This window comes from Hyperoodon ampullatus (genome assembly GCF_949752795.1).
Source record: "Hyperoodon ampullatus genome assembly, chromosome: 2".
Taxonomy (NCBI): domain Eukaryota; kingdom Metazoa; phylum Chordata; class Mammalia; order Artiodactyla; family Ziphiidae; genus Hyperoodon; species Hyperoodon ampullatus.
The window spans coordinates 45,649,602-45,791,540 of NC_136915.1; the positions used below are offsets into that span (position 1 = coordinate 45,649,602).

At 50.0% G+C, this 141,939-nt stretch overlaps 4 protein-coding genes across 13 annotated transcripts in view; 1 reads left to right on the top strand and 3 right to left on the bottom strand.

Moving 5' to 3' along the window:
• Positions 1–7,152, top strand: part of CPT2 (carnitine palmitoyltransferase 2) — a gene marked incomplete at its 5' end in the record, with an annotated part of 24,418 nt that extends 17,266 nt beyond the window's left edge. The window contains 2 exons of one of the 2 annotated variants that reach the window (XM_079698366.1): positions 3,655–4,959; positions 6,227–7,152. In XM_079698366.1, coding sequence (XP_079554492.1) covers positions 3,655–4,959; positions 6,227–6,558 — 1,637 coding nt within the window. In that variant the 3' untranslated portion in view covers positions 6,559–7,152. The remainder of the gene's footprint in view (positions 1–3,654; positions 4,960–6,226) is intronic. The other variant, XM_079698365.1, reaches the window with a different exon arrangement.
• An 8,321-nt stretch (positions 7,153–15,473) lies between these two features.
• Positions 15,474–21,224, bottom strand: CZIB (CXXC motif containing zinc binding protein). The gene is made up of 8 exons (XM_079697865.1): positions 21,193–21,224; positions 20,868–20,951; positions 19,502–19,558; positions 19,034–19,115; positions 18,800–18,831; positions 17,443–17,520; positions 16,649–16,714; positions 15,474–15,730 (listed from the first exon to the last, which is right to left on the bottom strand). The coding sequence occupies exons 1-8, from the start codon at positions 21,196–21,198 to the stop codon at positions 15,653–15,655; spliced, it is 483 nt and encodes a 160-aa protein (XP_079553991.1). The 5' UTR covers positions 21,199–21,224; the 3' UTR covers positions 15,474–15,652.
• Positions 21,225–23,025: 1,801 nt separating this feature from the next.
• On the bottom strand, positions 23,026–38,171 carry MAGOH (mago homolog, exon junction complex subunit). Of its 2 annotated transcripts, none has more exons than XM_079728590.1 (5): positions 38,112–38,171; positions 30,127–30,185; positions 28,851–28,961; positions 24,390–24,472; positions 23,026–23,246 (listed from the first exon to the last, which is right to left on the bottom strand). In XM_079728590.1, exons 2-5 carry the CDS (start codon positions 30,139–30,141, stop codon positions 23,147–23,149), a joined length of 309 nt encoding a protein of 102 aa, XP_079584716.1. In that variant the 5' UTR covers positions 30,142–30,185; positions 38,112–38,171; the 3' UTR covers positions 23,026–23,146. The 2 variants fall into 2 exon arrangements, with proteins under 2 accessions (XP_079584716.1, XP_079584715.1); XM_079728589.1 differs by lacking the exon at positions 38,112–38,171 and adding an exon at positions 32,968–33,071.
• Positions 38,172–39,190: 1,019 nt separating this feature from the next.
• Positions 39,191–117,887, bottom strand: LRP8 (LDL receptor related protein 8). Of its 8 annotated transcripts, none has more exons than XM_079697210.1 (21): positions 117,675–117,887; positions 116,777–116,896; positions 80,497–80,619; positions 72,439–72,567; positions 68,883–69,266; positions 67,821–67,943; positions 66,874–66,996; positions 64,870–64,908; positions 63,586–63,705; positions 63,389–63,514; positions 60,158–60,332; positions 57,885–58,112; positions 54,802–54,920; positions 54,409–54,548; positions 52,849–52,990; positions 51,389–51,541; positions 50,288–50,512; positions 47,892–47,960; positions 44,115–44,287; positions 42,988–43,164; positions 39,191–40,698 (listed from the first exon to the last, which is right to left on the bottom strand). In XM_079697210.1, the coding sequence occupies exons 1-21, from the start codon at positions 117,784–117,786 to the stop codon at positions 40,660–40,662; spliced, it is 3,039 nt and encodes a 1,012-aa protein (XP_079553336.1). In that variant the 5' UTR covers positions 117,787–117,887; the 3' UTR covers positions 39,191–40,659. The 8 variants fall into 8 exon arrangements, with proteins under 8 accessions (XP_079553336.1, XP_079553335.1, XP_079553337.1 ...); XM_079697209.1 differs by having other exon boundaries at positions 64,828–64,908; XM_079697211.1 differs by lacking the exon at positions 64,870–64,908.
• Positions 117,888–141,939: the final 24,052 nt, after the last annotated feature.

Below are 141,939 nucleotides of genomic sequence, written 5' to 3' on the forward strand. Positions count from 1 at the left end.
GGAATGAGGAGGAAAAAGCAATTAATAAACATTAGGGAAATGTAAATCAAAACCACAATGATGGTTACCCACCAGAATGGCTCCAACAAAATATGAGCAAACCAAAGCCAACAACGCATAAAGAAGATCATACACCATCATCAAGTTGGATGCATCCCAGGGTCACAAGGGTGGTTCAGATATGCAAGTCAATCATGTGATACACCACATCAACAAAAGAAAAGACAAAGACCATATGATCATCTCAGTAGATGCAGAAAAAAACATTTGATAAGATGCAACATTCATTCATGATAAAAACTCTTACCAAAGTGGGTATAGAGGGAACATATCGCAATATAATAAAAGCTATTTATGGCAAACCCACAGCCAATTTAATACTCAACAGTGAAACGCTAAAAGCCTTCCCACTAAATTCTGGAACAAGACAAGGGTGCCCACTCTCACCACTTCTATTCAACATAGTATTGGAAGTCCTAGCCACAGCAATCAGACAAGAAAAAGAAATAAAAGGTATCTAAATTGGAAGGGAAGAGGTAAAATTGTCATTATATGTAGATCATATGATACCCTATATAGAAAACCCTAAAGACTCCCGAACACAGAAACTATTAGAACTGATAAACGAATTCAGTAAGGTAGAAGGATACAAGATTAACATAGAGAAATCAGTTGCATTTCTTTACACTAACAATGAAGTATCAGGAAGACAAAGTAAAAAAACAATCCCTTTTAAAATTGTGTCCAAAAAAAGTGAAATACCTAGGAATAAACCTGACCGAAGAGATGAAAGACTTATATGCTGAGAACTATAAAAACATTGATAAAGGAAATTGAAGGTGATTCAAAGAAATGAAAAGAAATACCATGCTCTTGGATTAGAAGAATTAATATAGTTAAAATGGCCATACTACCCAAAGCAATCTACAGATTTAACATGATCTGTATCAGATTACCCATGACATAATTTCACAGAACTAGAACAAATAATCCTAAAATTTACATGAAACCACAAAAGACCCAGAATTGCCAAAGTAATCCTGAGGAAAAAGAACACTGCTAGAGGCATAACCTTCCCAGACTTCAGGCAATACTACAAAGGTACAGTAATGTAAACAGCATGGTATTGGCACAAAAACAGACATATGGATCAGTGGAACAGATTAGAGAGCCCAGAAATAAATCCACACACCTACGGTCAATTAATCTACAACAGAGTAGGCAAGAATATACAATGGAGAAAAGACAGTCTCTTTAATAACTGGTGCTGGGAAAACTGGACAGCTACATGTAAAAGAATGAAATTAGAACATTCTAACACCTTATACAAAAATAAGCTCAAAATGGATTAAAGACCTAAATGTAAGACCAGATACTATAAAATTCCTAGAGGAAAACATAGGAAGAACATTCTTTGACATAAACCACAGCAATATTTTTTTAGATCTGTCTCCTAGAGTAATGGAAATAAAAGCAAAAATAAATGATTGGGACCTAATTAAACTTAAAAGCTTTTGCACAGCAAAGGAAACCATAAAAATGAGAAGATAACCTGCGGAATGGGAGAAAATTTTTGCAAATGATGTGACCAACAAGGGATTAGTCTCCAAAATTTACAAAGAGCTCATACAGTTCAATATCAAAAACAACCCAATCGAAAAATGGTCAGAATGGGACTTCCCTGGTGGCACAGTGGTTAAGAATCTGCCTGCCAATGCAGGGGACACGGGTTCGATCCCTGGTCTGGGAAGATCCTACATGCCGTGGAACAGCTGGGCCCGTGTGCCACAACTACTGAAGCCCACGTGCCTAGAGCCCGTGCTCTGCAACAAGAGGAGCCACCGCAATGAGAAGCCCGCACACCGCAATGAAGAGTAGCCCTGCTCGACGCAACTAGAGAAAGCCCGCACGCAGCAGCGAAGGCCCAACGCAGCCAAAAATAAATTTATAAATAAATAAATAAATTGTATATCTTAAAAAAAAATGGGCAGAAGACCTAAATAGACATTTCTCCAAAGAAGATATACAGATGGCCAACAGACACATGAAAAGATGCTCAACATTGCTAATTATTAGAAAAATACAAATCAAAACTACAATGAGGTATTACCTCACACCAGTCAAAATGGTCATCATCAAAAATTCGACAAATAGGGGGCCTCCCTGGTGGCGCAGTGGTTGAGAGTCCGCCTGCCGATGCAGGGGATACGGGTTCGTGCCCCGGTCTGGGAGGATCCCATATACCGCGGAGCGGCTGGGCCCGTGAGCCATGGCTGCTGAGCCTGTGCATCCGGAGCCTGTGCTCCGCAACGGGAGAGGCCACAACAGTGAGAGGCCCGCGTACCACAAAAAAAAAAAAAAAAAAAAAAAAAATTCGACAAATAATAAATGCTGGAGATAGTGTGGAGAATAGGGACTGTTGGTGGGAATGTAAACAGGTGCAATATGGAGAACAGTATGGAGGTTCCTTAAAAAACTAAAAATAGAGTTAGCAAATGATCCAGCAATCCCACTCCTGGGCATGTATCCGGAGAAAACTCTAATTCGAAAAGATACATGCTCCCCAATGTTCATAGCCGCACTATTTACAGTAGCCAAGATATGGAAGCAACCTAAATGTCCATAGACAGATGAATGGATAAAGAAGATGTGGTATATATATACAATGGAATATTACTCAGCCATTAAAGAATGAAATAATGCCATTTGCAGCAACATGGATGGACCTAGAGGTTATCATATAAACTGAAGTAAGTGAGACAAAGACAACCATCATATATTACTTACGTGTGGAATCTAAAATATGATACAGATGAACTTATTTCCAAAACATGTTTGAAACAGACTCACAGACATAGAAAACAAACTTAAGGTTGCCAAAGGGGGAAAGGTTGGTGTGGGGGAGGGATAAATTAGGAGTTTGGAATTAACAGAGACACACTAATATATCTAAAATAGATAAACAAGGACCTACTGTATAGCACAGGGAACTATATTCAGTATCTTGTAATAATCTATAATAGAAAAGAATCTGAAAAAGGCTAGGTATATGTATATGTATAACTGAATCACTTTGCTGTACACCTGAAACTAACACAACATTGTAAATCAACTGTACTTCAATAAAAAAAGAAAAAATTAATAAAAAAATCAAACAATTTCAGTCAAAAAAAAAGGGGGGTTAAACATAGACTTACCATATGACCTAGCAATTCCACTCCTAGCTATATCCCCCAAGAGAACTGAGAACATATGTCCACATGAAAATTTGTACATACCAGCATTATTCAAAATAACCAGTAAGTGGAAACAACCCAAATGTCCATCTACAAATGAATGGATAAACAAAATGTGGTACATTATTGGAACATTATTTAGCAATAAAAAGAAATGAAGACTGATAATGCTATAGCATGGATGAACCTCCAAAACATTATTGTAAGTGATAGAAGTCAGATGCAAAAGACCACATATTATATGATCCCATTTACCATTTATGAATTATTGCAGAGCAAAAAAATACTCAGAAAATTCCATCCTCTGGAGGTTAATGTCACTTCTGAATATGCTTGATTTTCCTTTTTTCTTTCTCAAATTTTATCTTTAGGAACTGCATTAACTCTTTATTGTTCTTTCTAAATTTTTATTTTTTAGGTCCCTGGTTTGATATGTACTTAACTGCTCGAGACCCCATTGTCCTGAACTTTAATCCATTTGTGTCATTCAACCCTGACCCAAAGTCCGAGTACAACGACCAGCTCACCCGAGCAACCAACATGACTGTCTCTGCCGTCCGGTTTCTGAAGACACTTCGGGCTGACCTTTTGGAACCAGAAGTGTTCCACTTGAACCCTGCCAAAAGTGACACTGATACCTTCAAGAGACTCATACGCTTTGTGCCTTCCTCTCTGTCCTGGTATGGCGCCTACTTGGTCAATGCATATCCCCTGGATATGTCCCAGTATTTTCGGCTTTTCAATTCCACTCGTTTACCCAAACCCAGTCGAGATGAACTCTTCACTGATGACAAGGCCAGACACCTCCTGGTCCTAAGAAAAGGACATTTCTATGTCTTTGATGTCCTGGATCAAGATGGGAACATTGTGAGTGCCTCAGAAATCCAGGCTCATCTGAAGTACATTCTCTCAGACAATAGCCTGGCCCCCGAGTTTCCGCTGTCATATCTGACCAGTGAGAACCGGGACATCTGGGCAGAGCTCAGACAGAAGCTGGTGAGTGGTGGCAACGAGGAGACCCTGAGGAAAGTGGACTCTGCTGTATTCTGTCTCTGCCTAGATGACTTCCCCATTAAGGACCTTGTCCACTTGTCGCACAACATGCTGCATGGTGACGGCACAAACCGCTGGTTTGATAAATCCTTTAACCTCATTATAGCCAAGGATGGCACTGCTGCTGTCCACTTTGAGCATGCTTGGGGCGATGGTGTTGCAGTGCTCAGGTTTTTTAATGAAGTGTTTAAAGACAGCACTCAGGCCCCTGCTATCACTCCACGGAGCCAGCCAGCTAACACTGACTCCTCTGTCGCCGTACAAAAACTCAACTTCAAGCTGAACGATGCTTTAAAGACTGGCATTAGCGCTGCTAAGGAAAAATTTGATGCCACCATGAAAACCCTCACCATTGACTACATCCATTTTCAGAGAGGAGGCAAAGAATTCCTGAAGAAGCAGAAGCTGAGCCCTGACTCGGTGGCTCAGCTGGCCTTCCAGATGGCCCTCCTGCAACAGTACGGGCAGACAGTGGCCACCTATGAGTCCTGTAGCACTGCAGCATTCAAGCACGGCCGCACCGAGACCATCCGCCCGGCCTCCATCTTCACAAAGAGGTGCTCTGAGGCCTTTGTCAGGGAGCCCTCCAAGCACAGCGCTGGAGAGCTTCAGCAGATGATGGCCAAGTGCTCCACGTACCACAACCAGCTGACCAAAGAAGCAGCAATGGGTGAGACAGGATTTGGGGAGCATGCCCTTAGGTCTTGTTGCCTTCAGCACTGGGGTAAGCCTCAGCACTATTCTACCCCACATCTGATTTCCACCTCTTCACTAGGTTTAATCCACCTGCCAACTGATTATTATTTTTTTCTACCTTAGCAGTCCAAACAGCCAGACTAGCCATTAGGGTTCAGAATATTCTCTCCTCCTAAGCAAGGATGGGGAAATGCATCTAACTTCGTCCTCATTTAAGGTCACTTTCAGCTGTGTTACATACTCTCTTCCTGTTATTTATTGGTCATCAGACTCACTTTTGACAACGAAGGATTTCTAAGCCCACGGCCCCTCTTACTTCACTTCAGTTGAGTTGAAGTGTATTGGCTGCCTGTAAATAGGCCATCTCAGAAGCTCTTCCCAACCTAAGTGTCATTGTTCTTTGCCTCTTCATAGTAAAATTCGAGACCTAGAAAGGACCTGGAGGATCACACAGTCCAGTCCTTTCATGTAGCCAAAGTCCTGGAACTGAAAGGGACCTCCAAGACGTTCTAGTCTCATCCTTCTCTATTTTATAAGTATGAAACTGAGACCACTGGCTCAGGGTCACGCAGCAAATTATCAGGAAAGCGGAGATTAGAACCCTGGTCAAATACCCCTTCCATTTTGTTCCACTGACTCAATCTTGTCTTTTACACTTGATTTGGACTTTGGCTTTTACCTTAGTTTTTGAGTCCATAGTGTGCTCTCCACGTACTTTTCTTGACTGTTTGACTAAACTGATTCAATTTCAAAATTTTAAAAATCATGTGCATTTTAGGCTGATTTTTAGCTCAGCTGTTCACGGCTTTTTTTTTTTTTTTTTTTTTTTTTTTTTTGTTGCTGTACGTGGGCCTCTCACTGTTGTGGCGTCTCCCGTTGCGGAGCACAGGCTCCGGACGCGCAGGCTCAGCGGCCATGGCTCACGGGCCCAGCCGCTCCGCGGCATGTGGGATCCTCCCAGACCGGGGCACGAACGCACGTCCCCTGCATCGGCAGGCGGACTCTCAACCACTGCGCCACCAGGGAAGCCCTGTTCACGGCTTTTTAAAAAGGAATATTTTAGAATGAACTGAGCCAGAGGTTAGCAAGCCGGAGGTGTGCATGCAGAGATAAACAAACCCTTCTTCCACTCTCAAGGATGCTGTGAAGGTGCTCCTACCATGGGTCAGAGGTTTTACCAAGTGAGGTCCCTTTCAGTTCTGAGATTCTTAGACTCTGGTTTTCCATTTTGTCTCTGACAGGCCAGGGCTTTGATCGACACTTGTTTGCTCTGCGGTACCTGGGAGCAGCCAAAGGGATTGACCTGCCTGAGCTATACCTGGACCCTGCGTATAGGCAGATAAACCACAACATCCTGTCCACGAGCACATTGAGCAGCCCAGCAGTGAACATCGGCGGCTTTGCCCCCGTGGTCCCTGATGGTTTTGGCATTGCATATGCTGTTCATGACAACTGGATAGGCTGCAACGTCTCTGCCTACCAAGGCCGCAATGCCCACGAGTTTCTCCAGTGTGTGGAGAAGGCCTTAGAAGGCATGTTTGATGCCTTAGAAGGCAAAGCCATCAAATCTTAACTTCTGGGTGGATGAAAAGCCTCTCTTGCTTCATCAACATGAAAATTGGGGCCTCTGTAGCCAGTAGCCACTGTTCTGTGACTAATGAAACTAATTGTGAGGTGCCTGAGCACCAGTGCTATAAGGTTTGAGCTTTAAAACCGTGGTTTTAAAGCTAAACATGTAATTTCCAAGTGGAACTAGATCACAACTAAAGATAATATGAGATTTCGATTTTAAGGACATTTGATCAGGAGGTAAGACTTAGAAAATAACTCAGGTGTATTTATTGTTGAAGCAGAAATAAAATGCAATTCATGCTTAGAGGTGGTTCCTCTTAGGTTTTGGGTTTTTTTGTTTTGTTTTTTTGTTTTTGATTGTTTAACCTCATTGCCTAATCCCCACAAAAAACTTTCCAGTAGTAAGTTCAGGTGATAGTAAGTTCATATTGGCTCCTGGCTCTTTGGGTGATGGTAGGAAATGCTCTTTTATCTTTCCTGTAAACTTGCTTCTCTCTCCTGGGAAATCCTTTGTTTAAAAACCCTCTTCATTTTTCTAAGGAGTAAACCACTACTGCTCGATTCTGATAGTCCTGCTGCAATAAAGGGTTATACCCATGGATTTAGGGAGTTCTATATGACTGTTCTTCCAGCCAAATGAAGATTAATAACTGGTGTGTATTTATTTTTACCAGTTGAATCTTGTGTGCTAATTATGGAATAAGGTAGAATTATTGCTCTGTACATTTTGCACTTGAAACCTCTCCATTGAGTGAGCACAGAATTTATTGTTAGAACATTACTGCTCTAACAATTTATTGTTAGAATACTGCTGTAACGTGAAAAGGAAGCGTGTTCTCTTTTGGTTTTGAAAAGGAAGGGTTTTTGTTTGTGTTTAATTTTACCTGCATTTCTAGTGGCTTGCCCAGCAAGTTACTGGACAGCTGGGTTGAATTCTGGTATGAACCAGTCACAAAGCTCTTCCAATGTATTATCTCATTTAATCCTCCTTACAGTTCATGTAAACACTCCTGCACGTTTTCTTAGCTGACCCTGTCCATCCTTTGCTCATTAACCATTTAGTGAATACCCAACAGGTCCCAGGTCCTCCATACTCCATGGTTTGATAAGAGAGAGGCATTTGTGGCTGCCAATGTACATAAACATATGCTGCTCTCATTCAGGACCCATGATCAGGAATACCTGAACTCTGGTATCTTGGTTCCACCATGTCCTCACTTTATGACTATAGGCAAGTTCTTTTGCCTTTCTGGTCTGTGAGTTCCTTTGTAAAATGGGGATAATTCCTATAGCATGGGGATGTCATGAGAATTAGCTGTAACGATATAGGTAAAGCACCTGGCATACAGCTGAGGCTGAGCCTGTGCCCTCTTGTTCTGTGATGTCTTGCTGCCACTGTTCCATTCCTTATTGAAGTGCTGACCCCTCTTGGATAGCAAGTTCCCCATAGCAGGAGCTCTTAAGACCGAATCATCAATTGAAGCTTGGTGGAAAAGTATATTTCATGCTTATGTTCAGGTGGATGTACCCTTGGACAGTACATCTTGGGTGCGAGCAGTCCCTTAAGGGGAACTGCCGGCCTGTCCCAGTGTTCGGCATTCCTATTTACAACTTCCTCCACCCCTCCTTCTGATCTTGGATTCATGCTATGAAGGGTTCTACGAGGTAGCTAGGATGGCAAAAACAGTTATTAAGTCTCAATCCAGTTAGAGCTCACACACAGGTCTTGCACATTTGTACAGAACTCAACTATTTGTAAAGCATCAGCCGATTTGATCCCCTCAGCTCTGAAATGGACAGAAGTTATCCCCATTTTCCATACAAAAGATGGACAGGTTGGGGGAGCTTGATAACATGTAGGATTAGGACCAGCTCTCTTGATTCCTTGTCCAGTGCTTTTTTTCCTATATTTGTTTGTCTAGGCTTCCGGTAATTAGATCTTAAATCAGCTGGCCTCCCAACTCAGGAGGATGAGTTTTGTTAAATTAATACCTGTTGCTCCTGACCCTAAAGCAGCTCCCATGTGGAGTTTCCCACGGTGCTTTGGGAAGCCAGCAAGCTCTGTCCTGGTGGCTCTTTTCCATGACTCCTGAACAAGTATGGCACATCTCCAGATCCACAGTCACACCAGCCTCTCTGGAAGTTATCTGCTACTCTTTGAGGTGCCTCCAGGATCCCCAGAGTGAGTTTTGTGGATACTATGTACATTACATTTTTTAAAAGACAGCTTTATTAGGAACTATACTTTCCATACCATGCATTTCACTTATTTAAAGTATATCATTCTGTCATTTTTAGCATATTCACAGAGTTGTACAACCATCACTACAATCAATTTTAGAACATTTTCATCTCCAGTAGAAAGGCTGTACCGATTAACAGTCACTCCCCTTTTCCCTCAACCCCTTAACTTCCCCCAAATCCTAGACAAAACCATAATCTACTTTCTGTCTCTGTAGATTTTTCTGTTCTGGACATTTCATATAAATGGAATCATATAACATGTGGCCTTTTGCTTAGCATAATGTTTTCAAGATTTATCCATGTTCCAGAACCTGTCAGTACTTCTTTTTATTGCTGAATACTATTCCAGTATATAGATGGATCACATTTTATTTATTCATCGATCAGTTGATAGTCAATTGGGTTTTTTCCACTTTTTAGCTATTATGAATAATGCTGCTATGAACATTTGTGTATAAGTCTTCGTGTTGACATATGTTTTCATTTCTCTGGGGTATTTACCTAGGAGTGGAATTGCTGGGTCATGTAGTAACTCTGTGTTTAATCATTTAAGAAACTGACAGGATATTCTCCAAAGCGGTTGCACCATTTTACATTCCCACCAGCAGAATGTGAATGTTCCAGCTTCTCCACATCCTCACCAGCACTTGTTTTCTTCTATTTGGATTATAGCCATTCTGGTGAGTGTGAAGTGGTATCTCATTGTGGGTTTTATTAGCTTATGTTTTAAATTAGACCACCTCGAACATATTTTCCAAATCTAGTGACACCTATCCAATTATCTTCATGTGACAGAATAACTGACAAAAAAGGAATGGGAGCTAGGATTGGAGGAGGTGGACATGAGACAGTGGGGTAGGTGCTGAAAGGGAGAGAGTTTAGGGTGTTTCAGGAGACACAACTGGGGCTTGATAAACAAAGAGATGAAGGGAGCCTCCAGCAGAGAATAGAGCTCGGGGGACTGCTTGAGCGGAATTGGTTACAAGTATATCTTCTTTCTGAGAGCCTTCCATTGCAAAGAAGACAGGGCCACTGAATACGCAGAATCACATTTGGTATTTATGATATTAAGTGGAAAACAGTTAAATATAATCTTAATGCTGCTAGGATTATAGCCATATAAAAACATGTCTGTGTGTAGATAGGCCCTGAAAGAGAACAGGAGAAAATAAACACACTTCTGTTAGGGAGCTAGGATGGTGGGGTTTAAGAAAATGTTTATTTCTTTTTCTTTTTTCCTTTATTGATATCATACTGTTTGTGCAATACCAAGTTGTTGGGCAGGAACCAAAAAAAATTCACGTTAGCAGCCCCTCACTTCTTACCAGCCCTCCTCATGCCTCATGCTTCAGCCACACTAAGCCTCCCATTGGTCTCAGACATGTCTGAGCTTTACTGTGACTCTGTACCTTGCAAATGCCATCCTCCATCCTCAGAATGCCCTTGGCTCCAGCACATCCTCTGCCAAATTGGTCCTTGTTCTTTTTAGCCCAGCTCAAATGTCCCCTCCCGTGAAGCCACGCTCATGGGGTCTCCCCGGAAGAATGCGTCATCCCTTCCTCCATATTCCGCTACTCCCAGCTTTGGCTTCTGTTTTGGCCAGCGAGGGGCCTGACACATAATGTGTTATTTCTGGAGACTGCATTGTTCCCTCCCGGCACCTTTGCAAGGTGACTTTGTAGCGCCTCCTGTCAAGAGGCGGAGCCTATTTCTCCCCTCCTAACTGGCCCTCCTCCTGCCTCTAGACTCCACTCATTCCCTCCAGTCCATTCTCCTCACTGTAGCCAGTGATTTTTTTCATGTCCAAGTCTGATCATATCCCTGCTTAAAATTCCTCAGTGGTTTTCCATTAACTTGGAAAACAGTCCATACTCCTCAGTGTGACAGTTGTGGCCTTGATGGAGCTGGCCCTGCTCATCTTTTCAGCCCCACCTCTCTTAACAGCTTACCCTGAGGAAGTTGCCTCTGCTTGGAGCATAAGCCCCTCTCCACCCTTTCAGCTATCTTCTGCTCAACCTTCAGGTTTCAGATAGACTGCACCTCCTCTCACCCCACCCCTCTGAGGCTGAGTTAGTTGGTGCCCCTCCTGTGTATGCCCAGAGCATCCTGACAATCTAACCTTTATCGCAGTGCTTTTCAGTTTCTGCAACTGTCTCCATTACTAGATTGTGGCTACATTCCCTGTGCTGTATGATACGTCATTGTAGCTTATTTTATACATACTAGTTTGTACATCTTAATCCCCTACCCCTATCTTGTCCCTCCCTCTTTCCCTCTCCCCGCTGGTAACCAATTAGTTTGTTTTCTGTATCTGTGAATCTGTTTCTTTTTTATTACATTCACTAGTTTGTTTTATTTTTAAAATTCCTCGTATAAGTGATATCATACAGTACTTGTCTTTCTCTCTTTGACTTACTTCACTAAGCACAATACCCAAGTCCATCCATGTTGTTGCAAATGGCAAAATTTCATTTTTTTCCTTGTTCTTTTTTGTGTGTGTATCTGTTATAGATTTTTGGTTTGTGGTTACCATGAGGTTTATACATAGCAATCTTTATGTATACGTGATCGTTGTTAGTTGCTGATCTCTTAATTTCAAATGAATTTTAACACCCCTGCATTTGTACTCTCCTCCTGTCACGATGACTGTCTTTGACATCATATTTTACATCTAATTGTTTTGTGTATCCCTTAACTACTTATTGTGGATATAGATGATTTTACCACTTTTTTCTTTTAACCTGCCTACTGGCTTTGTGTGTGGATGATTTCCTACCTTTATAGTATATTTGCCTTTACTGGTGAGCTTTTTCCTTTCATAATTTTCATGTTTCTATTTGTGGCCTTCTCTTTTTCACTTAGAGTTCCTATAACATTTCTTGTAAAGCTGGTTTGGTGGTTCTGAACTTTTGCTTTTGATCTCTCCATAAAATCTGAATGAGAGCCTTGCTGGGTACAGTATTCTTGGTTGCAGGATTTTTCCCTTTCATCACTTTAAATGTATCATGTTGCTCCCTTCTGGCTTGCAGAGTTTCTGCTGAAAAATCAGCTGATAGACTTATGGGAATTCCCATGTATTCCTCTTTTTGCTTTCCCCTTTCTGCTTTTAATAGTCTCTCTTTATCTTTAATTTTTGCCATTTTAATTACAGTGTGTCTTGGTTGTTCCTCTTTGGGTTAATCCTGTATGGGACTCTCTGTGCTTCCTGGACTTGGATGACTGTTTCCTTTCCCAGATTAGGGAAGTTTTCAGCTATTATCTCTTCAAATGTGTTCTCTGCCCCCTTTCTCTCTGTCTTCTCCTTCTGGGACTCCTATAATGTGAATGTTAGTATGCTTGATGTTGTCCCAGAGGTCTCTTAAACCTGTCCTCATTTCTTTTCATTCTGTTTTCTTTTTCCTTTTAGCATCAGTGATTTCCACTACCCAGTCTTCCAGCTCACTGATCTGTTCCTCTGCATCATTTGGTCTACCTTTGATTCCCCCTGGTGTATGTTTCATTTCAGTTATTGTATTTTTCATCTCTGTTTGGTTCTTTATATTTTCTAACTCTTTGTTAAAAACTTCTAACTTTTGCTCTGTGCATCCATTCTTCTCCCGAGTTCTTTGATCATATTTATGATGACTATCCTGAACTCTTTCTTGGGTAGATTGGTGCTCTCCACTTCACTTAGTTCTTCTTAGCTTTTACCTTGGTCCTTCATCTGGAACATGTTCTTCTGTTGCCTTACTTTGCTTAAATTGCTGTTTGTATTTTTATGTATCGGGTAGGTTAGTTGTTTCCTGACCTTGGAGAAGTGGCCTTCTATAGACGTCCTTTGTGTCCCAGCACCCCACTCCCCTCTTGTCCCCAAGCTATATGCTCTAGGGTTTCCCCCTATGAGGGCTGCATGGGTCTTTCTGTTTGGCAGGCTATGTGGGCAGTCTGGTAGGCTTGGGTAGCCCCCAGTCCAGTTGGTTGCCAGGCAGAGGCTGCTGGCTGTTGGTTGGCAGGGCTGTCACGAGGCAGCTGATTTCTTCCCTCTGGTGTCTGTCGCCTTGTGGGTGAGGCTGGTCCAAAGGTTAGAGCAGACTTCATGGAGGGCAGGGTTGGGGCCCAGGGGGTTCTGGGACTGGTGCCTACCCACTGGTGGGTGGAGCTGGGCCCTGGGCCCTCTGGTGGGCAGGGCAATGTCCAGAGGTGGCTCTGGGCTCATGAGGTCTTTAGCTTGTGTGCTGACAGGAGGGACTGTGTCCCCACCCAGTTAGTTGCTTGGCCTGAGGCGTCCCAGCCCCAGTGCCTAGAGGCTGTTGTATGGGGCCAGGTCTTGGTGCTAATGAGCCAGAGGACAGGACCCACAGTGGTGCCCACCAGCGCCAGGGGCCATGCGGTAGAAGCAGCTCCCAAGAGTGGCTACCACCAGTGCCTATGTCCCCAGCGGAGCCACAGTCGCCGCCCCCCCCCCCAACCAGGAGACTCTCCCAAGACCAGCAGGTAGGTCTGGCCCAGGCTTCTATCAAATTAGTGCTTTTGCCCTGGGTCCCAGAGCATGTGAGGTTTTGTGTGCCCTTTAAGTTTCTTCTTTCCCCAGTTTTGTGGGACTCCTGAAACCAAGCCCCTCTGGCGTTCAAGGCCAATTGCTCTCTGGGCTCTTCTTCCCAGTACAGGGACTCCTGTGGGAAGATCCTCTGCAATATAATTACCCTCATTTGTGGGTCATCCAGCTGGGGGTACAGGACTTGACTGTATCATAAGCCTGCCTCTCCTACCCATCTCGTGTGGTTCCTTCTTTATATCTTTAGTTGTAGATCTTTTCCAGGAGGTTCCCATATTTTTCATTGACGGTTGTTCTACAAACAGTTGTGATCTTTGTGTGCTCGTGAGGGGAGGTGAGCTAAGGGTCTTTCTACTCTGCCATTTTGACCAATTTATCAGTCATGAAACATCTTTGATAGATTTAATTCCCAGTTACCTTTGGGGGTATTTTTTTGGTTGCTGTTCCTATTGTAAATGGTATTTTCTCTTGAATTGTTTTATACAAGTTGCCAGTGTACTGAAATGCATTTGATTTCTGTATATTGATCTTAAATCCAGCACCTGATAATGCTTTTGGATTCGCTAAGTGGAAAATCAAAATCTGTGAAACGTGAGTTATTTCTTCCTTTTTAGTCTTGTACCTTACTTTCTTTTCAGTCTAAGTGCTGCGGCAGGGGCGGTGTAGGGACAGTGAGTGATCCAGGATATCCTCATCTCACCCCAGTCGTGAATGGAATACTTCAAACATTTCATTTGCTCCGGGTTTCCTGTAGCTATCCTTTGTGAGGTAAGGGTAGTTCCTTTCTGCTCCTAGTTTGACAAGCGTGTCTATGGTTTGTTGCTGAATTTTACCGAATACTTCTTCTGCGTCTATTGACATCATCTATTTTCCATCTGTTACTGATTATTTGGGTTCCTCTACTCCCTACAAGATGAGAAAATAATTTACAATATAAGGAAAACCTTGAGATCCTTTTAGTGCTTGCCTTTATAACACATACTGGCTAGTACGGAGACTAAAACCCAGAAAGCCTGTTTACCCAGCCCAACGCTCCCTTGTTTGCTTTCAGGCCAGGCAATGGACCGTTCTACTCAGTGGGGGCTGGTGGAGCTGCTGGCCAAGGGAGGCCAAAGAAGCCCTGCTGTGTCAGGTGCAGAAGGCACAGGCCCAGGGGCCGGGAACACGGGGGACCTAGAAGACACGTGACAGCTGCCAGACTGGAGAGGGGACAAGGCAGGCATCTCTTCCCCACCCTTGGCCATGGCCAGCTTTACCTGCCTCTGAGGATCCCCTTCCTAGAGCTCCACAACCAGCCTTGGAGTGGGCAGACTCTTTCCCAGAGGACCACTCAGAAAATGAAGGTAGTAATTCTTGCAAAGAATTCCAGGCTCCAGCAGAACACTGGAGAGGAGTAAGGTCTCTCGTGACAGGTTTTCCGAATGGTGGAGTCACCGGCATGAAGACGTGAGCTTCCCCTCATGACTGAACTGTGCACTGAACAACTCTATCCACTGTAAGAGGATCTTTAGACCCAGGGAACCAGGCCCACGAGACACAGAGGCCGGGACTGTTGTCTTCACACCTCCACAGGGCTGTCCAGGGGCAGAAGAACACAGAAGTGTGACCACAAAGGGGACAAACCAGGACCATCAGGAGGAGCTAAAGGAAGCATAGAGGCTGACTCAGCATAAGGAAGAACTTTCATAGGGTTTCCCTTGGTGGGAGGGATTGCCCCATCACAGGAAGTGAGCAAAGACCTGAGGACCATCTGGCAGGGATTGTAGAGAGATGATTCGTGCCAGGATGGAACTGCTGACCTCCAAAGTCCCTTCTGGGCCTGGAATATGCAGTGACACTAGTGAACAGAGTTGCCTGGGTTTACCCAAGAGCCAAGGTGGTCAATGTGACGTTTTGGCTCATGACATCATTCCGCAGGCTCCGCTGCCCTCTGTACCAACGCGTTTTGACACTTCTGGTCCCCTGGGGTGGCCTGTGCTCTCCCCAAGAGCTTGAGAGCCCTTAAGAGCTCTGTGTTCCTGTTTTGCAAATTGGATCAGGCTAAGATTCTGTACTGTGGGAAGGTGCCAAGAAGCCATCAAAGCCCTCCAACATGAAGGGGAGTGGAGGGAGCAGAGCGGTGGTTCACCCACCAGGTGTAGCACAAACGGGGGCTTTATTGGTGGGGCCTGGGAAGCTGTGGCAGCCCAGCACGCAGGCTGTGAGGGCCTGGACAGCTGCCAGGAGACGAGGCACGAGGGGACCAGCCCCTGCGCTGTGCTGCCTGGGGCACGTTGTCCCTTCTCAGTTCTTAGAGGCAGGTGTGCAGGAAGAGGGTTCAGGACTTCACAAACTGGTGGGTGACCTCGTAGATTCCCACAGACGCCCGAGCCTTTTCGTCATAGTCAGTCCAGTCCTGTGGGAAAAAATGGCAGTGTTGGCCTCACGAGGCAGCCTGGACAGCATGGGGAGTGGAGGACTAGGACTTAAAAGGCCCAGCTGAGGCTCCGGCTCAGATCTTCAGGAACATGTCAGCCCCAGGACAGAGCCAGACTGCTCAGGCCTGAATTCCTGCTCTTCTAGCTTTGTGATTTGGGGCAAGTCACTAACTTCTCTGAGCCTTGGTTCTGTCCTCTATTTAAAAAAAAGAGGACAGCAGTAGATTTTACACTGAATGTTGAAAGACTCAAGAGTTAACACATGTAAAAGTATTTAGCCTAGGGCCAGGCACATATGAGAGCTCAGTAAGTCCAGTTACTGTTACTAGGTGCTATGCAAACTATTCCTCTGAGGCCTGACCACAAGCCTTCCTTATCTGCAAGGCAGTAACATGTCCAGTTGATTCTTGGTATTCACAGTAGTTACGTTCTACAAAGTCCCCACAAACAAACACTGTGTTAGTGAGTACGGAATCACTGCTCCCAGGGGAAATACAGGGTTAGGTTCCTGGGAGCATCTGATTCTGTTTAAAAACACCTTATTTAACATATATATATATATATATATATATATATATATATATATATATATATATATATATATATATATATATGGCTGATTCACTAATACTGAACTCACAGCCAACTGTGCTGTATCTCACACCTGAACAAGCTTGTCTAACACGTATTTTCTCTGTAAGGCACACCCAGCTTTCCTGCGTGTGAACACTAGGCAGCGCTTCAGCACTACACTTGGGGCTATCGTAAACACCAAAATCACCAACAAAAAGCACGAAAAGTGTGGAGTCGGCTTCCCACAGAAGAGCCTTGTTCACCAAAAGGGTTATTCCCGCCAGGTGCCCTAGAGCTCCCCGCAAGGCCCCCAAGTCCCGTACCTTTTCCTGCAGATTAATGTCACTGAAGACTGTCCCGGATTCCAGACCCTCAGCAGCAAACCCGGCCTGCAGGTGACAGGAAGGCAGCAGTTTACCTGGGGGAAAGGAGGCACTGGTCTGGCCTATGGGGCCTGGTCAGGGAACTGGCCTTTCTCACAACACCTCTGGCATGGGAAGACCAGAAATACAGTGTGGGCTACTGTTCTGGAATAACTACTGAGCTTCCATGCCCTGGCAGCTGCCCTGGGACTAGAGTGGTTTCTCCAAATTAGAGCCCTGTCCCCAGAAGGCAGGAGGTGTGGGGTAAACCCTTCCATTACCCTTGATTTTCTGAAACACGCTGGGTGTGTCATGTCCCTCTCTGGACCTCAGTTTTCTTACTTACGAAACGGGGATGACAATACTCTCTCTTCTGCCTACCTCACAGGGTTGTGAGGTGAAAATGCTACACAAATAAAGTGGCCTGAGCACTGGCTCTGGAGTCGGATAGATGTGGGTTCAAATTACAGCTCCATTGCTTACTAACTGCATCACCCTGGGCCAAGTGGCAAAATCTCTGAAGTTCTTTTCTCATCTGAAAAATAGGATGTATAACTTCACAGGGTTACTGTGAAGTGAGGTAACATTAAAAGTGACAAGCCTGATGCCCAACATACATTAGATGCTTAATAAATAATAACTGTTATTCTTAGAAATGAGAATTCCTAGTCCACAGTCTCTGTAGGAAGCACAGTTCTACTGTCATTTCCTATATGCCCTCCCCAAAGATACAGGTTCCCCAGGAAGACATGCACCTGGGGCTGGAAATCGACTGGTTCAAGTCCTCGGCACTCAAACTCCACTATCGTCTTGAACTTCTCGTTGTCTTCGGCCTAGAAAGGAAGTGTGTTGAGGAGGTAGGTCCAACTGTGCCTTCAGGATGACTCCACAGCCCCTGAGAGCCCAGAATGGGACTCAGGGGCAACTCATCCCGTTCTGGAAGAAGACTGCCTTGACACCTGCTTGCCACGAGATCTTCTTGGATGTGGACTCTGGGGTCAGGGTGCCTGGATGTGAGCTCAGACACAGTTCTGCCTCTCTTCTCCTCTGGGCCTAAGATTGTCAGCTGGAGCTGAGGAAACCACTACAGGTTTATTGTGAGAACCTGAACTAGGTATAAATTGCCCAGTATAGGACCCGACACTATGCTCAATGAATGGTAGATAAAATTATCAAAATAAAAACTATGAAGAAGAATGTTAAGCTATAAGGTTTCCAGGTCATCCAAAAGGCCCCAGTATACTTTGCTGTGGCCTTTTGCTAACCATCTGCCATGCTGTCAAGGCAGGGGCTAACTTAACGCCTTTGAAGTGGGATATGCATGTGGAGGAGGCACACTGAGGGGGTGGTACAGCCAGGAAATTCATGCCTCCCTGACCCCTGGGCCCACAGACCCCAAGGACACACCCACACATTCATTCTTATTCTGTCATTTACTGTAGAAATGCTTCCTGCACACCAACCATGTGCCTGGCCCTGGATTGGTTTTTGTTTGCTGGTCTGTCTCTTCCACTAGATTATGATTTACTTGAGTGCAAGTCCTTATGTGATTTTTCCCTTTAACTTCAGGACAAAGCTGAGATTTTAGCATAAATCAGACATTTTTCAAAAATACCAAATAAGGAATGGATGAAGACACAGACCCAAAGCATACACTCCTTCCCTCACCTTTGGACTAATCTGTTAATGCAGTAACGTATAAATACCTAATAAAATCAAATATCAAGGATGGATGCACTGTCTCATCCATGGATTCAGAGAAGGCTCACTAGCCCTCCAAGATGTAGACAAGGCAAGTGTTCCCAGTGATGGAAACTGAGTGGCCAGGTTGGGTCAGAGGTCCCCTAAGCTCCCACAGCCCAACACTTATAAGAAGGCAGTACAATAGCCTAGTCATGAGTCTTTTTCCTACCGAGCACTCGGTCAGGGTAAGGTGAATAGATGACTGACAGTGAATGAATGACTGAGTGAATGAACGAACAAATAAGCACATGAAGTCACTCAGTTCCATGGTGGGTCACTCTGGTGCAGATATAACTCGAGAACCCAGGCCTCCTAGTTCCTGGCTTGGATCTAATCCCACCATGCCTGCTACTGCAGCAGGAAACTTACATTGTAAGGTTTGATGGTGCTGCTCAAAATCTCTGAAATGTAAAAGAGAAGACAAAGTCGACTTAAGTCCATATCCCGGCCCCACCCAGGTACCCAGATGTGGCTCTGGGCAAGAGTCTACGGCAGAAGCTTGGATACCTCAGGCCTGGGTCCACCCACATGAGCGTGCTTTCGGTCTCGTACCACAAAGCCGTGGGCCAGCCTGGCAGAGGTCAATATCCATGGCCTACCTACCAATGGAGTTTTCCCTTGAACACAGCTTGCACTTCTGGACCATGGAGGCACTGCCACGGCCTCCCTTCAGTGCCACGTTGTCCTGGCAAGCAGTAAACAGAACCTCTAGTCACAGATCAGTCAGATGTAAGGGTCCCCAGGAGACCCAGTCCTATCACTTATTATCAATTAATATTATAACAATATTTAAATACACACCATCTATATCTACCAAGACCCAGACAGGGTGAGCAACTTGCTAGGACAAGAATCCTGGGAAGGCTTCTGGAGAGTGAGGAAAGGACTTCCCCTTGATTCTGAACTCTGCCTCACATCCCAAAGCCCATTGTTCCCAGTTGATCACACACTGCCTGCCCTCCCAAACCACAAAAAGTGGGGTCCAAAGACCGGGGAGGTGAGGGCCACATATCCCTGCCCAGAGGCCTGTGTGTGTCTGTATATGGGTATAGTGGTGGGGGGAGCAGTTACCATCAGCCGAATGTACTGCCACTTCTCTGAAATCTCACCACAGTTGCCACATTTCATCTTGGGGAGGGGGAAAAAGAGTATTAGTAAAGAAGTTGGCTCAGTTGGGCAGATGCTGAGGGAAGGGTAAGAACAGTGTGAGGTGGGCAGGCTCATCATCTTGTCAGCAATTCAGCAATCTTACTTCATCCTTATGACCAGCCCCACTAAGGACATAACCAGACTTCTCTCTGGGCAAAGTGTTTCTCGTGCTGGCTTGCTCATCCTCCTCTAAGGAGTCCCCAGTCTGGCTAGGGATTCAAGGCTCAAGTAGTACAGAAATGGCTTCAAAGTCCCCCCCTCCCCGTTGAGTTAGGAGCTCCCTGTGTGTCCTTACAGGCCCTGTAGGTTCCTGGTAAAGTATTTATCACTCTTGCTACTCCTTCTTTGTCTCCTTCTCTAGACTCTGCTTTTTGAAGCCAGGAAACATCAACTCCTCAAATAAGCCCTGGCACTCGGGCTTCAAAGTATTTGGAAATAAAGGTGGGCAGAACGCTTCCTGAAAGATGGGGCTTTTGCCAGGTACTGAAGGATTCTGGGATTTAGACTAAAAGGAAAACAGATCAGAAGCTCCGGTATCTGGCAGAGTAAAGGGCCTCAAACTGCTCAGTTAAGAAGAGGACCTCTGTATACCATCCCACTAGAGTAACAGATTTACCAATACAGGATGGGGAATTAAGAATGGAGCCATGCACAAAATTAAACGATTTCACAGTAAATAAAACCTAATCAACAAAAGAGAAGGTGAAATTATTCTTACTAAATAATCACAAGATCCCTTCAAGTAGCCTTTCGTTTAGTGTTTGTTTACATACCATGAAATATGTTACGGAGGAAAAATTACAAAAGATATTTCAAGATACTGCTGCCAATTAAAAATTAGCCAGTAGGGCTTCCCTGGTGGCGCAGTGGTTAAGAATCCTCCTGCCAATGCAGGGAACACGGGTTCGAGCCCTGGTCCGGGAAGATCCCACACGCCACGGAGCAACTAAGCCCGTACGCCACAACTACTGAGCATGCGCTCTAGAGCCCGCGAGCCACAGCTACTGAGCCCACACGCCTAGAGCCTGTGCTCTGCAACAAGAGAAGCCACCGCAATGAGAAGCCTGAGCACCGCAACGAAGACCCAACGCAGCCAATAAATAAATAAATTTTAAAAAGAATTGACCAATAAACTTAAAAAAGAAAACATAAAATTCTACCCAGAAGAAAAGAGAACATTTAATAAGCATTTCTCATCTAGCCGGAGAGAAAGCTCCCGTTCACCACTGAGATCAGGGTGGGAAACCTTTACGCGGCCCCGGCCGTGGCACCCCCACCAGAGCCTTACCTTCAGGTACCACCGGAAGTCCTCGCCCACTGGCCGGAGGTTGGTGACATTCTCCAGCGTGGCTTTGAGCTGCAGCGCAATTTTCTGAGAGAAGGAGCACAAGGAGGAGGAGCGCCAGGGCAACGGCGTCAACAGCGCCCCGGCAGCCCTGCGCCTAGCCCCTGCCCGACCCCGCCCCTCTCCTCCACTCCCGGCACGAGCTGTGCCTCCCGCCTCCTTCTCAGCGTGAGCCCACTCCCCTCCTTCCCTCCTGGCGTGAGCTCCTGCCTCCCAGGTTCTCGCCACCTCCCGGCCTCTGCCCCGGCGGCGGCTCGCCTCCGCTTACCCCCATAGCGACCCGGCTCAGCTGGCGCTGGCTGCGACCACTGCTTTCCGGCCCGTCGTAAACGGCGGGCGCCGCTTGCGCACCCTCGCTGCGGCTCTGGGCGGGGCGGGGCGCGGAGGCGCGGGGCGGGTCTCAGCGCGCCGGGGCTACACCCGCACACCTGGCTTTTCCTCCTAGGCAAAGTGGTCCTGTGGAGGTAGGCTGAGTCCGCAACTAGCCGGTGCTCAGACCCGCGGAAGGCTGCCTCCAGCAATCGGTAATTCCAGATATTTACTGAACGCCATGCTAGTCTGAGGGATACCGCAGCAAACAAGACAGTCCTGCCCGAAACCTCTGCGGGGTCCGCTTCCTGCCCTTCAGACTCTGCCTTCCCTCACCCAACCTCGCGCTTGGTCCCTGCCTGCCCTTGGAGGCTTCTTAGATCACGTCCGTTCACCCAGCCCAGGGCCGGCTTCGTAGGTTTGAGAGATGGGACCTTTTTCATCTTTAAACTGCTCCTTCCTCCTTCCCCCAGGGGACCTTTCAGAGGGTTGGCTCGTGTACATGTCCTTCTCATTGTGGTCGCCAAGACTGGACACATCCTTTCAGCTGGCTCTTCTCTGAGTTCCTGGTTTATTTTCTATCACACATTTACTGGACCTGTGCTCTTGTGCAGGGCACAGCTGAGACCATACAGAAGCTGTGAGCATTATAAGCAACAGCCTGTTTGAGGTTTTTACAGCTTCCTGAGGTCTAGTTTCTTTAAAATTTAGAGTGACTCTTTCGGATGTCTACTTTGCCACGAATTTACCTGATTGCCAGGTACCCTTCTGTAGCAGAGGGTGCACTATAGCCAGGAAGCCTGACATCTCAGGTCCCAGATCTGCACCTAACTTGCTGCCCTGTAATCTTTGAAGGAGGCAAAGTAGAGTGTGTGTGTGTTGTGGAGGAACACTTGCCTAGGAGTCACCAGACTTGGGACCTGTCCCAAGTTGGCCTGTCTTGAGGGATGTTGAGCTCAGCCGAATCACCTCCCCTCAGTCAAATGAGATTTATCAAGACCTAGTTCCTTTCAGCGCCCACTGTCTGTTCAGTCAGCAATTTGCCTCATTAAGGAAGCCATGCAATTTAGCAGCAAGAAAAAGTTCCTACGGATTTACCTGCTGAACAAATCCCCACACTATCTACAACTAGGTTGCTTCTTAATGGCCGCTGGTATTCTGATTTTAAAATGAATTATTGGAAAAATTTTCTGAGACCAGGCACTTTACCCCTTATAATGTATTAAACCAAATATTTCCCCCCATACTGAAGTAGCTTCAGATATATCTATAAAGGTGATTTAAAAAACCCCAACCTCAGTTATTAAGCTGGATGAAAAAAACAAAACCCAAAATACCAACCACAATACTACTTCACATCTAAAAAATTAACAATACTTCATTAATACCAAATATCGTGTTCAAATTTCCTTAATGATGTCAATTTTACATTTCCTGAATCATGATCCAAATAGGGTTCAAATGTTGTATTGATTGTGTCTCTCAAATCTCCTTTAATATATAGGTTCTCACTCCATCTCCATTTATTTTATGTTTGCAGCTTATTTTTTGAAGAAATCAGATCTCTTGTCCTGGAGTTTCCCAGGACAAGGATATTGACTGGATTTCCACTGTATTTTTTTAGCATGTTTCTCTATTCTTTTACTTCCTGTAAACTGGTAGGTATATGTATAGAGTTGATTAGATTTTTGGCAATACTTCACATAGGATGTTAGTGTTAAAAAGTAATTGAGAAGAGTGCACATGTTCGGGTCTTTATAAAATAATAAAAATTGCATTTTGTTACGTATTTATTAAAGACAATCATTTATAGTTTATAAAAAAAATACTGCCCTGATATACACAAAAATGTTTTGATAATGGTAATTAAAAGCGGCACTCCCACCCCCCTTGTGTCCACACCAATATTCAATCTAGATTGGCTTAATCTTGAAGTGTAATCCAATAAGACTGAAGACCAAACACTTCAGGTCCTGGACAAGATAATAAAATACTCGTAAGCCTTCTGGATCCCTAAAATGCAAGAAGAAAAAAATGTTTAAAAAGCTGAGAAAACTCAGCAAAAAAATACCATTTACTAACCCAGATTATTTATGTACCAGGATATTCCTCATAGAGGTATTTACAGAATTAAAACTTTAAAAACAACCCAGTGTCCAAAAAGAAGAAAAAGCCTGTATGCTATATATTAAAATGTAATATTATGAAGTAATTTAAAATGTTAAGGTTTCTTCTTAATGAGGAAATGCTTATATTAAGTGGGAAAAAATCATGATTAAAGTAACAGACTGTTGATCTCAATTACATTTTTTGTGCTTTAAAAGACTATATATATTTTTTAAAGCACAGGAAAAAGACAAGAGATACTTTAAGATTAATGGTTATCTAATTGATAAGTTTACAGGCTATTTTCACCTTTCTACTTTTCTGTATTTCCTATATTTTCAACAATGAGCATGTATTACTTTCAGAATTAGGAAAACTTATTTTTTAAGAAGTAGTACTAAGCAGGACCAAGAGGCTGAAGATTACTACAGCATAACTGGGTAAGAACAAGACTGTTCACAGGAAGACAGTTATGCCTAACATGTACTAAAAGTGAGCCATATCTAACCCCAAATCCTCAAAGCACAAGAACCAAAGAGGTTGCCAAATTCTAAGGATTCTTTGTGGCATGTAGATTCATGTCTCGACTTTATAATTTACCCTACGGACAAAATGAATTTTTAAATTTATATTCTGAATAATTTCAAGTTTCACTAAAGTCAGGCTTTAAGATGTGCTATCGGAGTAGCCAACACTGAGGAAGGTGTTCAGACTCATTGATTCTACAGTTTATTTCCAGCACTTGTTTTTTCGTGTTTCATTTCTGTTCTGGCCAGATTCCTACCCACTTTGGCTGCTCTTATGGCATTACTCTGTGTGTGTGTCACTGAGAAGCTCTTATAGCAATGACTGACTAAAACACCAAAAGCAAAAGGAGCAAGCCCTTGAAAATATATAATTTGGAGTCTCTCTATTGAGGGGGACAAAGCTGACCAATTCTGTCTTACATTTGTACCAGATCTTACCATAATGGTCCCAATTTGGTTAAGGGTTTCATATCAGCCTGCTCTAAAACAGACACATCTTGATATAAGGATCATGGATACTTACTTGGATTGATTGACATCAATAAGGGAACCAATTTTTGATGTTGTGAAAGAAATATGTTCATCTCCAATGACAATTTCAAGCTCCTAGAAACATGAAATGTCAAGCTGAATTGGATTTTTCATCAGTCACACAGGAGAAGGGTTCATCATCTGCCAAATCACACAAACTATAATACAGTTGGCCACATTACCAAGACCAGTTCAATCTGAGCCCTAAACTGTACTGGGCACTGGAAACAAAGAGATAAATAATTGGTATGAGATAAATACTGGTTTAGCCCTTGAGTAGCTTATACTCTAAGAGGAAGTTGTGTGTGTGAGGCTCCACCATTTAGAAGAATTTACATCATGCTTTGTATAGGAGTTTTCATTGTTAACAATGTGGAGTAACATGTATAAATCTGTTTTACGAATACCAAGAATCTAACTTTTCTGGGCAACATGGGACAAGTAAAAGAATTCCAGACCCTGAGCAGATCCCAGCTTTGTCACTTACTAGCTGTATGCCCTTGGGTCTGAATTTCTAAAGAGTGAAACAAGTACTATAATCTTAAAAAAAAAAAAAAAAAAAAATCTATTGGGTGGGGAACTGGAGGGGGGTGCCTATGGGACAGATCAGCAAAACCAAAGAAACATCTCTGCCCTTGTGGAACTTACAATCTATTTTTTAAATATTTATTTATTTATTTATTTATTTTGGCTGAATTGGGTCTTAGTTGCAGCATGTAGGATCTTCATTGAGGCATGCAGGATCTGTTGCTGCAGCGCTCAAGCTCTTCCTTCGTTGAGGCACGCGGGCTTCTCTCTAATAGTGGCGTTAGCTGCCCCACGGCATGTGGGATCTTAGTTCCCCCGACCGGGGATCGAACCCGCATTCCCTGCACTGGAAGGAGGATTCTTTACCACTGGACCACCAGGGAAGTCCCAAACTTATAATCTATTGAGCTCTACTTCTTAACACTCAGATTTGAAAATGTTAATATTTTATCATATCTGTGTCAGATTTCTTTTTTAAGAAATATTAGAGTTTAGACCCACCTCCCACTCTGTTCTCCTTCCTGTCTCCCCAGAAGTTGGGGTGTATTCTTTCCAATCATGGTTTTATATTAGGTAGTATATTTTTAAAATTTTACATAAATGATCATACTATATCTTTTTGCTTTTTTCATTCAACAAGGGTTTTTTTTTTTTAATTTGTTTTTTATGGAGTTAACATTGTTTTTTTGTTGCTGTTGTTGTTTTTGGCCACACCATGCAGCTTGTGGGATCTTAGTTCTCTGACCAGGGATTGAACCTGGGCCCACGGCAGTGAAAGCAACGAGTCCTAACCACTGGACCACCAGGGAATTCCCATATTGGGTTAAAATTGGTTTAAGAGTTTCATGTGTACAATATTATATTTCTATTTCTGTAAATACTACAGTGTGCCCACTACCCAAAATTTAGTTTCCATCTGTCACCACACAGTTGATCCCCTTTACCCATTTTGCAACACCCCCTCCCCACCTCCCCCAGCTCCTTCCCTCTGGTAACCACTACTCTGATTTCTCTATGTGGTTTTGTTTGGCTTGTTCATTTATTTTGTTTTTTGTTTCCAACAAAGTTTTTGTAGGTAGATCAAATCCATTAGTTTTAAATGCTTTAGAATATTCATCTCCCTATTGAAGCAGACTTAAGTTCCCAGTTTTTGTTTCTATAAACAATGTGGCAAAGATACCCTTCTATGCATCTTGTGTATATATGTGAAAATCTTTCTAGGAAATTCCTAGAAAGTAAACATATTTTCAGCTCTGCTAGACACTAACAAGTCGTTCCCTAAATGGTTGTACCAATGTTGTTTCCACCAGTATATATGAATCCCCCTTTTCTTTCTCATATCCTTTTTAAAACTTGGTGCTTTTTTTTTTTTGACCATTCTAATGGGTCTGACATGGTATTTCACTGTTGTCCTCATTTTCACTTTTCAAATAAAACTGTAAATGTTTTCATAAATTTATTGCCCACTTGTTTTTCCAGTTCTGTAATTGTCTATTCATAACCTTTACAGATTCTGCCACTAGTTTACCTTTTTATTATTATTATTATTATTATTTTTTTGCGGTACGCGGGCCTCTCACTGTTGTGGCCTCTCCCGTTGCGGAGCACAGGCTCTGGACGCGCAGGCTCAGCAGCCATGGTGCACGGGCCCAGCCGCTCCACGGCATGTGGGATCTTCCCGGACCGGGGCACGAACCCGTGTCCCCTGCATCGGCAGGCGGACTCTCAACCACTGCGCCACTAGGGAAGCCCACCTTTTTATTATTAATTTGTAGTTCTTTGTATATTCTGGATTGAAATGCTTTGCCAGTTATGTTTTGCAAATACCTTCCTCTAACCTGTGGCTTATCTTTCTATTTTATCTTGATATCTTTAGATAAAAAGAAGTTCTAAATTTAAAGAAGTCAAATTTACTAACCTTTATCCTTGAGGAGTTTAAAAAACTTCTCTACCCGGAAATAATAAGATAGTCTATATTTTCTTTTATGTTTTAAAATTTTGCTTTATTTCTATAAATCGTCTAATTAAAAAATACTCTGTAAATATATTGCCAATCAACTTGGTATACTTTGTTAAACAGTCCATCCTTTTTCTACTAATTTGAAAGCCCACCTCTGTCATATACTGTTCCAAGTTCCCGTATACTCATGGGTTAATGTTTCTGGGTTCTCTATTCTGTCCCATTGGTTTAGTGGTCAATTCCTGAGGCAATGTCACCATACAAATGACTATAGTTTTATAAGAAGTCTTCAAAATTATCTTGGCTACTCTTGCCCCTTTGATCTTCCATGAATTTGAGGCTCCATCAGGTTTTAGGAAAAATCCTGTTGTGATTTTGATCTGAATTGGAATGAATTTATAAATTTTGGTGAAAATCGATATAATATTGAGTCTTCCCATCCATAAAAATGATACATATTTTTATGTCCTTCTATAAAGCCCTTTCCTGTAAGTTTTATATATCTTGTTAAATTCACTCCAAGTTCTGCATAGCTTTTGTTGCTGTTATGAATGGGATTTTGTTTTTAATTACACTATCCAGTAGGTTGTTGCTGGTATATAGGAGTATGCCTTGTCCACTTCACAGGACTATTGTGAATGCTGAATGAGCTAATGGAGCTGAAAATTTTATCAATCCTAAAGCAAAATACATATATATAGTATTACTAAGATCTCATGAATGTTAATTAAAAAGTTAACTTGAGTAAGTACTGAGGATGAGATTTTTTTCACTCTTCCTCAAGAGCTGGCCCATCATTCTGAGGTTAATTAGAATAAGCTTATACGAGTTTTCATATTAATTTAATAAATATAATTATTATTGAGCTTTTACTATACACTGGCACTATTTCAGTCACTAGAGATATAGCAGTGGAAAAAAATAGGTAAAGTCCTTGTACTGAAGGAGTATGCATGTGTATGTGTACATCTGTTGCAGTGGAGGAGGAAGAGGGATGCATAAGGAAAATCAAACAAGGCAATTTCAGACAAAGATAAATGCTACAAAGACAAAAACCAGATTTTTTTTTTTAAGTGGTGGGGAAAGGCATTTTAGATTGGATGGACAGGCAAGACATCACTGAGGAAGTGACATGTGAAGACCTCAATAATAAAGCCAGTCTTGGATAGAATGTTCCGGGCAGCATGTAGGAAATGCAAAGTGTCCTAAACTAAGAACCACCTAGGTGTATCTGAGTAACAGAAATAAGACCGGTGAGGTCTGAACACAGTGAGAGATGGTGAGAATAGTAGAAGGTAAGGTGGGAGTTTGGACTTTATTTTAAATGCAGTGGGAAGCCACTGGAGAGTTTAAAATTAGTGGAATAAACAAATTTACATTTTAAAAGATTACTCTGGCTTCAGGAAGGAAAAAATGGGCTATACAGGACAAAAGAAGAAACAATGAAATCAATTAGAAGTCTGGATTAGGAAAGCAGCATTAAAGTGGAAAGAAGAACCTTTCCTATTAATTCAGTCAAATATGACAGTGGCTTTTATTTTTTAATTGCTACAATGTTTTCAGAATATCTAAGCCACGAATTTAAACAGATATACTTAGTTGCTTGCATGATTTTCCATTAGATTGTTGAAATAACTATGTTTTATTTATCTTTGTATCCTCACAACGTTTTGTCCATAGTCGTCACTCAGTAAATAATATGGGCAGCAAATGCTCTGAGAAGCAAGGGAGGGATCACAAGAGGAAATTCAGGGCTGGGCTCTGGGTGGTGAGCAGCACCACTTGCTCTCCCCAATCCTCTGTGTGGGATTAGTGCTTCCTTAGACCAACGTGCTGGTAACCTGCTCCGTGTAGGGCTCCATATCGCACATACATACATGAGTATATTCAGTGTCATATGCAGAGCAGTAAACCTCATCTTCTTTGTAAGATTTTTGCACTGTGGATAGTTGCTGAAACACCTACCTGCCGGCCCACTCGGTCAGGAGGAGGCCACAGAGCATCATCCTCTTTGGTAATTTCACTGTCATCAATTATTCTCTTCAGTTCCTCCATCACACTTCTATGTACATAAGCCTGAAAGCAAGTTAAAAAACAGAATTTAAATTGTATTGCTAAGCAGCATTCTGACTCAGATAGTGATGAAAAATAAAAGACTACTCATGAAAACTTATTTCTGGCACCTCTGTAAGTGGGAAGACATTCCGGGAGGGTCAGAAGTGCCCAATGACTACACCTCAGTCCCCCAACTAGTTGTTTCTATTTCTTGGTACATCCTGTTCATATGGACCTACTCCTTGCCTACCTACGAAACTCACACTTGAGCCCCAATCAAAAGATCTGTGAGTAACTCTGGTTAATTTTAACTAAATGACATGCTTCTGAAGAGCAGAGATATGTCTTTTACATTTTACATATTAGTCCACATTAAAAAAAATTGTGAGGATGCTGACATGTGTGGGTAAGCATAATACTGATTGCTAATTAAATACAATAGCATGAGAATATACTGACTGTTAAGACATTTTCAAATGTGACAAAGTGGTTAAAAGGAAAGAATAACTTTGATGAAACCTTAATGGTGTGGTAGAAATCATGCCAAAATGGAGCACACGGACTTGACAAAGGCAGGCATAGGTCTGAATTCCTGCTCAATCTCTTACTAGGAGGGCTAACTTTGTACAAGCCCCAAAATTAATATCTGGGCCTTCACTGTCTTATCTGTAAAGGGTATATAATACCACCCATCACAGAGGCTGACAATAAGGGTTAAAATAAGATCACAGATGTAATACCTAGTGTCATGCCTGGCATCTAACATGCATTCAGTGATGTTAACTGCTTTCCCATGCTCCCTTTCCCCCATTCAAATGCAAATTAAAAGAGCTCTATTGAGTGCTAGGTACCAGGGAATATATCAAACACTAAGTTAGTGGGGGGGTAGGCTTTCTGTTTTTGCAGATGAAGCAACTGAAACTTACCAAGTTCAACCAGGAGTGTGCCCAAGGTCACAAGGTTAGTAAGTAGCAGATTCAGGGTTCAAACCAAGATTTGCAAGACTTCAAATGATTTCCCGTTACCGATTCAGCATTGTTAAAGAAAATATAAACTAAAAGATTTGAGAAAAACTTTAGAAGCTATCTACAGACGTGTCTATACTTTCCTATTCTTTATCTTTCAATACTACTCACAGAAAGAACAAAAACAGGACAAAAGGCTAGGCTCTCAGAGGATTCATTACCTCTTTTCTGATCATGACGTCATTTTTGTAATTGCTGTTGTTGGCGTATCTCAATTTCCCTGTGAGGGGCAAAAAACAAATTCAATATATAATAAAAACATATAAATAAAGCCTGCCTTATCAGTAAACAAAGGATGTTGCCGCCATCAAGCCACCAGCCACACCACTCCCAGCTCCCTGCCCACAGGTGCACCCTGAGGGGATTCAGGGTGGGGGAAATAGGATACTGGCCCTAGATAGTTAAGGTGCATATCAAAGGAATGATCTCAAGGAGCCAAGCATCTTCCTCTACATAGGAAAGTGCTAACTTCTTTAACTTGAGCTATCTGGTATTTCTTTAATTAATAGTTAATAGTAATATTTTGATGTTCTGACTACCTGTTATTTTTTGTCTTTGGGTTTTTTTTTTTTTTTTTTTTGCACAAACTCCTATATATCCTGGCTCATCCCTAACCTCTTTGGAACAGTCCCTCAAAGCTATCTGAGAGCCTGTCTCCCAGGCTTAAGTCCTCAGTATTTCTGCCGAATAAAACACAATTCTCAATCTTTAGGTTGTGGGGTGTTTTTTTTTTTTCAGTCGACACTATTAAATAGCCTCCTAGCCAAAAATACAGCTGACAATGAATTACAATTCTTGCAAAAGCCAGCTCAGGTGTGATAAAAGAACAGGCTCTTTTGTGACTGGCAAATCAGGTCTCTGCAGGTTAATGTCCTCAGCTGAAAATAGGAGTAATTGATAACTCACCTGCACCCAGGGCCTTCTAAGGCTCAAAAGAGTGGTGAAAACTTCTGAAAACTGTAAAATACTTTTTACATATATTAACATGTGACTGTGAAAAACTCTCATCTATCCTTATGATGGAAAAGCTGTGGATTTATTATTGAGCATATTTGGTATACAAGGCCCTTTGTGCATATGTGCATCTAACAGGCTAATTTGGGTATATATGGCAGATATGAAGGAGAAAATAAAGGAAATAGAGGAGATAATTATTTCCCTATAGGAGGCACACTAAAATGAGCCAAATTAATTGATGCCTCACTGCACTGTCTCTCTGCCTCAAGTCTCTCTCCTTTCAGGTCATTCTCCATACAGTGGATAAAGTGATATAGTAACAGATGGCTCTGATTAGGTTACTCTAACACTCTGATACTGACAATGGCTTCCCACTCCCTTCTTGATAAAATCCAAATTCCTTAACGTGGCTTACTGTTAAGCTGAGCCCCTTTCCAGCCTCACTCCTATAATAGTCCTCTCTCACAGAGCTGGAGTTAATCAAACTACAGCTGACCCTTAAACAACGTGGGGGTTAGGGGCGCCCACCCTCTACACAGTTGAAAATCCGAGTATAACTTAAAAGTCATCCAGCCCTCTGCATCTGCGGTTCCTTGGTATCTAAGGTTCCTTACCCGAGATTCAACCAACTGTGGATCATGTAGTACCATAGTATTTACTATCGAAAAAAATTTGCATATAAGGGGACCCATGCAGTTCAAACCTTTGTTGTTCCAGGGTCAACTGTCTTGGTTTCTGCCTGAAACATCCTATGCACTTTTTGGGTTTTCAGCCTCCTTGCTGTTAATGCTGTCCAAAATGCCTTCTTGACTCATCTGCCTAACCAACTCCTACACATTCCTAAAGACTCACACTCCCCTTCCCCGTGTCATCTTATACAGGAAGGCTTCTTTGACCCTTCAGCATAGGTTAGGTGCCTTCTTTCTGCTCCTAGAATCTTCTGTTTCTTTCTACCACAACACCCAATACACTGTCTTGCTATTGTTAACAAAACTTTCTCTACAATTGGGGCTTGTCAGTTCATCTTTGTGCCCCCATTTAGTGGAAGTTTTCTGTCATCTTTGACTCCTTTTCCTTCACCATACTGGCCACGCCCCAAATCCTATCAATTGGCAAAGTCCTTTTTGGTTCTGCCTCCAACAGTATCCTAAATCCTTCCCTCTACTTTTACTATCACTCTAGTCCCAACCAACATCCTTTTTGTCTTAACAACTGTAACCGTCTCCCATTAAGTAGTTGCCATTCTTGCCCATTCTGCACCTAATAGTTACAATACTTTTTCAAGAACAGATTACATCTCTGCTTGAAACTTTCCAATTGCTTCCTACTGCACTTAGAAAAAAATCTAAACTCTACCATGAACTATAAAGACTACATGGTGTGAACCCTGCATACTTATCCGACATCATCTCCTACTATTCTCCTGAGTTCAGTACTCTTCAGCCACACTGGGCACCTGAAACATGCCTAGCTCATCTCTGCCCCACGGCCTTGACACTTGCTTCTCCCTCTGCCTAGAATGCTCTTCTTCCTGAGCTTCACAAGGCTGGCTCCTTCTTGGCAATTAGATCTCATTTCAAACATCTGCTCTTCAGAGAGTTCTCCAATGGCCACCCTTTCTAAAAGCGGCCAACCAGCAATTATTTCATCATTTTGTTTTATTTTCTGACCACTCATCACTATCTGGAATCTTTTTTTTTTAAACGATCTCCCAGCACGAGGATACAAGTTCCATGAAAGAGGAAGCCTGTCCATCGTTCACTCCTGCACCCCAGAATGTGGAACAGAACCTGGCACAAGATAGGCGCTCAAGTAATGTTTGTTGAATGAAGCATTATGGTCAAAAACGTCACTAAACAGAAGTCCCTGCACACATACAGAAAGAACCAGTGGGGCGGACATAGGATCGTTCCTTCCAAATCAGCGCCTCACAGCCATCTGTCCCTTCCTCCTCCAGTTCCTCGTACATTCCGGACCCCCGGCCTCCCCACTAGCCCGCCCCCAGGTCTAGTCCTCGCTCCCGGGGAGCGGGAGGCTTCTCTCACCGTCCGGCCGGAACTCAAACTCCAGGAATTCGTGGCCGAATTTGCCCTTGTGACCCACATAGTAACGCAGATAGAAATCACTCTCCATAGCTGGCAAAAGGCAACGAAGACCAAACTTTAATAGCGAACCTCACTGCCGCCGTACGCGCCCGACACTGACGTTTACGGCGGCGCGCGGAAGTGACGTCAGGCAACGGCACGGCCTGTACCGGAGAGACCTCCTCCCTACCACGTCCACCTGGAGGTGGGACAAGGCGGCTGCGCCCCTCCCGGCCGAACGAATCTCCATTCGCCGGGAGGCGGGGTCTGTGCAGCCCTGCCGGCTCAGCCCGAGGCGTGAAGGCCCTGAGACTGGTCGACCTGCCTTCTCCTGGGCTTGAGGCCGGAAGCTGTCCGTGGACTTCTGGGCCCCGCGGCGAGGGGCGGGGGTCTGGAGGCCGCGTTGCCTGACCTCGGGCTTAACACCCGGAATCCTGCGTCCCCCCAGGCTCCACCTCCATTTGGGACACCCGACTGTGTGGGTCGGAAAAGGCCCTTCACCGTCTCTGGACCTAGGTCGTCTCATCAGTAAAATAGGGTTAAAGGGAGAACGCAGCGCACCACGGTGAATGCGTCTAACGTAGGCTCCGACTGAACTCTGCCTGTTTAAGGATCACTTCTAGAAATCCTTCTCAGCGACGCTTTCCCTGAATCCGCAGTGGAGCTTTTCATTTCCCTGCAGCTAACTCGGCCACACTTATCCCCCATTTTATCTCTTTCTACCTTTTATTTCTTCCTTTCCCTTTCTACCTCACGGTCTCTAGATGAGGTGTTGTGAATAGGACTTAAGTTGAATATTTGATCTCCCACTCCCCAGCACAGCTTACCCAGCAGTGATTCTCGGCCCGGCCTGCGCAATCGGATCGCCTTGGAGCACCTAAAAAAATACTGGTGCTTGGGCCCTACCCCAAACCAATTCAACCAAAATCTCCTACAGTGGACCTGTGTGTCGGTATCGTTGTTTTGTTTTCTTTTGTTTTGCAGAGCTCCCCAGTTGAGTCAGGATTGAGAATTATTGCCCAAGAGGCTCTTGTCTTTTCAGGCCAAAGTGGTTGACCTCTGTGAAGGCTTTCTTGCTATGGAAAAGTTTTCCTCCTTGCTTACGCCAAGGGCAACAAAACTCCTAATTAGTAGAAGCCTGCTGTAGTTCATCTAACTTCCGGCCAGAGGGGAAAATGGAGTTGGATCTAGAGACAATGCCGAAATGGCATCATTCTTGGCGCCTGTAACTACACTGTTCCGTATTTGGGCTAGTGGTCTCTTCTCATTCCCAGTCTTGCCATTACTACTTTTCTCCGTGAAAAAGAATTGGTAGCAGAGTGTAGAGTGGGTGTGATGGGGGGAAAAAGTCACTGGAGATTTGTATTAAAATAATCCCTTGTGTGACAGTGATTCACTGTGACCAAAGGTGAACTGATTGAATTTTTTGGACCTCAGGTTTCGTATCTTTAAAATGAGCATAATAATGTTATACATCTGGCAGAACTGTTGCAAGGATAAGAAACGTCTTGGAAATTGGAAAATACTTTGTAAACTGTAAATTACTATAAGGCATCTTAAAAAAAACAGTGGATGTGGGTGATAACAAGGGACTTGTATAAAAAAGAGAAGGGATCCACCGTGTATTAGGCACCTAATAAATGTCAACCCCTAGGCTGAGTCTGTTTACAAGTGCTTGTTCTTTGAATCCTCATGACAATCTTGAGGTGGTAGTTGGAGTTCAGTATTTAGAGACATTGGGTAATTACCACAAGGTTATTTTCCAAGAGTGAAATTATAAAAAATTATAACGTAATTGATGAATCTGGGCATCTGCAGATATGGCAAATATCAAAAGTGCTGAGAGAATTTAAAGGACACCCGACTCCAATCAGGCTATATGGTGATTTCAGGTTTTGGGGTATGAGGCCACGTAGTATAGCTGAAAAAGCATGGTCTATGTGTCTGATGTGCCTGAAGTTAGCATAATTTACTGAGCATCTACTATGTGTCATGTGCTGGGAATACAGTGGTGAACAAGACATACCTTTATAGAGCTTACAGAGGAGGCAATCAAGGAACATACAAGCAATGATAATGTAGGGATAAAATTTACATATAGGGGAAGCACAGTATACTACGGAAGCACATGGAGTGGCTCCTAATCCAGTCTAGGGGGTCTAAGGGAAGTCTTCCTGAAGAAAATGTTCCAGACAGAACGCCCAGAACTGTGGTTAGAATACAGAATAAGGTTGTGAATATAATAATGAGGTTGGAGAAGGGGTAGGAGACTAATCATGAAGGGCCTTACAACCCATATTAAGGAGTTTGGGCTAAAACCCAAGGCTACTGGATTTAAATGGAAGGAAAATGGATGAAGGGCTTTAGGCAGGAAAGTGGAAAGAGGTGGTGGTGACATGACCTATTGCATTCTAGAAGGATCACTCTGGCTGGTTGTAGACTGGATTGGAAAATGGAAAGATTAGAAGTATGAAACTCGTAGGCAAGGAGATTAAGATGTAGCCAGAGAGGTAGGGGAAAAACCAGGAGTATGGTGTCAATGTAAGCCAAAATAAGAGTCTTTCAAGACAGGCGTGCCAACAGTGTTACATACTGCTTCCAGGTCAAGGAAGATAAGGACTGAAAATATTTACAAGGTTTATAATCAAGGAAGTCCTGGGTGACCTTGGTAAAAGCAACCTCATTGGCATGGGAGTTAGAGACAGAGCAGAAATATTGGGATACAAATGGAAAACTTTGTTGTGGAAGCACAGAATTACCTAACCCTATGAGTTAGGTCTGAGTCTGAGAGAATAGAGAAGGCTTCCTAAGGAAAGTACTCAAAGACAAATAGGAGTTAGCCAGATGAAGAGGCAGAAAAGGAAAATCGAGGCAGAGAACACCACATGTGCTACACTTACTTTGGGGGCACTAAACATAACTATTGACTCTGGGAAGTTTCTTCACTCATATTTCTCATCTCTAAAATGGGAATGATAATATTGATAGTCTTTATCTCACAATATCATTCACTCCCCCCCTCATAAAAGCATCACAGTACTTTCATATGTTAAAAAAATGAATTTAATCTCTCTCTAGAAACAGTGCACTGATTTTACAAATGTCCACATTTGGTTTTTAGTTCACCAAGATGATGTTGGTACAATTAGTGAGATGCAGCACACCACCCTTTGCCTCTGGAAGAGAAACCAGACTGCAAAGGGGACTGAGTACAGAAGCTAACGGAACTCAGAAGGACAAGACAAAAAAGCATAAATGGTTAGTGTGACCCAACATTCTAACATGCCTGTTACATCAAATATGGTCACTTGGGGGTGTTGAGAGGAAGACAAACAAGGAAAGTTCATTTGTGTACAACGTGATGGAGTTTGCAAACCAGTAGCTCACCCCACATCAACAACAGCTTGTATAGAACAAAATGCTATTTTAAAACACATGGTTTGCACAGATATTTGTTTTCTCTTGTAATCTTTGTAAAAAAGTATCAAAACCTTCACGTCTTTAAATATATATATACATATACAGGTGGCTTTTTAAAATTACTCTTTATAGCACAAAGTGTTTGCAAATGCAGAGGATTTCTGCTGATTCTTGACTATGCACATGGTGCATAGCCTGAATGAACAAAGCTTCCTGATTTCTTATATTAACTGAAAATTTGAAGCTGTAATTCCTCCACCTCTAAGTTCTCCATATCCTGAAAATCCCCAATACCCTAAAAGTAGTGTGAGAAGATTCTGATACTCTATCTTCATGCATTGCCAGGAAAAGAAATTATTTACTCTGAAGCATTTAACTGATAACTCATTTATATTTTGTGAAATGATGAGTGTATAGCAGGAGTGAGGGAGTGGGGTAGAGAGGCTCACATTGCTGTGCTCTCTCCCCATTCCCCCTAGTACCCGACTGGACAGTGCTTGGGGTCCCCTCTGCAGACACCGTTGAGAAAATCCCAGAGGCTCTTGACAACATGGAATCCTTCTGTGAAAATCCCGCTGCCCTTCTATCAGCCTTCATTGACCGTATCAAAAAACTTCAACTCAAATTTATGAAAAGCAGTCACTGTTTCCCTTTGGCCACAGGAAAGCTTGAGAGCGAAGACTGTCATGTCTGCAAATTGCTGGCAACACATTCTGATCAATTTTCCATGATGCACTTGGTGCCTTATACACAGTAAATGACCAAGAAATGTTTCATTAATTGAATCAGAAACTAAATAGAAGTATTCTATAAAGTGCTTACATTGAACCTGTCTTCCCATCCAGCCTCATTTCTTGCTAAGTCTCCCTTGAGCCTTTTGCTCATTACAATGAATTACATGCAGTTCCTTAAGATGCCCATGCTGTTTCATGCTTCTGTGTCTTAGCTCAGTGTGTCCTCTGCCTGAAGCAGCTTGGACACCCCTACTTAAATTCTAAGACTTAGCTTAGAGCCACTATGCCTACAATGCCTTTCTTGACCCCATTCTTACAACTTTGTTAACTAATAGTACCCCCAAAAATATCTATTCCTTTTTTTTTTGTTTCCACATGTCTTCCTCTAATTCCTACTGTGAGTTCTGTCAGGACAGAAAGCGTTTGACTGACCTGTACATCTGCAGTACCTGGCACTTAGTTGGTACGTAGCAAATAGTTTCAGTGGATGAATATACGTATTGCAATCACACAGAATTGAAGGGATAAAAAGTACTTATTGCTATACATTTAAATATGATCTCATTCTGAAGTTACAGTTTACCTCAATCTGTTTTATATGTAATCATGCTATCAACAGTAAATAAATAAAATTTTAGTTTTCCTCATTTCTGGAAGGATATTTCTGCCAGTGCTTTCAAAATTCCACCAGAAAGATAGGCCATAAGATAGGTAGCAGGTTTGATACAATGTTTGGGCAGCCCAAAGTAGTCTCCTGGAAAAGGAAAGTGAGGAAAAGGGCTGGGACTAGTTTCTTTCACACATATAAAAAAATGTCTGATAAATTTTCTGCCCTTCAGGCCTTATCTCTAAGCTTCCTTCCAGCTCTGTAGTCCAATGACTCTGTGATCCATTATTGGCTGTAGGTATATGATGACGCAGGGGCAAAAGGCAACAGAAGTACAACTGTACCTCAAAATGCATCCAAGAATAGAGAAGGATGAACCTGACTCCTCAGATTTCATCTTATTTACTGCCATCCAACACGAGTATTCCACAGTTTTTTGTAGGTTGCTTCCGTAACTGCCTCTTCCAAACTGCAGTTGTAGCATAGTCAGGAAACATGGATGTCTCTCAGAAAGTTGTGTTTCATCATCATTTTGAGATCTCAGGCTGAATCATCCTGACCCTATTCATTATTTTTTTCTGTGAAGGACAGGATCTGCCTAAAAGTTTAGAAACTACGCATTAGTCACTATTATCATTTCCCCAGGAAATTCTATTTCTTTGGAGGCAGGTTACAGAAATAGTTGCTTGTTTTGTGTAAATTTCAGTGTTTTTGACTTTCATGATTTTTCTTCAGTCAAAAATAATTTTACTTTCCGTTCTTGAAAGAATAGTAGTAAGTGATTAAGCTCTATAGGAGTTGGCCACCTGTTCTTGAAACTCTGTTTGGTTTTGGTCATTCTAGGTCAATTGCATATACCCTCTCAATGAATGTTTCAGGACTATCAGCACATGTATATCATGAAGAAACTGCTTGCTTATGCAAAGCTTAGTGGCCAGGCTCCAGAATACAGTTATTTTCTCAGAAGACAGGAGACCATGAGTGATGTAGAGAAAGGTCCTAGGAACAGGGTGACAGAACCCCAGAATGTCTGCCTGGAAATTCAGAGGGTATCAAGCTGGTGAGACATCCAAGCTTCACAGAGTTGGGGGCAGCTGGGGAGTAGAAGGGGAGGAATTCTCTTCAAAGTGTCAAGTTCCAGGTATGTTAAGGTTAGATACATGTCCTCTGCTCCTACTAAACCAAACACTTCCATGTCACACCTTGTCCCTGGTTGTCCAGTGGGAGTGAAGTGGCAGAACAGCAGAGTTAAGACCACACCTTGGATAAGAGCCATCGGGGACTGAATTCCTTCTGGGACTGTAGGATTATCTTTTCAATGGTAGACCCCACAAAAAGAAAAGTGCACTTCTCCCTGCCTCCCCCAAGGCCCAGGAAAAGCAAAGTAAGTGTCTACAATGAAAAAAAAATCTGTACATATACCCAGAGTTTCTCCTTTTATTTACAAAGCAGTAAACCAAATCCCTGTGTGAACATACATATCCAATATACTGTAGTACTGTGTACGCCGTTTCCCCCTCAAACAGGGCTTCAGGTTTGGCCACTTTTTCTGATTTAAGCCAAATATTAGTTTCATCTATGTGAACACATGATGGTAACAAACCTATGTATCACTTTAAATTGTTTTCTCCACCTAAAGGAAATGGTAGAGAGAAAGGGGAAGGGAGAAATAGAGATGTAACATAACCTATTCCTCCATCTTTATCCTCAACCCATAGCATACTCAGAGGTCGGTGCCTGAGCCAGTCCCAACAGTAAACTTGGGCTGTTCAAGAAACATCTCCATTTAACTCTCTATAAGTAAGGATGGCACCCTCCGTGTGCCTCAGAGGAAACAGTGAATTCAACCCAAGTGTCCTAAAGGAAAATGAAGTTACTTGAAATGCTGAACTTTAAAACAAGGAGTAGCCGAGGTTCAGGCATGTTCTCACCTGAGCTCGCGGGAACTTTGGGTACTGTGAGAAGTCTGTACACTGGCTTTAGCAATAGAAGAGAAAGCCCAGGTGAGAACCACAGTAGCCATGGGTGAGCTGAGGGGCTTTTGCTGACTGATTGGAATCCCAAGAACAGCCAGAGGCAGAAAAGATCTACCTCTCCCCACTGCATGTTTGCACAAACCATGGTATCTCTTTTCTGATCCAAATTTCCAAAGGCTTCTCTGAAAACTACAGATAACCCTTCCTGTGGACTGTTTTAAAATATACTTGTCTTTATGTATCTGAACAACAGCCATAGGTGTGCCTCTTCTCTACAGATTTTTCTTTCTCACTCACATACACACATAAACATAAATGCACACAGAGTCCGGGTGGTAGGCCAATCATACCAAAAATAAATACTCTCACCTCTCTAAATTACTTATAGAACTAATCTTATCTTTGAAATATGTTAATAAATAATCTAAATGGGAGAGGGAGTTGAAGTGTTTTCTTTTTTTTTACTTATGTTGATGGATAGCCACAAAGCATAATCATTCTATTTACAAAAACAACAACTCTGAAACCTAAAAAAGCCCCCCAAAACCAAATACCCTCTGTAAATATAATTTTTAAATGATGAGTAAGCTACTGTACCATCGGCCCCATTTGGTTATGTACATCACGTTAGTCACTCAGCAGTAGCTATTCCATGAATTCCTCATGGGTAGTGCAACCAGTTAAAAAGTGTATAAAACATTATACATATAAAAACTCTCACATCCTTTGGATGTTTGCAGTTCATCATAACTTTGTGGTTACCTTTCCGCAATATAAATTAAAAAAAATTACACACGCACACACACACACAGACACACAGACTCATGTACAGAAACCCTTCCATCCAGGCATACACCATCCAGGGTGTAGTGCATGGGACTGAATTCCGTGAGGCACGAAGGGAGTGGTCCCGTCCTCAGGGCAGTCCATCATCTTCAAGGCTTAATGCCACTCGCTGGGGGAGACAGAGCAAATAAATCATCATTAGACCCATTGGAGCTATTTATTGGATCACAAGGTACCAGAAATTCTATTACTTTATAGGCAGTAGCTCACATACTCTTCAAGGTACCTCAGAAGACAGGTTTGTCATATTTATTTTACAGATGAGAAAACTGAGACTCAACGAGCTTAGACAGCATTTGTCCTGGATCATAGAGCAAGTGGGTGAACTCAATTTGAACCCAGATCTGTATGAATCCAGAGCTATAGCTTTTTTCATTATTCTGTTCTGCCTCTGTAAAGAGGAGGGCTGCAGAGATCTAAACTTTCTCCATCCTCCCTTACAGGATTTTAGGTTTGCTCAACTCCAGTGGGTTAGCTTTGGCAAATGTTTAATCCCAGGCCATTAGCTACCTGTCTCTAGCATGCTAATCACAATCAGGAAGGTAACTGGCTGCACCCCTCCCAACTAATTATACAGAATTGGAAGGCAGTGGAGATCAGTGAAGTTTAATCCCTCTTTCCCTCACCCCAACTTTCTAGTCATTAGATACTAGACTTCCCTCTGCCACAAATGGCTGACCACCCACTAACCCTTGAGCCAGTCTATTCCATTGTGGACAGTGGACTTAAATTCTTTCCTGTATTGTCATGAAATCTGCTTCTTTATATCTTCCGATGTTCCCTGATTCTCTCTCTTAGACTCAGAGAGTTCTACACAGACAACCCTTGAAATTTTCAGTGTTGGTGTTCCCTTCCCTTCCTTCTGAGTGTTTTCTTCTCCAGGCTACACATCTAGCTTCCCCCACCTGGTCCTGATATAATGCTGTGTTCCACTCTTCCATTTCCTGGATACCCTCCTTTGGATAGACCCCATTGTTTCAAGATCTTTCTCATAGCTATATGAATTTGAGCTAACCACTTCACCTCTCTGAGCCTTGGTTTCATCATGTTAAGTGGGAGTAATAATAGGACCTACCTCACAGGGTTGCTGGGAAATCAAATGGGATTATGTATGTAGAGTACTTAATGTAGCACCTAACACACATGGGGTCCAGAGTATTCTAAATCAACCTAACCAGCATAAGAGAGAACCAGACTAGCATTTTCCATCTCTGAACATTCTATAAACAATAAAAAGTAACTCCACTGCCTTTCAAATTGTCTTTGGATTATTTGTGGGTTTGCATGAATGTCACGGCCTTGCTCCACTAGACTATCTTTTTCTAGTCTGTGACCCTGCCACTCTCCTCAAGATAGATCTCTAGGCCAAAGTCAGGTCCCAGCAGTGATGGTGGAGCTACCTGAGAAGGGGACAGGGGAGAGAACAGGTTGTTGAGAATACTGATTTCCACAGCTTCAAGGCTATATACCCCGAGAAATAGTGGAAAGAGCATGGGCTTTTGTGTACATACAGACAGGAGTTTGAATCTTGGTTCTACCACTTTCTAGTTGTGATCCTAGGTAAGTTATTCAATTTCTCTGAGTCTCAGTTTCCTCATCTGCAAAATGGGGCTAGTAATATCAAGTATATAGGTTCCTGTAAAGACTAAACAAGAAAATACATGTAAAACCCTGAGTAGTGTCTGATACACAGTAGGTTCTTACTAAATGTCAATTTCCTCACTCTTCTACTCTATTTCTCTGCAGTTGGCAGGAGCTTATTCTTCAGGCCTTAGATTCATCAGGAATAGCTCCTCCTGAGTGGTTGTTTCCTTCTGTGGAAACGATGACACTTTACATGTGCAGAGCGCTTTATAACTCACAAAGCACTCTCACATGTGTTATCTCACTTGAACTTTATAAACTTAGGCAGCAGAGAGAATGGGGGTTATTATTCCCATTTTACAAATAAAAGTAATCAGAAAGAAGAGACTGAGATCACAGAGCTGTGGAATAGTGAAACTGGGAGTCATCTCCACTCCAAGCTCAACATTTCTTCCACTGTGCCCCCTGTGATCTTTAAAAATTGGTTAAGCAACTGTCTGCTTGGATTGGCCAAGGTTAAGGATCCTCAAGGCCATCTGCTAACCCTCCTCACTTGCTCGACCTCATTTCCCACGTCTCCCGTTCACAAACAATTAGCTTCAGCAGCAATTCTGTCTGTCCTGCCCCGTACTCAGTCATTTCTTCCACATGCCATTTCCTTGGTCTGCAACTAACCCATCTTTCCTCTTTGCCCCGACACCCAGCTCACAGTTTGCAGCCTTCTAGAACCAGAAAGCCTTCTAGGATTGACTGCACCTGCCTGGTTCATGCCCTTGCTCATCAGCCCCTCAGACTCAGAGTGGCACGGCCCTACCTTGCACTTGACGACAGGCAGCTCGGAAAGAGGGTTCTTCGGGAGTTGGTGCAGCTGTGACCTTGGTTCCCCCGGCAAGACAAAAAGCTCCTTGAGGGCAGGGGATGGGTCTTCCATTTCTCTGGTCTCCCCAAGACAGGGCTCTGCCCACAGTGGGTGATCAAAGCTGCTGATTGCCTGACAGGGGGATGGACTGGATGACCTATGAGGTCACACTCAGCCCCGACTCTGCTATACAACCATGACATCTGCTCCAGCCACTTTGTGGTCTTTGATCCCCCAACAAGCCACGCCTGTCGTGCCTCTCAGCCTTTGCACGTGCTTCTTTCTGGAATGCCACTTTCCTCCTTCTCTACGTGGAAGACTGCTATGAATCTTCCAAGGACACAGTTCTTCTGTCACCTTTGTTGATGTTTCCCTAGCATTGGTTCAACAAATACTTACTGGGAGCCAAATATGCTGTGCTAGGCACCAGGGAAACATTCATCAGACAATCCTGCCCTCAAGGAGCTCACGGTCTAGCGGGGAGACCAATGAGTAAAAAGACAAGTAGACTATAGTGTGACAGGTGCTGTGATGGAGAGAGGTGGTGAGAGAACAGAGAAACCAGGGAAAGCTTCCTAGAAGAGGGGACCCTTGAGCTTCCACCATGGCACTCAGCACACAGCTGTTCAATAGCCAGTGACTCTCTAACTCCCCCACCAGCTCCCTGGGAGCAAGTACAACACTTGGTATCTTATGTGGTACTTGGCACATAACTGGTATACATTGTTCACTGAAATGAATGCATTTGGACTGAATGGCCACAGTCGCCTTTCTAGGCCAAAGGTTCTGAAAATGTATTCAGCACAAAGACAGGCCTCTTTACTCCAGGAAGAGCCTCTAGGTACAAGGCCGTCCTGATACCCTTCTATCCCAACCACCTATCCCAGCATTCCTGTGTCCCCAGGGCCTAGAACAGTGCCTGGCACATGGTAGGTTCTTGATAAATGTCTGAAGGAGGGAAGGAGGGAGGGAGGGAGGGAAAGAAGGAAGGAAGGGAGGGAAGGAGGGAAAGAAGGGAGGAAGGGAGGGAAGGAAGAAGGGAGGAAAGGAAGGAAGGAATTCTTCCAGCAAGGAACACTTACTGCTGGATAGACATGGCCAATCTGAGCAGCCCTCCCTATGTGGAGCTCATCCTCATCCTCTTCTTCTGTCGTTTTCCTGTATACAGGGTTGTCGAAATTCATGCTTTTGGTGTTCTTCCGCTTCCAGTTTCTCCAGATCAGGTAACCACTCATGCACAGCAGGGCTATAACCACTGGAGGAAGAGACACGTTACAGTGGATCTCCAGCAGGCTCCAGCCCGTTGCCCAGACATCAGTGCATTTCTCGCCACCTCTCCAGCTTGACTGCCCCTTGTTCCCAGGCTCTGTTTCTGCATATTCTTTTTCTGCTGCTGGGAAGCCCTTCTCTTAGCTCTTCATTCATTAACTACTCATCCTTCAAGATCCAGCTCAAATGTGAAGTCCTTCTCAACCTCTCATGGTACAGTCAGTTGTTCCCTCACGTGTGTTCCCAGACCACAGTGTTGTACTTTATATATGTGTACCCCCAAATAGACTGAGCTCTTTGAAGACAGGGACCGTGCCTTCTTTCTCTCACTGTGCCCAGTGCCCAGTAGCGAGTAGGTGCTCAGTAACATGCTGAGTGAGTGAGTGAATTTCTTCACCACACTCTTGCCCTAATACTGCTACTTCCCTGGATTTCTCTAAGAAACCATTCTCTCCCAAAATTGGAGGGTGGAGGGTGGGGTGGGGTGCTTCTTTCCAAAGCTGGGGCTCTGCAAGAAGAGGAGCATCTCTAGAAGGGAACACAGCAGGGAAACACAGACTCTGAGTTAAAATAAATGGATATATTAATGAGTAAAGGAGGAAGTTCTCAGATAGAGCCAGGAGAAAATGGGGCAAGCAGCTTCACAAGATAGTAAGCAGTCACCCTGAGCATTCACGTGGAGGCTGGGTGATAGCTATCTAGGATGCTATAGAGGGGGTTTCTACAATACTTTGGTAAGATTATAGTAATCAATAATAACTGATATACATAAAGATAAGAACAGGGCAAGGATGCCTGTTATCGCTGCTAGTATTTGTTGTCCCAGAGATCTAGCTATGCAGTGAGACCGAATAAAGAATTGAAGGGCACACATGGGAAAGGGAGAAATCAAACTGTCATTAACAGATATTGTATGCCTGGAAAATCTTAGAAAAGCAGATGAAAAACATTAGAAATGATTTTAGTTCATCAAGAATCAACATAAAAAATCAATAGCTTTCTTATTAATCAGCAATAACCAATTAGAAAATGGATAGAATAAGAACACATTCGTAATAGCCCAACAAAAAACTATAAAATACTTGGGATAACCCAATAAGGAATGTGCAAGTCCTATGTGACCTATACAATTCTACTGAAGGCCATAAAAGAAGGCTCAAATAAACAGAGAGATATGTCATGTTCCTCGATGGGAAGGTTCAATGTTGTAAAAATGTAAATTCTCTCCACATCAATTTATATACCCAAGGCATAAGATTCCATCATAAGTTTTATAGAATTAACAAGATGATTCTAAAGTTCACTTAGAAGAGAAATTGAATAAAAACAGCTAAGAAAATGTTCCAAGAACAATAATACCCTATTAGACATTAAAACATATCATAAAGTTGTGTTTCGAGTATATAGGAATAGTATATAGGAATTGGTGGAGAATAAACAGCCTAAAAGCAGATCAAAGTATGTATAGGCACATAGTTTACAATAAAGATGACAATTCAAGTCAGAAGGAAAAGATGGACTATTCAATAATGGTCTTGTGAAAACTAGACAAGCATGTAGAAAAAAGTACTTAAATCTCTACCTCTTGCTGCATTCTAAATTCCAAATGGATTAATAATTGAATACTAAAAAATGCTTAAAATAGTAGAAAAATATATATAGAGATATTTTAATAATTTAGAATGAGGCAGGCCTTCCTAAGCAAGACACAAAGCCCAGAAGTCATAATGTAGGAGATTAACAGATCTGATACTTAAAGATGTTTAATTTATGCACGGCAAAAGAGACCATACACAAATTTTAAAAATCAAGTGGCAGGATGGGAGAAATGATTTGTAACATATATTACAAAGGTTTAACATTAATTATGTATAAATATTTCTACAAATAAGTAAGAATAAGACAAGGAACCAATAAAAAAATAAGAAAAGACTGTGAATAGGCAATTCATAAAGGATGAAATGTAAATGGCCAATACGCTTGTGAAAAGATACTCTGCCTCCCAGGGAAATATCAGGGAAAGAATATTCATCTTTCACCCCTCAGATAAGCAGAAATTTAAAATAATGATTCTATTAGGTCAGGTTACATCAGGGAAACAGCATACACATGCCCTTCTGTGGAGCAGAGTATGGCAGGAGAGGAGTTGATTTCTCTTTCACTAAACAATGCTGAGTATTTTCCACTCTACTCAAAATGAGCCTGGAATAGTCTCACCATCATCTTTACTAATAAAGCCTTTCAAGGCCAATTCAAATGCCACCTTCTTTAGAAGTGCCACTCCCTCTCCTCCACAGAGCATCGGGTCTCTATTATAGCACCTTATAATATGTAGTAACACCTCTCTTGTATCACCTTTTTTATGATTAAGTCTGACTAAAAACTGAAAGCTCTTAAAGTCTTTTCTCTTTTCCTTCCCTGGATCCTTGGCGCCTCGCACAGTCCCTTGGATGGTGTTGAAGTTTTTAAAACATTCACTCGCTAACTCACCACCATATTGGGGATTCTTAGGATAAAAGGGCCAAGTCCTTATCCTTGAGGTACTACACATGGGCAAGTAAGGGAGATAAAACGATGGATGGACAATCGCAATTCAAAGATCCGACCAAGAGAAGAGACTGATATGAGAAATAGGATGTGCAGGATACTAAGTGAATATCAGGGTAAGAGAGACTGAATCAGCCCACATGGCTCTCTGTGAGGTTTAACCAAATGTTATATTCTGGCCATATTCCAAACCCACCCCACTCCCGCCCTCCCATGCCACCTCCCATTCCTGGCTTTGCCCATGCTGTCTTCACTTGCTTGGGTTGCTCTTGATCCTTCTTCACTTGGCTGATTTGGCTCAAATAACTTTTCCACTAGGAACCCTCCCCTGTCCGCTTCCCTCCTCTCCCAATTCCAAGATAAGCGCCTCCTCAGCACTTCTACTGAACTGCATATGGCTTCCTTTTAGGACTTACCATGTCAGAATCAAATTATCTGTGTTATGTGTGTCTCTCCAACAAGTCTATAAACTTTTGGAGGACAAGAACCATGTCTTACTTATTTTTAATCACCTTCCCTCCCCTTATCACAGAATCTGGTACATCATAGCTGCTTGATACATGTTTGTTGAAAACGAAACAGAAAGAAAGCAAGATAGCACGATCTATTAAAGGACTGGCAAGCAGCTCTATGAATTTTTTTTAATGTATGTTTTTTTTCTACTCATTAATTCAACAAATACTTGATTTCCTCCCATGAGCCAGACACTGCTAAGAGCTGGGGAGAGTGGCGAGCAAGAGAGACACCAGACCTGTCCCCGTGGAGCCTACAGTTTGGCTTCACATGGCTGGTGTGTAGAGTATCAGTGAGGGGTAGTGGGGGAAATATGTGGATAGTTGTCTGGGGCCAGGTCCTGCAGAGCCTCGTGTGCCAAGCTAAGAAACCAAACTAAATCAGGACTGGGAGGTGAGCAGGAAGGCGGCCAGGGCAGAAAAAGTCAATGAGAGAGGTTCATGTGCTAAGTGCTCTATTCTTCTAGTGCTTTTACCCAGACCCTGGGCAGGGTCTCTCTTTTCTCACCAGTGACTTGGGGCCACACTCACCCATAGGCACAATGATCCCAATGACAGCAGCAGTGACTGTTGAGCCCATCTTGTCACTTTCATTCCCATCTGCAAAACACAAACATTAGCAGAAGGATGCTCCATCACTGTGAGTCTCAAGTCCTTGCCGGCCTCAAGCAGTAAAAACTACCCAACTGCTTCTTGCCCCCGTTCCAGAATGATGATCCCGGCTACTGCTTAATAATTTAGTCTTTCCAGATCTTATCAGGACAGAGGTCATCTCCAGTCCACAGATGAGGAAATTGAGTCTTCTTGGGGTTTTGGGGACCCACAGAGAAGTGGCAGAGCCGGGATTCAAACCCAGGATTTGTGACCTAAATCCCTTACCCTTTCCACAGTATTTGGATGGTAGGAAGCTCGGGGCTGAGCCCTTAGGTCTTTATGTTGCTGACTACCTGGGGCAATTGCCTTTTTCAGCCAGTATCTGTTGTTTTGTCTCTCTTATTTCTGGTGGTCTGTCTGTCCATCTGCATCATCAGTTTTTTTTTAAAAAATAAATTTATTTATTTATTTATTTTTATTTTTGGCTGTGTTGGGTCTTCGTTTCTGTGTGAGGGCTTTCTCTAGTTGCGGTGAGCAGGGGCCACTCTTCATCGCAGTGCGCGGGCCTCTCACTATCGCGGCCTCTCTTGTTGTGGAGCACAGGCTCCAGACGCGCAGGCCCAGTAGGTGTGGCTCAGTTGCTCGGCGGCATGTGGGATCTTCCCAGACCAGGGCTCGAACCCGTGTCCCCTGCATTGGCAGGCAGATTCTCAACCACTGAGCCACCAGGGAAGCCCCCATCAGTTTATTTTTAATGAGTAATTAAAATGAGACACATTATAGCATAGTGGAATCAAGAGCACAGGCTCCTGGGTCAGACTTCTAGGGTTCAAATCCTGGCTCTACTACTTACTACTTCTGTGACCTTGGGCAAGTTGTTATATATTATAAATATTATATTTCTTTATCTTTAAAATGGGGATAATTATACACCTACTTCCTAGGGATATTGTGAAGATTAAATGAGATAATTCATGTAAAATGCTTACTTAGCACAGTGCCTGGCACAGCCTTGCCTAGTTCAGACAGGCTAGGGAGTGGGGTAGGGGTTGTTGTGAGGCCTGAATAGGGTAGATAAAAGCACTTTCTAAACTGAAAAGTGCCTGGAAATTGTACTATATATTTTTAAAAGTAGGTTGTGCCATCTTTTTCACTCTCTTACACTCATCTTCATTATAACATCTGTACAGAACTTTTTAGTTTAAAAAGCAGTTTTCCCTTGGATCCTCATGACAGCCCTCTGAGGTGTGAAGAGGAGCTATCATTTGCTCCAAGAGAGGAGATGATTGTCTCCTGGCAACGGCCCAGATGTTATCCTCTCAGTGTGTCTGTTTCTCCAAGTTACTCCAAGGGAACCTAATTATTAAGGGGAGAAAAGAGCTGCACTGCTTACAAAGTTTACTGTGGAAATGCCAGTCTCCTCTCCCTCCGGGTCCCAAGCAAACACAAGACAGTGATATTAAAGCCTAGAGCATGATGAAGCCAGTGGGGAGACCCCCTGGCCGGAGGCTCGGCCCAAGTGAAAGGAACTGGACTTCACACGCGACCCACCTGCCTCTCCGAACTTCAGGGTAAGCGCTCAATTCTGAAAATCCAGCTCCTGCTGGCAAGATGGGCCTGATTATTAAGGTGCTACCATGCTGCTTAGTTTCTGGGCCATGCACATATGGGAAAAAATTTAAAAGACAGTTTATCCTCTTAAATGAACTCCCCCTAGCAGGTAACTCAATTTAAAAGGTATTTGCTGGTTAATAAGATAGAACATTTCTAGCAGTGACAATTATTGCTCCCGATGATTTAATAAGCGGTGAACTTAATTATTTTCATCCCAGGGTTTGCAGAGAGGCACTAACAGACCATAGTTATGGATATTACTATATGGGGAACCTACCGAGAGTGCTGAGAACTGAGACCAGGGCATCTGAAGCTTCCAAATCTGAGGGATGCTCCCTCATACACGTCAGTAACATGTGACACAGACACACTATCAGAGTCAGCAGAGGCTGTGTGCGTGAGCACTTCTGTTTACACGGATGCCTCTGTCTCTCATGGCGACCTTGCGAAGCAGGTAGGGGAAGGGTTATTATTATCCTACTTTGTAGGTGAGGAAACTGAGGCTCAGAGGTAGGAAGTAGCTTCCCTCAAGACCCTCTATAAGGTAGGAGCACCTATGACTCCTAAATTGCGTGTTGGCACTCTTCCTCCCGCTGCTTCCTCCTTGAAGACAGTCAATATTTAGCTCTGGTATGACCACTTCTTCCCACAGACCCCCCGATCCTGGCTTCCCTAGGACCCTCCCGTGTCATGAAAGAAGGCAGAACTCATTTCCTTACAGTGCTGGGAGTGGTTGCTGGTTGCAGGGCTTGGGGTAGACGGGCTGATGCTGGGAGCCCTGGGGACACTAACTGAGCTTGGGACCGCTGCTGCCAGGCTCGGTGTCTCTGTGCTGTGGTTCTGGTAGGCGGGGCTGTGGACGGTGGTCCCAGGGGCTCTGGTGGTGTCGGCTACTGTCCTCGTTGTGGTGGAGGCTAATGTCGTAGTTGAGGTAGACTGAGGTGCTGTGGGGGAAATATCATGAAGGTCACTGGACAAAGAATTTTGCTGTTTTAGTGCCTAAATTATTGCCTCAATGAAGTATACTTATGAACTCATCCTCATGGCTCAGCTCAAACTCCTTCCCTAATCCTACTGAATGGGCTATGATTTTTACTTTAGCTGAATGCCAAGCATCTTGTCTGTGTTTATACTGCATTTCAATTTGATAAAGATGAGTCATTAGGACAATGCTGTAGAATTAGGTGTGGGTAAGACCACGATAAAAGACTGGGAGGACTGGAAATTATATAAATCTAGAAGCAGTTTGCATGTATACTGGTACACTATTAGGTTCAAATTCTCACTCCACTTTAAACAATTGAACCTGGAAATCATGAATGCTGCAGCAGACTTATGCTCAAACAAAAGGCCTCGTGCCTTCATCAAGACTGGAGGATGGATATAAATTTATATGGTTGAAGTATTAACTGACTGTTCGTCCCAATCATATCACAAAAGGGCTGCTAGACAGTGTGTTAAGTTCTGGGTGAGAAACAGGCAAGATCATAGTCACCTGCATATACATAGTAATCAAAGCCATGGGGATCAAGGTTTCTTAATTTGAGGTCTTCAGGGGATTCCTGATCCCCCTGAAACTGAATTTAAAATGTTGTATGTGTATGTGCATTTTTCTTGGGAGTGAGAAGAGAAAGCCTTGGAGGGACCCTATGGGACACCAGCATTCAAGGTCGGTACAGAAGAGGAGCCTGAGAAGGCAACAAGTAGCCAGAGAAGATGGAGGAAGACCAGGCGCTCATGGTTTTCCAGAAGTCAAGGAAAATTTCAGCAGATGGGGTCTGGCATTGCCAGGGGCCACCCCTCCCAGTAGCTCTGCTCACCTCGGTAGCACCTCTTCATGTCAGGGCCCAGTCGCATTGTGTCAGGACAGGCACAAGTGTACTTGGGGGAGTGGCTGGACATCTGAGGAGCAGGAAGGCACAGGTACTCACAGCCTCCATTGGGCTGGGCACTCAGCTCGCAGGCATCTGCAGCTAATGGCACAGAGAGAGATGAGGAGAGAGAGTACTGGGGCACAGACGGGATGTGCCAGGCTCTCCCTCCCCCACGTACGAGGCCCTTCCCACTCGGCTAAATCAAAACGCTTTCTCTACTACTTTTACTGGGCACCTTCCGTCACTGTACCTGATGTTTTATCCCCACTCTTTCTTCCTTTTTTTTTTTTTAACATCTTTATTGGAGTATAATTGCTTTACAACGGTGTGTTAGTTTCTGCTTTATAACAAAATGAATCAGTTATACATATACATATGTCCCCATATCTCTTCCCTCTTGCGTCTCCCTCCCTCCCACCCTATCCCATCCCTCTAGGTGGTCACAAAGCACCGAGCTGATCTCCCTGTGCTATGCAGCTGCTTCCCACTAGCTATCTATTTTACATTTGGTAGTGTATATATGTCCATGCCACTCTCTCCCTTCATCCCAGCTTACCCTTCCCCCTCCCCATGTCCTCAAGTCCATTCCCACACTTTCATTTAATGCTGATGACAACTCGGAGGGGAGGGTGTGTGTTATGCCCAGGTTAACAGATAAAAGACTGTGGCTCAAAGAGAACAAACTTGTCAAAGCTATACCTCTAGTAATTTTGGAGACAATTTAAATTGAGGTCTGTTGGACTCCAAAGTCCATGTTTTTTTCTCCCTATGCCACATGCCATATCTCTTTCTTATTTAAATTTCTAATCTAGAATCAGGCACCAACCTTATCTCCTTACCCCTTTTTGCTTTCCCACCTTCACCCTTCCCATTACAGTTAGAATGAGTATATCCTAGTGACAGAGGAAGGGACAACCTAACTGTAGGATTCCTGGCGTCTGTTGCCAACCAGCAAGCTGACTTACTGATGGCCCTAGGATACATTACTTTGCACCACTGCAAAGTACAAACAAATAGCAAATGAGAAGCAATGTGCTCCTTTATGGCAGAAGGAGCTCTGGAATCAGACAGGCCTATGTTTAGGCTTTAGCTCTACCACCCGCTAATGTTATTTTACCTCTACGAGCTACAGTTTCCTCAGCTGTTAAATGAGAACAGTAATATCCATACTTTGTAAGACTGGCAAAAATGGGACATTTGTATATTTATTTATTTCTACCCAGCCTTAGTCCACCAAGAGCTGGAGGCAAAATGAAGTAAAATATGTAACAGCAAGGCAGTCCACCAATGATAGGGACTGCTGCCACTACTTCTGGGGATGCTGAGACATGACATGAATGTGGATACAGCCTGCCTACTAGAGGGAGAGGATGTGGGCAGGGGACCTGGGACTGGGGAAGGCTCACCTCTTGGCTGCTTCAGCTCATGGAAGATGACAATATCATGTGGGTTATTGAGGTTCTCAGCCAGGATGGAGATTTCCAGGCCACTGAGCCGATTTGCACTGAAAATGGCCTCATTCTCCAGGTCTGTCCAGAATACCTTGTCCTGTGGGGTACACATACAGAGGATGGGAAGCCTAGAGCTTAAACCCATGACCTCAGCCTGAGGGCTCAGCCTCAAACCATAGTCACAAGAACTGCTCTGGCCTCTCCCCTGAACTCTCTTGTCCACAGATTCATAGTGGGACTCTCAGCTCTGATCTGTGGCATACACTCTGGTTCCCTTCCGTCTCAGAGGGTTATTCAGTGTTTTGGCCTGAAGGCTGCTCATTAAGGCTGAGCTAGGCCTGCTTCCTGGAGTTCCGCAGAAACCAAGGTTGGGTCTCTGTAGCTGTTACCATTACTAGGGCCTGGGACCAAGATTGGAGAGGATGTATGATCTGGTGAGCACTACCCCTATGGGGCCTCCTACAGCCTCCGGGTATACACGCATACACATCCAATGGTTGGTCCATACAAGCCTAAATGTGTACCTGTAGGCAAATCCACATTTATAGGTACAACCGTGCAGCCTCATGTACAGATCTAGACACATACCCACATGCTCATCTACACACCCAAAGGCACACTTGTACCTAAAATGAACTTGTCTAAGTACTGGTATGCATATTTACACTCACAAGCACTAGCACATACAGGAATGCACATTTTTAAACAGACGCATTTATGTATACACAGGCACATACACATACATGCCACATATACGCATAAGCACAAACACGTGTCTGAACACACCTGTCTTTTGAAGCAGAGGCTGGACTTGGGAGCTGGAGCTTTGCCCACAATTTCAGAGCTGTGCTGGGTGATGTCACTCCAAGCAAATATTGCCAATGCCCACCACAGGCCACTGTACCCTTGCTTTCCCTCCCCTTGGTGGCAGAGTTAGATTTGGGGAAGAGGTATGGGTGTGTGAGAACTTGGTCACTTCTGGCTTCCTCATTCCCCAAGGAGAAAGGTTGTTAGGGTCAGAACACAGGAGGGTCTTGACTCTTCACCCTCCTGTGAGCTTCTTGAGGACTGGGATGATGTCTGATTCACTTCTATGACCCCAGGGTCCAGCAAAGGTCAGTGAGAGTGTGCTGAATTGAATAGCATCTCTCAGGCCATTTCCAGTAGTAAATAATACTAAGGAAATGTGTATTCCTTTTCCCTTTCTTTATTGGGTACCTTCTGTATACGTGGGTACAGTGCTGGGTGCTGAGGGTACCTGGTCTGGCAACTTACCTGTGAGAAGTGCTCTGAGGGAGGGGCCTTGGGGAGGAAGCACAGGAAAGGCTGCCAGGTGGACAAGGGGCTGCATAGCCTCTGTTTTCAGACAGCTCACATATTGTGTACAAACAAGCCAGTCAGCTTCCCTGTCCCTTTGTTTCCACTTGGACGAGTCTCAGGGAGTCATCCTATTTGAACAGCCTTTCCTAGGCTTCAGCTTCCTGATGGGGCCATGCCTCCCCTCACGGAGCTCACCTCAAACACAGCTATCCCGAAAGGGTGGCTCAGGAAGTCAGGGGAGGAAATCAGCATCTTCCTGTTGTCTCCGCTGAAGTCAATGCTGGACAGCTGGTGCAGCTTGGAGTCCACCCAGTACAAGCGCTGGTTCAGCAAATCTTGAGGAGGAAAAAGGAACAAGGGGATCGGGTTGTGAGCCTGGGACCACAGCCTGGATTTCTGCTCCTCTGTGCCCCTTCCCTGCCCACATCTCCAGGCTGGGCCTCAGAAGGAGGCCAGCCCAGGGCAACCATCAGGAAACACAGGCAGTGACACTATAAGGGGACACAGCAACAAGACCCATGGAGCCCCAGGCAGTGGTCAGCACCAGGCGCTAGAACAGGCCCCCCAGCTGGGGAAGGCAGGGCTCACCCAGGGTGATTCCGTTGGGCCACTCAATACCGTCTGACACCAGTGTCTGCCGGTGCATACCGTTGAGCCCAGACTTCTCGATCTTAGCCTCGTACCCCCAGTCAGACCAATACACGAACCTAGAAGAGAGAAGAACTCAATGGGCTTCTTGTCAGGGGACGTGATTGGGGTGGTGTGGGTCACAAGGGCTCAGTGGCCCTCTGAATATTGAAGATTACGCTTAGTGAGGACTGGAAAGACCTCTGAAGTTCGTGGGAGCCATCAAACCTTAGCACTGGCAGGCGTGTTGGTCTTCGCCTTATCTGAGTGCCTGGAGAAGCCTGTATTCCCTGAGTCCACCTGACCTCGGCTGAACAGCCTGTCAGCCCATCTGTCCCACTTCAGCAGATCCAGCCCCAGCCCTAGCGTGCCAGAGCAGGAAGGGAAGGGCCCTGTCAACCCTCTTACTTTCCTGGTTGACAGAGGAGAAAGTCGATGACCTAGCCAGGGTCACACAGCTAGAACTCTGTCTAGGGCTTCTCTCTCTTTTTTCTTGAACATTTATTGAGTATTTACTAGGTGAGTGGCCTCATCTCATGTACTTACAAATGCAGTAATCACTGCCCCTCTAATCCAATCCCTACAGAGCAGGCAAAATGAGCTTCTAAAAATGGAAAATAAGTTGTCATTATCCTGTTTTTTAAAATTGAGATATAATTGACATATAACACTAGTTGCAGGTGTACAACATAATGATTTGATATTGCAAAATGAGCACCACAAGAAGCCAGCACCGCACATAGCTACAATTTGTTTTTCTTGTGATAACTTTTAAGATCTATTACTCTCCAGTTTTTAAACTTTATGATGGTTTCTCCTATTGACCTTAAAATCAGATCCCAAATCCTTACCACATCCGACAGGGTTCTGCATGACTAGGTCCCTGCCTACCTCTCTGGCTGTCTCTCCTGCCACCACTGCCCACTTCCCTTACAAACTCCACCCCCACCCCCAGGGCTTCTCTTAGATCCTTCAGGGCACCAAGGCCTTCACAGAGCCTTTGCCCCCACTTGTTTGCCATTTAGAACGTCTTTTCAGTAGAGAACCTTCCTCCGACCCTCTATGTAAATAGGTTCTCCCTGTTATTGACTCTTAAAACACCCTGTTTTTTCCTTCCAGAGTGCTCACACCATCGGTTACTTATGTATGCATTCAGTATGTGGCGTATTTGTTTACTGTCTGTTTTCCCCACTAGTCTATATGCTCCACTGAGGGCAGGCTCCTCATCTGCCTTACTCCTCATTTTGTACCTGGCAGGTAGCTCGTGTGTGGCATATAGGCCTTATTTACTATTTGTTGAACGAAGTAGCCTCACAATTACCCCAGGAGGGTATAATTATTAGTCCCATTTTACAGATGAGTAAACTGTGGCTCAGAGAGGCTGACTTCCCTAAGATCACGTTGTGAATAAGTAGTAAGGCCAGGCTTCAAATTTAAGTTCAAATTAAGTTGGACTCTAAAGCTCACGTGCTTAATCCCCCCTAAAATGCCTCTGCTGAAACCTGGTGTCAAACCAAGGCTGGCTCCAGGCTAGGGGGCTGCGTGGTTGTTCTGGATCCCTTCCATTTGCCACTTTGAATCCCATCACCATTCTGCTCTGTATACCAAAAGGGAACCACATCAATGGGCTGGGCTCCCTAGCTGTCTGGCTTCCAGTTGTACTCACCAAAATATCAGAGGGGGAAGGGGAGAGACTGAAGTCAGGATGTCTATTCCCCTAACTCCCCCCTACAAAGGTGCCTCCAGCTGGCTAATGCCCTAAAGGTGACCCTCTCTACCCCGCTTTTTCCTTCCCAACTTGGGTAACCCTCCCTTCTCCTGCCCCTCAGGCCTGTTACCTGTTACTAGTCCAGGATAGTGCCTTAGACCTTACCCGTTCCTTTGTAAATAGTCCCTTTATTAATTGGCCTTAAATTATCTTAAAATGAGTGTGCAGTGGGTTTCCTGGCGGGACCCTGACCGAGCAACAATGGACCAGGAATGGGCTGGGGGTAACTATATGGTTTGGGGGACATGGCAGGTGCAGCCCCAGGTCTGTGTGATAGCAGACAGAGAACAGGGTTGAGGTGGGGGTTAAATGAGATGACTCAGTTGTCTGCAGAGTGCCTGGATGCACCTGTGCGTGCCTATTAAGCGGCAGCTGTCGGTCACTTCCCAAGGCCACTGCACACCCTCTCAGGTGGCCAGCCTCACCCCCAGCTGCCCTCACTGGAAGAAGAGGGTTTTCTTATCCCTGCTTAACAATTAAGGAAACAGCAGTAGGAAGAAGCTGGTGATCCTGGTAAACATAATATGATGCAGCTGCTTAAAAACCATGCCATCTCAGGACATCCCCAGGGAGGGAGGGAGTCCTGCTCTGTTCAGAATCCCTACCCCTGATATGGAGGCATGGGCAGAGCAGGGCAGAGCAGGGCAGCCTGGGGGCTGAGGGGCCCAGAGGCTGAGGGCCACAGGGATGGGGATGGAGGTGGGCAGGCTGGAGCAGAGCTGACCCAGTCATCTCAGTCCTCAAATCTTGCTGGCTGTCCTGCAGGGCAGGGAGTAGACATGCTAGAGGTAACTCTGGAGGCCAATGGAGGAAGTTGAAGAGAGGCAGATATGGGAATATGAGAAAGAAACAAACAAAAGAATACTTTCTAATGGGCAGAGCTGCCCCAAAATGAAACAGGCTGTATGACAAGTAACAAGCTCCTGTCTCTGGAAGTGTGAGCAGTTGCCAGATGCCCACCTGCAGCGCGCAGCAGCCTGAGGGAAGACTTCCTGCCCCAGGAGCGTCTACCAGGCAATTTCTAGCACCCTACTCAGCTCTGAGATGCTCTGGTTCTATGATATGGTGAGAGAGTAGCAGAGTCCTGGGAGTGCCCTGGCGACCAATGAGCAAGGGACCCTTGGTCAGGGGTTCACAGACTGAGGGGCCCGCATGGACTTTCTTCCCTGTGGCTTGTGTCTGGGTGGCCCAGGGCCTTCCAAAGCCCTCAAGATAGCTCTTGTGACAGACACATGAAGACTGAGCGCCTAGGGCAATTTGGGGTGGGAACACTCACCCTTGCAGGGGGTCGACGGCAATGGCCCGGGGTTCACTGAGGTCACGGCTGAAGAGAGTGCAGCGGCGTCCGCCATCAACTGTGGCCACTGAGATGGTCTTGTTGCCCGAGTCGGTCCAGTAGATGTGCTTGTGGACCCAGTCCACTGCCAGGCCCTCTGGAGAGTGCAGCTGCTCATCAATGAGGACCTCCTGCTCTGCCGGGTCGCTGGCTTTGTCCATGTAGGCGCTAGGAGCAACCAGGGCTGGCATGGGCAGGTGTGCCACCCCCCCACCCCCGGGCCCATCTGGAGCCGCCCTTCCCCTCTCTCTTCCCTCTGGGCCACAGCAGCGCATTGGAGAGGAACTTGGCTAATTTCCATTCAACACATTCCCTGGGCCACCAGGGTAAGGATACAGGCTCGAGTCAGCCACAGTCTCTGGCCTGGAGGAGCTCAGTTTAGTAGGGACAGAAATTTACAGCGCCAGATAATTACACCCATACACTGTGATTACGGAAAGTATCAGAGGCTATAGCAGCAGAGAAATGGAGACTACATCATCCTGGAGGGCTGGAGAAGGCCTTTTAGCTGAGCCCTGAAGGACCAGTTTCTCAGGAACACAAAGAACAGAAGGCAGAGGGAACAGCATGTGCAGATGCCGAGGCGTGTGTTCTGGAACAGTGAAGGATCCGGTGGGGGTGGAGTGGGGGAGGTGGGGTGTAAGACAGGAAGTAAGTGTAGGCAGGAGCCACATCCTGACGGGCTCTGCATGCCACACTAAAGGCTCAGGATTTCACTGTGGAGGGGTAACTGAACAGGTCGGAGGACATGGCCAGATAGGCATGTTAGATCACTGTGGCACCTGCAGAATATGCGAGGGGTTGGAGGAGGAGGGAATGAAGGCAGGGAGACCAGTTAGGAGGCTGTGACCGCATCCAGGTGAGAGACGAAGAGGGTGTGCAGAAGGGCTGAGGCAGTAAGAATGGACAGAAGGGGCCACAGTACAGCAGACACTCAGGAGGCAAAATTAGCAGGGCTTTCTCTCTCCCAAATGCCTTATTTCCCAAGGTTTTCTTCTCCACATACCCTCTCTTTGGGTGATTAGTTCCACAGTGCCCACGACCATCCACAGCTCTGACCCTCTGATTCTGACAACTGTCTAAGTTCCAGACTATAAAGCCAACTGGCCCCCGTCGGACGTCCCATGGACACCTTGAACTCAACACATCCCAGACTGTTCATCCCCATTCCCCTCCTCTCAGCCACACAGACACACTGCCTACCCCCCGCCCGAAGCTCCTCCCCTGCTCCCATCTCAGAGAACGGTACCACCGTCCACGAAACCTCCCAAGCCGGAAACTGAAACTCCCAAAGTGAACCTGGGAATTCATTTTGACTCCTCCTCCCACAGCTCCATACCCAGAGCATCCTCAAATCCTGCCTCTTTCCGTCACAACCATCGGACAGGCGCTGCTCAAGCTGGTTCTGGGTGTGCGAGCGTGAGTGAGTGTGTCTGTGTGTGCTGGGGTGTGACAGGCATCGAGCTGTCAGTGAGCAGCACTCGCACTGCTTCCATCCATCCATCCACCATTCGTTCAACAGTCCGCCCAGTGCCTGGTCATCGGCAGTCCTGCCAAGTGCATCTCAGGACAAAGAAAGGGGGCCTGGGCATGCAGAGGTTCCCAGGAGAGAACCTCCTTGTGTGTGCGAGGAGCCTTCCCAAGCGCCAGAGTCCACTGACTGTGGTGTGAAGGGCTGGACTGCAGGTAGTGCCACCCAGGAAGACTTCCTTGACCACCAGTTTGGGTCAGAGGCCTCCTCTATACTTTTCCCTCACGATCATCACAATGGATTTCTCTATGCTCTGAGTGGGACCCTCCAGGCAGGACCAGGTCTGAGTCATCTTTGAGTCCCCAGCATCCAACACACACATATGTGAGCTGCTCTGAAAATCCCTACCAAAGCCCAGGCAGAGGCTTCTTCCTTTCCGCCCTGGCTGAACATTTCCTGTGTCTCGCACTGCCCCATCAGGCCGCCAGAGGTCAGTCAAAGCCCCCATGCGTGGGGCTCAAAGCTGCTCGCCCATCTAAGCCCTCAGCCCCGGAAGGTCCAGCAGGTGGAGAAGTCCTGGCAGTTCCACAACCGCTGTGATCCCCCGTGCCTTCCTAAGCCCCATCTCTGTCCTGGGGAAATATAGAGGCAGAAGGGGTGCAGAGGCCACCCTTCCTCTCTTTCTTTGTTGGCCCCAGCCCCGCCCCCCAGGCCTGGTTGCAGGACCCAGGCCTCGACTCACCTGTAGATCTTGCGGTAGGAGAGGTCACACCAGTAGATGCGATTGGTGGCAACTTCGACGTCCAGCGCCACGACGTTCTTGAGCATGGGGATGAGACGCGAGTAGTCCCGCTTCACCAGGTCTATCCTCCGCACTTCGTGCCGGTTGGTGAAGATTAGGGATGGGCTTCTGCCAGCTGCCATGCAGTGGGGATTGAGAGGGAAAGGGTCAGTGCAAGAGGCGGGGGATCTGGAGACCAAGGCTCTGCCACTGGTTTGCTGGGGGACTCCTCATTTCCTGTAAAAAGTGGTGACAACTCCTACCTCACAGGTTAAAGAAGCAGGTGAAATGATGGGTACAAAAAGCATAAGATGCAAAGCACCACGCGTAACAGAGGGGTTTTTATTCTTTTTATCGCACTCAAACTCCCCCCAAATCTTTGATGACTCCCCATTTCCTCTGGCCTGCACGGAAGGCCTTCTGCAGCATGACCCCAGCTCCCTGGCCAGCCTCATCACTCACCCCCCTAACACCTTGACTCCGGCCACCAGACTACCTGTCATCACCTCGCCACAGCAGAGCTTTGCTGCCTTGGGGCCTTTGCTCAAGCTGTCCCTCTACCTAGAATGCATTTCTCCCCAGCAGCTGCCACCTCCTCTGCTTGGGCCCCACTGCAGTGTTCAAGAAGGGGCAACATGAGCGTTAAATGATTTAGAAAGATGACTGAGGCTGCAGAATGGAGCACGGACCTCAGGGCTAGGGGTGAGACTCGAGGGAGGAGATCCAAGGAGGTCGTTGTGAGTCTTTAGTTTATACAGAGTGTATTGGCATGAGATGAATCTGCAGATGCTGGCAGGGACCAGATCACAAAGGATCCTGTGGTCCAGGGGAAGAGTTTCCACTTTATTCTGAGCCAATAGCAGGGGTGGGATGTGTACAATATGACACAGATTATATACGTGCAAAGGGACAACACACAACCTCCCGTGTATACACAAACCCATTTTTAGATTTAGGATTAGATTTTAGGAAGATCTTCAGTGAGCTAGACATTCCTGGCTACTCCATGGGGAGGGTCACTGTCCCCCAGGCCTATGAGGGCCTAGCACTTCACACAGGCCGCCACTCCTCCAGCCTGTTTTCAGGTGGAACGGGCCACTCTCAGGCACCTGCAATACTGAATGGCAACACCTGCCCCTGGAGCTGCCTGTACCTTCTCCCCCTCTTGTTTTCCAGCTGACACTTCTGCAGGCCACCTGGTTCCTGTCACTGTCCATCTGTGCCAGGCTAATGTGCTCTCTGGGGACAGGGTAGGACCAGCATAGAGCCAGGTGGGGCCTGGGGCTGGGTGTGTGACCTGTGTGTAGTGATGGAGATTATTTCAAAGCAGGGTTGGGGTGACAGGGAAGGTGTGGGACAAACAGATACCATGGAAAAATAGAGGTCTAAGCACAAGGAGAAAGGAGGAAAGCTGGATTCAAGGCCCAGCTCTGCCACTGACAAACTGTGATTTTCCTCACCTCAAAATGAGAGCAAAGACACTTCATCTTCCTGAGGGCAGGAGCTGGGTTACAGGGTACCTTGAGGTGATTTTTACTGAGAGCTGTGACTGTGACAGGAACCCTGTGTGTTTATGATTTGAGTTTTTGTGTAACTGCACTTTAGATATTCACACGTAGGGGTTTGTGTATTCATGGGCCATTGTATGTTGTCTCCACTGAACGTATGTAATCCCGGTTCTGTGTCACAGCTGTCCCATGTGGGGGTAAGAACAGGTTCCATGTTACATGTGATGGGCTAATGTATGTGTTGTACATTGTGCAGTTTGGGTGGTATATGTTTTGGGTTTACGGGCTACTTCTCAATTATTGTAGCTGCTGTGTTGTTATAACCTATAGAATGGGTATTCATGCATCTGAATTCCAGGTTCATATATCCAACAGCCTACACAATACTTTGCTTAGATGTCTAAACAGTTTTGTTAAATTTAACATGTCCAAATCAATCTAATATTCTCCCAAACCTGCTTTTCTCACCGTCTTTCCTAACTCCATAAATAGCAATCCTATTTTTCCAGTTAGTTCGTCAAAAACCTTGGGGTCATCTTTGACTCCTTTTTTTTCTTTCACATCCTACATTTAATTCATAAGCAAATCCTGCTGCTTCAAAATAAATCCTGACCTTCAAAATATATTCATACTTTCATACTGTCCACTTCTCATTATTCCCACGCAAGGCCCTGATCCAAGCCACCATCACCTCTCTCCTGGCTGACGGCAAGGACCTCTGCAGCAGTTCCCCCGCTTCCTCCCCTGGCCCCGACAGTCTATTCCCAACAGAGCCGCCAGAGGAAGTCGGTTAAAATGTAAGGCACACCCTGTCCCTCTACTCTGAACCCACAAAGGCTTCCTTCCCCCTGACTGACAGTGAAACCAAGAGTCAGCCCTTAGAATGGTCTCGAAGGCCTTTGTGATCTGCCCCCAAGTCACCTCTTGGACTTCATCTCCTCCTATGCCCCTTGCCCTGGCTGCCCTGGCTTCCTCGTTCTTATCTGAACACAGCAGGCATGCTGCTGCCTTCGGTTCCTGCAGGTAATGCATGGCTCACTCCTTCATCTCCTTCTGGTCTTTATTCAAATGTCACCTTCTCAGTGAGGGCTTTCCTGACCACTCTATCGAAAACTATAACTTCTCTACTTTATATTTCTTCTGAACCCTCATCACCATCTGCCATGCACTGTACTTATTTTTCTGATTTCTTGTCTGTCTCACCAACTGGAGTGTAAGTCCCATGAGGATAGACAGGGATTCATGTCTGTTTTGCTTACTGCCGAATCCCTAGTGCCTACAACGTTAGGTGTTCAGTGTAAAGAACTGAATAAAACAAGTGAATTCCGTTGGCTGACGTGACGATCAACGTTAGGTCTGCACGTGGCCCGCTCTTTGTATGGGCTGCCCGTGCCGTACGTAGCCAGCACGGTCCAGCCTGTGTCTGGCACTGTGTGTCATGCGAGTGCAGACTCTGTGGGCTGTACCGGGTGGCGCTGTGCAGCGTCTGCGTGGGTGTTCATGCACAGTGCATCGTGTGCGTGCTGAATATTTACACTCTGAGCACCGTGTGTGCAACCTGCCATCTGTGTGTGTATACGCAGGCGTGCACACCTGCACCTCACGTATGTGAAGCACACTGCTTCCTGGACTCCCTCAGAGCTGCTCCCCTGCCCGCCCCCCCGCCACCTTGCGGTGTCCATACCGACGGCCTTGCAGTTCTTGGTCAGGGTGTCCATCTCGTAGCCAGGGTGGCACTCGCACTTAAAGTAGCCCTTGTAATTGACACAGATCTGGCTGCAGGCATCTGGGTCCTCACACTCGTCAATGTCTGTGGGGGGGGAGCAAGGTCAGAACTGGCCGGAGGAGCCGCCTCCTGGAGGGGCTCGGGGAGGGGCTCACCACCACAGGTCTTCTGGTCCAGGAGCCGGTAGCCCGATGGGCACGTGCACTCAAAGCCAATCTTGAGGTCAGTGCAGATGTGGGAACAGCCGCCATTGTTGTGCAGACACTCGTTCAGCCCTGGGGAGGGACGTGGGCTCCTGAGGGTCCAGGAGCTCAGATTGGGGTGGGGGCAGGACAGGGATGGGCCTAGAGCTGAAGCAGAGACTCAGGGCAGCGAGCTTCCCTCCAGAGCCTCGCTGAGCCTCAGCCTCATTAGCCAGGCGACTGGGCAAGAGGAGGCTCAGAGAGGGCCAGGTCACATAGACAGGACAGAGTGGAACCAGAACTCGGGTCCTTTGCCTCCCAGGCCAGGGCTCTGCCCACCACCAGGCTGAAGGCAGCTAGGCTGCCTGAGGTCTTTCCTTTCACAAACACGTTTCTTATGGCTCCTCCTTCCTTGTGACCTCAGAGTTGAAGGTGCCTGCAGGTACCACGTCCAACCCTCAGGTACCCCAAGAATCCCTTCCGAAATGCCCTTGCTTAAACACCTCCAGCCTCGGGAAGCCTGCTTCCCTCCTGAGGCAGCTGGCTCTGTGTGGGGTTGGCCAGAGTCCAATGGCTCCCTGAGAATCTCCTTAAAGCGCCGATTCCTGGTCCCCCGCCATTCAAGTGCCTTTCTCTGCATGCACTCCATCTGTTTGTGTCCTTCTCCCGCAGGGCCCAGAGCTAGTCTGCCACCCAGAGGAGTCTGAACAACAAGGGCTGCCCGCTACTGAGCTTCTGGTTATCTAAGACTGCCAGGCCTCTTTCTCCACGGAGCTGTTGCTAAGTCAGTTCTCTCCCACGGTGAACTATGGTGGATTTTTTTCACCTCCTCTCATTTCAGCACCTGCCCCTATTCCTACACTTAGTCACAGGCCTGGTCCCAATATTACCAACTGCAGCAAGGGATGAAGGGATGCCAGGAGGTCATCTGGTTCCCCCGTCCTCCACTCCCTTACCACCTCCTGGCAGGGTCCTAGCGGAGGTCAGGGAGGCCAGGACCAAGGCTCACCAAGTTCTTACAGCATCTTCTGAGCTTTAGAACCACAGAGGGTTAATTCTGCCAGCCAGGGAAGGTGCCGTGCCACCCTCTGCCCATCAGGCCCACATCCCACCACTCCAGCCAAGCCAGGCAGAGCTGTGCCAGGCCAGCCAGGGCCATGCACACAGCTGGTCTGAGCTGCCCACCCCAGGCCATGCGTAGCTGTGGTGCCCCACCTCCAGCCTCCTGAGCCATGCTTAGGGAATGCTCCTCTTTACCCCTGGGCCGCCTCCTGTTTCTCTGGGATGGTGGCAGAACTGAAAGAAGAAGACCATAGCAACCCCATGACTCGGGGGCTGGGGGGTGACTCAGCCAGGCCCAGTCCTGGGAAGCCCCAGCCCCTCGGGGTGGGCTGAGCTGTGGTAGCTTTGCGGTGGTCTCTGTAGGGCACCACCTCCAGGACTCCTTCTGTCACTCCAAGCCCTCCTTGACCTCTCCCACACCACACTATTCCCTCCCGTCCGTTCATTTGTTCACCCGCTCACTCACTCCCTACCCCACCTTCTGCAGGAGCAGCAGCTCAACCATTGTATTTACTGGGTGGAGGGGCATGTGTAGGATGGCTCTGAAAGGGGAAAGGAGAGAGCTCCACGTGACTCAGGCTTCGAGGAAAGACCAAGGAACTGAGTCCTCCAGGACTGAGGTGAGTTGGGGTCAGAGAATGGGGAGCGGGTCCCGAGCTGTCTATCTCCGTCAAACCTTCTCTGGAAGACCAGCGCTGAGGCAGAGGCCGAGGGGAGTCTCCGGGCCTTCCCAATTCTACCTACCCTGGAGGTGATTCTGCTGGGGGGCCTGCAGGGTGGGGAGAGGGGAAGGTGGCCCAGAGAGGCCGGAGGAGCATTTGAGGTCCCCTGTTGAAGGAAGGGGCAGTGTGCCCTTCTCCCAGCACGCACGTCCACCTGCATGCCCACACCTGCATGCACACACATGCATGCACACACACACCGCTTACGTGCACAGGCAGGCACATTCACACAGACGTGGGAGCTGCACAGAGATACGTGATGCAATTCCCTTGCCTTCCTCAGAGAAGGAGCCATGGGTACAGACACTGGCCTCTCACCAGCACAGAGACACAAACACATGCGTACATACGTCTCTTTGGTGTGTCATGCAAAAGACGAGAGAGAAGAGAGTTTAGCAGGTTAGTAGTCTGTCGGTGGGGGGCGGGGGGGCGGTGGCTAGGCTCAGCTGCTCCTGCTTCCTCATCCTCTTGTCCATAACTTCCTTCTTCTGGGACTTTCCATGGCAGGGCCTGGGGGGGAGTCTGTCACCTGCAAGCTCAGGTGGAGGCCGAGAGACCTTCACCCAGCTACTCTTCCTTCCGAAATCAATTTCTTTATCCTCAATAGGGGCAGAAACATGCTATTCCGGGGAGCTCCAGGGGATGAAGCTCCTCTGAGGGCCCAGGAGGGGAGGTACTGGGTGGAAAAGGGTCTGCCAGGAGGGTAGGGGAGGGAAGGTCTGACGTAGGCTCTGTCCCCCAAGAAATTCTCTGTCCCCTGACCTCAGAAATGAACCTTCCTGGAGCCCAAGCTGGGTTTCCTGCGTGCTCTCTAGGATGCCCGCCCACCTACAGTCCAGAGTCTCCTGTTCTTTTTAGCCTGGAACCCACCCCTACAGCTCTGGCCATCAGGACAGCCACCTCTTTCCACTCCTAACTCATGTCCAGCCTGTGAGTCTGGTCTCCCAGAAAGCTTCTCAGGGCTCAGGATGGTGCCACCCTCTGCTGCTGGGTCCGCCCTATGCTCATCCGGGCCTGGCCTGAGCCCAGTGGCCTTCAGATGTGCCTTGTCTGCCCACCCGCCTGCTGTTCCCCACCTCTTCCTCTGCAGGGTCTCCTGCAGGGGGCTGGAAGGCCTCAGAGGCCAGCGTCCTGGCTAGGTCGGCAGGGCAAAAATAATGAGGAAGAGAGAAAGTTCCAGAGTGAGCACACACTCAGAGGTCTGAATCTGGAAGAAGTGAGGAGAGGCTGCATTTGTGAGAGGAAGCATAATTTCTGAGCGTCTGGAAAGGAAAGGCCCTTTGATTTGCAGAGTAGCAGAACAAGAGGCCCCAAAGGCAAAGAGCCCCGTCTGAGACCATGGGACAGCACACGAGTCCAGAGAGAGGGTCAGATCAGAATGTGTGCAGAGGGGCAGGCGAGGGCTGAGGGCCGAGGGCCAGGAGGGGGCGTGGCAGGGAGGGTTAGTCCAGCAGTGGGACGGAGACAGGTACTGTACCACACTCTTTCAGAGGCTCATCTGACCAGTCCCGGCAGTCCCTCTGAGCATCACACACTTTCCCGCCGTCCACGCACTCGCCACTCTTACACTGAAATCTGCGGGGACCCTCACATGCTGACTCTGTCGGGCCGGACAAGAGAGTGGACAGCACCTGTGAGACCTTGGGCAGGGAGGGCTGGGGTGGGCTGGGCCCATGGGAGGTGAGAACAGCTCCAGCCCCAGTCCCTGCTGGTCTCCAGAAAGTGACCCAGGACAAACAGCTGAATACAGGGCCAGTGGGAGCTCTGCTCACAGAAGGACAGGACCCCAGGGATAATCAGGATACCCAAGCATCATCTAGGTGGGCAGGGCACGGGGGTCTGTGTCTGATCTGTCAGTATTAGGGAACTTGGAGGGAAAAGCAGCAGCTCTACAGAGACCCTGGAGGATGCACTGACCATCTCCTGAGGGGGACCTATGCTCCAAGTGCCCTAGACAGAGGAGGCCACGTCACTGCCCAATCACTGATCCATTTCTCCAGATGACCAGTGGGTCAGGGTCCCTGCTGCTGCTGCAGGGTGATGACCACAGAGCCATCTGAGAATTAAGTGGGCTTCCTGGGAAGCAGGACTCAGCCTCTGCTCAGTCTGGGAACCAGTGCGGGAGGCTGCTTGGAGGTGTAGATGTGGACAAATGGTGGGGGCTGGACTTCCTGCAGTGCCTTCATGTCCCCTCCCCCTAGTCCTCTTTCAGCTTTTGCAAAGTCCTTAAAAATCCAGGTCTAGTGCCACTAGGACCCCAGGAAGGGGATCTGGGTGGTTTAGGGGCAAGTAATGCTCTGAGGGAAGATGCATCTTAGGGACCAAGGGGTGATGTCCCCCTCGCTGCTCTCTACGGCGCCAGGAGGGAGGAGCTCAGGCATTCGCCTCAGAGGATGCTACCCCTTTGCTGCTGACCACACGCACCCTGCAGGCAGCCAGCTTCATCACTCCTGTCTGGACAGTCCTGTTCCTGGTTGCAGCGCTTGATGGCAGGGACACAAGTCCCATCCCCACACTGGAACTCGTCTCCACGGCAGGTGCCCAGCGCTGCCAGGAGAGGGGAAGGGGAGAGAGTCAGGGCCATTGTGGTGCTGGGACAGCTCTCCTCCCCCAACCTCCACCCTCACCCCCACTCCATATCCACCCCTGGCAAAAACAGAACCGGTCGCTGAGCTTGGGAGTCTTCGGAGGACACCTGGCCAAGGCACAAAATGGGGAGACTGAAGCTCAGAGAGGGGGAAGGTCTCACCCAGGGTCACACAGCACTCTGGCTGGCAAAGGCAGGACTACAACTCGGGTCTCCTGTTTCCCACTCCACTGTCTCTCGCCAGGGCCACCCCTCCAAACAGACACATGGTCTTCTTTGGAGTCTCCGTGCTCATGACTTAACGACCTCATCCCTTTAGCAAACCCCTCCTGAGCGCCCACTGTGTGTGCAGTGCTGTGCAGGGGTGGGGAACACAGAGCTTACTAAGAGCCTCCCCATCCTCTAGGAGCTCAGGGGTGCACAGTGGGGCTGCGGGGTGAGCAATGAGGGCATCACAGTGTGGATGTGCTGTAAGAGAGGGCGCCAGGGACCTGCCGCAGCTCAGGGGAGAGACGCAGCCCAGCTGGGTCCATCAGAGGAACCTGGGCAAGGCCTTGAAGGATGAGCAAGCCCAGCAGGTAGGCAGGGTGGGGGGGCTTCCTGAGTGTACCAAGGTGTCTGGCATTGGAACTACTGGGTGACTGCTTGGGGCAGGGAAGGGCAGAGATGGGAGGTATGGGGGTTGGGGGGAGCATTACTGAAGGTCACAGGTACCTGTGAAGACCCTGAGCTCCGCAGCTTAGCAGCCACGTGACCTCACACAAGTCACTTCACTTTTCCCAAGTCCTGTTGCCACCGTTAAAACATTACTAGGATCACAGTAGGGCGAGGAGACGCGGCCCCTCGGCGGACAGTCGCGCACCCGCGGCTCTGGGCGATACGGAGGGGAGGTGGCTTACGGCAGTCGGCCTCGTCCGACTTGTCCTTGCAGTCGCGGTCGCCATCGCAGCGCCAGCCCAGGTGCACGCACTCGCCGCTGCGGCAGGCGAACTGGGCGGCAGCGGCGCAGGCGGCGGGTGTGGACGTGGCCCTGGGGCCCGCGCGGCCGCAGAGCTCATCCGCCTCGTCCGAGCGGTCCTCGCAGTCGAACTGGCGGTCACAGACCCAGCGCTCGGGGATGCAGGCGCCGCCGTCACCGCCGCAGCGGAACTCGCGGGGCCCGCAGGCCGGGTCGGCGCAGCCACGCTCGTCGCTGCCGTCGCCACAGTCGTCGTCGCCGTCGCACACGAACACGGCGGCCAGGCAAGAGCGGTTGCTGCACTGGAACTCGTGCGGGGCGCACACTGCGCGGGACAGAGAGCCGGTCGGCCCGCCGGACCCCATCCCCGGCGCCCCGGCCCGCTGGTCCCGCTGCAGGGGCCCTGACCCTCACCCACGGGCCAGAATGAGCCCGGCTGGGGGGCCGAACAGGGGGCAGCAAAGGGGGCCTCCAATCCGGCTCCTGCCAGGGTCATGCTGGGCGACCTGGGGCAGCACACTTGCCACCCTGAACCTCCCCAGCCTCATTGGGAGTAGGAATTCCTGTGCTGCTCCCAGCAGGATGGTGGGACTAGGAGAGTCTCTAAAGCTGCAGAACACGCCCTGTCTTGAAGGGCTTTGTGATGTTCTCAGGAAATGATATGTAACATGACACTGACCCTTCCAGGGAACAAGGTCTGGACCTGCTTCTTTACAACACAGCTCAGGTCCCTCCCCCTCCCGTTTGCCCAGAACTATCCGGAAGTCCCTTGGCTTAGCATCCAAGGCCACTGGCATGGAGCTACTGCTCTGCCCCATCACCTCACTCCCGCACATGCTCCGGCTTCGCGTCACACACTGGACCATTTGTACACTTTCCCACCTCCCGGCCTTTGCCCAAGCTGTTCCATCTGCTGGGCGCCCATCTCTTGCCCACCACTGTCTCTGTATATCGCAATGATGAGTTCGCATCCTTCAAGGGCCCAAATTCTACCTCTTTCATATAACACACTTCATGCTCCCCTGCTTGGCAAGTTTCCACCCACCTCCACTCTCCTTTCTGGTGCCCTTCACAGCCTGCTCAGGTGTCTGGGTCTTGTGTCCTTCTCTGTCTGCCCCATGACCACAAACTGCATGGGGGTGAGCTCTGAGACTGATCCACTTTTGTTCTGAAGGCCTGGCACAGAGGAGCTCCCTGCAGTGAGTGGGTGTGGTATGGATGGAGGCTGGAACGGCCCTGGTGTGAGGAGTAATTTAGGGGTGTGCAGTAGTTAAGGGCACAGGTCACTGGCCCTGCCTGGGGCCCTGGGCTTCCCCTCTCTGGTGGGCTGCTCTGAGCTCAGAGGCTGGGAGAGCCTTAGTGACCACCAGCCCAACTACCAGTTTACAGATGGGGAAACTGAGGCCCAGAGAGAGGATCAATTTGCCCAAGGTCACACAGGCAGTCCATGGTGATGAGGGAACCAGAACTCAGGTTTGGGGCTCTTACTTCCTACTCTGACTCATCTCGGCTTTCTGGTTTTCCTCCCATCCTGGAGTGTAGGCTGTTCCTAGAGCAGCGACCCGGCCTCCTTCCCTCCTTCATTCCTTATACAGAGGCCAAGAACAGGCCTGGGAGCCCAGGCAGGGTGTGGATGCAGGAGCTGTGGCCACAGGTAACTCGGTGGTGGCAGCACCAGATATTTCCACGTGGGGGCGCCAAGAGCCTGGTTTTTATTTTCCGGTGGGAAAAAGTCCTTTCTCTTCGTTAGGGAACATAAAAGAGAACGATGATGTCTTCAGTTTCACCATGTAGGGCAGCTCGTGTCATGTGTTGCTGACAGCGCTACCAAGTTTCTGACAGATGCATTTTTTTCCCCCTTTCTGGGCTTTTGGGATGTTGGGGCATTGGTGGGAAAAGCACACCCTACCCTGTGATGTCTGCCCCTCAAGATTAATAAGCTGATGCCTAGATCAGTTCCCCTCCTTCCTGTCCAGACAGGGAGGGAGGACTCATTACGATCAGAGTTCTGAGAAGAAGCGCTATCTTTATCCTGAGTTCGCTCCAAGGTTTCGAAGCTGACAGCACCTTGAAGATCTACATCCTCAGGCCTGCGCCCAGGGAACCCCTCGCCCAGCATTCACGAATGGAAGAAGCTCTGAGGGATGAGAGAAGGGAGAATTCTTTTTGTTTCCCCCGGTGGTTGGGAGCTGAAGCAGAGAAGCCCCATAGGCCCTTCAAACACCCCTATCTCCTATAATTGACAGGAAACAGTCCTGCCACAACATGCCCTTGTTAGAGCTATTCCTACCCCCTGCAGTAGTGGCTGATGGCCTTGATGACTGAGGAAACACCTGATTTTCAGCGGGTAGGGGAGGGAAGAGGATTCTCACTGGCCAGTGAGGCCCCACAAAATTATCACAGCTGAAGAAATGAGCCAATGCCATCAATGGGGCTTTGAAACTGCCGGCCCCAGCCAGGATCTGCCCCCATAACCAGATGCTTCCGGCTTCAGACATATCATAACTCCAGACTCAGAATCCTAGAGTGCTGTGACTCAGAAGCCCCCAGAGGAGATGGTATTCCCCTGGGCCAGGAAGGATGGATAGGATGAAATACAGAAGCTGATGAAGGGAGGGGGTGGGAGACAGTGGTGGGCAAGTGCTTGGCAAAAGCTCCCAAGGGATCACCCAGATCTCAGCCCAGCCTCACAGTCCAGTAATGATAACCAGTCTGTCTACCCCGTTAATCATGAGCTCCCAGAGGGAGGACTGTGTAGCAGTCACCTTATCGGCCCTTTCGGAGCCTGGCTCCGGGCCTGGCACACAGTAGGTGCCCATCAAATATGAAACATGCACGGTCGGGTTGTGCTCCCCACTGGCCCAGGCCCTGCTGGCCCGCTCCCTGGGAAGGAGATAATCCCTGTGTTTGAAGCTCAGTGATGTGGAACTGCCCCAGTGACCTCTTCCATCTGTCCCTGCCGAGGCTGCTGGGAATGTCTTCCTGCCCTATGGCACCGGGGCTCAAATCTGAGATTTTAGCAACAGTCCCCCTCCCCACCCCTGACACTGCCAGTGCCCTGGCCCGGGCCACCACCATCTCTCACTACGGTCCCCACCCTGGTCTCCCTGCCCTTGCTCAGAGATCAGTACAGACGTATGGAATGGATGAGCAGATATCAGGCAGGCATGGTTTAAGAGCGCATGGATTTTGCTGTCCAGACCTGAATTTGAATCTCAGTTCCATCATTCAGCCATGGGCACTTTTCCTCACTTGTCTGAGCCTCAGTTTCCTCACCCACAAATGGGGATGATAATGGCTGTTCGTGAGGTGTTTGTGAGGATGAAAAAGAATGTCTCTGCAAAGTGCCCGGCCATTACTAGTGTCCTGACCGATACCTTTTCCTCTCCACCTGCCAAGCCCCCTGGAGAACCTGGCCCCTCCCCACAAGCGGCCACTGCTCCCCGAGGCTGCCTGACTGTGCTTGGCAAACCCTGGGGACCTGACCCCAGACTCACAGGTGGCACAGCCGGCCTCGTCCACTCCACTCTCGCAGTCCTTCTCCCCGTCACAGCGCCACGAAGCAGGCACACACTTGTGGCTGGTGGGTCCACAGCTCAGCTTCTCTGCGGGACACACCTGCTTGGCTGTGGAGACAGACACACGTGCATGGCTTAGCCACGGGAGACACAGGGCATGGTGCCAACCGGTCCTACTGCCTGGCTCCAGCCACCTGGCCTGAGGCCCTGGGAATCCACCAGGGCCTTCCTGCCCCATGTCTCAGTTTCTTCATCTGAGAAGAAGCCCCTGTCTTCCCCTAAGACTTCCTGAATCCTATAACTGACCCACTGCCCTGCCTAACACCCTTTCACGGCCCCCTGGCCCCTGGCCCTCAAGGCCCTCCTTGATCCAGCCAACCCCTGCCTGCCTCACCGGCCCGACCTTCCACCCTTCCAAGCCTTCCCTTTAGGCTCCAGCAATGTGGAGCCGCCTTATGCTGCATGAGTCTCTGCCATTTCCAGCTGTGTGCCCTTGGGTGAGATATGCCCCATGTGGGCCTCAGTTTGCCTTCCAGATCAGTGACTCCATGACTGCAGATGTGAAGGGCTCACCAAGGCCCCAACAGCTCCCTCCAAGCCCCCTCCCCTGGCGATGGTGCTGAGCCCGCTGCAGAGAGCAGCCGCCGAGTGGCAGGGCCCAGCGGGACCACATAGCTATAATTACTGCAGCTGCAATCAGAGGCTGACTCAATCAGGGGCTTGAAGCCCCGGGGTTGATTCTCAATTTGGAAGAAAGAATGAGAACCCTGATCAGGCCTGGGGATGGCTCTCATCTTGGGCGTCCCAGAATGGCCCACGTGACAGACCCAGCTGAGGCAGATACATCTCAGGCCTCCGTGGCTGGCTCCCTCTGCCGTTCACGGGGTACACGAGGCCGAACTCAGTGGTCTCCAGGATGTGCCAGGCACAGAGCTAGACGCTTTCATTTCATCTTTACAACAACCCAGCAGGGTGAAGATTATGTTGGGGTCTCCAGCACAAAGGTTGAGGCCATGGGCTCTGGGGCTTGGCTGCCTGGGTTCAGGTTGGTCACTCACTGGCTATCTACCTTGGCCAGCAATCCTTATCTCTGTGCCCATAAAGTGGGGACAGTTCTATTCCCTATCCCACAGGATTGTTAGGAACCACAGGATTGTTACGAACACCTACGTTAATGTCTGTAAAGCACTTAGAACGCCCAGCCAGTGCTCACTGATGATACCTACTATTACTCTCCACGTGCAGCAGCTGAGGACTTGTTTGTTCCCTCAGTGAGTAGCTATTGAGCACTGCTGTGTAGCAGACATGGCACCCATCACCAGGTACTAGTCACACAGCTGTAAAGAGCCGAGTGAGGATGCAGTCAGCTGTGTCTGATGCCAGAGACTGGGCACAGTCCACTGCACCCTGCAGGTGGCAGGTTACTGGTGCCTTACCCTCAGTTTTTCTCTCTGATCTCATACCAGTTTTTCTTCCTCTTACTTCCATAGCTGGGGTGAGAGGCCACAAGAGATGGAGAAAAGGGCACAGACAAGGTGGGGTTGGGAGCAGGTATCTGAGTCAAGGCCCCCAGACACTACTACGCTGTGGGAGAGGAGGACCTCGGACCCCTAACTGTGGACCCCAAAGTTATCCCTAGGAATACATTTCACAAACATAAGGTGACCTGTTGGGAATACGGGATTCATAGGATTCATTTTACAGAAATTTCCCTTTACAAATACTGTCGTGTAGAGCCCTGGAAAGCACTGACACTCAAAGACCCTTTACAACGGCTTCCTCGGGGCGGTACTGCAGGGTGGTGAGGGGCCTGGGAGTCAGGAGAGGGGCCCAGAGCACCTCCATCACCCACGCACTGCAGGACCCGAGAAAGCACTTCCCGCTCTGGGCCCAGCAGAACACGAGGGGGCTGCAGCGACCAGCATGTCCTGGAGTCCTGACTAAGGGGTGGGTGTGTGAGGGCTGTTAGAAGTGCAGGTTCTTTGGCCCCAGCTCACTCTAGACTGAATCCAAACTTCGAGGGCAGAGCCCAGGCATTTTAGCCAACTCCCCCCGCTTCACTTCCCCTGGTGATTCTCGTGCACCCTATTTGAGAACCCCTGAGTTATCATTCTACAAGTCTAAAAGATATAGGATATTTCATCTCTTAAATTCACTCCCAGAAAAGTGATAGAGGAGGTTCTGTATGTTTGCAAGCCCCTGAGGGAACCATGGGATGGAGGGACAAGGCAGCCACATATCCCTGCGCCAGGCCTTAGGAAACAGAGGAGTTGGCAGGGAGCCACATTTACTGAGCACCTACAGTGGGTCAGGCTGCTCCATTCTGAGGAGCTGATATTTTCCCATGTCATCCTGACCCTCACCCTGCCAGGTAAGCGGGCCCTGCAGGCTGTGAGTGCAAACTCCAGGGGCACCATTCACAAAGATCATCATGTCAGTGGCACCCCTGGAATGAAGTAGGGCAGTGGTCCTGCAGGTAAGCACTCCATTTTACAGATAAGGAAACTGAGGCTCAGAGAGACCAAGTAACTGGCCCAAAATGCACAGCAGTGAGGGGTAGAGTCCCGGTTCCTTGGACTAAAAACCCTGCCCTTTTCCATCATACCCCTCCTGCTCCTGTGGGTAGAGATGGGGCCCAGAACCAGCCCCAAACTCTCCGCCCAAAAGCCCAGGTGACTGAAATGGCCCTTGACCTGTCCACACCATCTCTGGGGGCCTGGTTCTGCATACCCCAGTGCAGCAGGCAGCTGCTTGAATTCTGAATGAATATTTATACAGTTAATTGCATAACCTTTCAGCAAGGACAATGATTAAACAATCCGTCTGCTTCCTTTCTTCATAATGAATAAGACATTTGCTGTGTCCCTAAATAGACAGCTCTAATTACAGGCTCTCGAGGATTCAGCAGTGCCTGACAACAGCCCTCCTACCCTCAAAGAGCCAAGGCACCTTCTTGGAATGCCGGGACACAAGAGGCCTTGGAGGTCACACTGAGGAGCAGCCACTGGAGTGACAGGAGGCAGGGGCCCAGAGAGGGGAAGTGACCTGCCCGGCTACTAGATGCTGGGTGCTCCGACTGCTGTCTCTCTTAGAACCTTGCCATCTCTGTTGGGATGCAGCTGTTCCCCAAAGCAGGACACAGACCTTGCCCCGCGGGCTCCCGGGTGAGGCTTCTCACCACCCAGCCCTGGGAAGTGAGTCTGGGGAGTGTTGATGTGCAGTATCTCCTCACGAGGTGGGTGCTATTATTACCTCTATTTTAGGATGGGGAGAGCAAAGCCCAGAGAGCGAAAGTCATTTGCTCGAAGTCTTGTGGTGAAGGGCAGAGCTGGGCTTCCTCCCCAGGTCCCTCAACTCCAAGTGCACTGCTTAACTTATGGCACTGGACACTGCACGTGAGACAAGTAGGCCCCACCGGTCTCCCGGCAACCCTGGGCTGCAGAGGGGTCACTGGAGGGAGGAGGCTCACTGGACCTTTGCTCAGGCAGAGGCTGCAAGATGGCAGATGGCCGTCTGACGTCCACTTGCAGGATAACTAAAGCTAAAGGCCCCAGGCAGCACGACGCAGGAGACAGAACATGGGTTTGGAGTCGGACAGGCCTGGGTCCAAATCTCATTTACTAACATGAAGGTCCTTCAACAAGCCACTTAACCTCTCTGCACCCTGGTTCCCCTCACCTGAAAAAGGGGTTACATAATCTCCCAGAGTTGGTGGGTGGTTTAAATGAGGAAACATGGAAATCCCTTCACTCAGGGCCTGGAGCAAACTTGGAACTCAGCAAACAGTTGCCCTAGTTTTATTTCATGAAGTGCAGATACAAAAGGCTGGGAGGGCCCTGGTCTCACCTCTGGGGATGCACATTACACATTATTAGAGTCCACACGGCCTGCCAAGACGCAGCCTCCACCCCTGAACTGAACACCTCTCCCTCTCTCCACCTCTTGTCCTCTCCTGCCCTCTCTCTCTCTCTCCCTCCTTCTCTCTCTCTCTCTCTCTCTCTCTCTGTCTCTCTGTCTCTCTCTCTCTCAGAAACAGATGCCGCAAGGGATGCCTCTGGCCTGCTGTCCAAGTAACCCCAGGTTCTCAGAGGCAGGAGTGACAAGCCCCACTGTCTCTCAGACATCAGGAATCCTCCAAGTCACCAAGGGCCTGCAACTGCACCCTGGAGTGGCCGGAAGCATTTATAAATTCCCAGAGAAGACTGCACCAGAAATCCAAATCCAATGGTACTTTCTCTAATTCATAAGTTCACAAATTAACAAAAAGGGAAATGTCTGTTGAATAAAAGAATGAAAGTGGGGGCTTCCCTGGTGGCGCAGTGGTTGAGAGTCCGCCTGCCGATGCAGGGGACACGGGTTCGTGCCCCGGCCTGGGAAGATCCCACATGCCACGGAGCTGCTGGGCCCGTGAGCCATGGCCGCTGAGCCTGCGCATCCGGAGCCTGCGCTCCGCAACGGGAGAGGCCACAACAGTGAGAGGCCCGCGTACCGCAAAATAAAAAAAAAAAAAAAAAAAAAAAAGAATGAAAGTGCTTGACAGCTACTTATTGAGCAAGCACATCTGCAGTGTCAGGTCAAGAGAGGCATAGGGGCAGACAACCTCCACATGGGGACTGCCAGCTCCGAGGGGACCAGAGGCTCAGGCAGTGGGAACTACAGGGTCTAGCTGCTGCCCCAGGAAGCACGACATGGGACATCCCACTGTGCAGAAGGGGGCAGTTACACCAAGCTTCTTCTCACAGGGTCAGCTGGGTTGGCCTCTAACCTTGCTGGGATCTCATAAAATCTCTGGTCTCTGATATGAAGGTACTCTTGGTTAATCTGTGAGGTCCCCCTTTCAGATGGGAAGGCTCTAAGGTGCATGACTAAAACCTCATTTTCAATAAGCAGCACCCAGAATTGTAACTCATTCACCTTGAACTAACCTCCCCACCCCCATCCCACGCCCCTCCCAACAGATGCCTGAAGGTAGATCACAAATGGCCCCAGTCAAGTGAGCTATAATTAGAGCTGAAATGCTACTTTCATTAGGCAAATGTCCCTGCTTTCCCACTGTGACTCCTGGCTCAATTTGATAGACACAGAATCCAGAACCAGAAGGAAACAGGGCTGGGAGAAACCCCGGGCAGCTAGGGGCAGATGACATAATGGGGGAACACAAGAAGGGGGACCTGCTCCCAAATTCCTTTCCCTTCCATGCAAACCCCCCTCACTTAGACTATTCTAAGGCTTTAAATTGGGGAGAGGGCCTACAGTCAAAACGTAATCATAAAATAACACTGCCATTTGCTCCAGCACCGACATTTTGTGTGCATTTTTTTCATTTGATCCTCATAACCCCCTGTAAGGTAGGTACCATTAACCCCTTTTGCAGACAAATGAACTGAGGCTCAGGGAGATTGGACAACTTGCCTGAGGTCTCACAGGTTAAAGGACCTAAACCCAAATATATCAGACATCAAACCCACTACCCTTTACTACTGCCTATAATCTTTCTTTGCAGGTGGGCAGGGGGCTCTATCCTGGAAGCTGGCACAGTCCTCAGGAACCTGGTAGGCTGTGGAGGTTGCTATGACAACGCCAATTAAATGGGCAGTGAATTGGCTGCCGGGTTCTCACTTGGTCAGGAGGCTGTGAGCAAGCCTGTTACCAGGTCCTGAGGCTGCGAGCAAGCCTGTTACCAGGTCCTGCTCCCGCAAATTCTGCCTGACCCTCAAGGACCCCCTCTGGCTGCCCTCCCCCAGGCAGCCCTCCCCACCCAAAGACCTTGCCCACCTGTGACCAATGTAACTGTGCATGGCAAGTGGGATCCTGGGCCTTGTGCCCCAGCTGGGTACAGGCAAGGGAGAAAGAGGGCCTCAGAATCCTAAGAGTCCAGGAGTCTTAGAATCACAGTCTTTGGAATTCTGGACTGTTAGAAACTAGGGCCCAGAGAGGGGCGGGAAAGTATGCAGGACCTCACAGTGAATCACTGGGAGAGCCCAGAAGAGAGCCGGGCCGCCGACCCCCAGGGTGTGGCCTTGGTGGCAGCTCCCACGGAGCCCCCTGTCGAGCCTCAGAGACACTGCGGAGCCTGCCTTTTGTCCTGGAAGGCAGACCAGCCATGAACCACCTGTGTGTCTTGGAAGCAGGCCCTCAGCTTCCCTAAGCCTCCAGTTATTCCATGGTCAGATAACCATGCTCTACAGCTGAACACGAATCAGGCCTGGGAGGCAGGAGGCGTGAGGCCCGAGGGCACCCGCACAGCAGAAAGTGCTGGGATGGCGAGAGGGAGGAAGACAGAGGGAAACGTGGGCAGGGCAGCAGAGGGAGAGCCGGCAAGAGGGAGGGGGAGGAGGGGCACGCAGGGAAGGGAGGCAGCCCGACAGTGCAGGGCTGGGCAGGAGGGAGATGAAAAGGAGCATCAGTGCAAAGAGACAGAGACCTGGGGAGGAGGGGGAGCACAGCGCTCAGGCAGCAGGACAGACCCCGGGAATGACCCTGATGATGCTCCCCCTCCCCTCCCACCTCCAGTGTCCAGGGAAACCACAGGCATGGGGTCTGGATGACGGAGCTGATTGCCATGGTGGCCACAGCCCCCTGCCCAAACACACACTCTGGGCTGCACAGAGCTCTGCCCTATATTAGCTGGGCAGCCTTGGGCAAGTGGCTGAACCTGTCCCAGCCTCAGTTTCTTTCTGTCTAAACAGATCCACCCCCCCTCCCAAGGTTGCCAAGAGGATGAGTCACAAGTGGGCGTGGCTCGGCTTTGTTCCTCCCGAAGCCAAGCTCAGGACAAAGCACTGGGCTGTCCTTGGGCCCAGACACCTGGGACTGCACCAGCTTTGGCTACTTGGTGGGGTGAGGGAAGAATAGGGCCTGCAGCAAGTCCGGGGAAGGCAGGGCAGCTGTGCACGGAAACGAGGGGGTGCCCTGTCTCGGCCGGGGACGGCTCCTGCTCTCCCTTTCTCTCTCCCTTTCTCTTTCTCTCCCACGGAGACTGGTAGCTCTGTTGCTAGGAGACGGAAACCCAGTTATCACCAGCCGCAGCCCTAGATGGGACGCTGGCCTCCATTGTCCCCACCTCTGCCTCTGGGGTGACTGTGACCCTTAAGGAAGATCCAGGACTGTGACTCGCAGGTCCCTGCCAGCCACCGCCCCCCCAACCAGGTCCCCCCCGCCCCACCTCCTGTCCTCCACGTGCGGCCCCCACCCCAGCCTTTTATCTCAGGCTCATATTCTGCTGAAGCTCTGCCTCTGGGACCACCGGGTCCTTCCCTGCCCCCGTCTCATCTTCTTTTTAATTTAACAAATGTCACGGAATGACCTGGCGGGTGTAAGTTTGCTTTGAGGATTAGGGCCTGGAAAAGAAAGAGAGACAAAGCCTGAGTATGGGAGGCGGGCCTGGGGCTCTGCTCTGGCCCTCGCCTCGCCCGCTGTCTTCACTGCCATCAGCCTGCCCAGAGCAGAGGACAGAGCTGGGGCCTCAAAGTCCCGGCTGAGTGGCCTTGGGCAAGTCACTCAACCTCTCTGAGCCTCAGTGTCCGCCTCTGCAAAAGTTAGAAAGTGACAGTACCTGCCTCATGAGGCCGCTGTGGGAATTAGATGAATGAAAGCATACACAGTGCTTAGCACAGTGCCCGCTACACAGTGAATGCTTGATAAGCACCAGCTGCCATTAGCACTATTAGAATTATGATTAGAGTCCTCAAAAAAAAAATAGTGGGGTTGGCTGAGAGGAGGCCTGGAGGATGTACTCTGGCTACTTCTGGGCAGCAGGGCACAAAGGGGCTGTTTCTAGCTCCTGGAACTACAGGAGCAGGGTCCAACCTGCCAGAGGGCTGGGAAGAAAGTCCAGAAACAGGTCCCCAGACACCAGCAACTAGAGGCACCGGACTGTCAGCCTGGAGCTTGCAAGGGCTCAGCACAAAGTGAGTCTGAGGCTGTGCATGACAGATCACCTCACCCAAGCCTCCCAACCTCCCAACCGGGAAGACCTGATGAGGAAACTGAAGCCCAGAGCCAGGTCCCCTCCCCCAGCCTAGGGGCAACACTCACTGCAAGTGGCCTCGGACTCATCCGAGCCGTCGGGACACTCCTCCTCGCCATCACACTTCCACCGCTCTCGGATGCAGTGGCCGTCGTCACAGGTGAAGTCGCTGTCCGCACAGGTCTTCTTGGCTGCAGGGCAAGGAGAAGAGCACGAGGGGCCTGGTGGGCACAGGAGGCTTTTCTAGGACATACACTCAGGTGGCTACGGGGTGACCGAATGTGTTGGTCTGCAAGCTGGACCACGTGACCTCCCATGTCCCCAGGAGGCCACGAGTGCCTCCCTGACCAAGAGGAGAGGACAGGAGAGAAAGGCTTATTCATTCCACACCAGGAGGAGACGGGCAATCCCTGGCCTTGCTCTCCAAGTTCAACAAGGGTGACAGGATCCATCCATCAAGGGAATGCCCATTCCCATCACACCTCTCTCTTCCCCCCAAGTCCAGGCCCACTGTCACAGCCTCCAGGAAGCCTTCCCTGATCACATACGGTAGCTGCCTTAGCCCCTTCAGCCGGTTCTCAGTCCCTTTACCTGCCTTTCCTGCTCCCCACAACCAGACTGAAGTCGAGGCTCCTTCTGCAAGCACCAGGGAGCTGGTGATCATAAATCAGAAAAGTAAATGATCGCCTTGTGGCAAGACTGATGAGGTGTGTTTTGTTCAGAGAGAGGGAAAGAGAATCTGTGGGCAAGACATCCAAATCCGTCTCTGCTCCCAAGGCGCTTATGGCCACACAGGGGGTTGGAATCCCAGCTCTGCCTCTTTCTATCTGTGTGACTTTGGGGATGTTACTTAAGCTCTGAGCCTCCGTTTTCTTATCTATATAATGGGGAGAAAGAAACAAAGGGCTCCAAGGAGAAGTAACAAGAAGTTATAATGTATGAAGATCAGGCAGCAGAGACCCTGGCACACAGCAGATGCTCAGTAAGTAGCAGCTATTGCTGTTTTTATGGTCTGTCTTAATTAGAAGCAAAGGAAATGGGGTGTTCTGTGCCCTCATAGGGGATGTACACAGCAGGTTGGACTCTCACAGCTGGGAGAAGAACTGGGACAAGAACACAGGGACCAACAGGGTTTACTTTTCTCCCTCCCTGTCCCTCCACTGGCCTGACACTCCCCTAGTGCAGGTATTGCATCAGATTCAGCACAGGACCCAACTCAGGGCAGATTTCAGTGCAGGGCACTGAACCCATCGGAAACGTAGCTGTCCAGCCTCTGCTCCCACCCACACCTCCAGGGCCAGGCTCTCCCTCTCCCCGGGAAGCTCCTTCCCAGTGACCAGCCTTGGGTTATGTAAATCCTCCCACAGGCCCTCTGGCCGCCTCTGGAGCCACATGACTGCTCCCCCTTGAGCAACTTAACAGGGATTTGGGGACAGATGCTAGGCCTCCTGAATCCATTCCATTTCTGCCTTTCTTTTCAACGAAATCCTTGCAGTACATCTGCATTCTAAGCTGAGCTTTCTTCACACTTTCCTTAGAAGAACATCTCTGCCTGTGCAGGGCTGGAAGAAACCAGAGGAATCAGAGTCTACCTACAGATGGGGGCCTGAGACTCAGAGAGAGAAAAGGGCTGGCCCAGGGAAACACAGGAAGGCAGCAATCAGAACGAGCTCACTTGCCTCCCAGTCCAGGACCCCCCAAAAGCCCTCTCTGAGCCCTGCACTGAGGGGTCGACATGGGTGATAAATACCAATGTGGTACTGCCTTTTGGTAAATCACGGCTTATAGTGCATCAGAAAGGAAGTATAGTTATGAACCACGGCACCCGGGGCATTTCCTAATATGAACACCAGAGTGCTCCTTCCACAGGAAGCTCAGCATCCAAAAAAGAAACATATATTCCAGTGCTTTCTTTGTCCTGTTCTAACATTCTCCAAGGGCAGCCTGTGTGCCAGTCTCTGTGCTAGGCACTTTACCAGGAAACCCCACGACAAAGGGCCTGTTCTGTCCTCACTTGACCTGTGGGGACATTCAGCCTAAGGTCACACCCCGGTGGGAGCAGAGCCACAGCTGGACCTCACAGTCAGACGTCCCTCTTCCCCACCCAAAATGCCCAGGGGCATCAGATACGGAAGAAAAGCCCAAGAATAGGTGGGAAGTCCATGGAAGCTTCAGCTCAGCGCTCAGTGAGCTTGTGTCTGTGCCCTGAGCACACTGAGGAGAAGTCCGCCCAGCCTGTCAGCACGAGTGCATGACCAGCAAACCCCAGGAGAGCAAGGCAGGCTTGACAAAGAAGGGGATGGAGGGGCTCCATCGCTGGGCCTCGGCCAGCCAGATGCTCGCCACGGACCCTTTCCTCCCTGGCATCCTGGGAGCCTGGGAGTCAGCTTGGCCTCCCACAGTGTGCCAAGTCCTGACAGGCACTAGGTAAAGAGGCCAGAGCAGCCACAAGCCACATCACAGTCCTGAAGGGCAGCACTGAGGCCAGGAAATGGCAGGCTCGGGTGCATGTCCCATGGTGGTGTTTTGGGGAACAGACCTGTTTCACTGTCATGACCAGTTTGGACATTTTCCACCCTTGCTCTGCCCTGGAACCTTTCACTCAATATCCCAGTGATTCCTCGTAGCTATCCTGGCAGCTGTTGTTAACCCCATTTTACAGAAGAGGAAACTGAGGCTCAAAGAGGTGAGGGTGTTAGGTGGCAGAAGTGGGATTTCAAGTCCATGTGGCAGCTTCCAAAGCTTGGACTCTTTATACTAAGTCCCTTAGCCACCTCAGCATTATCGGGCGAAGAATGAGGACCCCAGAGAGGCAAATGCAGTTGGACTAGATCCCAGGGGCTGCAGGACAAGGCAATGTGGCGGATCCACCACAGACCAGAGGCACCTGCATGAAGGGCTCCCCTGGAATGTGCCCAGAAATGTGCGGTAGAATAAACCTGGGCCTGTGACAACTTATGCTTTGCTAATGGATCACCCTGGGGAAACTGAGGCAGCATGGTCAGTGTCAGGCTGGGGACTAGACTAAACCACCTTGGCGGACCCTGTATGAAGTGTAACCACGTGGAAGGATTTGGAAGCAGAGCTGAGCCTGAACCCTGGCACGGCCACCTCCTCTCTGGGTGACCCTGGGCAAGTTCCTTCTCTCTCTGGGCAAGTGAGGATGGTGGCTTTCCCAGGCAGCACTGCCACACAAGGTCAAAAGGCAAAAAGGGATCTGAGCAAGCATCCCAGTGTCAGGTTGTGCAGTGTAAAGAGCCCAACAGCCCCTTGTCAAGAGGCTACATCCGCCCCGCCAAGAGATGAGGGCAGGGCAGTCTTTTGAAGCTGTCAGAGCAAACCATGCCCGCCCCTACTCTCCTGGCCTTGGCAGCCTTGGCTCCAACTTCCAGGGTGATTCCCAAGCTGGGCTCGAGGCCGTGGCTCTCTATTTCCAGGGATTTATGTCCCTCCATGCCAGTCACCCCTTGGACAATTCCCACCTCTGTGAATCCCTGTACTCCACAGCCCAGGAGCAGTACACAGTCATCCAGGATCTGCAACATCATAATCTGGTGCCGTGGCAACAGATGGGCCGCCACAAAGGACTTGGGATTCCTAAGGGCAGTGGGGAGGGGCCAACCCCAGGGCAGAGGGGGAGAGAGTGGGAAATCCAGGACAAAAGAAGGGGGAGCTGCTAATTATAACAAGAACGCAGGCCAAGGAAAGCGTCAGACTGCTCACGGTTGATGGAACTCTGTTCTGCCACTTGTGGGCTGTGTGACCTTTTGCAAGTTACACAACTTCTCTGAACCTCACTTTCTTCACCTACATTCAGGGATAAAATCTCTGCTTCACCACACAGGGTTGTTGTGAGAAGCAAACGGGCTAAGGATGGTGCAAGTTTGCGGTGTGTGAAGTCAGCAGCTCCAGCTGCTATGTGTGTGACACTGGGCTCATCAGCCACATGGGCCTGCCTCCCCATCTGGATATAGAAGTGTGGAGCTGACTGAATCTTCAGCCCTCTGTGCCTAGAGTCTATGATCTTGCGAAATTGTTATGATCACTCATCACCTCCCAGCTTCCCTGCCCCCAGAAGCGTCCTGCCCCGAGACAATGTGCATCCTTCATGCTGTTATTCCCCACCCATGCTCATCCTGCAGCCCCAGTGCAGACAGGAAGCTTCAAAACAAAGATTAGCCAGGACTGCCAGGTGGAACTGCTCAGTGTGGCTTCGTCTTGGCAATCACAATGCTCTGTCCTGTCAGAGCCCAGGGCTTTGAAGTCCCCTCTGCGGCTCTCCTGTTCTAGAAGCTGAAGCCAGGCCCAGGGAGAAGGGGCTGCTCCAAGGCACAGCACGTGTCTCTGGGAGGGCTGTACCTGAGCCCAGGTATTCTGACCCCCAGTCCCACTGTGTGGCCAGGAAGCCAGGCAAGGGCTACCCAACCATCCCAGGGGTCAGGGAAGGCTTCCTGGAAGAGGGGACTGTGTTCAAGGAAGAGAGGTCATCCAAGCCGTGGGAGTGAGGAGAGCAGAGAAGGGTGTTCCAGGGAGAGGGATAACAGGCCATGGGGTGTGGAGGAGCCAGCGGAACGGCCGTTTGGGGCTGGGGAGGAGGCAAGTGGCAAGGGACCTGGGAGCTCCACTAGGCCAGGGGCCAACTCGCCCCGCCTGGCACCAGGCTGCCCCTCAGAGGCCCAGTGCAGGGACCTGGCTTTCCCTGAGCTCACCTAGGGACTCACCCCACCCCTGCTAAGCACAGGGCAGCCAACAAAACCCACGGTTCCAAGCTGCCTGGGCCTCCTTCAGGATTTGGCGTGTCCGTGCACGCGGACCATCAGGCCCTGGCAGAGGAAGAGAGAGGCAGAGGGCAGGACAGAGAGCTGCAGGACCATCCACCCAGATGTTTGGGTGAAGATTTATTACCTTCCCCTTGGAGATTCATGAGGCCCACTGGCTTACTAAGGGCCCTGAGAGGCCTACAGTAAAGATATCAGATTGATTTTGTTTCCTCCAGCACTTCCCAAACTTGCTTAGCCAAGGAATGTCTTTGTTGGATGCCACGTCTATTAATTTCCCAAAAAACAAGTGTCCAATGAACCACACTTGACGAAACACTGCTGTAGTGCCAGCCCCTCACATCAGAAGATGAGGCCCAGAGAGGGGAAGGACTGGCCTATGGTCACACAGCAGAGGCTGGTACCCAATCTTCTGTCTCTGGGCCAGCTCCACCAAGCCATGAAAAACAGGAGAAGGCATTCCCGGAGTACTTGGGGCAAAGTGAAGCTGAGGGGACTCCACTGGGGAGACCCCAGTCCTAAGAGCAGGGACATGTCTAGAGGCAAGCCCAGGATGGGGTCGGGGGGAACTGATACCAGGCCACACGGGACAGGGAGATTCGAGAGATGCAGGCTCTGCCTGCCCTCAGGTTTCTGCAGACAGGTCGTGGGCCCCAGGGAACATTCTTTGAGGGCAGAGCAGAGACCCACAGACAGGTGATTCCAGCTCAACATTGTTGCAGAGCCACCTGGGGCAGGTCCCTTCCCTCCCAGGGCAGTTGAGAGTCTGGGACAGCAAAGATGTAAACCCTCACCTTGGAGCCCTGTGCACAAAAGGGACTCGTCTGTTCCCACTTCCTCTCTCAGGCTCGGACCAGCACCGAGTGGCCTGGCTCTGGCTCTGCCGCCCAGCCCTAAGGCAGCTGGGCCACTTGTACCCGGGTCGGGGAGATGAAAGAGCTGCTCCCCCCACGGTTACCCTTCTGCAGAGCTCGCCAGGCCCTGGCGTTGCCAAGACGACCACTGCCAGCAGAACGAAGATCCGGGGTGGGGGCAGGGGGCGTGCCAGCCGGCCCCGGCCTACTAACCTGGCAGGCAGATTTAAATGACAGCCCAGGAAGCTACTATTAAACTGTCACCCCAGTCAACGGCACAACAGGCACAACAGACCCGGAGTGTTCTCTGGCTGCAGCAACAACACAGCAGGAGTGAGAGGGGGAGGAGCCAGTGGCCCAGAGCAACCTGCATCCCCTCCCAGGAAGCCCGGTCTGCCTGCCTGTTCACCCGCCGGCCAGAGCCACCCTCTCAGGCTGAGGCGGGTCCCGGCCCAGAGCTGCAGCACAGCACAGGGCCTGGAAAACTTTATCTTTAAGCAGAGGGATGCTTTTCCTAAGTGAAACCCCAGCATATAAAATAGAGTAAAATGGAGCTGCACTACTGGAAGCAGGGCGAGAGGGGACCCCAACACCCCCTTAGCAGCCCTGGTGGGGCCGTGAAACCCTGGGCTCACAGCCCAGCAGCAGCAGCTCTGGGGTCCAGCAGCACTGGGTTCAAACAGCCCCCGACACAAGATGTTCCTAAAAACCCTCAGTTTAAAGATCCCGTGAGTCTAATACAACATTTAGAATAGCTTTTGTGGGTTTAAGGTTCTCACTCTCTAAGGACTCAAGTTTTTAAGACTGCACCACCCTGATCCACACGCCCTCAGCCTCATGACGGGACTCCAGGACAGTTACTGCATGACACACACGTGTCGACAAGCTGTGGACACCCCCCAATCCCATCCTGCAAGGGACTGTGTCCCCGAGTCCACGCTGACAGTCAGACTCGAGGCTCTGGGTGGTGCCAGAAAAGCAACCCGTTCCCACAGTGTCCCGACACCCACGGAGCGTGGTGGGAGGGGCTCAGTTTGCGGCTTTGTGCTGCCCAGCGGGCTCTGGGGCTCAGGCCACCACCATCCATCAGCAGGTGACATCTGAGTCCGCTTTCTCCTCCACCCTTGCATCCCACCTGGGGAGTAAGAGGAAACGAAGCAGCAGATGCTGGTGGGGAGGGGTGGGCATGTGAAGGGCTTGAGGCAGAAGATGAAAGAATGAAGGGGGGTGGGAGGATCACTCTTTGGGGAGGGCGCCTTTGCTTTTAAATTGGACAGTGTGGGCTTCCCTGGTGGCGCAGTGGTTGAGAGTCCACCTGCCGATGCAGGGGACACGGGTTCGTGCCCCGGTCCGGGAGGATCCCACATGCTGCAGAGCGGCTGGGCCTGTGAGCCATGGCCGCTGAGCCTGCGCATCCGGAGCCTGTGCTCTGCAACGGGAGTGGCCACAACAGTGAGAGGCCCGCGTACCGCAAAAAAAAAAAAAAAAATTGGACAGTGTTCTCAGCCAGGTGTCCACCTGACTCCACACACCAGTGCCTGCCAACATTTCCTTCATCTCAGTGTCCCCCTCACACAGAGTCTGATACCAAGCAGGTGCTCAAAGAATACCTATGGTCCCACACCTCCGACAGACCATGTGACCTCTTCCCCCTTGGCCTCAGTTTCCTCAGGTGAACATATCTTTAAGGACCCCCTCCAGCTGACATTCTGGGTCTGTGACTCTATGACACAGGTGGGTTGTGCTTCACGGTGCCGCTCCAGGGGACCACCTGGGGCTTCCCACAGCCAAGTCCCTCTTCCAGGCCCTGGCACATCCCAGCTGCTCTCGGACGCTGCCTGACCCCGGCCCCGCTGTCACCAAGGGAGGTCCAAGCCATCACTGGGATATGTGGGACTCCCTGTCGCCACAGGGAAGATGCGCGTCTCCGAGGGACAGACGACAAAGGGGTCTTCCTGTCGCAGTGATTTGTGGACAAAGGGGTATTAAGCCAGTGACAGCTGTGAGGGGGCCGGGGGGAATGGGTGTGGGGGAGAGGTGGATGGGGTCAGCAGGGGTCCCCGGCGGGCGCCTGCACAAGGACCAAGTGCCATGCAAGGGGTGCTACTCAGAGGAGCAGGCAGCATGGAGGGGATGGCCACTCCCTGACCAACTTCCAGGCTCAGGACTGCCCACTCCGGATATGGGACACCCACTTGGCGCTGGGATTTGAGGTTGCAAGGAAACAGCTAGAGGGAAACTGACAGTATCCTCAGGGTAGGAGCCTCCAGAAGGCAGAAGGCGTGGCTAGGACACCCTCCACGACCTCCAGCCAGAGCCCTGCCTGGTTCCCAGCCACACACTGTCCCTCCGCTCAGGTGAGAGCACTTGGCTGGCCCCAGTGGGGACTCAGCCTCCTCTGACCTTGGGGACCTTCCTGTCTAACCCCAGTCGGTCACGGCTCCGCCTCCCACGAGCAGACCTCAGAGGCTGCCAAGGACTCCACCTTCCAGGCCTCGTTCTCCCATCACCAGCCCCAGCGGGAAGAGGGACCGCTCTTCTGCAGCTGAGGGAAAGGCTCCAGGTCTCATTCCAGCCGGGCTCTGCCACCAACAAGCTGGGTAACACCGCCAGGCCTCTCTGGGCTCTGGTGCTTCCACCCCGCTGACTTCGAGTGGGAAACCCAGGGCTCCCTGGACAAAACTCTGCAGCGGTGGGTGAGGAGGTCAGGCCAGAGGGGCCTGAGAAGCTGCCTCAGTCAGCAGCCTGCGTCGGGTTCGCTAAGGGAGTAGAAGCCGGGTGGCCAGTCTTTCCTACCCAAGCTGCCAGGTGGCTCGAAGCAGTGAATGACGGAGTGATGACCCCCACCTGTCTGGGGGAGGGGCAGTCCCTCCTCACCACCCCCCCACAGGCAGTAATGGATGCCGCACCCTCTGACCACAAGGCAGCAGTTGGGAAGCAGCCCCACCTGAGTGGAAAATGCAAACGCTTTCACCAATTAGGCTGGTAGGAGAAGCGTTTTGAGAGGAGCCCCACTGGGCTATCCTGGTGATAAATGGGCAGCGACACCCTGTTATTGGGAAATCCATCCCCTGGGGCTGGCTGGGCTGCGGCCTCTCTGGGGCACCCCCTCTGTGCTGGCCCTGGGCTTCTTGCCCAGGAGGCTGGTATGGGCTCTCTGCCACCTTCAGCCCCTTGCCGGCCATCCGGGGATCCTTGGCCCACTGGGTGCCCAACAGGAGGCCTGAGGGTTAGGGCACTGCTCTGCAAAGTAGTTGAGGCCTGTGTCTGGGAGGCTGCTGGCTTTTATTTGGAAAGAGGTTAAGACCATTTCACTGCAAACAGGGTTGGCACTGGGCTCTCTCCCACCACTGGCCTGGGGACCTGGCTCTACTGTGTGACCTTGTATAAGTCCTCTGCCTTCCCTGTGCCTGGCTCTCTTCCTCCACGATGGGACTGGATTGGACGAGATGACCTCTAAGTTCCTTTTCTTTTTAGTTATGGTGCTAAAAAGAGGTCCAGAGTGAGGCTGGCAAAGGAAGGGATCTGTGGCTCAGTCCCCAGGCCCTCCCAATCCACCCCTGTGGCTCCAGGTAGGGGGCTAGAAATCCACAGCCAGTAGCCACTGTCCCGCTGAAGGCCTCTCCATCATCAGAAAGCCACCTTTCCTGGTCCTGCTGGGTTCCCATCTCCCCTAGAATCTGACCAAGTGTCTTAGCAGGGTGCTCAGGGACACCTCAGGCTGCCCCGCTAGCTGCTCTCGCCCACCCCTAGCTACCAATGCCTCCACATCCACCCAACGGTCATGGACAAACCGTGGGCTTGCCTACCTGGTGTCCCTACTCGTGCAGCTCTACCTGCAGGAGGTGCTTCTTCATCTTTACCTGGCAAAACTCTCCCCACTCCTCAAGGCCAGTTCAAGCATCAGCTGTTGATGGCGTCTGACAACGCCCTCTACCTCCAACAAGGCCCAAAGGAGTGGAGTTCCTGCCTGGGGCCTGCCAGGGCCCAGACACTAGCAAGCTTGAGTCACCACAGGGTGCTTATTTTGCTGCCATATTTTTGGCAGGTCAGACCTACCTGGACAGTGCCCGCAGCAAGCCTTCCAGGCTGTGCCCACCCTGGCCGTCAGTGCCGAGGTGAAGCTCTGCAGCTTGGCTGGACATCACTCATCTCCCTGTTGACAGCCTGGGAGGCCCCGGGAGGCTCCACCAGACCAGAGTGGGCTCAGTGAGTCATCCCAAGGTTCAGCCAGCCTGTGGAGCCGGCCTCAGGGAGATGCAAACCTTCCCCTCCCACCGTAGCTGGGCCCTTGGCTGTGGGAAAGCCCTTCACAGGGCTATTCCGGGGGCATTCTGCAAACCCAGGCCTGGGGTGTGGCGGGGGGGAGCTGGAGAGGAGCCACTGAGTGGTCTGGGCCTCAGAGCCCTGGGCACTACTCCAGGTTGCCCCTGACCGCTGGGGTGACCTTGGACAAGTCCCTTGCCCTCCCCGTGCTTTGGTCTCCTCATCTAGACATTGGAGGAGAAAGGAGTCAGGTTTTCCATGTGCACCATTCACAGGCCTGCCTTGGTACCCCTCCAGGTGGAGAGTGGAAGGGACAGACAGAGGGCACTCCCAGCGTGCGGGCAGGGCTACATGCCTCGAGCCGGCGCAGTCAGCACCCGCGTCTAGAAGGGGAGGCAGGTGTGCAGCTGGGTGGTGAGGACAGCAGAGCACGTGCATGGCTCAAGGTGGGTGCTCCATGGAGAGGGGGCAAGGGCCCTACAGCAGGGGCCACAAAGCAGCAGCAGCTCAGACGTGGGGAACCGCGGGGCTGTTCTGGGGACAAGGAGAGTCTCTGGCTGGAAACTCAGCGAAGGCCAAAGGAAATCTGGCAGAACTGGGATCCTGAATGAATGCGGTGCTGAGCGGCAGATTCACGACCCCAGCCCCCCGCCCCTCAGTCTGGCTCCTTACAGCAACTCTGTGAGGCAGGGGGCATCACCCGCTTTGAGAGATGAGGAAGCAAAAGCCCTTGAAAGGCAACGGACTGTCCCAAGGTCACAGAGCTCAAGGCAGGACCACAACCCAGGGCATCTTATCCCTAATGCTTGACAAGGAAAGCAAAGGATGAGAGGTGGACCTTCCCTCACAGATATTACAGCCAAGCTGAGGAGACAAGAACTCAGATATAACGGCCGCAACCCAGAACAAGATAAGATAGTCCTGATCAGAATCGAGGGTGGCGAGGTTGCTGTGTGGCCTCAGACAGGCATCTCCCTCTCTGGGCCTCAGTGCCCCAGCTGAAAACAAGGATGCTGAAGTCAGCCCTGGCGAGCTCTCACCAGCGCCTCTCGTCTCTGGGGGTGAGGGGTGCTTGGGGGACAGGGGCGGTGAGCTAGGAGCCTTTTGAGTTGGACCTCAAAGAAGGGGTGATTTTGCACCAATGGGGAAGCAGTGGGGGCTGAGGAAGCCCGCCCTGAGAAATGCCATTTGATCCAGATGGAAAAGGTAGATTCTAAAAGCAGATGAAGAAGGCAGTTTCTTTCCTGGTTTCTTGGTGCATTGGGAAGGAAACAAGGTCCATTCTCTGAAGCCCTTGAACATCCCAGGGGTGGTTCCAGGGGAGAAGCATGAGTGTGTGGGTGGCAACCCCACCCTGCAGCAGATTCTGGGGAGAGATGCCCCCGGGCTCCCTCATCACACTGACCACCTCGGGCTGCTCATGTCTCATTCAATCCAGCCTGCATGTGGCCGGCAGCTGTGCAAGCAGCAAGCGACTCAGGGTCCTGGAACTCACCAGTACAGGTGGGTTAACCCCTCAGAGCCTCAGTTTCCCCAACTATAAAATGGGGCTAACAATCAGTAACTACACCCCTTGGGGGGCAAGATTTAAAGGAGATTGTAGATGTTGAAATTGTAGAGTGAATTGGGAGGAGAGCTCTCTGGAGGAGAGCTGGGTCGCCTTCCTGCTGGAATGCGAGAGGGCTGGGGGCAAGTGGGCAAGGGGTGTGGCTCAGATGGGAAAAGCTTCTGGGTTCCCAGAGGTGCTGTGGGGTGGCCCGTGCTGACGGGGCACTGTGTGGACGAAGCTCGGAAGTAGCTAAAAGAGCTGCAGGCAGAACACACCTGCGAGGCAGGACCTGGAGGCCCTCTGGTCCAACCCTCGAATTTCATAAATGGGGCAACTGAGGCCAGAGAAGGCCTGGGCTTTTCACACTCCCAAAGCAGCCTCGGCAAAGCAATTACACTCCCTCCTGAGACCCAGTCATGAAGCAGAACTGCAGCTTAAGAGGCTCATGGAATCATAAAATAGCCTAGAATCACAGAACAGAATCTCCAATTCCATGAGAGTATCTTAGAATCTTAAAGCACATGATTTAAAAGTACTTAGACCCAAATGGCTCAATGGTAGGATCATGGATTCACAGCTTCTTTTCAACTTGGAACTCACAGAGAAAATTTTAAACTTACAAACAACAGAAGCCTAGAAGCTTCAAATCGCAGAATCTAATCCAAGAGCCAGGAGTGGCAAAGGCCTGTCCCTTCCCCCCCAAGAGTGCAGGAATCCTCTGTTCCCACTGCTGACATATGGCCATTCTGCCCTCTTGAATGCTCTCAGCGACAGGGGACTCAGTCAGCTGTGCCGGCTGGAGGCTGGACACGTTCCTTCCTCTTGAACAGGGAGGGAAATAAGTTCTCAACAGGAGATCCCCACTTCGTACAAATGGATTTTTCACCCCTCCTTGTTCTTTGGCTCTGGTCAGAAAGATTCCCAGGGAAGTGGAAAGGAGCCAAGAGCTGCCACAAAATGACTTTAACCAGCAGACAGGCTGGTAATGTGTTTCGGTGGGAAAAAGGAAGGAGAGGGGCGATTAATTCCAACTTGCTATGTGATCAAGGAAATTAAGGCATAATACAGAGGAGACAGCAGTTCTATTAACCTGTGTGGAATACCAATTACTCAGGCTTCTCAAAATTGCTGGAAATAGAGAGAAAACCCCTAAAGAGAATATGATTGTGGCCTAGCGCTCATCTGGATTAGGCTGTTTGTTTGCCCTGGCACCCTAATAATGGGAATGAGGGAAAATTCCACGTTTCCTGGGAGATGGCTCTGCCAGAGTGGGGGAGAAAAGGCAGGCCCACGTGTTGCCACTGGACCGCTTGGCGAGTGCTCATGGCGGAGGGGGTCCCGGCCCACTTAAGGAAGAGTTTGGTACAGTCGGGGTCTAGCACACACCCTTAGTCCTGCACTCTGGGAGGGAACCTGGGAGGGCCAAGCTTCTGATGACCCCTGTTCCCACTGAAAAGTCTCAAGTCTCTGCTTCTGGAAGCTGAAAGAATCAAGTAGGGGGCCTGCTGTGTGCCAAGTACCCTGCTAGGTGCTGGTAAGCCCTGCCATTAGGCAAGATCTTCAGAGGTGGCCGTGTCTCAGGTGCTGGTCCTGCTGGGCTGGCGCCCAGGGCTCTGGCCTGCATCGCCCATCTCTCTGCAGCCAGCCAAGGGACAGGCAGCGTGGGCAGAGTTAATGGCCAAGGGCCGCAGCTCGGTGCCTACGGCCAGGGCCCCAGCAGGACTTCTATGAGGGTTCCCGGCCAGGGCTGGGCAGGAGGAGACAGTTGCGGCCGTGGGAAGTGAGCTGAGAGAGAGAGTGGGGCAGGTGCCCAGCAGAGCCTCACGCCTCACTGGCATCCTGGCCTAGACCCTTGCCACTTCTCAGAGGCCCTCTGACAGGGGGCCGTCACTCGGGCTCTGAGCCAGCATGGTTCCTCCAACAAGATGGGTCCCACCACAGCCTGGCTGATAGGGAAGCTGCCTCTGAAACAGCCTGCTCCGTGAGCACGCCCACCACCCGTGACAAGTCCATCCTCCTTGGCCTTTTCTTCAAGTGGACGTTTTCTCCCAGTACAGAGATTTGGAAGATGCTCGTCTGCAGCCCTCTGTGGCCCTCCTCCCACGAGGGGCAGGTTAAGGAAGCAGACCTCACATCCTGGCTTGGCCCCTTACTAGCTGTGTGACCACAGGCAGGTTACTTGACCTCTCGGAGCCTCTGTTTCCCTCATCTAAAATTGTGATGCTGCATCCTGACTTGCAGGGTAGTTGCTTGTAAGATAACACAGCAGTGCCCGACGTAGTGATGCAAGTTCCTCTCAACTTTTCTTTTTCGCTCTCCCACCCCCGGGCTCTGTACCTAGTAGGTCCTCAGGAAGTTTTTGTTACAATTATTAAAGGGCATCAGGAGGCCTGGCCATTATCACCCTGGGCCTCCTGGTTCTTCCTAACATGCTTTCTCCGTATATAAAGTAGAAAGAAGGGCTGTTCCTTGGAGAAAAAGGTTCAGGTGGAATCATGGCCGGGCAGCCAGCTGGGCTCAAAGGACAAGCTATTTCAGAAGTGGTGTTGCCACTAATCCCCCCGTGATCATAACCCTGAGTGGGGCAGAGTCAAGACTGGCCCACCTAGGCATACAGGCGGCGAGCTCCAGCCACCAGCACGCCCTGCCATCTCCACCCATGGACCCACAGGCAGCCAGGGTCCTCTAAGGGGGTCTCTCCTCCATTCTTGGGTGTGGGCCCGAGCCCAGGGAGAGCTGCATGGGGGAGGGGAGTGGAGTGGAGCTGGAAGGTGCCCAGCGGCCCATTTCTGGGTGAATGGTTAGCCTGTCCAAGGTCAAGCCCATGTGAGGCCAGGGTGTCTGGTGGGCACATCTTCCTCATTCTTTGGGGTTTTCCCATTCTACTGAAAAGTCTTCCATGACCCCACATGGAATCTGAGGGCTGTTCTGGCCACAGCCTCATCACCCCGTGTTCCTGTCACTCAACTACCCTTCCCCACCGGACTAGCAGCTCATTGGAGGCAGGATAAGATCTACATGGTGAGCACCAAGGGGATGCTTAGGAAATGGATGCTGGATGAATGAACGATGAATGAATAAATGAAAGAACATGTGCAATCTTGAGGCCTGGGTCTTTTCTATCTATACAGAACTTACAGCCCAAGATACAAACCATCTTTTCCACCCAGCATTCTGCATACACAGTAAAAACAATAATCATTGAAACAATGCTTTAAAAATCCTTCATTCATGCATAATGAACTGGAGCTTCAGGGGATCCCAAGTTCCCTCCAGCTGGCTGGTACCCCCACCTCCCTCCCCGCAGGTACAGGAACCACCTCTCTGTTCTCCTTCTCCCTTTCCAAGGACACAGTACCAAGGAGAACAGAGCCAGGGGCCAGGAGGCCTGCATTCCGGTCCCAGCTGTACTCCTGAGCTGCTATGTGGCCTTGAGCAAGCCACTCACCCTCTTTGGACCTTAGTGTCACCACCTGTTGGAGAAGAGGTGGGTCCCACTGCTCTCTGAGCCCTGTTCCTGCTCTAGTTCATCATCACAAGCCACATGTGGGAGACTGGAGCTGGAAGACAGTAAGTGCCAGCACTCAGCACCCAGGCAGATAGTTCTGGGGAAAGGTTCACAGTCTGCAAGGCTGGGGAGGGCACCAGCCTCCGTCCAGGGCCCCACCTCCTACCTGCTCCTCAGGGAACCCTGGAGACACGTGGCCCTGATCCTAGTGTGACAGCCGCCCCTGGGCCAGGCCCTTGTCTATCTACCACACCTTGAGGTTTACAAAGCCCTTTGCATGCATCTCCTTATTTAGTTCTTACAACACCCATGAGGCTCAGAAAGGGACAGGAGGGGGCTTCCCTTGTGGCTCAGTGGTTAAGAATCTGCCTGCCAATGCAGGGGACACGGGTTCGAGCCCTGATCCGGGAAGATCCCACATGCCGCGGAGCGACTAAGCCCGTGCGCCACAACTACTGAGCCCACGTGCCACAACTACTAAAGCCCAAGTGCCTAGAGCCCGTGCTCCGCAACAAGAATCCACTGCAATGAGAAGCCTGCGCACCACAACGAAGAGTAGCCCCCGCTCGCCGCAACTAGAGAAAGCCCACGCGCAGCAACGAAGACCCAACGCAGCCAAAAATTAATAAACTAATTGATAAAAAAGAAAAAAGAAAGGGACAGGATGGGCCCAGGCCACACAGCAAGTCAGTGACCATCCATCGGCCCAGTGTTCTGCCCTGACTCCACCCTCCTCCACACAGTAAGAAGGATGCAGGATTTGCAGTGCAAGTCCTGACCTTGCCCCCTGAGCAACCCTGAGAAATGTGAGTGGTACCCTCTCAAGAACCTCTCTGAGCCTCCATGAAAATCCAACAGCATAAAAGAAGCCAAAGGTGTGAAAAGAGCACTGCACAGGGGGCCCCAGAGCCAGGGCTCCAGTCCTGGCTTCTCCACACACTGGCTCAGTGCTTGGGCAGGCCTGGGTTTCCCCATCTATCAAACAAGGGATGAGAATCCCACCCTGCCCGCTCCCTGCAGGCCTGCTGTGCACTTGCCAAACCTACCCCTGTCCCACCTGTGCACGGCCCACCTGCCCTTCTGTGAGCATCACCTCAGCCAGGAGGGGTGGAGAGGCTGCCCCCTCTCTGCACACAGCTCAGTTTGACTCACTGCCCCCAAAAGCAGGCCTGGGCACAGAAGTGCTCAGGCAGACATGCAGACCCTCGGGCACATGCACACAGCACATGCAGATGGGCACACATGCACACAAACACACTGCCCACTTGCACACTCAGATGTGCACCACATGCCAAACACAGACACACACGCCATGCTGTGCACACACCGCAGCACACAGGCCACACACTCACACATACACAGGTGGCTTCATATGATGCTCACATGCTACAGACAGATATGCATAGATTTTCCTGCCTCTTCTGTGTCAGCCAGATGGTGGGATTCTCCCAGAGGGCTACCATTTAATGCTCTAATTAATTTTTTTAAAGTTCTATGTACCCAGAGCCTGGGTTTGTTCCAAATGTCCCAGGCATGGCCCAGTTCGAAACCAAGGAAGGAAGCAGACCTTAGGGGGAAGGACTGTGGGGCCGGGGAGGGAGAGGGGCTCCCACTGCCCGAGAGAGCCTGAATCCTCACCTGGAGGTCTGATACCTAGCCTAGTAAGGGGGGTCTGGACTCAAGGGTCATCTGCCCAGATGTGGTCCTGATCCTGGTTCCAAGAGCACCCTATAACCCAGGACAGGGAGAGACCCCTCGCAGCACCCCTGGCCGGGTTGTCTGGTCCTGCCTGCACACTTCTGTTCCTCAGACTTCACTGCAGAGGAAGGAGTTTACAGACACCAGGGTGGGCTCTGGGGCTCACGTCCAGATCCCAACTCACCCTTTATGAGCCCTACTGTGTGACTCCAAGGCACTGTCAGAGGAAACAACGCACAGAGCCAGCGCAGTCTGCCGGGTGAGATGGATGAGGCGGGAGGACGATGGGCCAGCCCAGGGGGACTTGCAATGCTCCCTGCCTTCCCACTTACATGCCTCCAGTGAGGGGAAGCTCACTCTGTCTCCAGGCAGCTTGCTCTGAATGGACCAGAGCCCATCCTCACCCAGGTCCCCTGGTGAACCCCGGCTGTTCTCTGGGTCACGGTCCCTAGTGGTCCAGGCTGGCAGGAACCATGCAGCAGTTGCCCTCCAGGCCTTTCCTCTGCCTTTCCCAGGGGCACGTTCTTTGCTGTTGAGTGTTTGGGAAAACGCAGCAATAAATTTACTGCCTCACTTATGAGTAATTTGCTGTCAGGAGCTCTGCGTAAGCAGAGGGCTGAATTAACGAGGCTTAATTAACATGCATGTTGTGACAGATTTCAACCGAGTCAGGAAATCCCCCATCCTCGAAGTCCAGGCCCTCGCCTGCCACCTCCCAGCTCACGCGGGAGATGAGAGGCCCAGGGAGAGCACTCAGAGCCGCTGATGGATGTGACCCGGGGCTGCCTCTTTCCCAGGATTAGGATGGATTTGGGATCTGGGGGATGGAGGTTTGCAGATCAGCACAGGAAGCCGGGAGCCTTTGCCACACCAATACCAAAGGAGTTTTCAGGCTAAGCCCTTCGTCCCTACCTGGCTCAGTGACAAATGCATGAGCCTCAGAGCCTGAGAGACCAGCGTTCGGATCTGCCACTCACAGGCTGAGAGGCCTTGGGTGAGTCATCCTACCTCTCTGTGACTCACCATCCCCGTCAGCAAAGGAACAAGACAAATCCCCCCTCACAGAGTCGTCAGAGGATTCCTGAGGTCACGCGTGGAGAGCAAAGGTGCTCCGAGATCTTCATTTCCTCCCCCCACCCCATCATGAGCATAAGAACAAACATTATTGAGTGATTACTGTGCGCTGTGCTCATCATCCATATCATTTAATCCTCCTCATAGTCCTCTGAGGAAGAAACTACCATAACCCCATTGTACAGATGAGAAAACCAAGGCACTCAGAGGGGAGCTAATTTGCCCAAGGTCACACAGTCAGGGGGGTGAGGGGACCACAGTCACCCATGACGCTCACTGAGAGCCCCTGCAAGGATCTCAGAGCCAAGGCAAGGGGTGAGGTCAGGCAGTGGGGGCCATGCTGGGGTGGGCACGGGGCCTGACAGTAATGTTAGTGGAATCAATCTGTGAATGATGGAGGAAGGGGAGAAGCAGGCCCTTGGGCAGTAGGTGTCCCATCAGAGAGGTATCTGTTTTTCAACCACTAAGACTTTGTTAAGTTGACCCCCGAGGGCCCTGCCTGTGTCAGGCTCTGGGGAAGAGAAAAATGCAGTGGAAGGTGCACCCGCTGCTCTCAGGATTTGTCCCCTCCTTCTACTCCCCTCGGCTTTCCCCCAGGGCACCCAGCCCAGCCCTGGCATGGGGCAGGAACACCATAATTTATCATTAATGATTGCCTTTCTTTCTTTCTTTCTTTCTTTATTTACTTACTTACTTACTTACTTACTTATTTATTTATTTTGCGGTACACGGGCCTCCCACTGTTGTGGCCTCTCCCGTTGCGGAGCACAGGCTCCGGACGCACAGGCTCAGCGGCCATGGCTCACGGGCCCAGCCGCTCCGCGGCATGTGGGATCCTCCCGGACCGGGGCACAAACCCGTGTCCCCTGCATCGGCAGGCGGACTCTCAACCACTGCACCACCAGGGAAGCCCGATTGCCATTATTAATATTAATGTGGAGGACACCTCTGACCAGAACCAACTTTAAGGAGTAGCAGGAAGGAGGCCCAGCTCCCACCTGCCCATCCCAACCCTTCGGGCCCCCAGCCATCACCCTGCACACCTTAGATCACCCAACAGGACAGGCCATGTTAAGGTCCTGGGGCTCCCCCTGTAGCACAACCAGGGGAACAGGAGGGGCTCTGGGCCCTAGGTCCCCAGGGCTCACCTGAGGGACACCCAGTTGGAGTCTTGGTGTCAAGGATGTGTCTGGGAACAGTGTAGGGAGGAGGGAGTGGACAGTGTGTGGTGCAGGGTCAGATCTACCTCCAGAGTATAAACCTCCTCAGCCCTGTCAAGCCCCCCCCCCAACCAAGTCCTGCCCCAGGAGGCCTTCCCCTCCCCCCAGCTCCCTCCCCAACTTCCTGACTCAGACACTAGCCCCATGACCTTGGGGAAACTTCTCATTACCTCTGCCTCATTTCTCTCCTCTGCACGATGAAGGATAAAAACAGTACCTATCAGGCTTCCCTGGTGGTGCAGTGGTTGAGAGTCCGCCTGCAGATGCAGGGGACACGGGTTCGTGCCCCCGCCTGGGAAGATCCCACATGCCGCGGAGCGGCTGGGCCCGTGAGCCATGGCCGCTGAGCCTGCGCGTCCAGAGCCTGTGCTCCGTCCGCAACGGGAGAGGCTACGACAGTGAGAGGCCCGCGTACCGCAGAAAAAACAAACAAACAAAAAAACTAAAAACAGTACCTATCTTATCAGGCTGACCTAAGGGTTGAGTGAGGTACCACCTGGCACTGAGTGGCAGCTCAATAAACGGCTATGATTACTGACACCACCCCCCCCGCCGGTTAGTGGAGACCAGCCCTGTCAGGTGCCACTGAGGACCCAGGTGGGCTCGGGGGTTCTCTGGTCTCTACAGGGCAGCTCCAAGGCAGCAGGAATAGCCAGGGGGCTCTGTACAGCCCCTGTGACAGGCCTGGGACCCACAGGGCCTCTCAGGACCAAATCAGAAAGAACTCTGTTTTTGGAAATAAAAAGAACTGCCTTATAAAGAAGTGAGGTCTCCGTCCCAGGAGGTGTGCAAGCAAGAGATCCATCCATTCATTCAACAAGCATTCACTGGGCCCCTCCGCTGTGCTGGGCCCTGTGTTGGCCAACGGGAGCTGGGAAAGAGAGCATGAGACACAACCCTGCCTGGAGAAACCCACGATCTAAAAAAGCAAGAGCTACTGAAGTTGCCGAACTGACCCCGGGCCAGGGCTGCCCACCCCTGTACACGTGTCAGAGCCTGGAGAAAAAGCAAGAGGCCCTTTGGCATGAAGAGGGCTTGGGGAACAGCCAGGGCGGCTCAGTGAATGCGCTCTGGCCCTGCAGACATGAGGTCAGGCCCCACCTGCTCTGAGCCCCTCGTGGCCCTGTGATCCCGACGGCCTCCGGGTGCCTATGCCCTCCTTGCCCTGGTCTACCTTGACCACAGCTCAGCATCAGCCTCCAGAGCCCCCACCCACCCCGAAACGCAGTCGGGGGGGTAGGAGGTGTCCTTGGAGGGAGGGCCCTGCTGGCAGCAGGGAGGAGAGGAGAGACGGGTGGCTGTCTGCCTGGACAGAGGCAAGGGCACGGCCAGTCCCAGGCAGGTGGCAGGCTAACCCCTTGCCCACTTTCCTGCCCCCCCCCAGCATCTACATCCCTGCCAACCACGGTTCCTGGGGAGCAGGCTCCAAGGAGGCCCAGCAGCCAGACCACCAGCTGCTGCCCCCTCCCCGTACAAACACTAGCCACAAAGCACCCTCCCCCAGCTCTGCCCGCCTGCAGTGACAGCCTCTTGGCACCAGCTCTCCCCTTCCCTCCATCTGTCAGGAATCGGTGCAGACAGACTGTGAGAACCACAAGAGGAAGTAGCGATGCTGCTTGGACCCCACCCCTCCCCCCTACCTCCCCAGCGCTCTCCCCCGCACCCCATGTCCTCTCTCTCCCCACTCCTCTCTGTGTCTTCCTTTCCCTTGCATCTGTCTCCTACTGATGAAGCCATTGACAAAGTTGGGAGCAGGGAGGGGAAGAGGACCAGCCAGCCAGTGACCCCCACTTACTGGGAATTACCACACGCCACGGCCACAGCACGGTCACCCACCCATCAGTCTTCATCCTTTACGTTCTCCCAAACCATTAAGGAGTCGAAATCCTGTGCGACTGTGGGCTCAGTGTCCCCAGCTGTACAACTGGTACAGCAAATCCTGCTGAGCCCGCCTCCCAAGGGATACTAGGGGCCCAGAGGCAATACACAGAAAGGGCTCTGTAAACCACAGAGCCTTGTACAAGGCAAACGGCCTGTGTCCCCAGCTTCTTCCTATCTGATGTGGGAATAAAGATCCTAGTGCCGCCCTCCTCCTGGGAGTAGCGAGGCCAGAACGGGACATGAACAGACAGAAAAATGCCTTGAAGAATATAAAGGACAGCAGGAACGCAAAGGCAGGGCTGTCAAGGTAATTATCCTCACTGTATTGATGTGAGGTAAGCAGGGCAGAGCTGGGGAAACTGAGGCCCAGAGGGAGCCGTCACACAGCTAGCTGCGTCAGAGGCAAGGTCAGAACAAAGGCCAGGTCTCCTGGCCATGTCCACACCAGCACCCCAACAGGGATGCTCAGCCCTGGCTCCTCCAGACCTCCCAAGGGGGTCTATGTCTCTTTGAATTCTCCCAAAACGTGGGGAAGAAATCAGCTTTTTCCTTTTTTTAGAGTGAGCCCTGCCCAACCAGCAGCAGAACCCACAGGTAATGGGGGAAGACCCGTTGCAGAGCCGGGGGAGCAGCAACGGGGGTGGGCAGGGTGCAGGCCGGCGGGCCAAGTGTCCCATTGGACATGAGACTTTTCATTTTAAAATGGGGGCGGTTCCAAGCCGGGCACCCTGTGTGGGAGCAGGGGCTTGGTAATGCCAAAGTGCAGGCAAACATGGGGGTGGGTCTTTGCACTGAACAGAGGGCATAACCCCTTTCCCCTTTCATCCCGGCGAAGCTTAGCCCAAGGCCCCACAGGCCCCAGCGGGGAGGAAGTTCTGGTCTAGCTGCCGTCTCAGGGTCCTGTGAAGCCACATCTGCCCCCAACTGCAGCACAGATGTGCCCAAGGAAAAGGGGAAGGAGACATGGGTCCTCCACCCCTTTCACTGCCAAGAAAGCTTGAGGTTCAGAGAAGCCAACTGCCCAAGGTCACATATTGAGTTGGGCGGCCAAGGCCTGCTTTTCCATCTGCAGATCCTCCCCAGGTCCCAGCAGGGCACTGGCATGGAGGAGGCCTGCAGTGGATGCTGGAGCTCAGACTCGAAGGCTCCAGTCCACACCAGGTACTTCTCGGGGGCTCACAGAAACACCACGTGCGAGTGGGCACGTGGCGCTGGAGGATGCAGCACGAGGAGCAGAAACACAGCCTGGGGTGGGAGGGGCGCTGGGCTTGTGAAAAGCCAAAGAGCCCCACCCGCTCTCCTCCCTTCCCTGCTTCTCCGCAGGCCCTAGCCAGGTCCCCCTGCCCCATCCTCCTGAGGCCCGTGGTCTGGTGTGAACCACAGACTCTTAAGCGGACCATCCTGATGCAGAGTGGCAAGGATGGAGATGGAAGGAAACACAGGGATGGGGGAGCCCAGAGGAGGCCCTGACTCAGCTGGGGTGTGAAGGCTCCCTGGAAACGGAGACTCTTGAAGCGAAGTGGGGTTGGACAAGCAGAGGAAGGGCCTTCCAGGCAGAGGGACCCACATGTGAGAGTGTGATGATGCCTCTGTGACATCAAACACATGTGGGGTATGGCTGGAGCACAGAGCCATGGGGTTTGGGGGGACAAGTGGATGGTGAGGTCTGCAGCAGGAGAGATGCCAGGTATGCGTTTGGGCGTTGAAGGGCCCTGAATGTTAGCAAGCAGACTATCCTGTGAGTGGGGGACGTCCCTGTAGGACGCTGAGCAAGGGCAGGACAAAGATCCGCGTGTTTGAGAGCGCTCGGTGTCAGAGCGGAGAACGGACAGGAGGGAGGGAACAGAGACGAGGTTGGTGCTGCTGCCGCAGTCCGGGGAGGCTGACGTGGGATGGGGAAAGGGCCTGGACCGGCAAGTAGGAGGGGAGGATCAGGCCTTGGTGGCCGTTAGAGGTAAGGGAGACGGGGGCTGTGATGACTCCCAGGTTCCTAACCAAGGCCAGGGCAGTGTCCATGCTGTGGACTGGTCTCAGGGCAGAAGGGGTCCATGCACAGCCCCCAGTGCCCGTGTGTACGGCCACAGGTCATCGCAGGGTCTGGGCACTACCACCTTGCTGAGCCGGAGACAAGCTGTCTGCAGAGGTGTCACCTTTACTGCTGGACATGGCACATCTGTCTTCAACCCCCCACTTCCTTGGGAGGTAGGTCACGGTTACAGAAAGCAGCCAATGTGTATAGAGCCCAGAGTGTGCAGCCCACCAGGCTCCAAGAAGCAGTGGCCAGAGAGGGGATAGGCCTTACCCAAGGCCACACAGCATGTCAGCTATCACAGGCCAGGAAGGGACACTGAGCAGGCTTGGAGGGAAGGTAGGGCGCAGTGTTTGCGAGCAGAGGTCCCAGAAACAGAGCTGGGACCTGGGTAGGGCAGAAGCGTCACAGGAGACAGATTTGAGATGGAAAGGAAGACAGATTCTGTAACGGGAAGGGCTATCCAGGGACAGAAAAAGCTATCAGGTTGCTTAGTGAGCTCCCTGTCCCTGGAGGTATTTAAGCAGACAATCGCCCCCTCCCCATCTCCAGCCCCTGGGGCTGCTGAAGGGATTCCGGCATTGGGATGGGGGTGGGGAGCCTGCTTTGGCCAAATGAAGATGCTGCTCCAGCCCCAAGAGCCACAGCTCACTCGTTCATTCACTCAACACACATTCACCAAGGCTTGCTCTGTGCCAGGCCAGAGACACTGGGCACCAGGGGCAGGTGGAGCAGAACAAGAGAAACCTCATCTCTCAATCTTCCCCACCCCCATCCAGGGGGGTGAGGCCAAAGCTGGGCAGGGGGCAGAGGATGGAGCCCTGGCTGCCCACACTCCATGTCACAGGTCTAAGGGGCTGGGCTCCCTTATCTTTCTGGGCACATTTGGGGCACGGGGCCAAGGGCTGGGCAGGATCAGACACAACGCAACCTCCTCCTGCACCCCACCCCTCCTGGAGGTCTCCAAGGCTCTGGGCTCATTTCCTAATGAGGTCCCTGTAAGGACTCTTCTTAATTAAATTAGGACAGTAAGTTATGGCCTGGGGCCGCGGGGGAAGAAGCAGGGACAAAGGTGACTTCTGGAGGTGCTCCCTGGCCCCTCGCAGCCCACCCAGCAGTGCAGCAGCCTGGCATGGGAGGGGATTCCTAAAGGACAGATGGGAGATGGAGGTTCAGAAAAAGAGGTCAAAATAAGCGGAGCAAATCTTGAACTGAGCACTGATCACGTCCAGACACTATTCTTGGTGCTTTTCCTAAACAAATTCATATAATCGTCCAACCACCTAGAGGGTTAGGTGTTGATGGCTCCATTTTAGAGAGGAGACAAGTGCTCAGAGAGGTCAAGTGACTTGCCTAGGGTCCCACAGCTAGGAAGCAGTGAAGTATGGACTCGATCCCAGGCAGCCTAGTTAGAGGCCCTGCTGTTATCTGAGTCACGGTGGAGTTGCTCATGGATGAGGCAATGCAGAAGCAGTCAGACGTAGGGGACCTGGGGGGCTTCCCACCCCCATGTCTATGGCTCCCACCTGGCCGCACAACAAGCAGAGGTTTGGAGTCAGACCTAGACAGGGGTCAGGGAATCTGAATTTCAAAAGGTGTCCAAAGTGACTCAAACTCCTGATCCAATCCTCACAGGTGGGAAAACTGAGGCCCAGGGAGGAGCAGAGACTTGCCCAAGTCCCTCAGCAAGTCAGCGACAAGGTGAGGCTCCCTGGCTCCTGGTGTGGTGAGGGTGAGAGCCTGGGGGGGACTCGCTGGTAACGGATCAACAGCAACAAGGGCTCAGGCCTCTGCTTCCAGGGGGAGAACTCAGTGCAGAATGTGCAAGTGTAGGAGAGGCCAAAGGCCAGGGAGAGGGAGGGCGAGGGGTCTGGGAGAACGGGTGGCAGAGAGAACAGGGGCTCCAACCACATGGCTGGCAGACCTCTGTGTCCTGGTATGGCCCAGTTCCCGGTGTAGGAAGAACCGACTGGCTCTGTGAGACCCAGTGAGGCTTCAGGTACTGTACGCAGACCAGGAATTGCTCATTACCCGCGTGCACAGAGCAGGAGTCTGGGGTTCAGATTCGAGGGACTTGTCCCAGGCCTCCAACTAGGATGTGGAAGGACTGCAGTGGAAACCCCAGTCCAGCTGACACTGGGAGGCCATGCGTGTGCCTTGTCCGTGCACCTCCAAGAAGCAGGCAGTTGTGCAGATGGGGGACGAAAAGAGGGGAAGGCATGAGAGCATTACATATGCAGCATATTTAAAGCCTGGGGCTACAGGTATTACAGAATTGGCCTGGTCAGACTCAGCAAAAAAATAAACAGGCGGAAACCCCCGAGCAGATACAGGTGCTGCTAATTAACAGTTGGTTCCAGCTTTGCACATACAGTTTAGGCCACATCCCCTGTGCGATGGGTTGGATTTCACAGCCCTTGCTCCTTGCTCTGGGCCTTCTGGGCCTCAGGGAACGGGGGCAGCTCCTTGGACCGCCACATCTGGGTCCTGGCCATGGCGGAGCTCCTGTGAACTCCGTGGTTCTCAGGGGAAAACAAAAGAATCCCAGGGAATTGGGGCTGAGAGGGGCCTGGAGATGCCCCACTCCCAATGAGCAGAGACCCAAGAGGGGCAGAGACCTGCTGATGGCCATTAGGTAAGGTGGGAGCAGGGGTGGAGCTGAGGTGGGCCTGGTCTCCAGGCCATGGCGTTTATATCAACCTCAGCCCTCTGGGTGGGGCGTGGGTGGGTGCAGACAGTGGGCTACAGGCTGAGGCTTGAAGGGGAGAGGCTGCCACGGCAGGGGGCAGGCTGGGAACAGAGACTGCTGGCACCTCTCCAGCTACAAATAATTCCCCGTCACAAACAGCCCAGTGGGGGGCTTTGGCTTTGCCTTGGCTGGGCGGCCTTGGCCAGCATGGGAGGAAGAGCGTCACCTTGTCCCTGCAGCCTCTGTGCGTCCAGAACGGTCACCTCCCTCCTGGTGCACACCTGCTCTCTGAGCACGGACACTCCATGCACATGCACATGTGCTGGTGCACGTGGCTGAGTGCGGCTCTGAGGGTGATGGGGGCAGCAGATGGCAGCTCGGGGTCCAGGAAGTGGAGAGGGAGGGAGGGCGAGAAGAGCACTGGCGTGAATATCCCTGGATTCACGCCACCAGGAAAGCCCACCCTTGGCCTCCAGCTATTCAGACCAGCAGCTTAACCTGGGCCAACGGGCCCTTCCTGCCTCTCATCAGCTGCCAACTCTCTGATGTTAAACTGGACCCACTGGTGAACCAAGGCCCCCTCCTAGATAACTAACTATGCCAGGCCCGGATGGTTAACCAGCTCTCCTTGGTTCTCTCTGCGTAACCAGCTCCCCTAGGCCACCCAGGAAGCAGCCACCCTGGGGCCCCCGGTGCAGATGGCAGTGGATGAGATGATTCCTACAGTCCCTCCCAGCCCGAGAAACTGCTGTTCTCCCAGGCAGCCAAGTCCTCCCAACTGGCCAGCTGACCTACATCTCTCCTGCTGCTATTTCAGCAACTGCCCTCTTGTTATGTCCTTGGAGGAGGAGAAGGGAAGCTGTTGATGGTCACTTCTACTTGGCGGGGATCACGGGCTCGGGAAGGGGAAGGGGGATGCTCATTTCAGGGCCAGGTCTGGGCAGAACACTTTACATCCGCCTGCACACCTCTGAGAGGTGGGCTCATCATCCCCATTTCAGAGACCAAGGATCTAAAGCTGAGAACATAAGACCCATACCAGGGACCCTGGCTAGTGGGTCACAGGGCTGGTGGCCTGACTCCATTTTTCTCCATCACTCCACTGCATCCAATGCAGTCATGGGCACAGGAAGAAGACAAAAGGGAAAGTGGTCCAAGGAACCTGGGTCTTAGGGTTGAGTTCTGGAAGTGGACACTAAAAAGTCCAGCTACCCTCCATCTCCTGCCTGGAATCTACCCACAAAGCCAGGTACACTCCCACCAACCCTCACCAGGCATTAAGGAGATCGAGGGCCACAGGTCCCCATCCCCCAGGCCAGGACTGGTCCTAAGCCCAGCTCCAGGGAGAAGAAATCTGCTCAGAGTGCTGGTTACAGTGCAGGTGGAGCAAGGACCAATGGGTAAAGGGGAGATGAAGTTCAGAGAGGGAGAGCCCCTCGTGCAGGGTCACACAGCAAGTTAGGGGCAAGAGCAGAACAACTTTTATAAAGCTGTGGAGGAGACAGATTCTACAAATATCTTGAGAAAAATGAAGACCAGTTATACTGCCTTCTGCTTTCTTTGGTGGAGGTGGGGAGTCCTTGGGGCCAGATCACAGTTGTCCCTTCTCTTTGCTTTGTTTTGTGAGGTCTGGATCTGGCTACTTTGTCTGCCCCACAGGGCCAGGGTGAGGTGGCCCTGTGCTCAAGGAAGAGGGAGGTCCTGCGGGCCGCCAGCCTGGCTGGAAAGGGCCATGGGGAGTCAGGGGGTGTTGTGAGATAGGAAAACATCTCCTTGAGGGAGAGCGACAAGGTGAGGATGAAAACGCACATGCTCAGCCATGCCTTTCCTAGGACTTTCTCTTAAGGGAAGAACCAGACAAATGCACAAAGGTGAGTACTGATATTCACCCCAGCACTGTGTAGAACAGGAAAAAAAAAAAAAAATATATATATATATATATATATATATATATATATATATATATAACCAACTAAACACATGTCTATCACTAGGAGACTGTCATTAAATTAGGGAAGATTCATGCAGTAGACTACTATCTAGCCCTTTAAAACGATAATACGTATCTACTGTTAGTGACACTGAAAGATGTGCATGATGTGGGGAGAAAACAACTGACATAACACAGGCTCGTTTTGCAAAAACACCCAAAAACCAAAAAAAAAACCCCCAGAAACACACATGTTCATGCACACCAGCTCACATGCAGAGAATGCAAGAACACCTCTGGGTGGACAGGCAGCTCCCACGGTGGTATAACCAAGGGGGACTCCTACCTTCCTCTTTTCCCTTTTCTGAATTGTCTGTGTGTTTTCTTTTCTTTAAATTACAAGTATGAAATTACCTTTATATAATCAGAAAAACTTACTTCCGTTGGAAAATCAAAGGAAATCAATTGAAGTGAGTTTCAGCTTCAGCACTACCAGTAACAGGCTGTGTGGCCCCAGGCGAGCCCCACGCCCTTGCTGAGCCTCACTTTCCTCATCAGGAAAATAGGGACGATGATGAACTCCTGCACCACCTTCCTCCCAGAGCAGCTGTGAGGCACAAACTGGAAAAGGCCATACTGTGGTTCGAATAGGCTGAGAGGGCCGGAAACTGAAACAGTCTCCAGAGCGGCTGGGGTAAAGTCCCTTGTGGCATCTCAAAGCCAGTGACCAAGGGAGGGCGGTGGTCACGTTGACTGTTCCCATGTACTCCCAGACTGGCAGACCTCAGAGAGGCTTTGGGCTGCCATATCCAAGGGGCAGGTTCGTGGAGGCCGTGAGGGGTCATGGGAACTGTGTGGACCTAGGAGCCCCACGGCCCTGCCTCTCTGGGTGACTCTCCTAGTCACTAGAGGGTGTTCCAAGGGGCCTGATAAAAAGCTGGGTTCCTCGCCCACAAAGCAGCCGGCTTGTGGGCACCTGGCCTGGGCCCTGCCAGGGTCAGGGAGGTCAAACCAGGTGCAGGGGGATGGGGGAGCTCACAGGCAGGGCCCGCTCCTGAGCCACTGCAGCCGAGGGGCTATTCCTAGGGCCTGTGACATACACCGGCTTGTAAGAGGAGCCATGGCGAGCACGACTGACGATCAAAACGCCACCTGGGGCCGCGCTCATGCTTGGGGGCACCCAGGGGCCAGAGCTGCTCAGGAGGGAGCTGGTACACCCACTGGCAGGGGCTGGCAAGGACGGATGCCTGGGGTACCTAGAAAGGAAGGGCCACCCCAGGCCACTCCCACTGCAGCTGACTGGGATGTGTGAACGTGTATCTCTTCCTTTCACCCGTGTCACAGTGCAGCCGGACAGGCATGGCCCAGTCCTGCCGCTGACCCGCTGACCTGCCTGGGGCAAGTGACTTCACCTCTCAGAGCCTCGGCTCTTTCTCTGTGAAGTGCAGTGATGATGCTTCCAGGCACCGGCTGAGGGAGGTATTGCATAAGAAAGCCCTCAGCAGTGAGCATGCTCATGAACTCTTACTATAAACAATATTATTTTAGATGAGTTCCCAGCGATCTGGGGGTGGGCAGCAGGCCCCAGCCAGGGGCAGTATGCACCTGTGGTCCCCGTGGGGAAGTCCCAAGCCCTTTCTGTGTGCAGGAGCCAGTGCCCGCCTGCAGCCTGAGAACGCCTTGCTCCCTGGTCCAGCAGGGAAAGGAGAGAGGGGGCGGGTGGCAGCAGGTGGGAGTTGGGAACGTACTGTTCTGACTCAGTCCCACCCAGGAACTGAGGACACCCTAGTTCTGAGAATGGGTCCCTGCTGACACCTGGAGCTGATGTCCAGCCACCAGGGCCTCGGTTTCACCTTCTGAAGCCTGGAGCTGGGAAGCTCCCAAGTTTGCAGGGTGAGCACTGAGAGACCTGCGTGCCCAGGCCCTGTGTGACTGTGGATGTCACTGGTGCCTTCGGGGCTTCAGGTGACCCAGCTCACAAGAGGGGGCCTGACTATGGTCCCTAAAGGATGCCCAGCTCCCTTCTCCAGCTTCAAGGACCCCTCAGGGCCTTCTCAGAGGCCCCTGGCTCCCCTACACCTGACTGATACCAGCTTCTCATCCTCAAAAGTGGGTGACATTTCCTCAGTCCATTCATTCATGCACACACCATCCCTCAAATATCTCGGCTCTGGGCCAGGCCCTGTGGTCCCCCACCACAAACACTCCCAGCAACCACGAGCTCCTACGATGGGCTATTACAAGCGTGCACAAAGCCATGGTCATCCAGACATAGGAGAGGTTAGATCACACTAGGAAGACAGGGAAGGCTTCATGGACGTGGTAATGAGCTGGGTTTTGAAGGATGGGTAGAAACCAGGGAAGGACAATCCAAGCAGAAGAAAAGTATGTATGTATGAGACCTACAGTCAGCGAATTGCATGGTGGTCAGAGAACCGAAGTCCACATTTTGGATGACTTGGGCTCTTGGCCTTTTCTGAGGAAGGATGGTAATATTGGAAATGACACTCCTTGAAGTCATCTGCATCAGAGACATATCACTGGGTCCTCAGTTTCCTATCTGTACAATGGAAACAGTACTCACCACCCCACAGGCAATGGCCAAGGAAGGCCCTTGGAAACTGTGGAGGGTCACACTCATGGGGGGTGCTGGACAAGGGGGCCTTATGCTGGGGCTCCATGCAGTCTCCAGAAAAGACGGTCCCTCCTAGACAGAAACCTGTAGCGCAGGGAGGCATCACTGGACACTGCAGCCCCTCACCTTCTTCCATGCCCTCTGAGCCCCAGGCCTTCTGGCCCCAACTGGGTAGACAAAGCTCAGAGAGGAAGACGCTAAGGAAGAGTCCAGGCTCCAGAGCGGACAGGCCTGGGCCAAATCCTGGCTCTAGCACTCAAACATCATGACATTGGCCAAGTCACTTCTCTTTGAGCCTCAGTTTCATCATCTTTAAAATGGGAATAATAAGAAAACAGCCCTCACAGCGTTGTGAGTAGTAATGTTAATGAATGCAGATTGTCCAACATGGTGCCAGGCATGGGGGTAAGTAACCAGTATCTGTTAGTAGCAATTCCCTCAAGGGAGCTATTTATTTTGGACTCCCTCTTGCTCAGCACAAGGATAGCAGAGCAGACAATGTGGAGAAGACAGATCTGAGACCGAGGGGAGAACAGGGACATGTTGTGGGAGCTCAGGGACTAGGGAGCAAGAGGACGAGAGGTCAGGGAAGGCCACCTGGGGGAGGTGGCATCTCCACCAGGCCTTCAAAGACTGGGTGATCTGGGCATGCGGGCATTTGCAGAGCAGGTGTTACCAGTGCTGCTGAGATCCAGGGCCCTGAGGCCTGGCTGCCCAGCCCCCAGAGCAGGGCCCCGCACCCTCTCCTAGGCCCAGGACTGGGTTAATGGGGATGGCACTGGCCTGGGGGTCTGACCACAGACCCTGGGCCAGGAGACTTCCACTTGGTAACAGCCCTGAGGGGTGGCACAAATAAGCCTATACCCTCCTGCTCCATCAGCCCTCTGGGTCCTCTCACTCCTCACCCTCTCCCTGGGGGCATCTCTCTGGTTTCACCTGCTGTTGCTATTTCCCCAAGGGGGGAAAACTGTCAAGTCAGCTGCCTGCAGACTGAGCCAACGGAGAGGACTAAGCCAACCAGCCCTGAGGCCTATTGCACTCAGAACCCCCAGCAGGCCTGAGAAAGCCCAGGGGGTTCCCAGAGGGGAACTCCGTCCCAGAAGAGCCCCCCCGGAAAGGCCCATGGGAGAGTCTTCAGCAAACACTCCCAAGGCCTGCTGGGGCCAGCCAGGGAGACACTGACCTGGCCCTAGGGAAGGGAGAAGCTTAGGCCCTGTGGGGCAGAGCCATGGGGGCTGTAGGGCTTCTTCCCCATCCCAGGCACAGACAGGTCTGGAAACCAGCCTTGGGACAGGCATATGGCCTGAGGGAAGTCTTCCTCTGCCCCTCCCAGGGCCCCGGCCACTCATTCACTGAGACCAAACAGGCCTGTTTGATTCATTTCTTCCCTCAGGTCCTCCTTGGGTACCTTCCTCCACTCCCAGGTCCATCTCAGGGCTGAATGGCCTTGGGACCACCTCCACTGTGGCTGGGGAACCCTCTGGCTGAGGCATGCCTCAGCTGCGGGAGCCTTTGGATCTTGGGCTAAGCAAATGCGGGCAGGAGAACCAGGGGGGTCCTGGCAGACAGGTATCTAGAGACCTCAGTGAAACTCCTCCTCCAGGAACGGACAGACCCACTGCCATTCATTGAACACCTACTGCTTGCCAGGCACATTATCTCACTTAATCCTCATCACTGGGAGGGAGAGACTATTATCACCTCCAAGGCCATTCAGCCAGAGGTCACAGTTGGGATAGAAAACCAGGAGTATCTGATTCAAGGCCACACTGAGTTATTCCAACACACATCTCTAAGTCCCCTCTTTCGACTCCTGTATCTCAGCCCTGGGGAAAGAGGGTAGCAGGGAGGGCTTTCTGGAGGTGATACCTGCCTGCACTGATGATTCTAAGATGACAAAAAGAAGGTAGCCAGGTGAGGGAGCAGAAAGTGGTCCACACAGATGGAATAGCACGTGCAAAGGCCTAGCAGTTAGAAGCAGTAGAAAGGCCAGAATGTGACAGAAGTTTGGTGTCACAGGTTCATAGGAAGAGCAGGAAGGGGCTGGAGGGCAGTGGGGCAGTGGAAGCTGGTCACAGAGGGCCAGATGCAGAGGAGTCTAAGCTGACCCTATCCTATGGGTACATGGGAGCTTCGGGAAGACTCTGAATGGTGGAGCTGGTGGGTCAGATGAGGAAACCGAGGTTCAGAGAGTAGCACTATCTGTCAGATGACTCCATCCAGTAAAGGACATGAAGCTGGGCCTCGTGTCAGGGGTGTGAGAATGGCCTAGGCCAGGCGGCACACTGAAGACCAGATGCGGGCTTGCAGCCCCAGCTGGGAGCTGTGGCCGAGCTTTAATTATTTACAAGGCTACTTCCCAGCAGGCCTCAGCACTCCTACAGCCTGGCCTTGCCAGCTAATGAACTCTCGGCCATGGGAGACCTTGCTGCGGCCACTCTTTATTAAAACTGGAATGGAGTGGTGATGGGGGCTGGGAGAACAGGGCAGCCTAAAGAAGCCTGAACAGGTAGAGGAAACTGAGCATATGACCGGTCCACCTGCCTAAGCAGTCCATCCACACGGAGAAGCGCAGAGCTCTTCCCAGAGCTGGAAGTAGAGTGGCGGGGGTTGATGTCCCCTCAAGATGGGGAAACAGAGTCCTGGGAGGACTTGCCTGAGGTCGTCAGCTAGTGCTTGATGCAGCACAAGTTCCATTAGTTGGGTGCATTCACACCCAACTGCATTCACACCCCAGCAGTTTCAGTTTCACTTAAAAATCATACACCCTTGGGCCTGTTACTTAACCCCTCTGTGCCTTTGTAAAATGAGGAAAATGCGGGTACTTCCAAGAGTCACCCCATTTTATAGACTCGAGTGCACGAGGTGATACGTGTAGAATCCCAGCACAACTCCTGGTCCACAGCAAGTACTCAGTAAGTGTTCATTGTTGTTACTGTTGCTACTCTGGGGGCAAAGGGTTGGCTGGAGACCAGAACCCCTGTCTCTGCTCCCAGACACTAAGCAGCAACAGGAAACTGAGGCCAAGGCGCCAGCTGGCCTACGTGACCCAGGTGCAGCCAGGAACCCCACCCCTTCCCCTGGCCGGGCCGCCCCTGGGCTTCCAGCCCCTTCCTCCACTTTGAAGGCCCTTTGAGCTGGGAACTGAAACCCCATGAGCCTTTCCCTTCCCCATCCCAGTCAGCTCTATCTGTGTCTCCAAAAGGCCGAGTCCCATCCGCTGCGGGTAAGTTTCCGCACTTAGAAGGTCTTAATTTGAGTTCCAGCTCCAACCCTGAGGAGCTGTGTGAATTTGGGGGAGTCACTTCACTTGTCTGAACCCCAGTTCTTCCTCTCTAATGTGGAGACTGCATCACCTATTTTTAAATGGTAAGCTCTGAGGGAATGGCATTAGTTACTATCTTTCAAGGCCTGCCTTAGCTGTCTCTTCCTCCAGAAAGCCTTCCTTGGTTTCCTCCACATACAAGCTCCTTCCCTCCAATCTCCATCAGCTCTGGGAATTCATGGTCTGCATTCTGGCCCCTTTGGGAGCCTGAATCATTTTTCCCCACACAGACTTCACTTACAAATGGCAATCCCCATTTTGCAGGCCAAGAGGTATAGAGATGGGGTGATTCAGGCCCTCTCACAGGGTGGAATGGTTGGAGTGGTCAAATATAATGCAGGGAGGATGGTTCCAAGAAATGCAGCTCGGGCAGGTGGCCCGGAATGGAGAAAACTCCCCAGATGGGGAAGGAAGGGGTGACAAAAGACCATTTTCCAACACCACGCCTCATACAGCCACCCAAAGCTCCCACCACTTTCTTCAAGATTTCTCTTTGTGGCCCCTAGGGGTCCCTTTCTAAAGACCTTGGTGGTGTGAACACTCATCCATTCCCTTCTCTTCACCAGCCCCATGTGAAGACTTTCCACGGGTATAACCGATGGTAGAGGAACAGCTACCCCCCATTTGGCAGATGAGGAGACAAGCCTAGGAAAGTCCAGTGTGGGGGATGGATACTTGACACCAACAGCAAAGCCCTCAACGTCGGTTGCTTTTGTTCACTAACCCTCTGCCTGTGACTTCACCCCATCCATCTCAGAATAAAAGCAGGAGCCCAGAGTGGCCATCAGATTGGCCCTGGTCCTATCTGGGGTCGCCCAGCTACCCGCTACTTCACTCCTCCATTTGCCCAGAGCCTCGATGGAGATGAAAAGAACCTGGATCACCCTCCTGGGTTCTTCTGCACCACACTCCCACCGGAGCAGACAGTGCCCCTGAGCTAGGAGGCAGGTGGATACCCTGACCAAGTTCTGTCTCTCTCAGCTGTGTGACCTTAGGCAAATCACTCAACTTCTCTGAGCCAGAGTCCTTATCTACAAAGGGGGATGACAAGAAACACTTCTGCTCTTCACGGCCACCCCCCACAAAATTGTTGTTATACAGAGCCAGGGAGATAAGGTAAAACCGGCCCAGAAATGCACAGTTTCCACTTCCTCGCCTCATCCTCAGCACTCCCACTGTAAGGGAACCACAGAAGAACAACTCCAGGTGAGGAGACTCACTATCACATTTTACCCTGGCTCAGGCATTTTCAGAATTTCAATAGCATTGGGAAATGGTTAGGGTCCTAATTAGGCTAAGAACTCTGGAGTCAGATGCTTAAGTTTAAGCTCCTACTTAGCAGCTCAACAGCTGTGGAATAACAAACTTGATCTCTCAGTGCCCTGGGGTTTTTTTGTTTTGTGTTTTTTGGTTTGTTTTGGTGTATAAAATAGGACTGCTCTGAAGGTTACAGGAGTTTATATAAGATAAGCACTTACACAGTGGCTGGCACACAGCTAACAGTCGGCACATGTTAGTCGCATCACTTTCAATTACATTTCTAGAACTGGCCTTCAAAACCAGGGTAGGAATCATTAGCCCAAGTGGTCAGGAGAGGAAACTGAGACAGGAGGGAAAGATGCACCCATGTCACACAGCCAAATCTGGGTTGGTCTGTGAATGAACCTGGAGGCTGACTGGCAAACCCCGAAAAAAAACCACTATAACTCAACAGACAATGCCTGTCCAGGTGGTCCCTCTACCCCTCCTGCCACTGCGTGGTGCTGTGGGCCTGTCCACCTGTTGCCCTCCTCCCACAGAACGGGCACTCCCTGGCCTGCGGGGTGGGCCTGTTCTCCAAAGTGTCCCAGTGCCTGGCATACAGCAGGTGCTCAGTAACGATGAATGAATGCCCGTGTCTGTGTTTTTATAGAGTCCTGTTTATCTGTTCCTGGAACTATACTCCTTCCACTTGTGGCAACTGCTTGCTAACTCGCCTCAGGTCCCACAGACATCAGAAACCACGTGCATCTCACGAAACAACGTCCAAAGCAGTCGTGCCCAGGTGTACAAACACCACACTCAGCAAAGGCGGCCGGCCACCTGCACGTGACCATGGCTTCGCACGTGACCATGGCTTCGCGCGCGGCCTTGGGATCCTCACGGCCCTTCCAGGAAACAAACTCATCCTTCTGGCCCCCTCCTTCCTGCTCTGCCCCATGACTCCTGCCTCAGTCTGGCTGGCAGGAGAGCGCAGTCGGCCAACCAGGGTGGCACAAGAAAGGTCTTCACCATGACTAGGCAGAAAAGCGGCGGGCGCCAGCGCCCCGCCTGCACCTACTACCCAGGGGAGGTGCGGGGGTGTGGCCAAGGCGGGGCCAGGGCAGGGCCCCAACGCCAAGGGCCCCAGAAAACTGCACACCCGGCCGTTCCACGATTGGCCTGCTCCGGCCACAGGGACCTATGGGGTGGTCCTCGCACAGCCAATCAGGGGCCCCGGGGAGCCCATTCATTCACAAAACCCAGCAGGAAAAGGAGTGAGGCTAGGCCCAGAGTTGCCTGGAACTTTGAGACACGCGCGCGTTCCGTGGGGCCTAGGCAAGAGTCCCGGAGGGCCTGATCGCAGAAAGCTAGACGCTTGCAGGGACCGTCGCGTCGCCGCCCCACAGTTCCGGCCCAGCAACCCGGGCGTGGCGTGCCCTCCTCCCGGGCCGTGCTGCGCCGGGCTTTGCCTCCGGCTCCATCAGGACCTGCCAGCCGCCCAGAACCCGCTGGGTCCCTAAGTGCCTGGAGGGAAGGGGCTCCCGGGAGGGCTCCCGGCTGCAGGCTCCGGCAGTAAAGGTCCAGGCAGGTGGCCCGGTGGCGGCTGCAGCCACGTGGACGCTGAGCACGGCGTCCCCCACCTTTCCCTCCCTCCCCGGCCGGCCACTCACGGCAGTCATCCTCGTCGCTGTTGTCCGAGCAGTCGTCGTCCTCGTCGCATCTCCACACAGAGGGGATGCAGCGCTCGTTCCGACACCGGAACTGGTCCTTTTCGCACTCCTTGACCGACCCTGCGCGGGGGAGAGGGGGCGTGAGCCGGATCCCCGGAACAAGCGATCCCGGCCGCGGGGAGGGGTCTACTGAGTGAAGGAGAGGGCCCGACGCTGAAGCCAACGACCTGGAGGCCTCTGGCACCCTCGATCAGGAAGGAGGGCAGGATGGTAAGGGTTCCTGGGGTAACGGGCTGCTCTGTGGCAGGCACACACAGTCGGTGTCCCACCACTTAGGTATGCCCCCCATTCAGAACACTCACCCGCACACACGGCCCTTAGTGAGAGATCCACGCAGACACAGCCCACAGGGAGCCCCTGAACACGCCGCCACACGCGCACTGGGCGCTGCGGGCACATCCTCGCACGCTGCCCCTCTTTCTCTGCCACACGCAGGGGTCGCCGGAAACGCATTGTCAGGCGGGGTAGTCTCCGGGCTCCGCTTATCGCCGCCGCGGAGCGCGCGTGTCAAATTAATGCCAACGGCGAGAATCACACAGCCCTCCCGAAAGCATCAGTGATCACTCCCAGCAAAGTTCACGGCCCCCACGGCCCCCACGGAGCCCATCCCCCAAGAGCAGGTGCCGGAGGGCAGAGCCCACCACACAGGGAGCCGCGGGGGCGGGGGTCTAGGGCAAATTAAGGGAGAGCTGGGTCCCGAGGAGCATATCCCACCCGGGCGCCTCCCTGCCAGGCCCGGGCTCGGGGGCCGCGGCGCAACCCGCCCCCCGGCCGCCGGGCCGTGCTTTGTTGGCCGCTCCGGCGGCGCAAAGCCGGGCCGGGGACCGGCCGCACGCACCTCGGCCGCCGCGCAGTGGATCCGCCGCCGCCTCGAGATGCTGGAGCTGCAGCAGCAGCAGCAGCAGCAGTAGCGCCAGCGGCCGGAGCGCGCCCCGTTCGGGGCGGCCCATGGCGGGCCCCGGGCTCCGGCCGCCGCTCCCCGCGCACCCCGTGCCGCCGCCGCGCCTCAGCCCTCCGAGTCCTTGCCGCGGCGCCGGGGCTGCCGCTGCCCCCGCCGCCGCCGCCGCCGCCGCTGCCGCCCGCCCCGGCTCCTCGGCTGCATTTCAAGCAGGTTCCGTGACGCTCGGCGGCGGGGCGGGCTCAGGCTGGGCGCGCGGCCCCAGGCCTGGGCTGCCTCAGCCTGCGCGCGCCCCCCCCCCAACCCCGCTGCCGCCTCCGCCCCACGCTCCTCCCGCTGCCGCCTCCTTTCCCTCCTCCCTCATGCCCTTGGTCCACTTCTCCCTAGGCCCGCGCTCAGTGACCCTGCTCAAGGCCCCCCGCGTGCTGGGCTCTGCAGACGCTGGGATGAGCCAGGCGAGGCCCCTACCCCCAGAGGTGGCAGACGGCCCAAGGGAAGTAGCACAGGCTGCCTGGAGGAGGTGACATGCTGATAGGCGGCTGAGGGAGGCCTAGGAGTGAACCTGGGCGGGAGGGGAGATGATGTTCCCGGGTGCACAGGCCTGGGCATGTGCACACGGAGCAGGGATGGTAGTGGACAGGGATTGGGGTGCCAGGATTCGTGTGATCAGGGAGAAGCTGGGGGAGCAGGAATGGACCTCTGCACCCCTCCAAGACTCCAACCCGGGTGTTACACGTCTGTGTAGCTGGTTAACGTGCCTATGTTGCATTCTCATGTGAGAATTCCCACGGCCAAGGATGTGAGGCAGGTGGCTTGGGCCTGGTGTACAAACTTGATCCATTCCTTCTCATTCAGTGTTCTGTTGGGCCAGGCAGAGGGGCAGACAAGCAGGGGGAACTGCAGGGGCGACAGGGTAGTCCTTGCTGTGATGGAGAAGGGCAGAGACTGTGGGACCCCACAGAAGGGACGCCTCATCCCTGCTAATAGGGGACGCACACCCAGGGCTGCTGTCTGCTTCTGCTGGCATGAATAAGACCTCTCCCCTGGAAGGTCTCAGCCCCATCTCATCCATGCCAGGGTACAGGTGACTAGATTTTAGCTACCTGCTGGTAAGCAAGGCCCAACCAGCCCAGCCTTTTTGGACAATGAGTTTTGAGGGCACTGGCCACTAAAAGAGACAGACTGGAAGGTGGCTAGGCCCAGTGTAGGTCCCCCCACCCCTCCTCTCTTGCTGCCTTACCTCCATGGCAGAGGGGCAGAAGAAGGGGCTTCAGGAGCTGTTAGTCTCAGGCCTGGAAGCCACTCTGTCTCATCAGCAGTCCTGTTACTGAGCCTTGTTTCTTCCCACAGAGGGCAGCCCCTTAGGAATTCGGTCATCCAACAAGCACATCCCAGCTCTGCTCTGTGCCACCCCTGGGCCTAGGAGTGCCAAGGTGAATCAGACATGGTACCAGCTTGATTGGTGGGGAGACAGACCATCAACGGACAGACAATGAAATGCAAGCATGCTTTCAACAAAAACTTATGGAGCACCTCCTATGTGCCAGGCATTGCCCAGGGATACAGTGTAGACATAGATGACGTCCCTCTTTGCTCTCCTACACCTTACATCTTAGTTGGGAGAGACAGACACAAAAGCAAGAAAACAAACAAACAAGAAATGATAATAATTTCAGGTCATCATAACTGCTATGGAAAAAATAAAGTAGGGTGATGTGAGCGTGATGGGAGGTAACTTTAGAGAGGTGATCAGGGAAGCCCTCTCTGAGGAGGTGACATTTTGCTGAATGGCAAGAAGGAGCCTGCTGTAGACTGAATGTTTGTGTCCTCCCAGAATTCATATGTTAAAACCTAATCCCAAATGTGAGGGTATTTGAAAGTGGGGTCTTTGGGAGTCAATTAGGACATAAATGGGATTAGTGCCCTTATAAAAGAGGCCCCAGAAAGATCTCTGGCCCCTTCTACCATGCGAGGACACATCGAGAAGAGAGTCATCAATGAAACAGGAAATGGGCTCTCACCAGACACCAAATCTGCTGGCATCTTGATATTTCAGTGCCTTGATCTTGGACTTCTCAGGCTCCTAACAAATTTCTGTTGTTTTTAAGCCACCCAATCTATGATATTTTGTTATGGCAGCCCATATGGACTAAGACAGAGCCCAACCATAGGAAGATTGGCTGTAAGGGCATTCCTGGCAAAGGGACCAGCAGGACAGAGGCCTTGAGGTGGGCTGGAGCTTGGTGATGAGAAGTTGGGTGACCAGGTGAGGTCAGAGTCAGCAAGGTTCTGATCACATGAGGGCTTTGTAGGCCCCAGCAGGAGGTTTGGATTTTGTTCCAAGCACAACGATGACCGCTGTGACAGCAGGATGCCTGGGACTCTGGAGCCCCTCCTGCAGCCAAGACTGACTGCTTCATCTCATCCCCTCCTTCACTCTGTGGTCTCAAGGAAAGTCAGTTCCCACCTCTGAGCTTCAGTTTCTCATCTGCAAAATAGAGATGGAGAATTCAAAGGTCTATTTTAGTTTTAAGATTGTGTAGATTAAAGTTCTACACAATTAAAGCAGCAGGGTAGAGAGATTAAGAGCATGGGCTCTGGGTTAGACTACCTGAGTTTAAGTCTGTTCCTTCCCTTCCTAGCTACATGACCTTGGACAACTCACTTAACCTCTGTGGCTCAGTTTTTTAAATCTGTAAAATGGGAATGGTGACAGTACCTCACAAAGTTGTGAGGATTACATTAGAGGAGATGCACAGCATGCACTGTACCGTAGGTGCATAATAGCTATTAGTTATGTTACTGTTATTCAAACATAATTCCCTGTCAAAAACCCCTGATAACCTCCTAACACTCAAAGAATAAAGACTGAGCCTTCCTTCACCTCCCCTCCAAGGGGGTCTTTGCTCATACTGTCCAACACACATCCAGCTGCCAAAGTGGGCAACTCCTTGTCTCTTGAAAACCCCCTCATTGGAGGTTCTCCAGGCTCCTCTCAGCCCCCACCCAATTTGGACCACTTCTCTCTCTCCCTAGTCAGCCTGTGACCTTCCTGAGGACAGGAACCAGCTCTCCTGCATTTCTGGGTTCCTACAGGGCATGTTTGATCAACGTTTGTTTGTTGTTGCCTTTACCATGGTTTCTGTATGCCTAGGAGGATTATGTCTTATTCATCCCTATTTTCAGAGGATAGATACAAGGCTTGGCATATAACAGGCATTAGATAAATGATGTTTAAATCTTTGAAAAGGTTAAAAGGAAAACCATATCAAGTAATAATAATAGCTAATACTTATTGTACACTTGCTGGAGGTGGGGAGGGGGTCAAGCACCATCTAGGTGTTTTAAACGCTTTAACTCATTTAGTCCTTACAGCATCTCCATGAGGCAGGTTTTATGTTGATCCCATTTTACGGATGAGCAAACTAAGGGGTGGGGAGGTCATACAGCTAGTAAATGGCAGGCCTAGCATTTGAACCCAGAGGGCAGAAATGGGAATTTTTCAGGGCACCTAAGTTGGTTAATCTAGTGAAGGGCAAATGAAGAAAGATTTGACACACACCATACACCAAATGGACACTGAGGTCCTTGTACAACTTGTTCCCAAGTGACTTCTTGTCCTCACCTGTCCTCTTTCTCCACCCTGGGCTGACTCAAGCATACAGGCCTCGCCCAGTCCTGGGTTTCCAAAGAAAACCCACAAGCCCAACCCCAAGTGCAATGAATTCCCCAAGAGACAGAAACAGGTGACATTCCACCTGCAGTCAGCATGTCACCCTGCCCATCTCAAGTCTCTGTGTCCTGCCTTCAGAGTCACCAGGGGCCAGTGGCCCACCCCTTGCACATTCTACTCCCTCACCCTGTCCTCCAAGAGAACCTCAGGCCTCAGGCCTCTGCCAGGCTGTACCCTCTGCTGAGAACACTCTTGCGCTGGCTGACTTCTGTGCATCCTTTGGGCCTCAGCTCACATTCCTCCTCCTCTGGCAAGTCTTCCGGCCTCCTCTAGAGAGCTCCTCCCTACCCCTCTGGCTTCCCACAACAGCCGTGTCCCAATCTCTCTGATCGCACTAGGCTATCATTGTTGTATCCTCCATCCAATAAGGAGCTGCTCAAGTCAGAAACTGGGTCATCCTGGTCCCTTCTGTGTCCCCAGTGATAATTTGTTAAAGGGTAGTGTCACCATATGAACTCTCTCCAGGGCCAGGGCCAGAGAGCTTTCTGCATATACACCTCCCCCAGCCTGCTCTGGCTGGCCTTGCACCAGGCAAGGGGCACAGATGAGCAAGACTCCATCCCTGCCCTTGAGGATCTCTGGTCTGGGGGCAGACAGTGTCAGTGCAGGGTGATAAGATCCCCAGAGAGGGGGTGCCCACAGGCATCACATCCCCACCCCGAGGTATCCAAGGCTGTGTCAACCACGCAGCCAGGGACACAGACCAGTGGCCCCAAGCTAATCACAGCTGAGCTGCAAGGGCAGCAGAGCTCTCCCACTGTCCACTATCATCACTTTTCAGAAGTCTAGCCTACGTCTGTTATGCTGTACTGGGAACCAATTGCCAATTTCTCTTTGCTGCTGTCCCTGTGTTTCCCTCTCTCTCTCTCTGTCTCTCTCTTTCCCAGCAGTGTCTTCATTCCTGTAAAAGGGATTCTAATTTATTACATGAACTTTATACAGATCCAAACTGCCATGGTTTAAATCACTTGTTAACTGTGTGATCTGGGACAAGTTACTTGAACTCTCTGTGCCTCAGTTTCCTCATCTATAAAATGGGGATGACAATGTTACCTAAGAGTATTAATTACCTATTGCTGCATAACAAAATACCCCCAAATTCAAAACAACAACTCAAAACAGCAACAAATATTTATTATCCCCTACATTGTCTGTGAGTTAGGGATTTGGGAGCAACTTAGTTGGGTCACGATGCTGGCCAGGCTGTAGTCTTCTGAAGGTTTAACTGCAGCTGGAGGGTTTGAGTTGGCTCACTCACATGTCTGGCATGTTCATATTGGCTGTTGGCAGGATGACTCCGTTTTTCACCACACAGATTTCTCCACAGGACTGCTTGAGTGTCCTTATGACATGGCAGCCAGCTTTCCCCATCCAAGAGGGAGAGAGAAGAAGCAAGGAGGAAGTCACAGTGTCTTTTATAACCTAACTAGGGAGGTCACACTCCATCATTTTGGCAATATCCTATTGGTTTCACAGGTCAACCCTATTCCATGTGGGAAGGACTATATAGGAGAGAAACAGCCAGGAGGCAAAAATCACTGTGGGCCATCTCGGAGACTGGCTGCCACACTATCTCATGGGGTTAGTGAGGAGGAAATATGTGAATATAAGTAAAGTATTTAGAAGAGTTTTCTGTACATAGTATACCTTATATATGTGTTTGCTATTATAATTGTTGCTGCTTTTTCTGGTACACAGTAAACACTTCCTAAGGACTATCTACAATTATCGTGAACATTACTGCTATTAGCTGCAGAACCTCATACAGAGGAATACACCCAGGAACTGAGAGGATGAAGGCATTTCAAGGTTTCAGAGCTGACCAGAGCAGAGCAAGACAGACCCAGTGTTGGTTTCCTGCCTCCTGGCTGTGTGCTCTCAGGAGAGTCACATCTGTCTCCTTCACTGCCTTGCTAGAGGACACCGGGCAAGTCCTTTTTCCTCTCTGGGCTGGGCTCCCCATCCCTAACATGAGGGTTGGACTAGGTCAGTATTTCCCATGACCAATCAGTCATTCTTATTGCCGGGGAATGACTTTCTCCATTTCCCCTTACCTGCTCTACCGTCATCCTAGTATTTCCCTTTAAATCCTTTCACTTAATAAACTTCGCTTCATCCTAAGCAATAATCTCCATGAAATCACAGGTTTGATATGCTAGTCATATTTTCCAATACACATTAAAATAAATGTGTGCTTATTCAAATAAACAATGCTTCTCCGTCCATCCAGATGTGTCTCGCTTCTCTCAGGGCCACCAGCTCTGCGTCCCCCATTTAATCTGGGAAAAAGGATAGAGAGCAGAAGCCCTGGCCACTCTGCCCGTGACAACAGGCTCCTCAAGGTGACTCAGACGTCGTCAGGCCCTGGATACCCATCGCCTGAATCACAGGGCCTTCTAGGGGAGGCTCAGCAATTTTCTGTTTGCTTTTGTTTTGGTTTAGTTTTTATTTTATTTTTTCTTATCAGAGTTTTACTTCACATAGTTTAAAGAATCAAATAGTTCTGTACACTTTGTTATGAGAAACTTAAGCTGTTCACACCCCACCTCCATCTCCTTCTCCCCAGAGGCAAACATTTTCAAATCTTTTAGCTGATTCTTTTGGTTTTTACCTCGCTATAGTTAAATAACACACATTTCTATTTCTTTTTTTATTATTTTATAAATTTATTTATTTTATTTGTTTTCTTTTTGGCTGCATTGGGTCTTCGTTGCTGCACACGGGCTTTCTCTAGTTGTGGTGAGCAGGGGCTACACTTCCGTTGCGGTGCACGGGCTTCTCATTGCAGTAGCTTCTCTCGTTGCAGAGCACGGGCTCTAGGCATGTGGGCTTCAGTAGTTGTGGTGCACGGGCTTAGTTGCTCTGCGACATGTGGGATCTTCCGGACCAGAGCTCGAACCTGTGTCCCCTGCATTGCCAGGCAGATTCTTAACCACTGTGCCACCAGGGAAGTCCCACATTTCTATTTCTTAATCTTTCGGTTTCAGGCACTATCTTTTGACTTCCCACCATGAAGACAATGATTTAGCTCTCTCACCACCACCCCTGCACCCCCAGACACATACACACACGGACTCTCACACACTCACTCTCTGAGTCAACCATCACCCATCCTTCCAATATGGTTGTGATTCTTTGATTTTAAAAAGTTTTAAAATTTTTTAAATTATTTTTAGTTGTGGTAAGATATGCATAACATAAAATTTACCTAACCATTTTTAAGTGTACAATTCAGTGGCATTAAGTACATTCATATTGTTGCATAACCATCACCACCACCCATCTCCAGAACTCTTTTCATCTTGCAAATGGCAACTCTGTACTCATTAAGTAACTCCCCATTCTCCTTTGTCCCCAACCCCTGGCAACCACGTTCTAACTTCTGTCTCTATGAATTTGACTACTCTAGGTACCTCATGTAAGTGGAATTGTACAGTATTTGCCCTTTTATGATTGGTTTATTTCACTGGCACAATGTCCTCAATGCTCATCCACGTTGTAGCATATTGCAGAATTTCCTTCCTTTTAAGGATGAATAATATTCCATTATATGTATATTCCACATTGTGTTTATCCATTCATCTGTCAATGGACACATATGTTGCTTCCACCTCTTGGCTGAGTCACTTTGCTGCTATGAACATGGGTGTACAAATATCTCTTCAAGTCTCTGCTTTCAGTTCTTTGGGGTAATACACCCAGAAGTGGAATTGCTGGATCATATAGTAATTCCATTTTTATTTTTTGAGGAATTGCCATACTATTTTCCATAGTAGTTGCACCATTTTACATTTTACCAACGGTGCACAAGGGATCACATCTTTGTCAACACTTGTTATTTTCTTTTTTGTTTTGTTTTTTATAGTAGCTATCCTGACAGGTATGAGGTGGTATCTCATTTTGGTGTGTTTTTTTTTTGGTCGCTCTGCCAGCATGCGGAATCTTCCCCAACCAGGGATTGAACCCATGCCCCCGCAGTAGAAGCGCTGAGTATTAACCGCTGGACCGCCAGGGAAATCCCCTCATTGTGCTTTTGATTTGCGTTTCCTTGATCGTGATATTGCACATCATTTCATGTGCTTCTTGGCCATTTATATATCTTCTTAGAAGAAATGTCTATTCTAGTCCTTTGCCCATTTTTAAATTAAGTTGTCTGTTTTTTGTTGTTGTTGGGTTGTAGGAGTTCTTTATGTATTCTGGATGTTAATCCCTTACTGGATACATGACTTGCAAATATTTTCTTCCATTCTGTGGGTAGCCTATTCACTCTGTCGATTGTGCCTTTTGATACACAGTTTTTATTTTTTATTTATGTTGTCCGATTTATCTATTGTTTCTTTTGTTGCCTGAGCTTTAGTGTCATATATTGAAAGGATTTTTGTGTGATCATAACAAAATAAATGCTATTCACAGTGTGCCATGGTTAGCATCTTTTCCTGCATAACTGTGTTTTTCCTGGAGTTAGTAATAGATATTTATTTATTTATCATTTTATTTTTTGCTTCATTTCTAAGTGTTCATCCCTTATCCCCAAACTCTCCCTCATTTGTGTAAACTTCTATTAATACAATCACCCATATTAGTACTCTACCAATTCACTTGACTGGGAAGTCGCTGCAGATTTCTGACTCTCCATCCTGGACTAGTTGATAGCAAGACCAGCTGCTCAGCTCTCCTTGTGGGCTTTCCCTTCCCCATCATCTGGAGGCTTCTCTGAACTTTTCTCCTGTGTTGAATCTCCTGCTTCCGACATACCGTGTCTTCCTCACTACCTTATTTGGGGCAACATCTGCTCATAGCTTTTTTTTTTTTTTTTTTTTTTTAATGCAGTCCACTGGTTAAGACTCCATGTTCCCACTGCAGGGGGCGTGGGTTCGATCCTTGGTTAGGGAACTAAGATCCCACAAGCCGCACCATATAGTCAAAAAAAAAAAAAGGGTAAAATGAAGTATAGTTGACTTACAACATTGTGTTAGTTTCAGGTGTACAGCAAAGTGACTCAGTTATATATATATGTATATTTTTCAGATTATTTTCCATTACAGGTTACAATAAAATATTGAACGTAGTTCCCTATGCTGTACAGTCAATCCTTGTTGCTTATCTATTTTATGTATAATAGTTTGTCAATCTCATATACCTAATTTATCCCTCCCCCTTTCCCTTTTCCCTTTGGTACTCTCAGGACATGGAAACAACCCAAGTGCCCATCAATAGACAATTGGTTTAAGAAGACTATATATAATGGAATATTACTCGGCCATAAAAAAGAATGAAATATTGCCATTTGCAGCAACAGGGATGGACCTAGAGATTATCATATTAAGTGAAGTAAGTCAGACAGAGGAAGACAAATATCATATGATATCACTTATATGTGGAATCTAAAATATGATACAAATGAACTTATTTACAAAGCAAACAGACTCACAGACATAGAAAACAAACTTATGTTCATAGCTTTCTGAGAGGAGGTGTCTAAGGTAAACTTTTTGAGACCTTGCATTTCTAAAAGTGCTTCTCATTTAATTGGTGGTTTGATGAGATATAGAGTTCTAAGCTGGAAATAATTTTCCTTCTGAATCTTGAAGGCTTGCTCCATTGTCTTCTAGTTCCTGTTGAAAAGTCCAATGCCATTTTGTTTCCTGTTTACAGAACCCTGTTCTTTCTCCCTGGAAGTGTTTAGGCACCTGTGTCCTCAGTGTGTCTTTGAGTAAATCTGTTTCCATTCACTGTGCTGGGTACCCAGTGGGTCCTCTTATTCTGGAAACTCATCATCAGTTTGGAGAAAATTTTCTAGAGCTACCTCTATAACAGAACGATTTCCTCACCTCCATTTTCTCTGTTTTTTACTTTCTGGATCTCCTTAATTATTCCAATGTTGGCCCTCCTGAACTGGTCTTCTACATTTCTTATATATATATTTTCACCTCTTTTTGTTTTCTATCTAGAAAATTTTTTCACCCTTCTACAGAGGTTTTTATTTTTCCTCTGATCATATTTTCAAGAGCTCTTTGCTTTTTCAATGTCTATTCCTTTTTTATAGTACCTTGTTCTTTTTTCATGATGCAATATTTTCTCTTATTTCTTTCAGGATGTTAATAATGTTTTGTTGTTGTTTCCTGTGAGTATTTATCACCATGTATAGTCTCTGCTTCCTCCAAGTTAATTTTTTTCTCATTGTCTAAATGACTAGCCACAGATTGGGAGAATACATTACAGCACAAATAATGAACAAAGCATTCTACCCAGAATACATAAAGAACTCTTACAAACCAATGCTAAGAAGACAAACAACTCAAAAAAAGAGCAAAAGTTATGAACAAGCATTCACAACAGAGGCAATATGAATGGAAAATAAACCTGAAGAAAAGATGCTCAACCTTATAGTAATCAGGAAAAAGCAAATTTATACCACAATGAGATTTTCCACACAAAAATAATCTGAAAGTGACAAGTATTGGTGAGGATGTGAAGCAACAGAATTTTCCTATACTCCTAATGCAGTGAAAATTGCTGCAACCACTTTGAACGTGTGATTTCATTACTAAGCGTAAACCCTAGAGAAACTCATGCATACAAGCATCAGGAGACCCACACAAAAATGTTCATAGTAGTGCCATTTATAATAGCAAAAACCTGGAAACTAAGCTAATGTCCTTAGAAGGAAAATGAATTAATAAATTATGCCATTTACATATAATGAAATCCTATACAGCTGTGGAAATGAATCAAATATAGCTGCAGACAACTATGCAAGGAAATCTTAGAAACAACGCTGAGGGAGAACAGCTTGTTGCAGAAGACTTCATAGGACAAAATCCAACATTTAGAGGGCTCAAAAACAAGCAAAAATAAACTATATTGTTTAGGTTTTCATACATATGTGATACAAGCTTAACCGAGGAAATGATTCAACAAAATTCGAGATAATGGTTACTTCTGTAGGGAAGGCAGGGAAATGGGATAAGGAAGAAGCCCATAGCATTAGTCATGCTCTCACGTTTAAGTTGAGTTCAAAGGTGTTCATTATTATGCTTTATACCCAGGGTGGCCATACATCCGGGGTTTCCAGGACATTCCTGATTTATACCTGTTGTCCCACATAGTTATTCACTGCAATCCCTTTCTTTCTCAGAAAGTTCTGGTTTGGTTAATAAAGCATATGACTAGTCTGTTTATTTCTTATAAAAATGCAACACACGTCTATTTTATATATATCTATTATTAGATAATACGTGTAATTTTTAATGCCAGGGCTGGCCACGGTCTAAAGGGATGTTTGTGGTTTGGCCCTGGCATCCTTCTGAACCAGTCTGGGTATCTGTCCTCAAGGCCTCAAATGACCCCCTCCAGCCACTCTGATCTCCCTATGCCCTAGTCCTCACACCCTCCCCCACCCTGGGTCTTACCCCCGACTCCTCTCCACCTGTCACTCTGTGTGGGACCATCCTCCAGAGTTCCTGAGACCTCGCCTACAACCCAAGGTCACTGATGTCCCCTCTGTGCCAGGCCCTGTGCTGGGCAATGTTGGGGTCCCAGCCCAGGTCCTGCCCTAGAGGAGCTGTTAAGGTTCAGATGGAGATGGAGACTGTGGCAACCCAGAGGATCAGAGGAGAGACACAGCCCTGGGCTACAGCACTGCAGAAAACATGGCCAAACCTGGAGACCCCGGGACAGCTGCCTGGAGCTGAGTGAGCTGGTGGGAAAGGTGGGGAGAGAGCTCCAGGCAGAGACAACATGGAGTGAGACGTGGGGTGGGAAAGAGAAGGCTGGGCTTGGGGAAGGCAGTTCACACAGTTCAATCTAAGTAGAGCACAGGGCACAGGACAACAGGACAGTGCAGCAGCAGGAAGCAAGACTGGAAAGGGCACCTCCTGGGGCCTTGAATGCCAAGCCTCAGATCTTGGGCTCTATCCTGAGGGCAGCGAGGAGGCTCTGAAAGAATTAAAGTGAGGCAAGGAAAACTATGAAGTCGGGAAGAGTGGTATCAAATGAGGTTAAGAAGGAAACTGGGGAGAGAGAGTCAGAGAGACAGAAGGGGGCAAAGCAGCAGAGAAATTTTACTATTCGGCTTAATCTTGGAAGCCCACTCCCCGGACAGCCTCCCCTCCTCCGTCCTGCATCCGCCACCCAGACACCGATGCTACACATGCTAAGAGATCTGAATAGCCCAGAGGTCTTGTGTCCAGGCTCTGCTGTAGGACTTCCTGGGTTCAAATCCCAGCATTGCCCACATCCTACCTGTGTAACCTTGGACAAGAGGCTCAGTCTCTCTGTGCCTCCAGTTTCCTACTCTGTAAAAGGAGGATGAGGAAAGTACCTGCCTCAGTGAGGCTTAATTGAATCATTAAGGGCCAGGAACATAGTAACCTCTTAATGAGCCATCACGTGATTAGGTCAGATACCACCCCCTCCTCCAAGACAGAGAAGATACAGCTGAGAAGAGAGACGGTCTCTCTGCAGAACCTTGCCTTGTGGCCCAGGGCCCCACACAGGGCTGGAAGTGTCCCCCAGCTGAATGAATGAAATTTCATGCCTATTTGAAGTCTCTTTCCCCTGACCTTGCCTGTGGTGGGTGTGGTGGGTGGGATGAGCATAATGACAAACTGTCAGTGCATTCCCTGAAGCAAATCTCCCCCCTTTACAGTTTACAGTTTCTCACTGATCTTAACAGCAGCCCTGTAGGTGAAGCATCTTCGCCTCTACTTTATAGGTGAGGACACCGAGGCTCAGAAAAGTGTGAAGCTTGCCCAAGGCCACATAGTCAGGGTATATGACCAAGTTCAAGCCACCTGACTTCCACTGCCCACAGCTGTCTAAATACAGAATGTCAGGACATCAGAGCTGGGAGACCCTGAGAGAGGACACTTTGGATGTGGGATTTTAGTCATGGAGTTCTTTCTTCAATAAAAATCTTTGTGCAACCTCAAGATATAAACTCCATCCAAGAGGAATATATTAGCCATGCTAGTCTGGGCTCTGCTGAGATGACAAATAAACCCTGAAATCTCAGTGGGGTAACACAATAAAAGTTTGTTTCTCACTCACACAAATACAATGTGGGTTAGTGGCTCTCCTGAGCATCTCTCCTCTACATGATGACTCAGGGATACAAGTTGCTTCCATCTTAGTGTCCCTATCTATGATGTAAGTTCAATACATTGTCACTATGAGAAGCAAACAAAAGAGCAAAGAGTGTCACATTAGGGGATTTAAAGCTGGGCCTGGAAACAACGTACATCACTTCTGCTCACACTCTTTCCAAAGAACCCAGTGACTGGCCTTTGTCACCTTGGCAAGTTAGGTGAGGAATGCAGTCTTCCTGTGGGCCCAGGAAGAAGAAATAAGGCTGGCGAGACTGTAGTCACACTGAGTGCTCCTGCTGAAGGGTGGAGAGGAATCCTAGAGCCCCAAATCTGGCAGTCCTCCACCCAGGCCCCCTCCCCAAGTGGGGTACATAGTTTGAAAATCTCTGCTGGAGTCCAGCGGTTGGGGAGGCCCAGGCCTAGAGCAGTTTCATGCTTCCTCTAGATCTGAGCTCTGTCTGCTCATGGCTGTCTTGCCTAATTTTTAAAGGCAATCAGCCTGGCATGGAGGTTTCTTAGCTATAAGCTTTTCCTGTGGTAATTTCTGAAACCCTTGGTGCCAGATCCAGCCATTCCCTTGCAGTGCCCACAATAAACTGAGACACTCAATCTCTTTCGGTCAGGGGCTTCAGGAGCCTGGGGTCTCACAGGAATCTTCGAGGGACGCTGCCTCTACCTGGTAACTGGGTCACAGCCTGTTAGGACCCAGAAATGGGGCTGGGAGCACAGGTAACAGCAGCCACTGTTGTTCCACCAATGTCTATGGCTTTCAGGCCTGGAGTCCCTCTCCTGATTTGTCAAGGAGTTGACCTCCCAGAGACAGAAAGTCCAGGCTGCACCACAGCAAAGTCTACCTCATTGCCTCCCCAGACCCCAGAAAAGACTCCACCTCACCCTGGGGTCTCTCTGCTCCTGCTGCTTCCCTCGGGAGTAGGTGAGGGTGACCCAGTGCTGTTCTGGGAGCCCAGGGACCAGGAGCTACCTTGGGAAGGCTGGCCCATTTCTGCCCCACCACCCCTTGGCTGTGTTATTTTGGGGAAGGCCCTTTACCTCTCTGAGCCTCCATTTCCACTCCTTTAAAATGGGCAGAATAATCCTACATGTCAGGTGTCAAGAGGAACCCTCCAGATGGTGTCAGTGCTGTCAGGGTAGACACCAGCATGCGCCCTGTGAGGCCACTGGGGTGGTGTTCTCCCAGTCCGGCCCTGTGCTCATTGAATGCTGGTAAAAGCTGGTGCCTATTATTTAAGGACAAGGCTGCCAAGGGCGCCTAGAGGAACAGCTTAGGCCTGGCCTGAGGGCAGGGGCTTGCTGGTCTGAAAGCACAAGGGGCAAGTAGGAAACAGGAGCCAGGAATCAGCCCAAGAGCCCTCCTCCCGCACAGGACCCTCCACCCAGGAGCCCAATAGACACATCGTTTATCTTCCCCTCCAGGCGCGAGCTCCAGTGGGAGGTGGTAGCCTGGTTTCCCAGGCCCTGCTACCCAGGCTCCAGACTGTCTCCGAGGAGACATCCTCCCAGCCTCGGGCCAGCCTACCCAGGGAATGACTCCGGAATGTACGCAGTTCGGCATCCCCACATGTGACCGCACTCGTGGGTGTTGTTGCATGTTTCTCCATGATTGAACATCTGTGTTCAAGAGTGTAGAAGCCTGACTATTTCTGCAGTATGTGATTCTCTGTGGGTAGCTTGGCCCTGTGTGCTTGGATTGTGTGCTGTGAGTGTGTATGTGCATGTGTGTGTGTGTGTACATATGTAAAGTCACAGATGTGACCTTAATACTTGCTTGAGTGTAAGCACGTACATGGGTGTCTTGGTTAGAAGGTCATAGTGCATACATGGGCCTTTGGGTGTGGGAGTGTACCCTATGAGAAGAGAGTGGTATATATCTATGTGCTTACATGTTTCTGAGTTTGCTGCTATGTGTGTAGAAACATAGCACACACACACAATCACAATGGTGTGTGATGGGACATGAAAGGGGCCATGGGGGACGTACGGTATCAGAGGAATGCGGGACAAACTCTGCTTACAGGGAAAAGGAGGTCTTTCCGAAGGGGTGTGAGAGAACCTTCAGGCAGAAGGAGTAGTCCAAGCAAAGGCCCAGAAATTGGAAAGGGCATAACGAGACAGCGTCATAAGTGTCCTCACTTAGGAGGACCTGGAGGGGTGGGACACAGGACAGAAGAAAGCCGAGAGTACGCTCACAGCTCCCAGATTGTGGTGCCTGCTGTAGAGTTCCCTGTCTAGGCTCAGGGAACTGAGGGGGGAGGTCCGGGTGAGGATAGAGAACAGGAGGCAAACACCTCATCCCTCCCTGCATCAGCTGGGCCAGCCCTGTCTTGGGTTTCTAGGGAGATGGATGGTGCGGCTCCTGCATTGTTCTCAGGCTGTTGATTCTTTGTCCTGGTCGTTGTGGCCTGTGTACCCGACCAGATCCTGGGGTGGGGCTGGAGTGATGGGGGTGGGGAGCAGTCTGGGGCAGGAATCCCTGGGGCCTGCATCCTCATGACTGGCTCTGCAGCTGACATACTGATGACGGAACTGATGGGGAGAGCTCCTGTGGGTTTGGGGTTCAGCACATGCCTCATGCATGGTGCTCTATGTTCACAGCATAGTGGGTGAAAACAAGGACTCTGGAGCTAGAAGGCTTGAATTCAAATTCTGATTCTACCACTCACTAGTTTGTGACCTTGGGCATGTTAACTTCTCTGTGCCTCAGTTTCTGGATCTATAACAGGGAGATGATAATAGGAGCACTGATGCCTGCTGATACCGTTAATGTGTGGGTGAAACCACTTAACATGTGTAAAATACTTAGAACAATGGTACCAATGTTTTCTTAGGTCAGTCTCCCAAGGCGATAGAAATAAAAACAAAAATAAACAAATGGGATCTAATCAAACTTACAAGCTTTTTCACAGTAAAGGAAACCATAAAAAAAAAAAAACCCAAAACAAAAAGACAACCTATGGAATGGGAGAAAATATTTGCAAATGATGCAACAGACAAGGGCTTAATCTCCAAAATATACAAACAGCTCATACAACTCAACAACAAGAAAACAAACAACCCAGTCAAAGAATGGGCAGAAGACCTTAATAGGCATTTCTCCAGAGACATACAGATGGCTAGTAGGCACCTGAAAAGATGCTCAACACCACTAATTATTAGAGAAATGGAAATCACAACTACAACGAGGTACCACCTCACACCGGTCAGAATGGCCATCATTAAAAAATCTACAAATAACAAATGCTGGAGAGGGTGTGGAGAAAAGGGAACCCTCTTGCACTGTTGGTGGAAATGAAACTTTGGTGCAGCCACTATGGAGAACAGTATGGAGGGTCCTCAGAACATTAAAAATAGAATTACCATATCATCCAACAGTCCCACTCCTGGGAATATATCCAGACAAAACTATAATTCAGAAAGATACATGCACCCTTATGTTCATAGCAGCACCATTCACAATAGCCAAAACATGGAAACAACCTAAATGTCCATCAACAGATGAATGGATAAAGAAGATGTGGTACATATATACAGTGGAATACTACTCAGCCATAAAAAGAACAAAATAATGCCATTTGCAGCAACATGGATGCAACTAGAGATTATCATACTAACTGAAGTAAGTCAGAAAGAGAAAGACAAATACCATATGATATCACTTATATGTGGAATCTAAAATATGGCACAAATAAACCTATCTACAAAACAGAAACGGACTCATAGACACAGAAGAGACTTGTGGTTGCCAAGGGGGAGGGGGACAGGGAGAGGGACGAACTGGGAATTTGGGGTTGGCCGATGCAAACTGTTACATTTAGAATGGATAAACAACAAGGTCCTAATGTATAGCATAGGGAACTATATTTAATATCCTGTGATAAACCATAATGGAAAAGAATATTTAAAAAAGAATGTAAAAAATTTAGAACAGCCACTGGCACGGTAATTAAAGGCTATGGAAGCTTTAACTACTATTTTATTTTATTTATTTATTATTATTTTTCTTTTTTGCGGTACGCGGGCCTCTCACTGTTGTGGCCTCTCCCATTGTGGAGCACAGGCTCTGGACGCGCAGGCTCAGCAGCCATGGCTCACGGGCCCAGCCGCTCCGCGGCATGTGGGATCCTCCTGGACCAGGGCACGAACCCGTGTCCCCTGCATCGGCAGGCGGACTCCCAACCACTGCGCCACCAGGGAAGCCCAAGGCAAACACTTTTGACGAGTCATAAAAGATGAGGAAAGGAGAATCAGAGAGGTTAAGAGGGCTGGCCAGGGTCACAGAGCCGGTAAGTGGCAGGGCTGGGAGGAGTGAAACCCAGGCACCTCCACCCTGCCAGGCTGCCTGTCCCCAGGCCTTGGTTCCCCCGTTTGGAGGGTGAGGAGCTGGGCCGAGAGGGTGGGTGGGTGAGTCAGCCGGAGGGAGGGCACTGGGTTCAGGCTACAGGGCGGCAGCCTCCAGACACCAGCTGCAAACCTGGGAGGGGCGGGAGGAAGCCCAGAGTGCCAAAGCCAAGCCAGGGCTGGAATTATATTGCTGAGGCTCCAGATCTCTGCTCTCCTGCCTCCTACCTTCCCTACCCAGAGACCCTCTCCTGAACCCAGCCTCCTCAGGACCCGCTCCATAGCAGCGGCCCCCACTGCAGGAAGTCACGCGTCTCCCCATCTGAGAATCCTCTCCAAGCCACTTGCCCTGTGACCTTGGGCAAGTCTCAACCCCTCCCAGCATGGGGGGGCCCATCTGTCCACCACACGAGATCACTGCTGTGAAAGTGCCTGGCTTGTGTGTCAATGGCCCGTGCTTACTGAGCACCTGCTGTGCGCCAGGCTCTTTTCCGGGCACTTTACCTTCATTAATTCAGTTAATCTTCCCACCAACCCTGTAAGTGGCATACTATTCCCTGTTACCCTCTCCTCCCCAGGATGGAGAAGGTCCCACCTCACAGGGGCATGGTGAGGGACAAATGAGATAATGGAAGAAAATTGCTTTGGACAGAGCTAGGCACCTGGTAAGTGCTACCTACATATTTGTTATTGTTATTCCTGGGACTTCAAGGTTTATAAAATGCCAGGACCTCCTTGTGCTCCTCTGGGAGAGTGGGGGGCAGGCAGCAGGCATTATTATTATCATTTTTGCTGTGTTCATTTATTTATTCATTCATTCATCAACCCAGCACATATCCAATGACCAGGCCTGGGCCAGGAGCTCTGGGGTCGCTGAAGCAAGAGTCTGGGGGCTCCCAGCTTGACTCAGGGGTAGAAAACCCACCAGCTTCCAGGGGCTGCCTGGCCTGTGAGGACTGGAGAAAGTGACTTACTCTAGTGGGTTATTACCTGACAGGAGTGGGAACCCAGTGAGCCCAGATCTTCTGATTTTTCAATGAAACCTGAAAATCTAGATTTTTTTGTGTGAAATTTCCTGATCCTTTATGTTTTAAATGTTGGCAACCAATTTGATTAAAACAAACCAACAAACAAACTACAGTACAGGCTGTGTCCTGTCCTTGGAATGTTTGAACCCTCTGGGAAATTGAGGCCCAGGGATGTGAGGGAACCTGCCCAAGGTCACACAGCTGGGGGGAGAGCTGGGATTCAGGGACTCTTGAGACTGCATCCCCTTTATCAGGTCTGGAACATGTAGAATTGGTGGAGTGGACTCAGGTCATTAGCCCTCCAGTGGGGACTGGCCACCTGAGAGATGCCCTTGGGACTAAAAGAGAAGCTGCTTTAATGGACAGAACCCTAGGCAGCCCAACCCTCAAGGCATGTTAAGAAATAAAATGCTCTGGCCCCACCCACACTTTCAGCTTGCACACCTGTGCAGGCGCATGCAGAGTCCCCAGAGGTCGTACTGGGGACAGGGCTGGGAATCACAGCAATTCCAGCTTCCTGGTTCTTCTGAGAAGCTCTGACCAGCAGGCATGTGTCCAGCAGCTGGGACGATCATGGTGGCCAGGACAGGGCTGAGCCCAGCCGACTAGACGGTGGCCAGAGCCCTTGGACACCACTGAACAACATGCTTGGTCCAATCCTCCAGGGGCATAAATGTGACTTGGGCCAGCCCCATTTCCTCTCTGGGCCTGTGTTGCAGGGTTGATGGTTCCAGGGCTATGTGATAGAGAGCAAGCAAAAGTGGCAGGTCCGTGGCTCTGCAGAGTATCAGGTCTAGCCTGAGGAAGGGGGCATTTTCTCCTGGGAAGGGGATCTGTGGGGGCCTGGGGCAGAGGCAAAGCTGTCCCTCAGCTCAGGCCTTCCAACCCCATGAGGTGCCCAGCTAGAGGGGAACCCAGAAGACATCTCGCTCTCCCCTCCCCTCCACGCAGACACCGCCAAGCATTCACTCGATCTGTAATTGCGCATCTTAGGACGGGTCACCTACCCCTCCCAAAGCAACCCCTCCATTGCTGGGCTGCTGTGTTGATCATAAATTCCTTTTCTGTGTGCCTTCTGCCTGGCTTCCTTTCAGAAGGCAGCATGGTGGAGTAGAAAGAGCTCTGCCACTGTGTGATCCCAAAAATTACTTAGCTTCTCTGGGTCTCAGTTTCCCTATCTGTAAAATGGGGGTAATAGTATCCGCCTTGCTGTTTGTAAGGGTCAAATGCATATAGAGCATCCATCTCATGCCTGGCACAGAGTAGGTGCTCAGTCAGTGACAGTTCCCTTCTCCCACAGGGTTGCACACCCGAAGCCTCAGGAGCCAGGTACGTGGTGTCAGCTGAGCTCCCCACACTGGTTTAATTTCCCTGTTCCACACTCTGCATGGCAGACACCAGGTGGGCAATGCTGGCTGCAGTTTCCTGCCATAAACAGAAGGCACCGTGCATCCCTGGAGTCCCAAGAGGCAGGGCCAGACTGGGTCCCCTGGCTCCCTGCCCCTCGTGGGGCAGCCCTGGGGGGTGAGACTAGCCAGACAGAGCCGGTCGCAGAGGATGCTCCCCTCTGCCGGTCAGTCCCTGCCCAGCCCAGGCCTCCTGCTCACCCTCCAGGTCCCACCATGACCCTCCCCCAGGTGCCCACCCTCTCTCGCCTGACTACTTCCATGGCCTCCTCACTGTTCTCTCCACTCCCACTCTTCTCTGCCCCACAGTCCTTCCTCCCACCCAGCCAGAAGGGTCTTTCTAAACCCCGATGTGACGCTGTTGCTCCTCCATCTAACGTCCTGCCGTAGCTCCCACCCCCCTCTAACCTTTGGCCTGGCATTCAAGACCCTTCTCAGTTTGGGTCTTACTACCTTTTCCCACCTCACCTCGAGACCACACTCTAGGAATCCTGCATTTGGTGGCGCCTTCTTACTTCCCACGCCCTTTCACACCCCTGAGTCTCTGCATGTGCTGTGCATCCTTCTTTTATTCATTCTTTGTTTAACTAATACTTGAGGCTACTGCACAGGGGCACTGCTTAAGCACAGAAATATAAAAGCAAACGAAAACAACAAAGGCCCTCCCCTCAGAGAGCTTACATGCTAGTGGGAGAGCCAGAGAATTAACAAATCAGCAAATTTAAAGTGCATCAGATAAGGCCCATGCTCAAAGGTTAAAGCAGAGAAAGGGGACTGGACATGTTAAGGCAAGGAGGATGCTGGCATCTTACACAGGGTGGCCAGGGATGATCTTGCTGGGCCCAGCCCAGGACCTTCCCACCTTGGGAGAAGCCTATGTGCCTGGGAGTTAGGGGGCTGAATCTGAGCCATTCCAGCAGGGCTTCCTGGAGGAGGCATCCTGATGCTGAACTTGAAGCATGGGAGGTTAGTACACAGGGTGTGAGAATCCCAATAGGAGGGATTCCTGATGGAAACTGGGAGTTGATTCACTCCTAACCCGTTGGATGCCAGGGAGGGGGCAGCCCTCACCCTAAAACTGGGCCTTGAACCTCGACTACTGGCCCAGGTACTTCACCCCCAGGAGCACCTCAACTCCCACCAGACCCTGTTCTCTGGATCAGGAACTGTGGGGCTGAGCCAGTCAGGGAGAGCACATCAGGCAGGAACACGGCCTGAGCAAATGCCTGGTGCCCAGACTCAGTGTGGCCTGTGGGGAGGGCAGGTGGACATGGTGGACAATGGGCTGGGCCTTCCGAGGGGCAACCGTGCCAGGTCCCCAGCCAAGGTGGCCAAGGAGCACAGTTTGTGGCCAAGTTGCCACAGCCCACTCTGACTTTATTTATGAACTTAATTTGTCCCATACAGCATGCCAACAGCTCAGAATCAGGCCGCCGCGGGAGCCACTTGCCTTGTTCTTCTACAATTCTGCCTGTGCTTAGGTAAAGTGGGCCCCATGGTGCTTCTCTGCTGCTGATTTGTGCCCGGAGCCTCTGGGGATTGCTATTTGCAGAAGGCCCCTGGGGCTTAGAAATCTGACCTAGTATAGTTTCTTATCCCTGGGCTCATAGCAAACTCACTGTCCCCATTTTACAGGTATGGAAGGTAAGGCTCATGTTTACACAGTGAGTCTGTGGCAGAGAACCCAGGCCTGCTGCGTCCCAGCTGGAGCACTTTCCATTGCCTCATCCAGTTCAGGATTTTGTCAACAAGTCTTCTCAGGTGAGAGGATGATGTTCCCATCTTTCCACCAGTAGGGAAGTGTGGGGGCAGTGAGGACCCCATGGACCCAGAGCCTGATGGGAAACTGGGCTCTTACTCAGAAATATGCGTAAATCGGGGTCAGGAGAAAGCAGAGGGTCCTTGCCGTCCCTGAGTCCCTGGCAGGCACGAACTCCCTCTCATTTCCTCGGGGAGTTACATTACTGTTTGAAATAAACATAAGTCTCAGTTTTGGGGGCAACATACAAAATCATATCTGTGGGAAAAACTTAGAAAGTAACTCTTCGAATGTGGTCATCTTTCAGGAATGTAGGGACTGAGATCCCCATCACTGAGGGCATGCAAGCAGAGGTTGGATTTCCCCTAGTGACAGCACCAGGCCTAGAGTCTGAATCTGAACCCCAGGCCACTGATTCATTCATTCATCTGCTCATTCAACCCTCATTTATTTAGCACGTGCTAGTGTCAGTCTCTGTGCCAGGCATGGGAATGTAGTGCTGAGTAAAGAGAGCTGTGTCCCTGCCCTTATGGAGCTGACAGACTAGTGTAGAAAACAGTGTCGTGGTCTGAAGTGCTTGTCTGAAGAAAAATTAAGCAGGTTGAGTGGGGTGGGGGAACTGTAGCTAGGTGGTTAGCGAGGCCTCTCTGAGAGGGACATCTGAGCGGACACCCACTTAAAGGGAGGGAGGGTGCTTCCAAATACACAGGGAGAGTACAGGGAACAGCCAGTGCAAAGCCATGACTGCACTGTCCTACCTCCCTTCCCAGCCTAGGTGGAAGACCCCCAGGATGCCTCTACCTTCCCCACCTAGACCCCACAGAATCTCCCTACACAGCTCCCAGCCCTGCCGCCAGAGGGAACTGGTGAGTTTAGGTGGCATCCTTGCTGAAAACAGCCATGGAGGTCCATGGAGATCCACCCCACTTTAGGGACTGATTTCCCCAGTGTGTGGAGGTCATATCAAGAGGGATGCACAGGGTGATTTTAGGAGGTACATGGTCAGATATCTTCTTTTCACAGTAATGTGTTTATTTTCAAGTGTATTTAGAAAAAAATAACAAGCACATCAAAGCTGGTATTATTGCCAAGGACACATGAAGAAAGGCTTTGTTTCAATTCAAAATAGAAGAATACACACAGGTAGAGAGAGAATGTTAGTGATCATTGAATTTTGGATAAGGATATAGGGTGTTCATTTTCTAGTCTTTCACCTCTTCTACGTAATAGAGGAATTTCAGAGTACAAAGTTGGTTGGGGGAGAATAAAACTGAGGAGTGGTTGATGTCACTGTGCAGTGCTGAGCAAGGGTAGGACAGAGCTCCACGTGTCTGAGAGCGCACGGCTGCAGAGCGGAGAATGGACAGGCGGGAGAGAACAGAGGTGAGTTCGGTGCTGCTGCCGTGGTCCGGGGAGGCTGCAGTGGGATGGGGAAAATGCCTGTTTTCTCTGCTCTCAGTAAGAGCACAGCCATATGCAGACTTGGGAGCCTGACTACCCCCGTGTGGCTCTGGCCTGTGGCCTTGAACAAGTTCCTTAACCTGCCTCAGTGTCTCCATCTAAAAATTGAGGTAATAATAGTAGCTAGTACCTCATCAGGTTATTCTGAGGCTCTGACAAGTTAATAGATGTAAGGCATCGGAACAGTGTCCCACCAGAGGCGGGACCCCATAAACACTGGCTGTGCTATAGCTGGTCCATTCCTCAGAGGACTCTTGGCAGGGCACTGACGTGGGTCATGGTGGAAAACAGCCTGGTGCCTGGTGATGGCCCTGCACTGGGGAGCGCTTCATGACACACACACACAGATCCCAGCCAATTCTGCATGCAAAATGCATTATATAAATCAATCAGATTTATTAATACTTCTATTGGACTGTTAATTTTTTATTTTAATTTTTAAAATTTAATAACATTGTTTTGTTTCCATTGTTCATTTTTAAGATTAAAGTCTATTTGAGGCACATCATGCTGGTTTCATTTGCAGGAATAATGAAAAGTTTCCTTTTAAAATACAGTTTAAGAGAGTTGGTCGGTCTCTGAACTACCTTCACAATATTCCTGTAAATCTAAAACTGTTCTAAAATTTAAAATTTATTCTAAAAACTCAGATTCAATTTTTTTTAAGTTTTTACAGAAAAGAGAGATGATTAAAGTGAAATATTAAAGACTGGCTTTGGAGATTTGCAGGGACCGATGGGTGGGAAACACTTCTTTGCTGGGAACCAGCTTGATCAGTCTGTTTTCCTCCCAACCCTGTGTCCACAGGGGAAGGCCTTGTGGGGCAGGGAGAGGGGAAAGGAGGAATTATGGGTGACAGAGCACAGGACACTTTGGGGGCAGGAACAGCCTTGCGGGGGTGTCTGCCAGGGTCCTTCTCAGAGTCAGGATGGAAATGAGTCCAATGACAGGTTTAGGGGTGGTGAAACACCCTGAGCCTAGCAAGAGTGGGGAGCAGTCAGCGCCTGTAAGGCTGTGAAGGCAGCCCTGCCCAGGGCCCTGAGGGCTGAGGCTCTGGGGAGTGCCACCTGACGGAGGAGGCAGCCTGGCACGGCAGGGAGGGGCCCGGGGAACAAATCCCCAGTCTCTCTCACCTCCAACCTCCACCCTCCGAGCTCCTGCTGCTGCTTCCCCCGGGGGCTGAAGGAACCGGAAGTTGGAGGCAAGGGAGCTCATGTGATGCAGTTGGTGGAACAGAGGGCAAGGCAGAGGGTGTGTCTGCAGGGCCAGTGGAGCACATCCGGTTTAATCCCGGGCAGGTGGAGGTGGGAGGGTGGCTGCAGACATTCAGCAGATTTGCGGAGAAAGCCAGGAATCCGAGTCAGACTGCACGT

Coding starts and splice junctions, on each gene's coding strand:
- MAGOH (XM_079728589.1), bottom strand. CDS start 33,055: ATGGAGAGTGATTTCTATCTGCGTTACTATGTGGGTCACAAGGGCAAA. Junction 28,962..30,126: donor ACGTCATGATCAGAAAAGAG/GTAATGAATCCT, acceptor ACTTGCTTTCAG/GCTTATGTACATAGAAGTGT. Junction 23,247..24,389: donor ATTGATGTCAATCAATCCAA/GTAAGTATCCAT, acceptor CTTGCATTTTAG/GGATCCAGAAGGCTTACGAG.
- CZIB (XM_079697865.1), bottom strand. Junction 17,521..18,799: donor GCACCATCAAACCTTACAAT/GTAAGTTTCCTG, acceptor CTTCCTTTCTAG/GCCGAAGACAACGAGAAGTT. Junction 16,715..17,442: donor CAGTCGATTTCCAGCCCCAG/GTGCATGTCTTC, acceptor TGTCACCTGCAG/GCCGGGTTTGCTGCTGAGGG.
- LRP8 (XM_079697209.1), bottom strand. CDS start 117,786: ATGGGCCGCCCCGAACGGGGCGCGCTCCGGCCGCTGGCGCTACTGCTG. Junction 64,909..66,873: donor TGAGCCTCTGAAAGAGTGTG/GTACAGTACCTG, acceptor TTCTTCTTTCAG/TTCTGCCACCATCCCAGAGA. Junction 47,961..50,287: donor CAGCAACCACTCCCAGCACT/GTAAGGAAATGA, acceptor TGTGTTTTGCAG/ATGGGAATGAAAGTGACAAG.